At 39.0% G+C, this 144,179-nt stretch overlaps 2 protein-coding genes across 8 annotated transcripts; both read left to right on the plus strand.

Annotated features, from left to right (window-relative positions):
* Nucleotides 1-39,650: 39,650 nt before the first annotated feature.
* SPIN1 (spindlin 1) lies at nucleotides 39,651-102,746 on the plus strand. 7 transcript variants are annotated; one of them, XM_021530430.4, is made up of 6 exons: nucleotides 39,651-39,785; nucleotides 80,204-80,432; nucleotides 89,801-89,849; nucleotides 94,989-95,242; nucleotides 96,198-96,431; nucleotides 98,983-102,746. In XM_021530430.4, the coding sequence occupies exons 2-6, from the start codon at nucleotides 80,381-80,383 to the stop codon at nucleotides 99,180-99,182; spliced, it is 789 nt and encodes a 262-aa protein (XP_021386105.1). In that variant the 5' UTR covers nucleotides 39,651-39,785; nucleotides 80,204-80,380; the 3' UTR covers nucleotides 99,183-102,746. The 7 variants fall into 7 exon arrangements, with proteins under 7 accessions (XP_021386105.1, XP_021386104.1, XP_085423347.1 ...); XM_021530429.4 differs by lacking the exon at nucleotides 39,651-39,785 and adding an exon at nucleotides 39,872-40,017; XM_085567221.1 differs by lacking the exon at nucleotides 39,651-39,785 and adding an exon at nucleotides 40,212-40,244.
* Nucleotides 102,747-116,500: 13,754 nt separating this feature from the next.
* NXNL2 (nucleoredoxin like 2) lies at nucleotides 116,501-122,653 on the plus strand. Its single transcript, XM_021530441.4, has 2 exons — nucleotides 116,501-116,802; nucleotides 122,066-122,653. Exons 1-2 carry the CDS (start codon nucleotides 116,501-116,503, stop codon nucleotides 122,232-122,234), a joined length of 471 nt encoding a protein of 156 aa, XP_021386116.1. The 3' UTR covers nucleotides 122,235-122,653.
* The last annotated feature ends 21,526 nt before the right edge of the window (nucleotides 122,654-144,179 follow it).

Consider the following 144,179-nt stretch of genomic DNA (forward strand, 5'->3'; position numbering starts at 1 on the left):
CTGCAATGCAAAGATTTTGGAAAGGCTAAGGAAGTAATTATAGTCTCATATAGAAGGGTCCAGATATAAATTATGTTGCAATATTTTGATAACAGGTGAATAATTTCTGTTTCTTTTGTGGAGAAGAAGTGGTACCCTGTTTCAGGGCCTCTTCATTTTCCACATTCAGATTGGTAAGGACAGGCATTTCAACTCACTACTGTTTTAAATCTGGCCTTGAAAATAAATGGTGTGTGGTGTACCCCTATTAATTAAAAATATATTTTAGTAGACAGTTTCCAATGTTTGCAAAGGGGAAGTTATTTGTTACTCTATGCGTTTGTTACCTGACATGAAGGGGGAAGTCCTGTTTATGAATTAAACATTTTGATAGTTCTTTAAAGTTTTTTAATATGTGTATTTTATGCTAGTATTTATTTGCACACTAATAACATAGTATAATATAATATTTTATACTTAACCATGGTAGATACAAAAAAAAAAATAGAACAAAAATCTTCTGTGTTGGGCATAGTAGAGATTTAAACTACACCTAATAGTCTGAGGATCACAAGGACTTAAGGGGACTATATCTGTTTGTCCTCTTCTATGAAGTGCACAATTGCAACGTAACAGCTTGCCTTTGAGAATTAAAAGCTTGTTTCTGATACCCCCACCATCTGGTCAGTAAAAATAATGAGCAAAAACGGTAAACAGTATCCTTAAATAAGACAGGAAAAAATGCATACAAATTCTTAAAGTAAAAAGCATCATTTTCAAGGGAAATGTTCACAAAGTTCTTTGCACTTTGCAGTTTGTTGCAACCAGAAGGAAACTTTTCTCTAAGCCAGGGAAAAACTCCATTTCACTTTGTTGCAGAAAGAAGTTCCTGGTGTCCTGTACCCGATGTCAGTACAGGACAGCAAGGAGTTTCCTGGGCAATGATAGAACAAACTGGGAACAGGAAGATCAGATCTCCAAATGTGTCTTTTGCTGCTGGCTGGTTGCCTTTGGAATTCAGATTTTATCTGCTGTGTTCAACAATGCAGAAACAAAACACATCAGAGGAGAGGACTACAGTTCAAAGAAATCAAATAATAGATATTTAAATTAGGATTTTAAATGTTACCTTGCTACAGGAAAAGCAAATTACTTAGTTCCTTTTACAAAAAGGGTTATATCTTACTCTGAGATGGTAAAAAAAGTTCAAGTGTCTTGTCAGCAACTGATCACAAAACAGTAAAATGTTATCCTAACAGGACAGTAACTAAACAGCTATTTAAAGAAGTGCTTACCATTTGAAACAAATTGCTCTGTGAAACTGTATAAGTGCTGAGATAAATTTTTACAAATTGCTCTGTAAAAACAGTGTAAGTGGTGAGATAAGACTGTAGAAAACCTAATTACAGGGTTGTTTGTTTCCAACAAACATGGATTTTTAATAAAATATTGCTCTTTGTGTCCGTAAAAGTATATTTATTTTTGGACTGAGCAGGCCAGAATGCTGCCCTCCCAAGTATGAGTCAGACCACAGAAATTTCAAAAGTTATCATAGGTTCAAAGAGGAAGTTTCAGATGACTGTGATTTTCAGACACTTGTTTATGCTACAAATAAAGGTAATTTTAAAGCTGAACTACCCTTTGTAAGGTGATGTGTTTTTAATTACTGTTTCTTTGGACAAAGTATAATGGTAGATGAAAACTGGAGGCTAGCTGATGGGTAGGGCTCCTCTTAAATCTGGCCTGGTGACCACTAAGTTTTGCTTCAGGTCTGTACAGTCATATTGATCATTTCTTCTTCCTTGTTTTGTGGGTTTGGTCAGCCTGATGATTCAGAAATTGGCAAACACATGCCTGTGTTTCACCTTCTTTCTCACTGTTTTTTGTAAACTTTCTGCTTCCAGGGCAGCCATACAAGAGGATTTTAAGCATCTGACCACAGGTATGAAAAAGTGGGTTTTTATACCAGAAAAAATAACTAGGAATGGTGGGGGTGGGGGGGGGGGGGGGGGTGTGAGGTTTCGTATTTTGAATCTTGTAGCTAATTCTCAGCAGCATGTGAATTTGCAGTATGTCTCAATAGCATGACCTAACCTCAACTAACTACAATAAGGCACATACAACAGCATCCTTTTACTACAAATGTGTATTGCAATAGCTACTTTCATGGTCGTTCAAGCTTTAAAAACTATATTTGCAGCTACAAAATATTTTCTTCTTAGCAAATGCATGCATTCATAGCTAGGCTACTTTTGTCTTCTATAGAAAACTTGTATTTTTTGCCTAACCTGCAATGTACTTGGCTATGTATTAGGCATATTTTGCCTAATATGCTTCATCTGCAATGTATTTGGCTTCTTGTCATGCTGCAAGTGTTGTGGTTCCACTGGTGTTTGTGAAAACAACACAAAGGCTATGTGAGACAGTGTGATAGGCTGACCTTGACTGCCAGCCTTCCACTTGACTATTTCCCACTCCCCCTACTCAACAGGACAGATGAACAAACTACCAAGAAAAAGACCATGGGTTGACATAAGGACAGGGAGATCGGTCACCAATTACCAGCATGGCCGAAACTGAGTCAGCTTGCAGAAAATTAATTGAATGTATTGCCAATTGAGAGTAGAGTAACAAGAAATAAAAACAAGACTAAAACCACCTTTCTTCCACCTTCCTCTTCTTTGGGGGCTCATCTCCATTCCTTCATTCCTGGCTCCTCTACTCCTACACATGCACACGCACACAAAAGCCATGTAGAGAGTGACAGGGGCTGTGGTCTGCTCATTTCAATTTGTCTCTGCCACTTCTTTCTCATCATGCTCTTTTCTTGCCACAAGAAGAGGTTTCTTCCATGGAGTACAATACTTCACAAATTTCTACAAGGTGGGTCAAAGACTGGTGAAAATCTAGCAGTATTGCTTACAATAAAACATCATGCCCAGCCTATGGGGAGTGTTGGATAGAGGTGCTGATTGCTTCTGGGGGACAGTCTGGGCATAATTTTATTTTTCTTCAATTATTAAACCATTTTTATCTGAACTAATGATTCTCCCCTCCATGCCACAGAGAGTGGTGTAGGGGAGGGGGAAGCAAGGAAGAGCCTGCATAAGCTGCCAGCAAGGCCAGACCATGACAGGTACCCCCAAAGTAACTGCAGCATGAATATCTGCTCCAGCATGCTCTCAGTGAGCTGCAGGGGAAGAATCTGCACCACCACAGTCCTATGCTCTAGGTATCAGCAGAGTCTCACATTTTTCACAATCTACTCTCTCTGAGCTGCTGTATGTCATTTTTAACTCTATAAATAACTATGAACTCTATAATAAGCATGACATCACAGAGGTGCTAACTATCTGTGGGTCTGTTTAGGAGACAGCTGGTGCTTTCTCTGTCCAACACCTGGGCAGGTGCTGCTCTTTTCTCACAAAGACCACTCCTGAAGTCTCTCTGCTCCCAGCACCTTGCTACGAGAAACTAGTACAGATCAACTCTTCTGGCTTCAGCTACTGAACAGTCAGATGCCACCAAAGTTACTCCAGGAAAGTTCTTGAAGACTATCATAATAGCTAAGGATTTTAACTCCCTACATAAAAAGTAGTAGTGTGTTTCTTAATTTCTCTGGTAATAATGAGAATAATAACCTTTGCAATAGCAATCACCAGAGGGATATTCTCAATTTCTTAAGGCAAGAATAATTAAAAATCGATGTAACTGCATAGAAAGGGAGTTAATATGATATTTAAAATCAATGTCTTTTACCCAAATAGTTGTCTACAGACTACAGTCTAAATGATTGTACACAGCTATGTGATATTCCCCCAGCTTTAACTTTAATTTTTTTTTCTTTCTTCCACTATGGTGTATAGGAGATCAATAAATCAGGCCAGTTTTAGTCTTCATAACAAAACTATAATATACCAACACTGACTAAAAATACACTTTTCCAATGGCTAGCTTTTATTTGCTCTCCATCAATACCATTGCATTTTCAAAATTAGTTCTTAATAATCTTGTCTGAAATAAATTGTAAATTAAGAGTTGATGCCATGCTGATAGCACTGATGACTATAGTTGTCACTGTTTTAGTAATTAAGGTTCAGCTGCCGGGGCTTGAGAGCCCTTTGATAAAGAGTAAAGAAGCTGAAATCAAAAGAAAACAACATGCTTCATATTTTTTTCAACACCTTTGGCAGTGTTGTGTTCCTTGATCCCTCCAGCACAATAATAAAATGCTGAGGAGTATCATCTTCACCCAGGATTGTTTATTTGTGTCCTAGATTGCAAGATAATGTGTGTATTCTATTTGCTGTCTGTTAGAGGTATGGCAGTTATCTTCTGTTAATTGTGCAGTTTTCTTTATCTCTTCCACAAGCCAATTCTCCCTCTGGGGAGATATTTTCTGTTAATGGCCACTGAGTGTCACTGCATGACTGATAAAATTGAATCATCCCATTGTGGGAACTTCTGCCTAGAGGGAGGAGCCAAGCATTCCTACTTGGATATAATCTGAGATTTTGGGACACCAGGACAGCCTTTTTCCCACTGGATTCCCAGAGGAGTAGCTCTCTTTTCCACTGGACTCTAAGAGGAAAACCAGACCCATCTACACCACCACTGGACTTTCAGAGGAAGACTGCAAACTTTACAGGATCACTGCTCCAACAGAACCACGCCTGTTACTGCAGCAGGACTGCAGCCACCATTTCAATGGGACTGCTACCAACACCCTGACCAACAGGGTGTCAGGTCATATTCTGACTCTTTCAGTGGGTTTTTTGTTGATGTTTGTACTATTACATTTGTATGTTTAGTTTTCCTAGTAAAGACTGTTACTCCTATTCCCATATCTTTGCCTGTGAGCCTTTTAATTTCAAAATGATAATAATTCAGAGGGAGGGGGTTTACATTTTCATTTCAGGAAGGTTCCTGCCTTCCTTAGCAGACACCTGTCTTTTCAAACCCAAGACAATGAGATTTTGGGAGCTGGGTCTCACCAGGCAAGTTTCCTCTTTATTCTACAGAATTTTTCTTTTTTCCCTGTATTTGGTCTCCACTGTGCTTATCTCCTGGGTTTTCTACCTGAACTACTGCTCAGATGTATTCCTGTATCTTGGCTGTGCAACTCTATTGCAAATGTCTTTGTAGCTTAGTATTGTTTGTGCATTGATGCTTCATGGTTGGTACCAGTTATGTCATTAGCATTATTACAGTGCTAGCAAATGCTTACAGATTGCTATAATTTACCCTATTTTGATGTGCTTATACTAGGCTCAAGGTATGCAAATACTAATGACACTCTTTTTAGTGTAATTCTACCTTACAGGAAGCAACAGCCTTCTGCTTTTGCTAAAGCTTATTTCCTTTTAAAGATTTGGCTTTCTGGCACTCAAAAATCGCCAAAGGCAAAAGAGCAGTTCACTGATTTCCACGTGAATTTAACTCCCAAGGGTAATGAATCCTTGAACCTACAATTTACCAGAGAAATGCTGTCAGGCACTTGCACACTAGCTGTTAATTTGGGATCTTTAGTGTCAAGATGATCTGCATTGTTTTGCTGTGTTAAAGCCTAATACATTAAAATTCACATGTTCGGTGGGGTCGGCGGTCAGAGACAGGGACCACACACGCACACCAAAGCTCCATGGGGCAGACAGCCTGTCTTAGTGCTGAGAGCCTTCCTCAAAACTGCCTTCAGAACTGCTGGGCCTCGACAGCTCATTGGTCTGATCCTCACACAGCCCAGCTCCTGACCAGGGAGATGCCTGCAGCTCAGGATGGAACATGACAGGGGAAGGTCTCTGTCTATCAGTCCTGGGACTCCAATGCCACAAAATCCCTTGCTCATGCCTGAAGGCCATCCAAAGCTGTAGCATTCAATTTACTAGCTGTTGTTACCATGTTGTTATAGATACATATTATAACATAGATGCTTATTATAATATTGTTTTTTCACAAATATTAAAATGGATTCTATATATGTGGTGTTAAGTAACTTTGCTATAAAGATAGTTTTTATTTCTGTTGTTAACTAAAACTTGGAAATAGCTGATAAAGATATGTGTGTGTTAAAATGCCTGCTTGGTTGGGGTAATATCCAAGGAATATATGATGCGGACCCTGCTACTGATACGCCAACTCTCAGCATTCACCATCTGAAGACAGTATGGACCAAGGCCCAAAACTGGAGATGATGATAAGAATGGACTAAAACCACAGCCAAGGAATATGCATGCTCTAAAAAGGCAGACCCAAGGAGGAGCCATGCTGAACATTCTTGGAACATGTAAACTAGTTCAGGGAAAAGTTTTCTATGCATAATTGTTTATGAATATGCAACAGGCTGATGCAATTAAAAATGTTATATAAAGGGTGTTTCCAAAATAGCAGGTGTGCTCTTGGCTGAATGCCAAGAGGTACCTGGCCGTAAATCTTTGCTTTATTGTCTTTGTCTCCTATTGTCCTTTATTAAACTTTTAATTTTTACAGGAGAGTGAACCTTGTTTTTCACAATGTAGTGTAAATGAATATGAACAGCAAACCCAAGCAGTACAATACATGATAGTGTTTCTACCTACACTGCCTTCTCCATCAAGTCCTTTTCAGTTCCCTTAATTTTAAAATATTATCTGTATTCACCTGGGCTCCCACTATGCATGCTTATTTTAACAGCACCTTAACTGTTTGTGATTACCAGGACATTTAAACCCAAAATATTTTACTCAAAGCAGTTTCACACCATCTATCAGTTATGTGATATTCCTTCAGACCTCAGATTTCCTTTACATTTCCCTTATACTATTAGGATGTATAGGAGACCAACTAACTTCAGGATTTCCATCATTAGAATTGACCTGACTTCCAAACATGAAAGTATGTCTTATTTGTTTATCTATTTATTTGTATAATCAGTATCTTGTCTTGAAACTCAAAGTTCTTGACAACTCTTCATTGTACATTTAATAGTAGGCAAAGCATGTAGTTTTGAATGTCTATCAACTGCATATGACATGTGGCATTCTGCATTTTTTACTGAGACCAAAGAGTCTCTCCTACTAAAGCATTAAGCATTATCACAGAACCACAAAACACAGTGAGTTGGAAGGAACATGCGAGGGTCATCAAAAGCAACTCCTGGCCCTGCACAGGACAATCCCAAGAGTCACACTGTCACCAAAATAGCGAGAAAAACAGAAAGTCTCAAAAATCTTTTTGGTGTTAGAGAATTCAGGTATACTTTATTCTGGCCAGGATGTTATTCTGGCCAAAATGTGCCAGAGAATATATTTCATCCACATATGCCCAGTTGTGCAGAAAAATCATTGCATCACACAAGCTTTTTTAACCTGATTTTTCACATATTTATGCAGACAAAAAACAAATAAATTCTCATTCATTGTTACAAATTACACAATTATTAGTATTTGTTCTCTTATAATTTATTGATCCCTTCTGCTTCCATACTAATTTGGTCCTCATTCTTTGATTCTCTTATCAGTCTTTTCCCAGACCAGGTGACTTCTCCAGGGGGTAATGCTCCCCAATGTTCGCTTATCTCTTGTATATCTTCTGGCTACTCCCAATCTGTTGATTTTAAACTCCCCAGACCTTGCCCAGACTTGGTGAACAGAGTCTTTTGAAGAGAAACAATTCCTCTCCTCCCAGGCAAAGGTGAACAAACCCCTGACTAAAGTTACATAAAATTTTTTTTAAATTATGCCATTTCCAACAACACTGTGTGTCTGACAGCCTACTGCTCAAACTTAGCCAGGCTAAGTGCTGTGACCACTTCCCTGTGTAGGCCACTATGGTTGACATCTAACATCATAAACTTCAAGATAACTAGGCAAGTCCATAATACACCAGGTGAACAAATGGCTGACAGGACAGATTCATAGAGTACATGGGGTTACACCAGGCTGGTGCTCAATCACCAGTAGAATTCTACAAAGTTCAATATTAGGGTCAGTATTTTTCAGTGCTTTTAGAAGTAAATTTGGATGCAGAAGTGATATAAAATTTTGATAGGCAAACTGAATTTTATTTTTATATCTTTTATTTTAAAGAAAGCAAGCCCACAGCACTGGGTGGCCAGGGAGTCACCGCGCCACTAGTGGCACATGCCACTTTTTAAGTCTACCAAGCATTTTCCAGTGTGCTTGTGTTATCAGCAAGTATCAATAAACTGGGAATCAGCAATTTCATAGTCTTTCCAGGTTGTCATTGGTTTCCTGTCCTTCTTGTGGTCATCTGGAGGGAGGCCCTTCACCGGTGTCTGCTACATAATTTTAGTCTGGTACAAGTGCATCAAGCTTTTTATTATACATAAACATTTAGTTGCTTTGTTGCAATACCCCTTAGCTTTATCACAACTCCTCTATTTTATTCTAAGCATCATTCGTTTTGCTACCCCATCTCCTTACTATACTTCTTCTATTTTCTTGTTTGATACTTTATTTGGCTGTTTGGTCAGAAAGTTTCAAAAGTGTTCTTTGTTATCCCAGGGAACGTGTCCACTTTCCACATAGCAGATACAAGCATTTGCTGACTCCATTGCCAATTGACAAGAATCACAGAAACATTTTTCACAGAAGGCAAATGTCATATGCAACTCTGACAGTGATGCTAAAATAGGAGGAGCCATGGACTCTCTCCAGGGCAGAGAGGCTGTAATGAGAGATCTGGAGAGCTGGGCAATCACCAACCATTTGAAACTGAACAGGAGCTAGTGCCAGATTCTCCCCCTGGGGCAAGGTAATCCTGCTCATACATATAAATTATGGGATGGGATCCTGGAGGGCAGCCCTGCAGAAAGAGATGGGGGTGGGGGGAGTTGGGCTGATGGCAAATTGAATCTGAGTCAGCAGTGCCCTGGCAGCCAGGAGGGCCAGTGTGTCCTGGGGTGCATCAGGCACAGCATCACCAGCCGGACAAGGGAAGGGATTGTCCCACTCTGCTTTGCACTGGAGCAGCCTCACTGCCTGTGCTGGGGGCTGGTTTGGTTGCCACAACACGAGAAGGACATTAAGCTATTGAGGAATGCAGAGGAGAGTTACCAAGGTGGTGGGAGGTCTCAAAGGCAAGATTTACAAGGAGCAGCTGAGGCCATTTGGTTTAATTCACCTGGAGAACAGAAGGCTGAGGGGTGGTGTCATCACTGTCTACAGCTTCCTTGAGGTGGGCAGTGCAGGGGATGTGCTGATCCCCTCTCTGGTGAGCAGCAGTAGATCACAAGGAAATGGAACAAGGCCACATATATGTTCTAGTGTCGGGTAATCCTGCAGGGAGCAGCGAGTTGGACTTAATGAGCTTTATGGGTCCATTCTGTTGAAATTCTCTGTCATTCTAGGGTTCTAGAAGTACTCACATGTTGCTCAAATTTAAAACCTGAAAGACTAACACTTCTTTCTAAACTCAATGTCAGTATTTAAAAACAGGATGTGCCTCGACTCTAATTTAAGCCCCCTTAAATTTGGCCTCATGTATATGACTATTGTAATCAGCACTGTTTCAGAAAATACATCAGTCTGATAAATCACACCACCACAATTAAACTTTTTTTTAATATGTTTCTACCTACACACCAAGAGCTTCTTACAAAAAACCGAGAAAGCTGCTCTAGGTGGTAACAGCCACAAAAAAATGCAAGTGACAAATCTTCTGGACTGAGACGTAAGAATAGTTAGTATTAATTCTATCAAGTAATCTCCTGTTTCTCAGCCAAAGATCCATTGTTTCTCAAAGAAGAACTCCAATGCCAAGAAACAAGTTTGAACACAAATGAATAATTATAATTTCATAACATTCAAATACTATGCATCAACTCATTTCTCTTGTCAATTTTGTCCCCACATCAAGTCTGAAAGTCTGAAGGTTACAGCAAGAGCTGGTTGATTCCTTTTTTCAGAAGAATATTTCTCAAATAAATTAGGGTTTTTTTCATCTGAAATATTTTTTTTTCAAAAGGAAAAAAAGAGATCACCTTAGGTGATTTTTTAATGATTATCTATGGACACTACATTATCAATTACTCTGCATGTTTTTTTTTACAAGCCCATCCATCTATCCTGTTATTCCAAACAAATTTTGGACCTGCTGGTTTATTCAAATTGAATTACTATTTAAAATCTAAAAACTAATTTTCAAAAGGTTTTGTGAAAGCAATGATTGAAATCAGCAGAAGCAGCAGAAAAAATTCATTACTAGTGAAAAGCTGGTTCATTGAGATTCTTTTTCTTTATCATGGATAAGAAAAAGAATCTCAATCACCCAGCTTTCCTTCTACTATGACAATGAGAAAAACTTGAGTCAGAGCTCCTGATTAGCTGCGTTGCAAACACATCCATTCATCAGATGCAATTCTTCTAAGCAGTGAAAAAAAGTGCTCCTTTTTTTGTTTTGTGGTTTGTTTTGTGGGTTTTTAAAAATTTATTTTAAACTGCTTTTCATTTTTGGAAGAAAAAAAGTTAAAACTTTCCCCTTTTTAAAAAAGTAAAGAAAAAAAAACATTGAAGCATAGGATGTAAAACACAATGGGGTTTGTTTCTAATTTTTTAAAATAAGTATTTTTGAAGTAGGTAGATTTTTTTCGTACTTTCAGAATTGTACTTGGAAATCTTATTTCTGTATTTCTTATGAATACAGAGACATATAATGAACTTATAATTCTGCCAGTTAACAAGAGGCCTTAACACAGTCAACATAAAGACTAATTTAGTTCTCACGGGATTAATTAAGCTGATTTGAAGGAACAGAAAATTTTGTTTTGTTTAACTTAGATTGCTAAAATGATGCTAATAATTTAAATGAGGATTCTCCTCATTATTCAATTAGTTTATTTTCTCATGAAAGAAAAAAAAAATACAGAAGATGGAAAAATGAAGTTCAGAACTACAGCATATTTGCCAAATAATGAAGAATTTGTAGTAAAATTCTCAATATATATTATATATATAATATATATAAATAATATATATAAATAATAATATATATATTGAGTTTGTATATATGTATTATATATATATAAACTCAATATATATAAATTCAGTTAAGTACTATCAGTTATGTGTCATTAAGTTATGCAGTAATTTTGTTTCTGTCACATCACTCCATTCCTTCTGGTTCAGAAGCCTACTGATTTACTCAGTTTTGTTTGCTTGGGCCAAACATTTTGCTTAAAATAGAAGCACAAAGAGAAAGCAAAAAAATGGAGAACAAAAGCAAAGTACAGCATGGAAGAGGGAGAGACAGAGCAAAGTTTTATAGAGGTGAGACCACAAGTCTCACATTTGGATGAAGTACCTGTTCCCTAGAAGGAACCTATCACTTTGGCTGTTAAGTCAGCCAAATAAACTCCACCAATCTTTTGCCCCTAACATTTATAGAATCCTTCAATATACACCTTTGGCTACAAACATTGCTTGAAACATCAACACTTTTGATAACTCCAAAATGGTGAAAATTTCACAAAGCACAATTCTAGGAAGCTATTTGTAAGAGATTATTTACTGTTAGAGTAATCCTTCTGCCTGTGTCTAGTCAAATAGGCTCAACTGATGATCCTCCAAGCCATGCCACTGCTCCTCCTTGTGCCACTCTGCTTTCTTAAATGCTGCTCCTTACCTTAACCTGCCTTTTGTACTTTGGCTGGTCAGACTTCTGTGGACTGCTTAGACCCACAAACTACTCACACAGAATATCAAGATGTGAGGGGGAAAAAAAATAAATAAAAGGGGGTGGGAAGGGGAAGTTTCTGGGGATATAGGAAGTTGATTTATTTATTTTAAAATCTGATCAGAAAGATTGCAAAGAAAAACATCCTCCAGATAATATCTACACTTTACATTTGTGTAAAGTTATGGTTTAAGTTGAACATACAAGAGGTCTCAAACAAAGTCTCCCATCCAAAAAACCCAAATCTGTTTCAGAGCTAGAACTGTATAGACAGCAAGCTTTGAAATGAATCACATCCCATGTGTTGTCTCTCAAAACTTCAAGGTAAATGTTTACTTATCCTAAACATTTAGGCATGTGTCAGTTTCCAAATTCTGCACCTAGGAATTGCAATATATTTAGAGAAACTTCTGATAAAGATAGTTACTACAGGTTTGCCCTTACTTTAGAGTCCCAGACAGATGACAATGATGGGATTGATAAATCTCCCATTGGCTATGATGGTACAGGACTTGGTACTAGCTGAAAATGTTAGATTGGTTTAATTTTGTGAATGTAAGTGTGAAATTTTGTCATGTATAATTTTGAAATTCTTTTTAATCCTTGAACTGTATGACAAACACCTTTAATACTCATATATTACTTATGTATCAGTAGTTGTCAGCTGTACTTAGCTCTTTTTACTTCTGTTCACACTGATCCTTACAGGCATATTTCATCCATTAATTAGAAGATAAAGTGAAGGAATGTATGTGCCTTTGCACAGGAGATACACTGCTATCACTTTTCAGGTAACAGTCATGATCTCCCTTTGTTTCACAAATGGAAAAGCAGGAGAACCTTCCCTGGATTGAAGTGTGACTAATCAGGAAAGAATTGCCAGGAATTAAGCAGGATTATGTTGGCCTGTCATCTCTCCCCATCCCCCAGCAGAAAATCATGAAACAAAACACCCTCTCCAGAAATCTTTAACTTTCCTTTTCTCATATTAAAATAAAAATCCTCTAGATCCTACTTGATCACTCTTTCTCAAGAGATGTCATTTTCGGACAGGGAGTTAGTACAAAGTGGAGCTATGTAGTTTGAAAACTCCACACTGTTATTTTTGGGTTCATGGTAGTGTTAGGTGTGTTTTGGATAATTCGTGCTTATAAAAAGAAATATATATAAAATAGGTATATATATAAAATATGTATACGTTGGCAAGAAATATTCTTATAATGTTTTAAGTATGCAAGACAGAGCCGGGGATGTCAAAACTACCTAAGAGGGAGGAGGACCTCATTTGCAAACGAATTAACATAGCTGGGCAGGAGATGGGTCATTCCCCAAGGTAATCTAGGAACTCCCAGGTGATGAATACTCGATAAATATCTAAGATTGAGATAGCTGTAGCCATCAGAAAGATACACCTCAATGCAAAGTTCCAGTAACTCAATCATGGATGTACATTGCTCTGGACACCAGAAACTCCATGAATATGTGGGATTCTGAAAGGAAGAAAAGCTTGATCCCTGAAAACTCTGCCTCAGGCAGAACAGACTGTATAAGAACCCCCGGGACAGGGCAATCTGTGTGAAACATAGGAGACCCGATGCTGTAGCAGTTGGACCTGTGTCTCACCCAGCGCCGATCCCGGGCTCGGCACTGTCCCTTTGATTGTGGCTGTCCTAGACCGAATCTTGATCACCAAATAAAAATTTATTTTTATTAATTATTCATTCGGCTGGATCATTTTTACCTATAAGAGTAGTAACTTCACTGGAATCTTGTTTCCATCAAAAGCCCAGCTTTCCAGAATATGATTAAAATTTTCTGTTTAGAGCCAAAATTTCTGTATTTTCTCTAATTTAAATGCATTTGCTCTGGAAGCATTTTCAAACTAGAGTGGCCAGTGTCTTGTCCACGAAAACCTCTTCCTTGGGTCACACTGACAGAAAGCAATCTCAGCTGTGGTCAAGATGCAAGGCTCAGTATGGCCCATGAATCAACCAACCTCAAAATAAACCAACCAAACAAAGAAACACTGGGGGGTACAGGAATGATGCAGTATCTTTGGAATCTCAGCTTCCCTGATGGTCTACACTTGGTTTACAGTTCTCTTTCTGAGGCTCACCAATCTGTGCCAGAGAGGCAGAGTGCACACAAACAGGATCCAGCTCCTTGACTTCCATGTTTTTAGCAAACATTTTTCTGCAGACTTCTCTATGGCTGTGTTTTCTTTCCCCGGTTTTTTCTGGGGAGCTTTTTTTGGGTTTTGTTTGTTTGTTTTGGTTTTGGTTTTGGTTTTGTTTTGGTTTTATGCACCAAAGAGCAGCAGTACACTCATTTAAAAGATCACAATTAATTAATCAGCAATTAGGCTGATTAATTGAATAACGCAAGACACAGGCTTCACATAGTGAGTCTTGCATCTAATAGTGAAATGAGCTATTATGTCTTCAGATGTGCTGTCTCATATTTGTTCCCATGTTTAATTATATGTCTCATTAAAAGGCTCCTACACGGAGTTTCCTGTACCATCTGACATCCACTGTATCTCATTACACCTTCACCTCTATGACAAAAGAGGCACAGCTGCAGGTATGAGAGTCAGTAGCATCCCTATGAATTCACACTCTTCTTCCTTTCAGATATTTCCTTTGTTCATAGGACTGCAGCATCCCTGCAAAGGCATTTGTTGCTGAATGTTTCTTCCATGGTCTTGCAAAAGTGATGCTCTATTTCCTTGTATTTGCATTACTCATTTCGAAGAGTCATTAAATTTGCACACTAAAGACATGTAGGACGTGGAGAAATAACTGTTGTGTGGAAGTAATTTTGCCTCTGTCTAATGAGTGCACTTTTCCATTAGATATGCTTCTCAAGTCTGTTGGGTGCCTGTTGCCATTATATCCACTTGTAGCTTTACCTTTCAAGATTGCATTATTTCCTACTGTTGCTATAATGAGACACAGCCTTACTGCCTCTATGTGGAAAGAGGCTCTTTCACAGAGGTGTGTTAATGGCTAACACTACATGCTCTCTTTGCCTTGCAGTATTCTTCTCTAAATGTTTCTGTATCCAGCAACTCAGAACAGCAAGTTATTAGAACAACTTTGCCTGTGCCTCTCAGTTCTATCCTGCTTTTCTCCAGCACTCTATTCCAGCACTTGAGCTTTATCAATGTGATAATCTCATTACTCACAAAAATCATGTACTTTTTGGATAGTGCAAAGTAGTCTCTGGGTTACTTTCCAAACACTGCTGTTCCTAAACTTGTAAAAGTCACAGATACTTTATAAATTAATGAGAAAAATATATAAATTTGAAATTAAAAATTAATACATGTTATAAATGAATGTTCTGATTTAACCATTAAAGAAATATATTAAATTATCAAAGTATATATTTGGGAAAAAAAAAGCCACAAGCTATTCGACTCTGAGCCAGGCAATCAGTGTCAGGGAGACTTAGGACTTGGCCTCTATCGCACCAAAGTCCCCATGGGTCTCCAAGGGTCAGTTCTAAGGGGTCCATTTTTATACAGTCTCTCAGGCTTTGGAAGGGGGCCGTCTTTAGCATATTATCGTCTTTTTCCTCCGGAACAGGATAAGCTTCTGATGATGCCTATCAGAATGCCTCCTGCTGGGATCTAGTCAGATGAGAGAAATCCCTTGGAATATACATTTCTGGAGACAGTGGCTTCTTGGTGTTTGAATTTTTATCACTTAGTCTGTTGCTGCTGCTGATGCCTATCAAAAATGCCTTCAGCTGGGTTCTTGTCAGACGAAAAATCCTTTGGAATATACATCTCTGGCAACAGTGTCTTCCTGGTATTTTGAATTTCTATCACTTAGCTTGCTTGTTGCCTGACACTGGTTTTAGTACACAAAATGATGTGGTTTTTAACTTCATTTAACATGAATTATTTTATAACATATACTACATATTACAATACATCTATGTATTTATTCAAGACACTAATAAACTTTCTGAGTTAGGGATCAGGCTTGTTTAATATGTAATATTAAACATAATATGTTTAATATGTTTAATATGTTTCCCATGTAACTAAAGCATGGAACATGTGAAATAATTTTTCAGCTAACAGACTACTTCTACTAAGGCCTTCTTATAAACATAACCAGAATACAAAAGAAATATTTGAACAGACTTCTTCTGAGTTTAGACACTTCCTTACACGCTGATGACTTATTACCTATATTTAATGTAATGTAATGATTTCTGGAACATGATAACTTTTTAAAAAAATACTTATTCATTTTATATGAGATCATCAACATGCTGTGTCTACATGCTCCACTTGGAAAACTCAAGGCTTCCTTTTTTTTCTTTCCCAAGTATTTTTTCCTCAAGTATTCTTGTTTGTTCGTTTGTTTTGTTGTTGTTTTGTTTCCAGTTGTGCTGGTACTCAAGGGAATAAAGATCTAGTCTAAGAATGAAGAATCATTAATCCTGATGGTACTCTCATGGAAGAAGTGTGCTGGTTGTCCTTCAGCTAGGAGAATTGGTTTAACAGCAAAAGATCACACAGGAACCAAGTTACCAGGCAAGCAGTGATGTGGATCAAGTCACCCCAGGCACACAACTCAGTGTTGGCTAGAGATGCCAAATAAAATGAGGGTAGTCTGCTGATCCCAGGTGTCTTTACACAGCATATTCAGGAAGGAGCATGAGTCAGAGCAGGGGACTGTTCACTTTACTGTGTGTCTCACCAGTAATCTATGTTTGACTTGTAAGTAAAATGCAATCACCATTGTAAAGCTTTGGAAAGCCTACTTCAGTGATGGGAACTATGTCTGTGCCATGATCTTGGAAAGAAAAGAGTGGAAATCATACTTAAATTGGTAGAATACTAAGCTGCCATCCATTACTAATCCAGCACCTGAAATGATTTCTAGGTCCAAACAAAGGCAAGGTGTGATATGAGAATGGTGTCTAACTCTGCCAAGGGGAAAGCACACTCTCATGCTTTTCCCTTGGCATGAGATTCTAACAAGGAGAAAGCAATTAAGTCACTTGCAACAACACATTCTCATTCTAGTGTTTCTACTTGGAGACCACCAAGGCACCACCATACTGCACAGGAAGTGGCTAAACTGGAGCTGGCACCTCTTTCCTCTTTACGGGACTCTCATATGGATACCATAGTTCCCATCTCTTTAGTCTCCTGTCCTGACAAGGTGGTGGATGGGGTCTCTTTTTCTTCATAATACTTCCTAGCCCATTAGAAACTTTTGAGATTGAAGTTGTTCCAGGAAGCTAAATTATTTTCTTTCTCTTTGCCAAAGATGAAACATTTTTAAGGATCACAGAATCATCATGAATACAAATAAATCACTCTCTCTCTGAAGTCTTTATGTTGAAGGGTAACAGCATACTGTCAAAACAATAGCAGATTAAAAAAAATAAATTCTTGGAGAAGGAACAGTGTAGCTAGGAAGAATATCTGTGTGTTCTGCTCATGCTGAAATCATCCTGCAGCTTGTAAACTAGTAGCCATTTCTGAATCATGTACAGGAACTAAGGCACTCTATTCATATTGGAAAAATATCTTAAAATGGGCAGATGATTTATATAAATAATTTTCTAGGGCTTGATAGAAGCATACTGAAGCAAAAATATCCATCCACTTAGACAAAAATTACTCACTATGATATTCTATTCACATATACACAGGCATTCCTTACCAATGGCATTCTTGAATACAAAGGGTGATTATCAGAATTCCTGCTATATTTCCTTTCAATATTAATCCTTGTTCAATCTGCAGACTCTCATATCACACTTGAAGAAAACTGCTCCCACAGAAAGTGATCAACCCAAGTTTGGGTTTAGGTTTATTTTATACCTAAATACAGGTATAAAATAGGATAAAATGGACATCCTCATTAACATTTTTAAAATATGTTGATAGATAATAATAGTTGTCACTATATGTTAAATCCACAGCCAAGTGAATTTACATGTGATCTGACTATGTGTATGAGTTCCCTTTCCCTTCTTTCTTTGTATTTAATATTATTTTTCTTTCTTTCTTTTCTGTCATAGAATTTTAGTGAAATTTTCAACTTATTAAAATTTTTGGCAAAATTCCCAAGTCTGATATGAAGCCAGAATTTTACTCAGTAAATCTGGTTGACTAAATTCTTAATTTTAATAGTATTACACTGTATCTCTTTTTCTGTCTTGTTTTCATGCTATAGACTGTTGTGGAAGATTGTGTTTGAATTAGCTAGTATGCAGCTGTGAATACCTTCTTATAGAAAAGAAATCTGAGTATTATTTTGCCAAGTTTAAAATAGAAGACAAGAGCTGCAGTTGTCCTTTGTGCTCCTCTGATTGATATTCAAAAGCATCTGAAACCTCTTCTGATTTCTCACAACAATGTGAAATGTGTATCTATTTCAGCTTATTTCATTGAAAACGTCCTCAGCAACTTCCAACTAAATCCTGAGCTTACTTTCATTTATAAGAATGCTTCTTCTTGTTAGGTCTTTTCAATTTCTCCACAATCCCTAGACATGCTTTGATCACTTTGGAGTTAGAGACAAGGTACGGTCAAACCCTTCTCACATAACAGAATGGGCAAGGCTGTAACTAAAGAGCAGTCATCACAAAAGCATTGATAGAATTATTCTGCTCAAAGGCATGTATATACCATGTAAGAGGCAGAACAGTAGTAGGACCTGTGAAAAAAAGAGGGATATTTTAAAGTTCTAAGCATTCTTAAAAGAGAAAGATGCAATTGGATCAGAGAGCAGGTAATTCAGATCAGCATATACATATATGAATCTGAGTCTCCTCATGTCTCTGTGGATTTCCAGATGTAATGACTATAGGCTAAGAATAGCATCTGAATGCAGGACTGATAGTTTGATCCTTTGCTATATTTTCACAACAAATCTGGCTTCAAGTGGTAAATGTTGCTTCTCTTCCAATTTATATCTGAAGTTGTACATTGGGGTTGCTTTATTCTGTTTTCTGGTGTTTGTTTGAAAACAAGGATTTCATTTCTATATTAGGCCCTTCTTTTTTTTAAACAGCTACTTATCTTTTCAGCATAGGTGTATATATGCAGATATATAGATAGATAACTATAAAAATATATAATTTTTTTTTTCCCCCTGGGATTTAGGACAACTATTGTATCCATTCCTAATAAGCGCAGCTATTTCAGTTATGTAAAATAAAACTTGCTGGGAAAACTTCACCATGAAGTTCATCAATACTTTTGCTGTCAAGCACAATACCTGTAGATATTTTTGAATGAATCATTGTGAATGCAGTCATAGAGTTAGACAAACAAAACCCACCCTGAAAATTTCAGTGACAGGGAAGCTCACAAAAGTTCTCTTCAGTGAATAACAGTGGAAATCTGCTTGAAAACCAGCTAAAGTGGAGACCAGCCTGATCTCCCTGCAGCTTTCATGCCCTTTCAGAATAGTCTAAAATACACTGCAGTAACACTTTGTTAGCAGTTTAAATCACTTGCATCACTTTTCTGTTGTGTTACAACATTAAATTTTTCTCTATTTTTCCAAGCACTTTTCACTGAACTGTAGAGAATTTGTCTGGGAAAAAACATTATGCTGTACTTAGCTTGTTCTTGACAGACACATTTTTCTTTTGTAACCTTCTTCAGTGCTTATGTGATTCCACCACCTTCTTAATCTAGTTATTTCTGTGCTCACCTACATCCAAGTTTTTAATACTCCCCAAATAATCCTCATCTGCTTCAATCTAAATAATTTACATCTTGATTTCTCACTTGTTTTTTCCACAGTGGCACTTGGCCATTTTGGCCCTGTGTGAAACCATTTAAGAAGGAATTTACATTCTTATATCTACTTAAGAATTAAGATACAAATGTGATCATCACCCTATGCTGCACTTAGCTATGCTTGTAGCTTTTGCTAGATTTTGTACTTGGTTTCTCAAGTAGTGGAAATGGTATAAAGCAAAACTTTGCTTACAACATGTTAGACTCTGACAGGAAAAGCAGAAGACTGTGCAATATGAATGGCTGAATTTTGCAAGTTAATCTTCAGACATAGGTAACAATTTTCATGGAAAGGTGAATACATTAATAATAATCAAGGAGAGGAGGTCTGCCATAACAGTGGAGAAAAAAATGATAAGTTTTAGCCCTGACTAACAGAATATTACATTCACGGAATCAGTTAGGATTTCATGGACATCTTATTGTCTGACACTAGAAATTACATAATTTGTTTATCATTTTTTCTGTGAGTCCTTTCAATAAATTCAAATTTTACTGCAAAGTTAATTTCTCAATATTGATGCCTGAGTAACTTGCTAATGTAAACATATCCTGAACAGAATAAAATCACATGGCAAGTAGCCTAATTATTGAGAAAAATTGTCCCTTCAGCTGGAAAAATCTCAACTGGTAAAGTTGAGATTTCTATGTTGTCTGTACTTCTCAAGGTATATACTATACATATACTATATATTCTATACTTCTGAACTTATTTGATAAAGTTGGGCTTTTCATCTTACTTTCAATGTCACACATTTCTTAGTAACCCCAAAAAAAAGATGTCAAACTTTGCACATCTGTAAACAGTATTTATGCACTATTCAAAACACATAATTTCTCAAATACACTACACAAATTTATATACACTGAATAAAAATACATATTTCAAATCAAACTTGGTCTATGTAGACACTTAAAATATAGTACAGAAGAGAAAGGAAGAGTATGTATGTAACTTGGTCTATGTAGACACTTAAAATATAGTACAGAAGAGAAAGGAAGAGTATGTATGTACAATGTTCAGAACAGCCCTTATAGTGCTAAGCTTTGCATTTGTGATTAGAAGAGTACTGAAAACACACCAGTCTTTGGTCTACTGTTGAGCAGTGCTTGAACAGCATCAAGGTCATCTCTCCAACAGCCTTCAGCTACTACCAAAGGAGAGTAGGCTGCTTCTGGGCACGAATTTCAAGTGACAACAGTCTCCAACAGTTGAAAGAGATACTCTGAATGGTGTGAAACTCTACTCAAGGACAAAACTGTAAAAAAGGCGAAGCAGGAGGTGTTATGGTTCTGGCTTTCAAAGCTACCCTATAGTTGAGGCCTAGCTTCCAAGACAATGGACACACATCTGCCTGACAATGGGAAGTAGTGATTAATTCCTCTTTTTTGCTTTGTTTCCATGTGCAACTTTTTATTTTCTGGTTGAACAGCCTTTATCTCAGACAATGAACTTTTCCATCTTATTTCCTCCTGCTGTCTTGTTGAGGAGGAGTGAGAGAGCAGCAGAGAGGGCCTCTGGCAGTCATACAAGACAAAGTACAAGGTATTACCATTAGATCCCATTTATCCTTTTTCTGCAGTACTTGGAAAAGATATTGTATTTTGTAACTCTTAACACTAATGTTGTACAGAAAAAAAATGTACCATGATGAATACAGCACAGTGCCATTGGGATAAAGGAGTAAGAGATTTGATGCTTTGCTTATCACATCACCTGAACTGGTATTTATTTTCTGGGTCATTAAAGTAATTACACACTAGAACCAGTCCTGACAGGTTTCAATGTCGGATGGTGGTAATTCAATGTAATTAAATATATTTGCAAGTTTTTGAATAATTCACTTTCAGAACTAGTAAATTTGAAAAAAAGTATAAACATGAGTCTTGCAGTAAATTAAAATCCTACTATCTTGATAGATTTCTGGTGTGGTTAAAAAATCTGTTCCCAGGCGTGGTAAATAGTCAGAATTGTACAATGTTGCTTTAAGACAGGTGAAGAATTGATAAGGCTCCTTGAGGAAAACATGGGCTGGGCCATTTGCTTCTCTTGGATCTGGCTCAAGCAAGGCTTAACAACAGAATTATGTCTGGAGTAGAGACTCCCACCCCATGTTATTTCAGGGAGGGATAGAAAAAACACTGCTGTACCATCCAATTGCCACACTGCCTTCACCAGGAAAAAAAAGCCTTGGTTGATTATGGAGTTAAGGATGAGCACAAAGACAGTCTGAAAAGGGTCAGGGACCCTTTTCTGCAATCTCAGTATGTGAAGGAGGACCAAAGTGTTTATTCTACCTCTTCTGTCCTTAGGGATGCAAGTTAAGAACATGTGTTGTGCAATGCATGCGCATCAAAGCCATCAAGCCCCACCCCAACACCTGATTGTTCCATCCCCTAGACAGAGGCCAAAATTTATAATATAAATGGTGGTCTTCAGGGCAGAAAAGGGTGGACTGGCAAAAACACTTGTGGAGGGGGAAAAAACCTCTGGAGAACGAAAACATTGCTGGAGGGGAAAAATATCTCTATCTGCTCAGGATTGACTGAGAGACAGGGTCTCTCCTATTTCTCATCTCCTCAAGGGATGGCTTTAGGTGCGGTTTATGCCTCCAACTGCATTGTAGTACACCAAGAATATTAATTTTTCATATTAATTTTCACAATAATCAGGTTTTTTTAAGCAACAAAAAAGCATGTTCAGGGTTGCCAGTTCTTTATTATTTATTATAAATTATATTTATATAAAAATTATAAATATAATTTATATTATAATTTTTGTCCCCTGTCTAGGGGATGGAACAATATGTGAAAAATGCCAACCACTTGTTTTAAAATTTTTAAAGTTTAACAGTAATAAAATAGTTATAAAATAGTAATAAAATTAGAGCAATAAGAAGTTGGACAATCAGAGTTAGGACAATAAAGGACCATAAAAAGTAAAGAATTAGGATGTCCGGATGCTCTTGGGCACTAAGCCACAAAAGCACACCTTGCTAACAAAGGATTAACCCTTAAAAGCAATAGCCTGTTGCATACTCATATATTTCATATGATTCAAAAATTCCTTTCAAACAAAGGATTTCTTCTGCTTAGTTTCAACTCCCCTCCTCATCTTGTAAATCAATCATGTTGGTACCTCGAAGTCTGGGTCTTCCCGATAAGGAGGCAATAATTCTCTTGGGATCTTAGTGTCTTGTTGCTGTTATCTCTATGCGAAGAATCTCTTGGCTATCCTAGCCATTCCTTGAGCTAATTTCAAAAGGTATCTTACATCACATAGTTTCTATTTTAATATTATGCTATAGCCTAAAAACTATATTTACCACAAAACTTAAAAGAGATACAGCATAACTTTCCAACATAACACATATAGTATTCATTTTAATATTTGCAAAAAGCCAAACATATAATATGCATCTATAATATATATATGTATATATATACACCACTATTAGAATATCTCTCACAAAACTTTCTGATGTGACACATATGACCACTCTGTGTTTTTAGTGCATTTATCATTGGGAATCCTGAATGTGTTCTGTTGCTTCAAAAAAAACTCATCATTGTGAATCTGGATTGTGAACATTGCTTTTTGAGTGCAACCAGACCTATAATGCTGGACCGGTGAACTGCACCTATGCTTCAATTCTTCATTTGAAATCGACCAGACTTACGGTGCTAAATTGGTTATAATCATGCCACACCCAGGCCCTCTGATCTCTGAAGGCCAGCTGGAAACTCAAGGAGTCTCATTTTCTGCTGAATTCCCATACTCTTTTTGTGAGACCAGTTAATCTGGCGTGTAGGGACTTAATTTTTGAAATATGTGTATGTTGACCTAAGTATAATTACAAAATTGTAATAGTATTTAGATTAGATTAGAACATGCTGGATTGATGTGCTAGGTAAATTAAATATTGAAGTAAATAAATATTTTAAAATTATGTACTTTTCCCCTATAGTATGTTTTTCCAAGTGCAACAGTTGAAACAAACATCAAAATCAGGTATTTTTGCATTGAGAAATATGTAATTCCTTAGAATCTTGTCTGAAGCAACTATATTTTAGATATACTTCTTGATCTTATTATGTATGACATTGAAAACCACTAGTGACCACAGTATGACTGTCCATTATTTCCAAAATAGATATAATTGCACCTAAGTGGAGATTATTATGTCTTGGAGCAAATATTTGCAAATTGTGCAAATCAATCTTCACAATTAGGCTAAATGTTTAAGAGCTAATTAAAAATTCTTTACAGATAAACAAGGCTAATCCAATCCAAGAAAAACATGTCTCATTTTTCACCATCTTGGTTCATCTCTTAGGCTTTTTACCCTGAGTGCTATCATAATTAGGTCAAGTTATTTACATGGGTTTTTTTGCAGCACTATATGCTGTTACAAATATTTGCTCTGGGATACAAGTATTTTTTTTCTGTCCTTTAAATTCCGCATACTGTAATAAAAGACGCATTGGTAACTGCATACTTATTCAAAATATTGACCAAAAATATATTATTTCCTTCTTCTCTTCATGCGATTTTGGAGTTAAATGAACCAGATACACAGCTGCTGTCAGAAGGAGCAGTCCAACCATTTATTTTTCTTCTTATCTCCTCCTCACCCTTCCCAGTAGGATGATCTAAATAAAAAATTGTATATTTTGTAGAGATATGTTTTGAGGGAAAATGCAGCTCCCACTCAGCATACAACTCCACTGTCACTGGATCCAACACAGTCTAATAAGGAGGTGTGCACAACAAAAGAGTGAAAAAAAGCAGGACCAGTTGGCAACAGCACTGCTTCAGCTTAATTTGAACCAGTCCTAAAGCATCTCCTGAGAATGAAAGATGAGAATAGGATATTTCCCTCTCATTTTTTAAATTTTCTTTCAAGCTCAGATTAACTTTTGACTGCCTAGTAGAGTGACAGCCTGTACCTTTGTCAGATTTATTGAGTTTACCGATAGTCTGTGGACATTGAGTGTAGAAGTTGTGCAATTTCACTGGTCATAAACTTGTTGTTGTGCAAGCACTTTTCAGGCCTTTAGGCCCTTCCTGAGAAAATAGAGTATGAGTTGAATCCAAACACCTCTCCAGCCCTTCTCAATGCATATTTACTGAATAATTTACTGAAACTGTAACTGTCCTTTATCATGTTATCATCAAGCAACTGCTGAATACAAAAATGGAATCAAGTAGTAGTATTGAGACCTTGTTTTGCAAATAAATGAAACTTAGATTTCTCCATATTATTGATAGGCTGTTCCTTACTTGAGTCTTGATGATCAATTCAAGAAATTATCTCTCTATAATTCATTAACACTGCAAGACTCTACAGTTATCTCTACAGTTATTTTACTTTTAAAAAAAAGTCACAAAAATTAACTGTGAACTGACATAATTGTTTCTTATTAACATAATTATAAGAGTAGTTCTCTATTCTAGGGGTAGGAAGATTACTTTCCTGCAACATATGAATTTGTTGGCCACATTACTCAGCTTGTAGATGGAAAATTATAAATTATTAAGAGACGCATTGATATAAAACTTGCATTAGTTTCAAAAGGGCGTAGAGGTTTAGTATGTCAGCCACGGAAATAGTACATGTTCTTACTACTGGGGTGAAAATCCAATACACCTGGCCAGCCACCTGGATCAATTTGATCTGGGAAACAATGAGATGATAGGGATGTGTTTGCAGTGAGTACTCTTACACAAGACAAATAATGATGCTGTCTCATGCCAACACCTACTTTAAAAAAAAATCTTGCAAGATGAAGCTTTGATCTGCTGCTAATGGAAGGGATTGGATACTACTGTTAACTCATAAAGTATCCTATTTACTACACAGTATAGATTACAAACAATATGTAAATGAAGGTAGGTTTAGGAGACAGATGTGTATTTAAAGATTTTGTTCTTAAAGCTGCTACAAAAGATATGATCTGTCATCTATAATTTAGAATCATAGACTCATTTAGCTCAGAAAACATCTTTAAGATCATTGAGTCCAACCATCAATGTGACATGAAGAAATCCACTACAAAATCACGTCCTTAACCACCACATCTACATCTTTTAAATACCTCCACAGATAGTGACTCAACCATTTTCCTGTTCAGCCTGTCCAGTGCTTGATAGATCTTTCAATGAAGACATTTTTCCTAATATCCAATCTAAATATCCCCTGGCACAACCTGAGGTCATTTCCTCCTGTTTAGTTAGTTCTTATGTGGCAGAAGAGACCAATGCGCATTTAATTACAACCTCCTTTCAGAGGGCAGAAAGATCACCCTTGAATCTCCTTTCCTGCAGCATAACCACCCCCAGCTCCCTCAGCTGCCCTCTGAGGACTTGTGCTCAAGATCTTTCACCAGGTCCATTACCCTTCTTTGGACACACTTCAGCACCTCAGTGTTTTTTCCTGGATTGAGTGGCCCAGAACTGAACACAAGATCTAAGGTGTGGCCTCACCAGTGCCAAGATCAGGGGGACAATCACTGTCCTGGTCCTGCTGGCCACAGGCCAGGATGCCATCAGCCTTCCTGGCCACCTGGGCACAGCTGGCTCCTGTTCAGCCACTGTCGACCAGCACCCCCAGGTCTTTTTCCACTGAGCTGTTTCCAGCCACTCTGACCCAGCCAGCAGCACTGCCTGGGGCTGCTGTGAACCAAGGGCAGGACCCATCACTCCACCTCACTGAACCTCTCCTGCTACAACTGTAATTTCTAGAATGCATAAACTACCTACTAAGTCACCTCAGCATATTACACAGGTATTAGTATATTAGTTATGTACATGTAAAGTACATAGCTATGATACAAATATTATATACTAATGAATGTATCAGTTCATGCTAGATAATATATCTATTTCCAATATGCCAAGAAGTTCAGCAAAGCTTTATATTGTATAGCCATAGTTTGTCTTTTATAGGCTAACTGGAAGTAAGAGGGCCAGAAGACATTAAGAGAGTATCTGAGATAATAAGCTAAGGTCTTCTGAAAGGAGTCAGAAGACAGATAAAAGAAAAAAAAAAAAAAAAAGCTTACCTCACACACTCACACAGATTATTAATTCACTATTAATAATGTCCACATACATATTAAAGGTTAGGTACTTGTATGTAAAAAATATGCAGATAAAAGGTATTGGGATGATATTTCTCTGTCACTAAACTCTATTCTTCAGAGGTATTCATCTGCAAGTGGCCCAAGTTTTCTCTACAATTTATTATTGTAATTTAAGTATACGCAGTGAAAGTACCTCCCCAATTGGCTGACTCACTGTTACAGAATCATAGAATAATTCAGACTGGAAAAGATTCCAGGGTAAATTCTCAACCTTAACAGTACCATTTTCAGTATTGAATTTACATATTTATTTCAAACTGTATGCAGTAAAGGACTGTCTATTGCTGTTATATGTGACTTTCATATGTTTTCTTGGCTGTTAATGAATTTTTATTTACCTACTGTTCCTCAAAAGTCCCAGAAAAAAATATTTCTGGTCAAATCTTGTTTATGTAAAGTAGCTTTCTTAAACTGCTATAGGTCTCATCATATGTCCAAGAATCAGTAAGAAGTTGCTAAAATTTATTTTAAGTTAGTTTAAGATATTATAAAGAAAGAAACATTAATTTTAAATTTTATTTCTGATGCGCAAACATATGATACTCATAATGCGACTCTAACTGGGAAATGAACATTCAACATATTTCATAGACTCTCACCTTTAGATTAATGGCAGTGAACCCATCTTTGATCATCAGATAATACAAATTTGAATTGGATAGAGACAAAATTTTTGATTTTTTTTTTTACCTGAAATTACTTTAAGAATTATTTAAACCACCATTATCCATGCTTTCTTAAAACAAACCTTAAATTAATATTTGCCAAATAACTTCAGCTTTTTACACTATGGACAAATCCACCTATTGCAAGTCACAATGTATTTCCTTTTTATTTTCCTAAGAGTAATCTCGTGAAAGCAGGAAAAGAAAACAACACACAAATAAACAAAGCTCCACTAGCACCCCCACACCACCAACCTGTAAATTTAATCAAAAATTATGCTCTCTAGAGAGTGCATCCATTCACAAATCATCTGACCCACTTGGTTAAAGAAGAGTCAAAGGAAAATTATTTTTGCCTCAGATTTTCAAAATGGGCTGCTTCAGCACTACAGAAGTGCTGAAAAAAAATTAAACCTTAAAAAAAAATTTAAACCTTTCTGCATTGATGGCAACAGGTACATAATGGAAGTCTGAAACTATTCAGGCCTGCATGAGAATTGACTTTGAGCATTTACTAAAACCTGTTTATCACAGGATTATGATTCTTTTGAAGTCAAGGATTTGAGGAAAATATAATTCCTTACATTCTGTAAGTGTTAATAACAGGTTCTGGATTAAATTCACAAATAATTACAAACTCTAATTTAGATATTGTGTCTTCAACAAGCTTTCAGGAACTTCAAATTATATGCTAACAGTAACAAAGTAATTACTCAACATATGTAAATTAACTGCATTAGCACTGTACCTTTAAAAATGTCTATATCATTAACTGCATTAGTTCTTCATTTCCTCTGCATCTCATGCTCCTTGATCAGATGAGGTGAACCCAAGCCCTGGATTTCATGCAGCTCAGAGTAGAAGGATGAAACTGGTTCCCACATGTATAATTAAAGAGTTGGTACAGAAGGGAAGACATCTTTTCTCTTCAACTAATGTGGTTGCCTATAGTTTAATGTCTCCTCCTGCTTGCGCTGAGATTCTGCTGTTGTGAACTCTTTCCTAGAAAGATGCAGAAGAAAGGAACAGCTGTCTACAGAGCAAAAGTTACATCTTATTTGAATTTATGGGAGCTTAATGATCTGAAATATTTCCAAACAATATTTGTTTTCCTATCTTTTTACACATTTTTTAAAATATTAGTACTGTTTTGACTTTATTAGAAAATTGTAGGGTGACACTTTCCTGATATTTCTTATTTATAGAAAAATAATGTTTCTGTGTTGAGCATTTATATGAGCAGTTTTCAGAAGCTGTTTAAGAAAGCTCAGAATTGCCTCCACAGAGAAGGATGCTCAGCCCTGGAGCAGAATGGAGACGTTAAATAACTAGAATTTTCTTAACATGATCATGGAGAAATTATTAACATGTTCATAGAGAAAATGACATGGGAGGGGACCTCTGAAATACTCAAAGAAGAGTTAACTTCAGCCTTAGACAGAGCTGCTCAGGGATTCGTCAAGTTTTGAAAATCTCTGAAGATGGAAATTCCAGTTTCTGGGCAGCTCATTCCAGGGTCTGATCCCTTTACCAGAAACAAGCTGTTGTTTATAATGAGTTAGAATTTTCACTGCTGTAATTTATGTCTCTTGTCCTTTCAATGTGTACCTCTGAGAAGTGGTACTCAGAACACTTCTGAGAACACTGAGAAGTGTTTGAGTGATTAAAACAACAACATACCAAATCACCTTGAAGAAAGTGCTTACAAGCACAAGTTTAGATATCATATAATTTAAAAAAAGCACATACATATGGCAAAAAAAAGACTCCACTTGTGAAAGAAAACAATAGGTTCCCAGTAAATTATGTTGAATTTGCCTCACCTACAAAAAATGACTCTTCAGTATTCAATTGTTCCTGTTTTTTGCCAGTTACTCTTTAAGCTCTTTTTAGTAACTGCAAGGGGAACAGAAAATTTATATTCTTTGCATTGTCTGTGTTGTCTGTCAGTGAACACGGAGACAGAGGTAGCAATTGCTTCAGCCCCACTACTGACCCATGTAGCTGCAATCTAAATCCCCAGCTGGCATCCCCACCTCCCAAATAGGATGCATGTCGATGCTGCTATTGGACAGCCCGTATTAGTTGTTTCTCTGATTCAGAAGTTGTCTACACAAGTAACAAGGATTTATTTTCTCCCTAAGTGAACAAAAATCGTGTCTTTGGATTCTCTGGAACCACGGATAAACAAGCTTCAAGGATCACCTTCCTCAATCCTGCTGCAGTACATAAAAATCATGTCTTAAACCCCAAAATATTCTAATACTATTCTGTTGCAAAGATTGATGATTTCTGCAAGCAGTTAAGACTTCTTTGAATTATAAGCTTTTTTTGGGAGTTAACTCTGAACATCTCCTAACAGCACTCCTGCTGTTATAAATTACTTTTCTTTCTTAATGAAAGCAAATCCATTCCAGATCAAAACCAGGAAAACTTTACCTTAATATTTTTTTAACAATTTTCTTTCTGCGGTATCTTTGATAGTAAGCTGGCTAGCTTATTTCAGATCTTTCAGATCCTTTTGATTCATTAACACCTCAAGCCAGAACAGTTTGAAGCAACTTTCTTGTATTTTTCAATATTAATTTAATTTCCATGGCATTTGATTGTATGATTTCATATTGTATAATTTTTTATCACTGTGAATGAGAGCTAAAGCAGAACTTAAAAAAAAAAAAAGTAGTGAAAATCTAACTCTGATTAGACAGGAATATGTTTTCCACAATGAAATATTTGAATGACAATCCTTTATGTTTGTTTAAAACATGATGGTTAGTTTGTAACCATCTTATTACAGATTCTGCAGGGTGTATAAAATAGTAGAAAGAGTAAACTAATCAACTCTGATATCAGATCACAAATTCATATGTTGGATCTGAAACAAAAATGGAAAAAACACCCCGTGAACATGTACATGAAAAAAAAAAAAAAAACAAACCAAAAGAAGAAACTGTTCTGCAATTATAATGATCAGTAAATACTATCATTGGAGATTTTGGTGATCATTAACTATCTGCTTCCTGAAATTAACCTAGATGTCAAGTTTTGATAGTTTCCTTTTGAGTTAAGAGGGAAGGAAAATATTTAAAATTAAGGTGCTGAGAATCCCCATAAGTTAATGAGCTCCCTTAAATCCTCACAAGATTTACAAAGCGATCTTTATTCTCCATATTAACTGTGTGCTAGAAATATATGTAGTCTGACTGCTACTCATTGACTCCAGAAAATGGAAGAGTGCTCAGGTTGACTACTTCAATAATATTGTTAAATATAAACAGTTTGGAAGCACTCCAATAATATTATTAAATATAAACAGAATGGAAACAATTATTTTTAGATGTAGACTACAGAATTTCAAAAGAAGCACAGGAAAGCCTTAAGAATCTTTATCTAGGTAATTGTGCCCATAAGAATGTTCATTCACAGTACCATTAACAGGTGTTTATATACAAATTTCTTTTACTGCATCTACTTAAAATTAAGAACTTTTGAGCAGTCAATCAAAAATAGCGCATATCATGTAAAAAACATTTACACTAAATTTATCTGAATTGTAAACATCAACATAAAAAACTAGAGAAAAAATAATGCTCTGCACCAAGAGTCCAGCAAACAATAGCAAGTGATAGAGGAAAGTAAGCGCTAGCAGGGAGTATTTGAAGTGAAATTTTAATTACATACATAGAGAAAAACATATTAGGAACAATTTATTCACTGAAAGGGTTGTCAGGCTCTGTAACAGGTTGCTCAGAGAAATGATAGAGTCATTATCACTAGATGTTTTTAGAAAATATGTAGGTGTGACACAGAGAGACACAGTTAATGGTGGACTTGGCTGTGCTAGGCTAGTGGATAGACTTGATCTTAAAGGTCTCTTCCAACCTAAATAATTCTGACACTATGCCAAAATCCAATATTTTTACTAAATCCAGTTAGGAACTTTTAGTTCTCTTGTATAAATGTTTGCTCCCAAGTGTGGTTTGGAAGGTTTTTTTTTAATCTCCCCAGAAGAAAAATATTAAGGCACAAATGACAGCTACTTTGTGAAAATACTACTACTACTAAATGGATGTTTCCATCCTTTATCAGTTGGTTCAGTGCTGAAAAGCAGTGTTTGTTCAGCGCAACAGCACATTGTTTCCATGAAGACACATGATGGATGCAATGGAGTGGATCACATCCTGCTAAATTGATATAGAGAGTTATTATATTTTTGTATTTCTGTGCTGGGAGGTACCTATTGAAATAGCTGTGAAGCTCTGCAGGTATGTCTTCTATCCATTGTTCTGGTGTGATTTGGTTCCATTTGCTGGTTTAGGTTGTTGCAGAGTGTAAGTGCACCTAGTAGTCCACAGGTTGCAATTTCTTTTCATGTTCATCATCCTACTCAAAGCTTACTGGGTAAGTATCACTGTAAAAACAGACTAATTTGTATCCCTAGACCATCATAGCTGAGACCACTAAAATGTTCATCCTACCAAGTTTTGGTATGGTATGGAAGACTCCATCTTCGGTGTCAATACAGAACAGAGTAAAGCCTTCTTTCCTTTTTATACAACCCATGCATATTAGCAAATCTGAACTGGAAGTGACATGGCTGTAATTAAAGCAAAAAAAAAAAATAAAGTAATGAAGATAGTACACATAAAGAGTGAATGAATAAATGAAAATAATACATTACAAGTTATGTAAATATTAAGAAAAATTGAAACAGAATTGAAACAAATTGAAGCAAACATTGAAACATAATAGAAAATACCTTTTAAGTCCTAATTAGTCCAACACTACTGACGAGAAAATCACACAAGATTATCTACATCAGATTTTCTATTACATAGAAATACATTTGCCATTTTTAAAAATATATCAGCATTTCATAATTTTTCATCTCCTTTCAGTACTAAATCTTTGAAAGACCAGTCTTCCTATCTTCCTTGAAAGCTATTAACACGTTGAGGTGACATGCCTTTTTCCCAATATTTGTCACAGTAGTTTTCTTTCTTTTTCTTCTTGCTGTGCACTTTTTTAATATTATTGGTTAGTTCTCCTGGAAAGCTTTAAAGAACATTACACAAAGACCATATGTATCTCAAGTGCTTGTGTACCTCCTTTAAAATAAAAATTATCAGAATGGAAATGATTGTCATATATTTGCAAAATAAGTTGTTCATCAAACCCCATATAACGGAAATTATTAAGAAAAAGTGTATTTTGGATTAAGTATCTTCCTTTTCTATCACAGAGATTCATTTCTCCTACCTATATGGAAATTAGAGGAAAAAATGCTACACTTTGTCCTGCAAAAAGCTCACAACTACTTATTTTGGATATATGTGTGTGAAAGTGAGGGGGGAAGATACAAGAGTGGGAGGAGAAGGGTTTAAATTTCTACAATAGTAGTATAATCCATTTGGCATTCTCTCTTGCTGTGACCAAAGTAAGTCTGTGAAGCAGAGTCTCATCTTACGTGACAGAAATATTTATCTGTTTTAAAAGAATGTCGGGTTAATATCTGTGATTCTTTTCTCCAAGCACATTTATGAGACTCTTTCTTCTTCAATAGTTAATCATTCCTTGACACTTAGTAATAGATCATTCACTTATAACAGGGATGTAACTACACCACTAAGAATGAAGGCGATTACTAATACTAAGAAAAATGTAATCATTAATTGAGACTGAGCTATAAGAAAAATAATTAATTTAGCTACAAAAGCTTCCCTACCAAACCTCTAAAATTTCACTTAAGTTTTTGGATTTTGTTTCAAACTGAAGTTCTAATTTAGTTTATTTTGAGCATTTATAGTTTTTTACTTTTTATATATTTCAATTCTTAGCAGACTCATTGTTAGCCAATCCTAGAAATTAAACACATTGCTCAGAAATCCTCTCTCTGTTAGCACATGATGGACATCTCTGATAGATCCTGAACTTCAGTTCTGTTGTTGGAGAATCTCTTAAGGCTCAGCTTTATTCACCATGTTCTGATGCACACATAGCTTAATCTAAAAAAAAAAGACAAGTTGTAATATAAATCACCAATATTTGAACATTCTTGTTGTTTTACTTAAATTATTAGAAGACAGGTACTTGGTTCCTGTAGACGTCATAATACACAAATGTTGAAACAATGTCATTCAGTAAACAAACTAGGAGGCCTCTGTTTCCTTTAATTTTAAATAACTTCTGTATCAGCTTTATAACAACTAGTTTGGAACAGACAAATTTACCAGAGAATCAATTAAAGCTTCCCTTTAATACCACACTTAAGTCCTCTTAGTCCCTTAAGGAAAATTAAAACAATGGGCTGACTGATCCCAGTATTTAAGGATGTGGATTGAGAATCAGGCTCAGAGGCAAAATGGCATTTGCCCTTCAAATTCACAACAAGCAACTTGGATTCCAAGAGTTATTGATTCTACCATCAAGTCAATAATCAATTTGTTTCAGGACTTAAGGCTGATCCTTCCTAGGCTAGGAGGATGTTGGAAAAGAAAATGTTTCTGGAACTGGAGGAAACCTGGTTCCTACCCAGAGCATCACAACAGCATTCAAAGCTTTTGAGAGATTTCAGCCATTCTGTTCCCAGAGAAACTAGGCAGCATTTAGAGCATTAAAAATTCTAAGAAGTTTCTGTACAACACTTTGTAAAAAGCCAGGACACTTTTTGAGTTCACAATGTGATGGTGTCCAATTGAACTCTTCAAGTACCTCTTAAGGTACTCCTAAGGAAGCCAGATGAAGAGTGTTTTATGGGTCTTCAGGAATTAAAAAGTTTCTTTGGTTTATGTTGTAACAAAAAAAAGTCACATTATGTCATGTTATACTCATCATGCTCTGGTTGAAGGCTCTCTAGCCTAATGGAACCAAAAAGTTAGGAGCACAAACAGTTCACCAAGGCCATCAGGACTGCATAAAGAACTTGCAACCTATGCTTTTTTTAGCAGGGAATTTTGAGATGTTGCTCCACCCTATTTTTTGTTTCCCTGGTTCACAGATGACAAGGAGACAATTTTAAAGGAATACTTCTGAAGGAACTACTATAGTTGAAGAAATAGTGCTGAGGGTCTTCCATAAGGAAGACTATTTTGTACAAAATATAGTATCTGGGATTGCTTTTGTCAGCATCTGAGGCCCTGTATTGGTCACACTTTGCCTGGCCTAATTAGTTGTCAGGTAGCTGCACAAATTTGGGCTTCTCTGTACAGACATGACCTCCAACATTTCCTCAGAAAGTTTGAATGGACAGAGAGGTCCAAGCTTGTGCCAAGGAATCCACAGATTCACAGCCTGGTTGAAGCAGAGGTCAGATCCAGAGCTGCAAGGGTTACACAGTTCAATTTGCCCTGCCCTGCCTACCTTCAGGCAGAAGCTCTTAGCAATTCAGAAGGAAGAACAAATGGCCTTGATGGGCAGTCAAGTTTCAAGAGCTGCTCAATCAAGTAATCTCCTGTGCCTCAGGGATCATCACACCTCAGATCCCGAAGCAAGAAATGGGTTGATAGCACTGAGGATCCTTTTCTATGAGGGTTTGCCAAGGTAATGGCTCTCCCATTGTTCCCAGGAGAAGAAAGCAACTAGGACCTTGACACAGCTCAGGATTAATAGCAGTTACAGTTTAGTTTTCCTTTTAAATTGCTCCTCCCCACTCCAATAGCATAACAAAACCACAATGTCAGGAGTGTGTCCAGGACTGAATTTAGCTCTTGCTCCTGGCACTTTGTTGATTTCACATGTGATCTGATTACTTCAGGAAAAAGACCCCACTGGATTCAAACACTATTTCATTCAAAAGGCGGCTTAAATCCCATTTATGTTCTGTGGCCCATAAATTGAGGAGCAAGTCCTGTGGTACAGTGTGAAGGCTTCTGGGTGGGCATGGTAACTGGAGTTATTGGCAATGCACATTTTGGTCTGGCTTCCTGGGTACAGAAACATCTGAACTGATGAAGTGTAGGAAGTCCTAAATTGGCTCTTATACATTGTGGTCTGAATGGAAGCTTCAGTCCAAGTTTAACAGAGAGACCTTCCTATTGTGACAGAGGGTTCAGAAAAGACCCCCTTGCTTTCTGAGCTCTTTCTCAGAGAGAAGTCTAGGTGCGGCTGGAACCAATTCTAGTCACAGACTTAATCAATGATTATGTCTAAAGGACTTCATTGGTGTTATTGAACCTTTATATGACTTTGTCCTGCAAGATTGAGGATGGCAAACCAAATGCATCTATATGAAGAAAGTAAATCAGCTATTTCAATTGAAGATAGTGATTAGACTAAAAGATTTCAGTCAGAACTGCAACTACTAGCAGAGTGGACTACTTGTTAAATCAATAATTTTGAAGCTAGCTTAATAATTATTAAATGAGACTGATGCTACTTATCCAAACCAATGGCCATGGGCAAAGTAACCCTGCGGCGAATGAGCATTAAAGGGAGGAATCTCCAAATGGACTCCTAGAAGGAGTGTGTTGCAAGTCCCTCCTGGAAGAAGAGGGACTGGGCTTTTACAGTATAAAGTCGTTGACTGCAAAATACGTTTCTAGGCCAGCTATGTCAACTCAGCACCTTTAAATCTATTACAGTATAATCACTTGCTGGTTTCTTTATCAGGATCTTTGTCTGCAGCCTCCTCAGTAATACCAGTTGTTGTCAGAACACTGTTTTTCACATTCTCAGAATGTTTGCTTCAGGCTGGCTTCAGTATTCTTCAAAACAAAAGCAGCATGAACCCCTTCTCTATCACTGATAACTTTTACAAACAGTAAAGTTTGAGCTGTTTATCCCCACTTAGGCAGAGCATCCTGGTACAGTCAATGACAGCTCAAAAGAACAAATACATCCTAGTACCATTAAATCCTTTCAGAAAAATAGCACCACAGCCACTACTGAAGCTGTTACTATTCTTGTGTTATTAACTAGCTAGGATACTAACTAGCTGTTAATATTGTTCCGTGATGGAGTACATCCCACACCATATATTCAGATCTAAGTATTCATGCATGATTTGATGGGTGGACTGTTCAGCAGATGAGGAACTGGTGGGATGCTTGCATCCACAGAATAGTGTTCAGCAGCTCAGTATCCAGATGGAGGTTGGTGACAAGTGGTGTCCCTCAAGGATCTGTAGGCAGAGAAGTACTGCTTAATGTCTTCATCAATGTCACAGACAGTGAGAACAAGTGCACCCTCAGCATACCTGCAGGCAACACCAAGCTGAGCAGTGCAACTGACACAACTGTTATAGGAAATAAATGATAAAGCCGAATTAATAATCAAAAAATAGATTTTTATTTTGTGACCGAGATTCGGTCCCCGATAGCCACGGTCAAAGGGACAGCATTGAGCCTAGGATCAGCACTGGGTGAGCTCTGATCCAAACTCTACAGCTTCATACAGCTTCACTTCCCCTCTGTTCACAACTGTTGTCTCTGTCCAGTTAGTTTTATACAGTTTTTTTCGCCTGGGGCAGAGTTGCTCCTATTCTTTTCATTGCTTCATATATTCATGTGGTCTCCTTTTCTGTATGCTGGGCTGGACAAAGCTGTTTCTGGGAAGCAATGAATGCTGATCTAGGGGAACCTGGTATTGGAATGCACACCCCAACTCTGACTATGCTTGGGCGTCTCCTGGATTGTCCTGGGAAAGGGCCCATCTCTGCATGGAGCCATGTTTTTCCGTTTGTAAATTAGGTCTTTCTCTCTGCTGCCATCTGTGGTTTCTCAGTCTTTCACCAGCTGTGGCTTGTGGTTTTAAAACTTTAAGAATTTTTTGTACAAGCACAATTTATTTCATGCATATTTTATATAAGCACAATTATTCCAGAACATATATTACACAATTAAGGAATAAGATACTTAAGGACCTGGACAAGCTCAACAAGTGGGCTCATGTGAATCTCATGAGGTTTAACAAGACCAGGTGCTGCAGCTGGGTCAGGGAAACTTGCAGTATCAATCCAGGCTGGGGGATGAACAGATAAAGAGCAGCCCTGCGGAGAAGGACTTGGGGGTGCTGCGGGTGAGAGGCTGGACATGACCCAGCCATGGGCACCCCCAGCCCAGAAAGCCACACGTGTCCTGGGCTGCATCCAAAGCAGGGTGGGCAGCAGGGGAGGGAGGGGATTCTGCCCCTCTGCTCTGCTCTGCTGAGAGCCCACCTGGAAGCACCACTGCTATGAAGGAAGGCTGAAAGATTTGGGATTGCTCAACCTGAGGAAGAGAAGGCACTTAGGGAGGCCCTACAGTGGCCTTTCAGTAGTCAAGCAAAGGTTGTAAGAAAAACAGGGACAGACCTTTCAGCAATAGCTGTAACAGCTGAACAAGGGGCAATGATTATATATTAAGTGAGTGGGGATTTAGAGATAGTAGGAAGCAATTTTTTACAATGAGGGTGGTGAAACACTGGCACAGGTTGCCCAGAGAGTTGATAGATTCCCAATCAGTGAAAAGACTCAAGGTCAGACTGGAAGGCTCTGAGCAACCTGAGTAGAAGCAACCTCTAGTTGAAGATGTCCCTGCTTATTGCAGGGGCATTGGACTACATGAATTTTGAAGGTCCCTTCCTAGCCACGTGATTCTATGACTCTATTTCTATTTTAATTTCAGGAAAATTTAACCAATGATTGCTTATGTCAACGATATGCAAAGCTAGCTATGGATTTTACAATCCTACTCAGATGGTACAGCATTATTAACTTGTACCCTCATCTTTACCAGTCTTTGTCCCCTACTTCATTGTTTCTCACTCTCTTTCTCAGAAATTTCTTCCTTTAAATTGCAAATGAATAATGTTTCAGAACCTCAGGACTCTTTTATCATAGGAATTACTGGGAACACAGTTCCTTTGATGAAATTAAGAGATGTGAAAACAACAAAGGAGAAACTAATGATTCTTCTCCTGTTCCGCCAATAAGAGTTTTAAGCAGTTATGTATGTCTGTACTTTCACATACCCATATTTTATTTTCTATCACAAGCATGGAATTCATGAATGATGTGATCTGCAAGCATGACTTAGGAACCTGGATACTACCCTGCGCATTTGCTGCTGTTGAACTAAGAAATCCCAAATGTCCGTTCTTTAACCAAATCTTCCCTTCTCCAAACTGACTTAATTTCTTGCCAAGCCTTGCTTCAGAAAAAGGTACCGGTCTGATGATTTGTTACAGCAGATCAGCTATCCACCTGCCTTCATTATTAGACAACTTTGTCAGAGGGTAACAATCTTACTGATGTCAGCATTTTGCTGTCAGCATGACAGTGTGAATGGATATTAGAGGTCTGTCCTTTAATGATTTACCAAAGTGACAAATTAGGATTTGATGACACTGTACAATATTTTCATCAGTACATTTCCATATGATTTTACTATTTTCCCCCTCTAATTATTGCCTTAGACAGTTTCATCTGAAAATTTTTGGTATGGCTCACCAAATTTCTTCCTTGTGTTCCACTCCACCTAGATCACGCATGCTTCCTGAATTAGAAAATAGTCCCCATTAGGACCAAGAAACATACTACTTTTCTGCTAGGTGTCCTGGTATCTAATGTTAACAGTTGAAAAGATGACACTTAACTGCAGTCTGTCAATTGGTGAACAACTCTTGATTACTTGCAGGTTTTGCATTACTGCTCCCTCCAGTACTGCCTCTCTGTCTGCCAGGGGCATGCAGGACAGCCCTTCCAGAGGGGGTAAGAATTTGTAATTACTGCTTTTGTTCAGCATGGATTTTTGAAGGCTTCCCTATCTTTTTTCATGCCATTATTGCATAGATAAAGATGTTTTCAGGGAAACGTTTAGGTTTTGAGTATTTCTCCCAGTAATGTTGCCTCTCTTGAAATGAGAAGCAAATTTCATACAAAATGCAGTTGTTTACTTGTATTATTTATAAATACTCAGCCTTCTGGCTGCTGCACTACACTCTTGACCTTCTCCAACACCAAACCCGACAGAATTCAAGAAGCGTTTGGACAACGCTCTTAGGCAGACTGCGTGACTCCGTGCGGGGCTGAGAGCGGGACTTGCGGGCCACCACACAGGACATGCAGGGCTGGCTCGGTGACCCGCTGCGCACACCCGGCTCGGTGCCCCGCTGCGCACACCCGGCTCGGTGCCCCGCTGCGCACACCCGGCTCGGTGACCGCTGCGCACACCCGGCCGGTGCCCCGCTGCGCACACCCGGCTCGCTGCCCCGCTGCGCACACCCGGCCGGTGCCCCGCTGCGCACAGCCGGCTCGGTGACCGCTGCGCACACCCGGCCGGTGCCCCGCTGCGCACACCCGGCTCGGTGACCGCTGCGCACACCCGGCGGAGGGCAGGCGGCGGCCGGGGCAGTCCCGCCGCGCCGCCCCTGCTCCCGCCGCGCCCCTCAGGCCGCGCTGCCGCCCACGGCCGGGCGGGCGGGGCGGCCCCGCGCCCGCCGCAGCGGGGCGGCGCAGTGCGCCTGCGCGCCGGCAGGGGGGGCCGGCGCGGGGAGGCGGAGGGCGGGCCCCGGCCCTGTGTTTTGAACGGCGCGATGCGGGCGGCTCACTATTTGGCAGGAAGGTGAGGAGGCCTCTATCCTGGCGGCGGAGCTGGCGTAGGGAGAGGGGGATCCAAATGTGGCAGAGGCGAGTTGGAGGCAGCGGCGGCGGAGGGGGACAAGCGAGACGAGGGGAGCGGCCGTGCCCGCCGCCGCTGCTGCCGCCGCCGCCGCCGCCGCAGAGAAGCTGAGCGGCCCGGCTGGGAGGGGCTGAGCGGCAGCCCTGGCACCCCCGGGCGCCCGCCCCGCCGGCAGGTGAGCGACCGGGGCGAGGGAGGGGACGGGGGGAGCGCAGCCCGTCGCGCCGCCCTTGGCCTGGCCCGGCCCAGTACCGGGCAGAGCCGGAGGGAGTCGCTGTGCGGGGACCGGCGCTCCCAGGCCGGCCGCGCCTCGCCTCCCTCGGGCCTCTCATCGTGGATCCCCCGCCCTCCCCGCCCGGAAGCCGCGGGCGGCATCGGGGCCGCGGAGGCTCCGGTCTGGAGGTGTCGTCTCTGTTCTCCCTTTCCCCGCAAGCTCCCTGGCTGCTTGGCAACCCTCCCCCCCGCCCTTCCGGGCTCCGGGGCTCTGCCGCCCTCCCCCGGCACGGCCCCGCGCCGCATCCACCGCCCGCAGGGGAGCGGTGCCCTCCCCCTCTCCCCGTTGCGGAGCTATTGTGTGCGGGCTGGGGCCCGCTGAGGGGCTGCTGGCGGAGAAGCGTTTCCCGGGGGAGGTGGAGGCGGGAAGGCGGACGAGGGGGGCGTGAGGGCGGCGGGGGAGCCGGGGCCGCGGGAGGCAGCGCCGGCGCGGTGTGTGCGCGCCCCGCTCGCTCTGCGCTGCCGCGATCCTTTGTCTGCCGCGCCGCTTTCCCCTCCTCCCTCGCTCCTTTCCTCCCTCCTCCCTTCCTTCCCTGCCTGCTCCTCTCTCTCCCGGGCTCCCAGCGCTGCTGCAGCTGCAGGTTTGTAAATACTGGACCAACACACACGCACACACACAACATGGCTGACGCTCGCCCTGCTCCTCCACCAGGGTCTCCGCCTTCTCCCTCAGCCTCTGCTGCTTAGCCGCTCCTCCGTGTAGGCTTTTGTTTCTTCCCCCCTCCCCCTACATCGCCCATCCAAAAAAAAAAGGCCAAAAAAAAAAAACCAAAAAAAAAAATCCCCCCAAAAAACACGAGAGGAGAAACAATTCACCCTCCTTATTTGCGAGCATGGCGGGATTTCAAGGGTAAGGATCCTCGCTTTGGACGCTTTCTCCTGTCGTTTTGCTGTTTACAAGAAAATACAACCTAAAATCGGAGGTGATTTGGGAACCTGGCAAGGCCTGGGGCGAGGGAGGAAGGGAGGGAAGGAGGGGGGGAACTGGGTGAGCCCCGCTGAGAGAGGCTTGATTGGAATGTGCGTATCTTTTTCTGGTGTGGGGTGGGGGGCGGCTGATGCACCAAAGTGCTGGCAGAGATAAGAATGCTGTGTTACACTTGGCAGAATGAACTAGGGCCTTTTCTTTCGTTTCAGGACAATTCGGTATAAGCGGTCAGCTCTGGACAATCACATTAAAAAGATCTGAACTAGTTACGTCAGAATAGGCATTGTGTAGGTAAAACCCGTAAAATAGGCGGTTTGGCTTTTTTGCATTTCCTGTATCTCCTTGTTAGTGTCTTAAAAGCTTGCAAAACATGGAATACAAAACCGGAATTTACACTTGTCAGGTCTTCGTCTTGATAGCTTTCTGTCACAAATTAATTTGCCCTTGTGATGACAATAGTACAAACTGAAGCATTTCCTTTCTCCTAAAAGGGGTGCTTTCAGATTTTATTTATTTTGGGGTTTTTTTGTTGTTGTTATTGCTTATTTGTTTGGTTTTTTGTATAAAAGGCATGGTAATGTGAAGTTAAGTGAGCTCCCAAATGAAAACATGACAGCATGCTTTTGACCTCTTTACTAGTGCAAGGCAAATGCTCTTAGTTCAGTACCCTCCACCTCAGTTTTTCAGAGCACCCCCTTCTGGCTTTGATAAATATGTCTTATTTTTTTGCTGCTTGTGACGTAAAACCAAAACTCTTGAAGGTAGTTCAAGCATATCTAAAGTGATCTGCCATGAAACGGTTTTATTTCTAGCTTGTAAATTAAGGGTGAATCATGAAGGTGTGAAGACATGATGCTTTATATTTGCTTTCTAGACATGCTGCTGTAATTCTAAGTGTTTAATTTTTCAAGGATCATACTTAAAGATATGATCTTTACTTATACACATGGATAGCCATAATTTCTGAGCGCTGCTCTTAAGTAACAAATGGCCTAGCTATGTTGTCTTTTGTCTGCTTTGCTGTAGAAGCTTCTAGTGGAGAAGCGTTGGAATGACACAGTTTTGCAGCTTCTACCGAGATAGAAATATGCGAATTAAATACTGTATATATTAAATACTGTATATGAATACTTCTGTCTGATGGTTTTTCCATCCCCCGTTAATAAGCACTGATTAGCAGACATTTATTATGGAGAAAATAATATATAGAAAGAGTTTACAACAATATAAAACTTAAAAGAAGTCATCCAAATTACAGCATCATTTTGGAATGTGTATCTACGTCATGGCTTCTGGGGCAACTGTTTTAATTCTAGATGGAAAAGTCAGATCAAAAGTCTATAGCCTGGTACATCAGTAAATTCCTGCAGCAGGCAACTGGGTTGTTTTGTTTTTTGGTTTTTTTTTTTTTTTCAGTCTGAAAGCAATATTACCTAAACTAGAATAGCTTATCTGTTGTAGTTGTCGTTTATTGTGGTAACTACTGCATTTTGAAGTTATGCTCACATACTAACAATGTGAAATGCATTGAAGTATTTAGCTCCTCCCTCAGAATAGGCCTTCAGATACTTAAACCAATTCTTGGGCTGAAGAACAAAATAGAATAAAAATAAGCCATCCACAACACAGTTTAACTCTGTTGCATTGCAGTTTTGTTGCTAGAGCGAGATTTTATTCTGTGAAATTTGTGTCTATTTCATCATCTTCGTGAAGTTTCTTGTCTGTAGCATCTTTACCTTGCATTGTATTTTTTTTTGTGACACTCAGAAGGTTTTTCTTTCTGTCTTGGTTGTGTTGATTTAATTAAAAGTCAATATTGTGGGCCTGGAAATCCCAAAAGGAGCAGATGTAGTTGAAGAACTTGCCAAATCTCTACATCTTCACTTAGTGAAGACCCTCCAGTGTTTTTGCCATTGTGAGTTATGCTAGGCTGTATTCCATTGAATTAAAAACCTGAGACTAGTAAAACCTTCTTTTCAAGAACTGTTTGGCAAATGAAACTGAGGAAAAGGAAGACTGCAATAAATGCAGTCTCAGTGATCAGCTTGCTGGAAAAAGTTAGAAATTAACTATTTTTTTTAAAGTGGCCATGCTTTTCAGTAGATCTTTAATCAAGTAAATAATGACTTGCTATAGTTCTAAATATTTATGAAATTACCGAGTAACATACAGTCCTAAAGATAATAACCATTTAGTACGTTCTTATTCAGTACTTTGTATTTTCTCAGTTCAAGTATTCTTTCATCCTCTTCTTACCCAGTATCTTTTCTTGCTATCTGTTGCAAGACTGCACTTTTTGACATGTTCAGATCTGTAAACCAATAGCTGATGCAAGAGCTGCATGTTAATGTTTGACAAATCAAATATTTTTACAAGGGTTCTATTTACTGAAGCAAAACACCTTATTTTTTTCTTGCCTCCTTTCTTCTTTTTTTTGGTCCAGTATTAGAAAGATCAAACTTTGATTTTTTGATGGTGTGCCATGGTAATATGTTTTCATAGGTGACTAATACCAATTCAACAACCTGGTTTAGGAAACCATCTTCGAAAGCTGTTCATTGAAGCTGAACCGAAAGAGAATGCTCTTACAGAAAGTTGCTTCCTGTTGTGTGGTTAGATAGCTTGTTTCTCATGACAGGTGTGAGAGAATTTTTTTGGTTTGTTGTTTTTCTTGTGTTCCTTCTCTTACTGCTCTTCAGAGGTTGGTGATTTTATGATGGAAGGCTGAATGCTGATCTTTCTTGACATGGGTTGTCATTATGAGTATCTCCTGTACATCAAGATGTGTCCCACTTGCTGTTCAGATGCTATCTACATGTTCCACCTGCCTTAAAAGAATGGGGAGTCTGACTTTCCTTTATGAATGCATAGACTTGCTTACATCTGACACGAATATATATTGAGATCTTTAAAACAGTGCAGTTAAGTGGTTTATATTTAGCTATGAACAGTTGATTCTAGAGACAAAAGGGCCTTGTCAGTGATCCATTTCAAACAACGGTGAAATAATTTAATTTGAGCTAACTGCTTTCACTGTCTAGTGGCTGAAGTTAACTTTCAGTTATGTACTACATAACTTAGTAGTAAAAAATCACATTTTTGCTACATAACTTTATGTTATGTAGTAAAAATGTGAATTTGCTGAAGATACACAGAATTCAGGAGGTGAATGGATTTGGCATTCAGTTTGTGGAAGATGGTTCCACAAATCCAGGTTATTTTTTTTTTTTTTTTTTTCTGTAATGTATGTTGTGAAACTGCTGTAAAGCTATGTTAAATGAGGCCTTGAATGACTGACTTGGAAGCCTCACTATTGTAATGGTTCCACAAATTAAATTTATAGAAACAGTAATGATTACCTGTTACGTCTACTAGCTGTAACTGTTGTCTAATCATATTTTAATTTTTGCAGCTATTGCACCTTAGTTGAGATGTTATTAAAATATTTTGATTAATTATACTCTTTTTGATAAGACTTAAAAATCTCTAAAACTTGATTAGCTCTTTGATTGGGTTAGGTTTGGGGGGTTTTTTGGTTGGTTGGTGGTGTGATTTTTAATGTTACTGTTAATATTCCAATACAGTATTCAAGTTCTGCACCTACAGATACTGGTGAGAGTAGGTGTTTATTTCAAAAGCAATTCTGTGGATTTCAGTGATTTAGTAAATACTTGACTTTCACAGATGGGGTGCTGAACTTAAGACCGTCTGTTCCATACGGTATTTTGAACAAAATGGAGCTGTATCAATTAGTTACTACTTTGTAGTATAGTAAGCTGCTATGGTCTATAAAGTGTCACCAACACAGACTTAAAAAAAAAACAAAAACCAAAACAACAAAACATGAACAACAACAGAACAAGCAAAACCCAACTGCCCGACTTCTTTTCCCATGAACATCTTTTAATCCAATTTGCATGTAAAAGAGAACTTTGCTGGATTATGACTTCTTATCCTAGATGGATAGGACAGAAAGAGTCCTTAGATGTGAGACTTTTGGTCTGTTTGATTTAAAATCAAGTAATTACGTGTTTCAGAATAGTTTCAGTTTTTCCTAAGTTAGTGTGTATGTTTCCTACAATGGAAATTGTGCTAGTTATGTGGGACCACAGCAGCTCAAGTCCAGTATGTTATCTTGTAATTTTAGTTGAAATTTTTGAATAGGGAAATTTTCACCCTTTTAGATTTAATGTTTTGTGAGCTGAGTAGGTAGCACAATAAAAAACGTTCTAGATTAATTCTCCAGTGAAAATTCCATGAAGTTTTGTTGATAAACTTTTCTATATACCATTCTTTTCTATATACAGTGTTTACTGAAGTTTAGAGCTGTGCTTCAGGTTCTTTTAGTAACCAAAGATTAGGTACCTGCCATGCACTGAGAAGAATTGTGTGCTGTATATCTGTAACTTATTTCTGGTTTTCATTGTGCACTTGAAAGTGTCTGCGGATTAGACTGTCTTTCTCCAGTTTCCTGGGAGTGATAAAAATCAGTAAAAACTAATGCTTTAAATATGGAGTTTGTTTAACTCATAAAATTATACTTGGAAAAGAGTTGACTGGTTCTGGACAATTGCTTGCCTATCATGTTTAATAACCATGCATGTTCTAGACAAGGAGCTAAACATCACTAGAGCTAGAATGGGGGCAAACAATGTAGAGATCAATTTACTCCTTCTTTCTCAAAGTATTCCAGTTGCAGAGAGAGTTGTTGAATGGATGTAATTAGGTTTTTCTTTAGAAATCCCCTTCAGAGGTTGTCTTGTTGGTGAAAGATGGCCTACAAACCTATTTATTGGTTGTTTAGGTGTCAGTGGAGCTTCAAATGAAATATTGTGGTGCTGAGATTTTGTGAGACATGATAGGCCAAAATCTGTACTCTGACAAGTATGCCCTCAAAAGCAGCTTAACAGTAGATTCTGACTTTCATGTGGCTTCACAGAAATCTGTTATTGAGTGCTTCTAGGGTTAAGGGATGTGCAGGTGTTCAATATACTTGGAAACCACACACTGTTGCATATTCTTACTGTTCTTTGTTGATAGGCAGAGCAGCTCGCCTCTTGGTCATCTCTCCCTTCTGCTGAAGGGAGGAGTGAATAAGCACAGAAATCTTCATGCCTGGATTACAGAAGTACGTCTCAGGTGAATTACAGCTCTGTCTTCGGCACTTCCATTTTATCAGTAAAGCATAGGTGCCAGACAGAGGACAAGAGGGCAAGCAGACTTTCCTATCTGTTCAAGTTGGGGAGTTTCACTCCTGCCTTTGGTTATCTGTGTCTTGGTGTCTGCTAAGGAAGGCAGGAGCATCCCTTGGAATGCAAAATATAATGACCTTCCTTCTGAATTGTTATAATTTTGATATTAAGGGGCTTTCAGGCAAAGATATGAGAAGTGGAATAACAGTTCTTTACTAGTGTGTGTAGCAAGGCAAACAAATGACAGTGGCAGCGATAGCAAACGAGCAGAAATCCCATGGAAGTCTCTTCCCGTCTTTGAGCACTCTCCCTATTGCTGCAGTTCCGGGCTGAGTGGAAGATGAGATGTATCAGAAACTTTGTAGCAGCTGTGTTATAAATAAAAATTGGGCCAGCTAAATTAAAAATTAAAAAAATAAAAATTTTATTTTATATCGAATTCTCTCTGAGCAAGCCACAAGGAAAAGGACAGTGCTGAGCCCGGGATCAGTGCTGGGTGCTTCACAGAAGGGATGTCTCTAAACAGAGGTTCCTCCTATGCACCCGCTATGCACACACCCCACCCTCTTGGAACAAGCAGTCCTTATAGGAAATTTTCCCCCTGAGGCTGGGATTGCGAGGCCGGGATTTCAGCAGTCTGCCTTTTCTTCCCATCCAAAGTCCCACATATTCATAAAGTTTGTGGTTGAACAATCCGGGTCCAGGTGTGGAGGATTTTCCTTGATGGAGTTACGGAGCCTTGGCTTTCAGATGTATCAGCCTGGAGGATTCCGGGGATCCCAATCTAGGGTCGTTGCCGGGATGATCAACGCCTGGGCCTTCAATTCTGGTATCACCTCGAGGAACGACCCATCCCTGGGCAACGACCCATCTCCGGGCGGATGGGGTGGCGAGCTACATGTATTAGAATGCAAATGACCTTTTGTCAGAAACCGGTTTTGGATGTGTGGGGGCAGCTCTCAGTGCTGGCATGTGTGCTTGCAACAATATAAAATATTTCACATATCGTACCATACTTTCCTTAATCAAATATAACAATATTATATTGGCGCGAATTACAATCATCATATCTAGCAGCTGGGACCACAGGGCGTTCCAGACTGTGTGGAGGGGGTGCAGAACTACAATGTAGCTAAAACTTGGAGCAGTGGCAGAAAAAAACCAAAATGGCAGGGGTGGGGAGGTGACAGCCCATCTCGGAGCAGGGCAGGGAAAAGGCTCCAGGGGAGGGGAAAGCGCTTGGGATCCCGGGGTTTTCTCCTGAGGCACCCCAGCAGATGGTGAAAAGTCCCTTTTTTAAGTGAGGTTGGCTGTTAATAAGGTCCCAGTTCAGTGGCTGCTCTCAGGAGCAGAGGCTCACCCCATGGCAGAAGAAGCAGGACTGGGCTGGGCTCCAGCAGCTGCAGTGAATTCCCTCCTCCAAGCAGCAGTCTTGACCATCCTCCTCCAAAGCCAAATTCAAGGGAGCTAGGAGCTGCCCCAGCCCCTTCTTTTTGCGGCACAATTCTCGTGGCATCTCTGCCCTTCCCAGAGAGAGTAGCCAGCTGGACCCCTCCCCTGAGCTGTGGCCACTTCTCTTGTCTGTCATAAGTACCCAGTCGTTACTGTCTCCTAGCAACACGTATGGGAGAGAATTCCCTGAGAGAAAGAAACATAAGGAAGAATCTTAAACCCCAGCACTGTGTTTACAGTGTTCATACCTGTGGCTTGTATGGAAAGAGGTCCGACAGGTTAATGTTACTTCATGCAATAGGGATATGTGGCTGTATTAATAGTGGATGAAAACTACATTTTCAAATGCTGTAACCTTGGTGGCTAACCAGAAGTGTAACAGATTTTGCATTACAGATAGTTTTAGGCTAGAGGCTTGAAGAACTGAATTTACATGGATTTGTTTGAGACAGGCTTATTCTTTTGCTCTTAGGTATAATTAATTGAAGAAGGAAGAGTGATGGTGTGGATAAGCATCCCAGGTTTTGGTTGTACTTAAGCCTCTAATCACATTTCTAGGAGTTTGTGTTTGGGTGAGGGTGGCACAATATGGCATGGCATGAGCAAAAAGGGCAGAGGTGTGGTTGTTGTAGTGTGTGCTTTGATTATCTCCAGCACAGACTCCTAGAAAGCCTCACCTGATTTTATGGGGAAGGATATCCCACTTCCTGAGATCCTCACTTTTTCCTTTCTTCAGCTTCTGTATTTCCCATTCTCTGCTGCCCAGTTGAGTAGACTCAACTTTGTTTCAAGGACACAGGACAATTTAGTCCTCCCTACAAATTGGCATGTGCATTTTCGAAAGGGAAGAGGGATGTGTGTTTTTGAGGAGGACTGTTGTTATTACCAATGCCTAGGTTGATGCAGAATCTCAGCAAGTACATTTAAGTGTTTATTGGTGAATCTAGTTGAGATCAAATATAAAACTTTACAAAGAGAAAATGAGATTATAAAGCAAAAAAGTGACTTCATTTGCCTGTTGCTGTTGCTAGAAGTTCTACCTCCAAGTTGTATCATAATTAATTAACTTTTGCATTTAATTTCTATTTGTGGTACACAGTGAAGTAGTGTTATAAATTAAAATTTGTCCAGCCAAATTAATATGAAAAAAAAATATTTATTTGCAATCAAATTCTATCTAGCTAGCCACAAGGAAAGAACAGAGCTGAGCCTGGGGTCAGCCCTGGGTGTGCAACAAGGAGTCAGCCTCAGCAGAGGTTTTCCCCTATGCCCACACACCTCCATCCTGGCACAAGCGGTTTTTATAGGGAAAATTCAGCCTGAGGCAAAGATTTCAGCAATCAGTCTTTTCTTCTATTCAGAGTCCATAGGTTAATAAGATTTTCTTTTTGGTGATGAAGAACAATTCAGTGTCAGGAGTTGGTGAATCTCTTGATGAAATTTACAGGAACACTGCATTCACGTGTATCTGCCCGAGGATTTTTAGGATATCCATCTCGGGCCCTTCACAGGATGATCAGCACCTGGGGCCTCCAGACATGGCCCATCTCCTGGCTGATCCATATCCTTTTACTTGTAAATCAGGTTTCAACATACACCAGGTTTCACGTGCTGAGGGTGGGGAGAGTCCTAATACAAATGTGTACACTCCAACAAATATTCAATATGACATATCATATTAGAAATGACGTGAATTATATCTACTCCACATAACAGTAGTTTCAGAGCAGCAGTCCTTTTGAATACAACTTAAACACTGAAGTTGAAGTAAGTTTATTGTGGGTCAGACACAGTACAGTAAATAAAAAGTAATTCCAAGATGATTATCATTCTGGAAGCCTTGACATCCTCCTTGCCATTATTTTGTTAACCTTTCTACAACTAGAAAATGAGGACAGCATAGTGTTTTAAGTCAGCTATACTCAAACACATGCAGAGATGTTGTCTTAAAGTTCATTTTTTCAGTCCAGTAGATAACTTCCTGGAGCAGCTTGAAATAGTTTGTCATCTGCTTAAATACTTCACATCTACAAATTAGTTTCATGACTATGTAGATATCATCATCAGAAGTAATATTTTGCGCATTTTTCTTCTGTGCTTTTTAAGAAATACTAGTGCTATGAGGATTGGTATGTTCCGATGTCTGTGCAGCTTTTAGGGAGTCAGTGGTTTCACAGTTTAATTTATTTCTGTTGTCTTGCTCCTTACCAACACTCGCACTCTTGCACATGCACATATACACACATATGCAGGATGTGTTGTGTTTTTTCACCAAAAATGTGAAAGATGAAAAGAAGATACCATGGTACATCACAATGCTGATGGTTCTCATCTTAGAGAAGAATGTATGATTGGTGGTTGAATAAGATACCATTGTCTCTGATGATGAATTCAGTTCTGACTGAAATATTTAAATTAATATTGCAAATATTTGATACAAATTTTCTACAGCTAATTTATCTTCTTCTAAAGTAAGTTTTTGTTCTTTCACTGACTCTCCAGATTTACAGAAACCAGTGTAGTTAGTTGTAATTGGAGCTCATAAAATAGAATGCTGTATTTTGTTTTCAGTGACTTGCTGTGGTGCAGATTGCAACTTTGACATCTATGGCAGCTATTCACCATTTAAATGTGATAATCTCTTTAGGCCAAGATTTTTAGACGGTGAGTGAATGTTCTGCAGTTGATCTGGAAAAATTAACATCTCATTTTTCATTAGTAGCCGTGGCAAGAGACTGCCATACTTAAGAGCAAGTGTTTTCACTTAAGTGGTTTATGATTCCACTGTAGACTGTTACATGGATGCATTTGAGAAGTGATTTAATATAAGCTAAAATGGCTCAATGTGAAGAAAATAGGTAAGACAAATTCAGTTTAAAACAGACTGCGCAGCTTTTTCAAACTGTAGATTAAAGCCAAGAGATTGTTTTCTCTGAATCCTTTTAAAAGTTTTGGGGTTTTTTTTTGTTTGGTTGGTTTTTTTCCTGGTCATTGCAAAAATAGGATGAAAACTGCTATTGATATGAATTGTCAAACTGTGTAAGTTTTTTTTAAAACTAGGTGTATAATGAGAAATTTTCCTATGCTTGGGTTGTGCATTTGGTACCTATCACTGTGATCATGCTTCAGTTTGCAAAAATGTTATAGTTTGTTTCTTCATCATAGTAATTAGTAATAGAATGTGTCCATTTTTTTTCTGAGTAGAGGAGGCTGGAGTTTATCAATACTTTCATTCTAATTCCTCTTCTGGCTGTTAGCTGATTAAAGAAACTGAGCAACATTTTTATTAAAATAGGGGCGATCAGTGTTTATGTCTAGTGGAAATCCAAGTTAATATCTGATTTATTAAAAACAGTCTGTTATGGTTGTAGCTACTGTGATGTTGGTTATGGGAGAAGTTTGGATACATGTGTCTCAAATTTTTGAATAAATGATCTTGTGGCAAATCTTGTCATAGTTTTGGGTGTATAGAAAGCTATTGTAGGTATCTATTTTCTAACCTTATCCCTTTTCAGTACTTTGTCATCCTGCTTTTTTTTTTTCTTTTTAAGTGCTGAGTTACCACTTACATGTCAATATCTTCACTGGTTACTTAGGTTGGGGTTCATAACAATTAAATTTAGACATTCTAGTCAATGCTGTGAATAATAGCTTGTCCTTATAAGAATGCTTATGCGCTTTGTTTGCATTAAAAGTTGGTAGGTGGTTGTGTTATGCAAGTGGTTTTTTCTTACAAGTATTTTTCATAGAATACTTTTCTTACGAGTATTTGTGTCACAAATTCTTATATTTTGTTTAGGATTTTTGTTTTTATTATGCCTAGGTTTAATGTAGTTTTGCAGAGGCATCTTCAGGATACTAAAACACGTAAAAGAATAGTTTGGTACTTATGATGTGCAGACTAAAGAGCTTGCAAGTGATCCATCTAATGGAGATCATCCCCCTGCCCTGAAGACTATTCTGCTTGTATTCCCTCCATGTTTGAAGGTGTGTAGCATCACTGCTAGCCTGGATTGTGGAGAGGTGGTTGATGTACTTAAAATGACATTTAGAAAGATCAGCCAGCCTTCTCAGGAGTTGCAAATGTAGGAGTTTGATTTGCCATGATTACTGAACCTAACAGTCTTGTAAGGGCAGTAACTTAACCACTCTGTTACTTTCTAAAAGAAGGGTAGGTATGTTTGCCCTAGGCTTGCTCTTCCAGAATGTTGGAGTGATCCTTTTGCCTTTGGAACAATCCTCTGACCAGCAGAGGTCAGAGACTAGAAATTAAATCTAGTCTTCTGACAAAAGCCGACTTGAGGAGACACAAGCAGAGAACAGTGAAGTGCCTTACTTTTTTAAATAGACATTTTTCCCCCATTGTTTCCAGAGACCTGTTGTAAATGTTTCCAAAACAAATTGAGTAAACTTGCTTAGAGTTGTAATAAATCATTTGGGTCACTTCTGTCTGTAAGAGCATGACTAAGAATGAAACAATTGCATTGTAAAACTTACAGTTCACTTGCATTAACCATGGAGTTGCAGCAAGCACAGTGATTGTGCAGTGCTTCTGGGCAGCTGTTATTTTTGTACATGTGTTTTTGTTTTTGTTTTTGTTTTTTTTCTTTTAATTCAAGGGAGGGGGGAGGATAGTTACCTGCCAGGAAAGAAGGTTCTAGAAGTACAGAGTGGTTTGGTTTGGAATGGATCTTAAAGATCACCTAGTTCTAACTCCTCTGCCATGAACAGATACACCTTTCACTAGACAAGGATGCTTAAGGGCTTATTCAGGTAGTCTTTATGCTTCCAGAGAAGAGGCATCCATAGCTTCTCTGAGCAGCCTGTTCCAGTTTCTCACCATCTGCACAGTGAAAATTTTCTTCCTGATACCTGATCTGAACCTGTTCTCTCTTACTTTGAAGCCACTTCCTCATGTCCTGTTGTTACTTGCATTGATATACAGTCTCTTGTCTTTCTCCAGCCTCTTGTAGGTCCTCTTCAGGCACTGAAAGGCTGCTATAAACTTACTCCAAAGCCTTCTCTTTCCAGGCGGAGCAACCCCAGCTCTCAACCTGATGTTGTAGAGATGTGTTCCAGCCCTGTCTTCACCAGCCCTGAGAAGCTAGCCCAGTTTGTATTTGCCATGATGCAAAAGTGTGCTGCTTTGGGTGGTTACACAAGCCTTTGACAGCTTCTTGTGCTGTTGATTCATGTTCTTGCCATGTGGTTAAATGTAAAGTTATTTGTAGTAGACTGAACAATTAGGAATGGGTTAAAATTTACCTTTGGATAAAGTGATGTAAGGGAGGTTATCATGACTTTGAATAAGTACTAGATAGATCTCTTCTTCATATTTTCTAAAAAAGCCTTACATTGTAAGACTACTTTAAGCATGGAGGATCATGTAAGTATCAAATGATCAGTCTATAGGTTAGAACATACACAAGGTTGAATCAGCAAGTATTTTTCCATTGCTTGTAAGAGAATGCATTAAAAAGAAGTCATTGTACTTCAGAGTCTTGGTATATTATGCAAAGTCATAGGAATAATTGTAGCAATATAGTGAAAAGAAATAATATCTTTGGGTTACTACGTATATTTTAGACACTGTCACTATTTGTTGTTCGGCTAAACTTTGATAGTTGATAATGATTCCATAGCTGTGCTTGTCCAAGCCGCTTGAAAGAGGGGTAGACAAGAGATATAAGAAAAGTCTTTTAAAATGCGCTCTGTGTGTCTTCATTGTTCTTATAATAAAGTGTGCATAGTGTTGCAGTAGTGGGATTTTTTTTTTTTTTCAAAATCAGTTTTATTCAGCCATCTGTGTGTATAGGCAAACAGATATATTTGTTCTTAGCCATTAGAAAGAAAATGGACTAGAAATGTCTTTATTTAAAAACTACTGCATGATTTAGTGTACAACTTGAAAGTTTGTGTTGACAAGTATATTTCATTTGTTGGTTTTTTGTTTTTTTTTAAGGAAACTCTTGTAAGCTGATTTGGTATGAATCAGTTCTCTTCATTAGCTTCATTCCTAGTCAGTAGAACTGCCAAAATCTGTGAGTTTTAATACCAGATTTATGAAATTAATTTTTTTTCGCGTTTTTATGTTCAATTTTTGGAATTTATTTCTTAAACCAAGAGAGAGAAGCAAGGAATTCTTCAAAGGGCAAACTTATGTCAAAATGTCAGTGAGTCCTTAGCCAAATATTTAATCTGGCTATAGTATTGCCTATGTGGGAAGCAGATCAAATAAGAAACTTACATTTTAATCAGTTTAATTTTAGTAAAATGCTCTACTTTTGCACAGCTTCATTGTAAAAAACCAGACTAAGCCTACAAGGTTTTCTGAAATTAATTTCTGCAGAACTTCCATTGTTTTCTGGATTATTTATTTAGGAATGCTTAAAGTGGCTGTTCTGCTGTTTGCCTTTACCCTGTGTCCTGGTTTTACGACAAATTTGGGAGAAAACCTCCAGAAGGGGCCTCCCCAGAAAGCAAACCCACACAGCCCCTCTACCACAACCTGTTTGGGAAAAATTTCCTCGGACAGAAGTGGAAAAAAACCTGTTTATTTAAACAGGCAAAGCACTCACCCAGCACACAAAAATGAGCAATACCAGGTGACAAAACTCATTTGTCACTCTGAAGAGCTGACAGATTCAGAAAGTCTCTGCAGTGCGTGGTCACCCTGTTATCAGTCCCGCCAGCCCTGGGGAAGGCTGCTGCCCACGGAAGGCCCTGGTGGGCCACAGAGTGCGAGCTCTCGGTGTTTCCCCGGGCACAGTCCAATGGAGCAGGGTCCAATGGATCCAAGAAAAGGGAAAGAAAACCAGTCCAGGGAAACTTGGGCTGCCTCAGCTCGCTGAACGAGCTAAACAGCAAAGGAGTGCGGTGTTCTGCCCTGTCCGTGCCCAGAGAGCACAGTGGAGTTCTGTGTCCAGCAGAGTGTGGAGAAGTGAGTGCAGGCTGGAAACAAACTCTGTGCTTCTTCTCCCCGCCTTTGCTCTCAGAGCCAGTCTTGAAGGCACAGGATAGAATATCCAGCATAAACAGATCACACACCTGGGGATATGAGCATCATAATGTCAGCCTAGGACATCCCACCCCTTATCCCCATATCATCAACTTACTACCAAACATAATGCATTTTATTCACGTAAAAACTTTCATATGTTCCACCCAAAATTTGCAAGCAATACCCACCATGCCCTTGTTGCGTCCCCACACCAAACCACTGAATCCAGGCCCCTGAACATAGAGCTGCACTTTCGTTTTACTCACTCAAAACTCCATCTTTCACTTGCTCAGACCTTTGACACTTAAATATTTCCTTCTGTTTTATGTCTGTGTGGTTTAATGTACAGACAATGGCAGTAACATCTAGCAGTGACATGAGTCTCACCCCACAATCAGATCTCCCTGAGGTACACATCATGTTGTTCCACCTCTCTGCATGATCCATCGTGTGCACCATGATCCCTGAGCAAAGACAATCCCATGAATGGGTTTGTCTGTACTTGGGGCAGAATTGATCCACACTGCCTTCCCTAACAAACCTCTGACATACCACTGCAACTTTATCTCCATCTGCTATAGACTGGGCAGGACCTGCTCAGTTGGTGGAACCTCAGGTGTTAACTAACCAGGTGGCTTTTGCTAAATGCTGTTCCCAGTTTTTGCAAGATCCCCCACCCAGTGCTTTCAGCTAGGTTTTTAACAGTCCATTGTACCTCTCCACTTTATCTGCAGCTGGTGCATGGTAGGGGATATGGTACACCCACTCAATGCCATGTGCCCTGGCCCAGGTGTTGATAAAGCTGTTCTTGAAATGCGTCCCATTGTCTGCCTCAATCCTCTCAGGGGTACCATGCCTCCAAAGGACTTGCTTTTCAAGGCCCAGGATGGTATTACGGGCTGTAGCATGAGACACAGGGTAGTTTCCAACCATCCAGTGGTGGCTTCTACCATGGTAAGCACGTAGTGCTTGCCTTGGCATGTCTGGGGCAGTGTGATGTAGTCAATCTGACAGGCCTCCCCATACTTGTACTTGGACCACCACCCACCATACCAGAGGGGCTTCACCCATTTGGCCTGTTCAATGGCAGCACACATCTCACAGTCATGGATCACCTGAGAAACACTGTCCATGATTAGATCCACCCCTTAGTCCCATGTCCACTTTTAGGTGGCATCTCTACCCTGATGGCCTGAGGCATCATGGGCCCAATAACTTTCCCTATTGTTCCCAGTCTAGGTCTGTCTTTGACACCCCTGTCTTTGCAGCCTGGTCTACCTGCTTATTGTTTTGGTGCTCTTCATTAGCTCTACTCTTGGGGACATGGGCATCTACATGGCAAACTTTTACAAGTAGCCTCCCTACGCTGGTAGCAATGTCTTTCCACTCTTCAGCAGCCCAAATTTGTTTTCCTCTATGCTGTCAATTAGCCTCTTTCTTCCTCTCCAGCCTTCCCCACAGAGCATTGGCTACCATCCATGAATCAGTGTAGAGGTAGAGCTTTGGCCACTTCTCCCTTTCTGCAATGTCTAGGTCCAGTTGAACAGCTTTGAATTCAGCAAGTTGGCTTTATCCACCTTCTTCAGTGGCCTCTGCAACCCATCATGTGGGGCTCCATACAGCTGCTTTCCACTTCAGATTCATCCCTGTGATGTGACAGGAGCCATCAGTGAAAAGAACGTAGATTGTTTCCTCTGCTGGCAGTTGGTTGTATGCTGGAGCTTCTTCAGCATGTATCACTTTTCTTCTTCTTCATCCATGAGACCAAAATTTTCACCTTCAGGCCAATTTGTAATTACTTCGTAAATCCCAGGGGGATTCAGTTTACCAGTACAGGTGTGCTGTGTCATAAGAGCTGTAATGCTCCATAAGCATCTGTAACTGAAGACAAAAGTTAGAAAGTTTTTTTCTTAAATACAGTGAAGTATTGTGAGAGTGCTGTGTCAGAAAAGATACTGTTTTCATATGTCAGCTAAACTTCTTCAGATGTAAACATGTCTTAGTTTAACCTATACTTACAGGAGCTGTAAATATATGAAATAAATTATAGGTCTGTGCTCAGAGGTAGTTTTTGTTAGGAAGATGAGTTTCTTGAGCTGGAGAAGGTGCTCGTAGGTGATAACTTGTTGCATGATCTCCTAAGTCCTGATAAACCATGCATAGTATGTACTTGGGTTATTTTTCTTTAAAGTTCCATTAATAATTTGAAAGATAAAATGAAAACATGCTTACAGAGAATAATTTTAGGCAGTGTATTTTAAAAATAAATATAGAAAGTCCAGCCAAATGGTAAATAAAAAATACAAGACTTAGAAAATTTGCTTTAGCTATATTAAATTTAATCTACCATCAAGCAAACAACAGGAGAGATGATAATTTTGAGGGCTTTTAAGGCCTAGTTCTCTAAGGTTGTATTTTATTATGCATTTTACAGGCAGAAGGAAAAGCCCTTACTATTTGTCTTTGAAGCTTTCACTGTACAGAGTAATACAAGAATAGTTGGAAAAGCTATAGATGAATAAGGTAGACGTAATTTAAGAAAACCGTTGTTTTGGTTTTATTTAAGCTGGTTATTTGATTTTTAAAAGCTACTAAAAGAAATTGCTGATAAAACTAAATCACAGAATTCTAGAATATGCTGAGGTGGAAGGGATCCATCAGGATAACCATGTCCAACTTCTGGCCTCCACAGGACCATCTGCAAGAATCACACCATGTGCTTGCCTGAGAGAGTTGTCCAAATGCTTCTTGAACTAGACAAACTTGGTGTTGTGACACCTTTCCTGGGAAGCCTGTTCCAGTGCCCAGTCACCTTCTGGGTGAAAAACCTTTTCCTGATACCCATCCTAAGCCTCCCCTGACTGAGCTTCATGCCATTTACTCCCACTGGTCATGAGAGGAAAGAGGCTGGTACCTTCCCCTCCACTTCCCCTCATGCTGAAGTTGTAGACCGCAATGAAGTCTCTCTCCCCTCAGTCTCCTCCAGGCTGAACAGATGAAGTGACATCAGCTACTCATCATAAGGCTTCCCTTTCAGACCCTTCACCATCCTTGTGGCTCTCTTCTGGATTCTCTCTAATAGCTTAATGTCTTTTTCTAATATTGTGGCACCCAAAACTAAACACAGCACTCAAGGTGAGGCTGAACCAGTGCAGTGCAGAGCAGAGTGGGGCAATCCCATTCCTCTGTTGGCAATGCTGGGCCTGATACACCCCAGGTTGGGCCCTCCCGGCTGCTAGGGCACTGCTGACTTACATTCAACTTCCTTTTGACCAGTGCCTCCAGGTCCCTTTCCACACTTGCTGCTCTACAGCCTCTTGTTCCTCAGTCTTGTCACATCCATGGTTGTCCCAAGTGTAGGAGTCAGCACTTGCCTTTGTTAAACTTAATGGGATTGGTGATCACCTACCTCTCTAATTGTCAAGATATCTCTCTGTCCTTGAGGGAATCAGCATCTCCTAATTTAGTGTCCTTGTCAAACTTATTTAGTATCCATTTGACTAATGCATTCAAGTCTTTAATGAAGATGTTGAAGAGAACTGGGCTGAGAATTGAGTTTCATTAGTTTAGAGGGGTTTGATTAGGGTTTTTTGGCATAGCAGGTTTTTTATGGTATAAGGCTGTATGGATCTTAAAAATCACAGAATTTGAAGGGATCCTAAAGATCATCTTGTTCCACACCCCCTGCTTTGGGCAGAGACACCTTCCACTAGACAAGGATGCTCAAAGCATCATGTAGCCTGGCCTTGAACACTTTCAAAGATAGAGCATCTGCAACTTTTGTGAGTAGCCTGTTCCAGTGCCTCATCACCTGTGCAGTAAACAATTTCTTCCTGATGCCTACCTAATCTAAACCTATTCTCTCTTACTTTGAAGCCACCCCCTCTTGTCCTGTTGCTGCTTGCCTTGATAAAAAGTCTTCAGCCTATTTGTTGGACTTCTTCAGGTACTGAAAGACTGCTATAAAGTTACCCCAAAGCCTTCTCTTTCCAGGCAGGACAACCCCAACTCTCTCAGTCTGATCTTGCAGCTTAGTGGCCCTCCTTGGGACTTCTTCCAACAGGTCATGTCTGTCTTTTTGTCTCTGCTGGGAGGCAGAGATCTGGTTGCAGTATTCCAGGTGTGGTCTCGTGAGAGTGGGCTAGAGCGGTAATACCACCTTCCCAGACTTGCTGGTCATGCTACTTTTGATGCAGCCCAGGATATGATTTGTTTTTTTGACTTCAGACACACGTTACTGAGTCATGTTGATGTGACTAACACCCCCAAGTCTTTGTGGCTTATCCACCAACACCCCCAAATCTTTCTGTGGCTGCTCTTCAACCGATTGTCTGCCCAATGTCCATATTCGCGCTTGGGACTACCTCAACCCAAGTGCAGCACCTTGCACTTGGCCCTCTTGAGCTTCATGAGGTTCCCACAGACACAGCCTGTCCAGGTCCCTCTGGATGGCAGCACTTCAGCATGTGGTCTGCCACACACAGCTTGGTGTCTTCAGCAAATTTGATGAGGGTTCATTTCATCTCACTGCCTGTGTTGATGACAAAGATGACAAACAGTTCAGATCCCGGTACTGACCCCTAAGGACACCACTTGTCACTGCTCTCCTCTTGGATATTGAACTATTTACCACAACATTTTTGAGTGCAGCCCTTCAGTCAATTTCTTACTCATTAAGCTGTCTAATCTGTCAAATCATGTCTCTTGAGTTTAGAGACAAGGATGTTGTGCAGGACAGTATCTAATACTTTGCAGAAGTCCACATAGATGACGTTAGTCCCTCTTCCTTCATCCACCAGTGCTATAGAAGGCCACTAGATTTGTCAGTCATAATTTTGCCCTTGGTTATAGTCCATTGTTGAAGTGAAGATGATCCTCTACTGTTACCCAGAAAAGCCAGTATAATGTTTTTCTTCAGCCATCAATGAAGATGTTGAATAAAACTGGACATTATGAAGTGATAAATTCATTACAGTGTGATAAATTCATCTTGCTTTCAGGGCCAGGATTATTTTCCAGTATTGGGTCACTGGACTACCTGCACATTAGTAGAACTAAGTGTTAAGGCTTGTGTTATGGTTAAATCTAGCTGGCAACCAAGCCCCATGCAGCCATTTCCTCACTCTCACACCAGCAGGGTCAGGGAGAGAATTGGAAGGGTAAAAGACAGAAAACTTACGGGTTGAGACGCAGTTTTATAGGGAAAGCAAAAGCCGTGCAAACAAGCAAAGCAAAACAAAACAAGAATTAATTACTGTTTCCGATGGGGAGGTTGGTGTTCAGCCTTCCTCAGGAGAGCAGCGTCACATGACACATAATGGTTACTTGGGAAGACAAATTGCATCACTCCAATATCCCCCAACCCTTCTTTCTTCCCTCCACCTTTACATCCTGAGCATGATGTCACAGAGTACGGAACATCTTTTTGGTCAGTTGGGGTCACCTGTCCTGGCTGTGTCCCAGCCCAGTTTCCTCAGCAACATGGCTGTACCAAAAGCGTAGAAGGTGCTGGCCCTGTGTAAGTCTGCTCAAAAATAACAGAACCATTGTTGTGTTATCAACCTTGTGTTCAGCAGAAATCCAAAACACAGCCCCATACCAGCCAGAAAATTAACTCTGCCCCAGCCAAACCTAGCACAGAATGTAATAGAGGAAATAAAATTCACCAGTTTGACAGGGAAGTTGTAATTTAACAAGCCAGTGTCCTGGGAAATTAGAGGAAGAGAAGTCAGGTTTCTTTTCAACCACGTCTTTCTGTTAGAGCAGGGACATTTGCTAAATCTTCAGAGCTTAACAATACAGAAGAATGGCAGGAAGATTCCGAGTTGCTGGAAAACTGTGCTGAATGTGCAGTGCATTATTCAGAACTGGAATATTTGCCTCTCAAATTATATTGAAAATGCCTAAAGCATTTCTAATATCAGTAGATTTTATTGTCACAGATTACATGCTCCACAGAGTAGAAAAAGTCTTGATTTAACTGTGATAAAATACGCTGTTTCTGCTCTGAAAACTTCTGCTGCAAAAAAGCAGCAAAGAAACTCCTGTGTAGTTAGTAGTGTAGTATAGATATGTGATATATTTCAGTAAAGCAATGAGTAGTAAGCAATGCAGAAAGAAGAATTTTATATGATTGCTTCCTGTAAAAGGGAAGCTATTCTCTGTGTACATAGGAAAGGAATGGATCTCCTGTAGATCTAAAGCTCATAATCCTCTGTAATTATTCTGCTGGCAAAATAACGTCATGCTCTGTCTAGAAATATTTGTTATTTTACTAATTCTGTGTAGCTTCAGACTGTCTCTTGCTTAATGTATGCAAAGTGTATAATTTTTGACATGTGATAATTGCATGTTGGGGTCAACTATAGTAGATAAGTTTCTCTGGGCTTAGAGTTGTTCTGCCTTTGAAAGCATCAAATTAAGAGATCACTTGAATTAATCAGTGTGCATTTTTTTCCCTTGCTGTACACTGCATAGATGCATGTGTTTGCATTACATTCTGACCAGTATTAGTTTTAATTAGCTGTATTCCTGGTAGATGATAACTGCAAGGAAATCTGAAAAATGCTTCTAAGTCCTACTGCCTCTTGTTCTAAAAATTGCAAGTAGTAATATAAGATCAATTGTGTAATCAATTTAGTTTTATGTACAGTAATGTAAAATACTCTTCTCATATGAAGTACAAAAGCAATAAAACAGTTTAGGTAATACTTCAAATAATATTTTAAAAACATTTTCTCTTTTGGATTTCAAGAAATTGCAGTGTGCAGGCCTGTGTGTGCTCTGCATGTTGCTGTTGACTGGCTAAAACTTCTGAATACATAAGTGAAAATGATGTATGACATGACTTGTCAGATACTAATTTTCTGACAAAGATATTTGATTCAGTACTTCACTATGATGTGTGTTTGTGAACTAAGTTACAAATATTTTTGGAAGTATAGTCACAGGTTGCCCAAGGAATTATGAAGGAAATGACTGGATGTAGCACTTAGTGCTGAGGTCTAGTTGACAAACAAGATGGTCCTTAACAAAGGACTGTTAATTTTGGAGGTCTTTTCTGACCTTAATGATTCTGTGGGGTTTTGTCATTATTAGCTGATTAACTGAATGTTTGCTATAGTTCTTTTATTAATTTGGATGGCCCAATTAATTATAAATCTGACATCCTTGGGTGAAAGGCAGAAAGGGATCTATGACTGCATAGTGAAACGAGCACATTAACAAAATGGTGAAAAGTGCAGAGTTCTTCAAAATGGTGAAAAAGTATGTAGCTGGTCAGAATATGGTGTAAATTGAGGGATTAAAATGGCTTCCTTTTATTGCATTTTAACTAGTAAGATGAGTGTATTTGGGGAGTGCTTCTAAGCAGACATTTAAGAATTTTGTGGTACTGCTTATTTGCAGTTCCTCCTGACTGCTTGTGGTTGTCATTTGTACTTCTTAGTCTGGATGTATGCTTCAAAATCTTTAAAGAAAATTTATAATGATACTTCAGTCAAAATTTCTGAAGTGTCTTTGTGATGATATAGTTAGGAAAAACTTTTTTTTTCTTCCGAAATAAACTGTTGTCCTTGATTATGTATGTCAAACTTTGTATCAAAGATGTGAAATTGATGAGTATAGAGACTAAATCTTTGTTAAGGGCATAGGTTTTTTATAAGTGGAAAAAAAATAGTGAACTGCTAATGGATCACTTCAACTCAAAGAAATAAGCACTGAACAATTCTTGTTTATGCATACTTAACCAAAGACCCACTGCAACTGAGCTTGGTAAATCCCCATGTTTTGTATGCAGCATTGTGTGGGCTGGATAGGATTGCAACAGTTAATTTGTAGTGTTACTTCTTGCACTGTTGAAGACAACCACTGAGACTGTTTTGGTTTGTGTTCTGTGATCTGCTTTATGCTTTTTTAATGGTTCTAATGTTGACTGAAATACAGTTTTTCAGAGGTGATGGCTATGAGTTTTATTTGTGACAAGTAGCCCTCCGTGAGAAACCAGAAACCACAGAGAAGTGTGTACTGTGTTAGCCTAGGATAGAAAATAATACCACAAGAATCCCAAGATTATTGGTATGAGGAACTATGTAAAAAAAGTTGAGCGACTGATTAAATTGGTCATGGTCAAATGTCTGAAGGGCTTTTTCTATGTAGCGATGGTAGAATGATTTAAATGCAAGAATGACCAAAGGCTGAAGTCAGGGAGAGGGATAAAGAAAGAGTGTAAGGCAGTGGTTGAGGAGTAAGGTGTTTTAAAATAATGAGAGAATTCTTTGTTTATTTTAGTTCAATATTTCATAGTGGCAGATAGCTTTAGAAACTGTAGAGTGACAAGTGGTTTTGAGAGGTAGAGACCCTGCCTGTCTGGAAGGGTAACCAATGGATGGTAAATGTGGGCAGCCAGACAAGCCTACCTGCTGCAAAGTCCTGCAAAGACTTGTTAACTTGATACACTCGGTAGAAGCATTTGAATGTGCATATCTGGTATCACTAGCAACTGCTGGTGTGTGCTTATTAAGGCTTACCTCATCTCTTAAATGGTTGATATGCATGTACTTAAAATTTTATGAATGTGAGAGGAGCAGAACTTAAATGAACATGGAAATAATGAACTGTGCTTTTATAAAGAAAGCTATGGAATTAGAATGAAGCAAGTGTAAGAGTTGTTTAACTTTGCCTTTAATAGTTGTTGAACTCTTATTAAATGGCAATGCATCACAGCAAGTTTGAAAAAAAAAGTTTACTAGGAAAGTACTAATACTGACTTACGTGATTTGGAGAAACAGAAAAATTTCCTTGAGTTCTATAGAAAAAGTCTTTAAAAATGTAAAAGTAATTTAGAAGCCTTCTTTAACTTATTAATCAGGGGTCTGTAGGCAAAAGCTTGAGTTTTACTGTTTTATAGGGATTTCATCTCTGAATTTTATTTTTCTCAAATGTAATCTTTAGATCAGGTTCGGGTATTTTAGATTGTTTTTAGAATGCACCATATTGTACACTGCTGCTTTGTTTTGTATTTAGTTTTTTGTATTCTTTGAGCAATTTTATTTATTGCTCTGAATTAAGAAATCTAAAATCAAAACATTGCTATCTTGGAGTTTCAACAGCTTGGGCAGCAGCCGTTCCTCTTTCAGATCTGTTGTTTGATTGTGGGCTGTGTTTTATTTACAGTGTTCTTAGCACAGAGTGAGATGAAATAAGATCGGGGAAAACTGTTTCATAGTTTTAACATACATGTTGTGAAATGAGATTTTTATGTGTTACCTGATGAAAAACATGCTATTGGGTTTCTACTTCCATTTAACAGCCCTTATTTTCTTAAGAAAATATGAAGCCATGGCTTTAGATAATTTTTTGTGTAAAAAGTGATTCTGATATAACCCAGAGGTTAGGAGTTAAAGAGCACAGTTGCCTGTCCAGGCCTCAGAAAGAACTTGCTGTAAGATAAGCGTGCACAGCAGCAAATTTAGATAGCAGGAAATGGAGGAAGTTGCAACAGGAAGATGCTAAATCTAGGCCTGTAGAAGGGAAAACTTTGTTAGTGCATCCTGGTTCATACATTCTTAGATTCCTACTGTAGCAAAGTGTGTGAAAGGAGGCCACTGCTCATACAGTTATCATTGGTGAAACACAGATCTCAAGGGGGTATACTGCCACGCTCAGAGAGCTCCTTGGGAAGTAGCCCTTAAAAACAAAGGAGTCCAGGAAAGGTGGGCGTGCTTCAAAACAGGGATCTTGAGGGCACAGGAACAGACTGTCCCTGTGTGCCCTGAGTCAATGAGGTAAATGTCCAGCTTGGATGGGCAACGATGTTTTGAAGGAACTCTGGAATAAAAAGAGGAAGTATCATCTTTGGAGGGAGGGTCAGGAAGTATTTAAGGGGCTTGCTAGGGCATGTAGGAAAAAAAATTAGGGAGGCCAAAGCTGAGTGTGAACTTAATTAAGCAATTTTTGTAGAAGATAATAAAAAATGTTTTTACAAATATATTAATGGCAAAAGGAAGGGTAAGACCAACCTCTGTTCTCTATTGGATGCAGGACGGACCTTAATAACTTCAAATGAGGAGAAGGCAGAGGTACTTAATGCCTTCTTTGCCTCTTGTCTTTTAGTGGGAAGACAGCTTGCCCTCAGGACAACTGTCCTCCTGGGTTGGTTGGTGGTGTTAGAATGGTCACCCTGTTATCCAAGAGGAGCCAGTCAGAGAACTGCTGAGCTGCTTGGATGTTCATAAATCCATGGACCAGATAGGATCAATCCCAGAGTAAAGAGGGAGCTGGTAGATGAGTTTGCAAAGCCTCTCTCCATAATTTACTAGCTGCCCTGGCTCATTGGGGAGGTTCCAGATGGCTGGAAGCTGGCCAGTGTGACACCCATTCACAAAAAGGGTAGGAAGGAGGATCCTGGTAATTTTAATACAGTTAGCCTGACCTCAGTACCTGGCAAGGTAATGGAGCAGTTTATATTGGGTGTCATGACGCAGCCCTTATAGGATGGCCAGGGAATCAGACCCAGCCAGCAGGGGTTTAGGAGGGGTAGGTCATGTTTGACCAACCTGGTCTCCTTTTATGACCAGGTGACCGGCCTGGTGGGTGCAGGAAGGGCTGTGGATGTTGTGTACCTGGACTCCAGCAAGGCCTTTGGCACTGTCTCCCACAGCACACTGCTGGAAAAGCTGCAGCCCACGGCTGGGACAGGAGCACTCAGTGCTGGGTTCAGAACTGGCTGCATGGCCGGGCCGGAGAGTGCTGGTGAGCAGTGCTGCATCCAGCTGGGGCCAGGCACCAGTGGTGTCCCTCAGGGCTCTGTGCTGGGCCAGCTCTGTTCAGTATTTTTACTGACAACATGGATAAGGGTGTTGAGTATTTCATTGTAAATTTGCAGATGACACTAAGCTGTGTCGATCTGTTGTGGAGGGTAGGAGGGCTCTGCAGAGACACCTGGAACAGTTGGATGGATGGGCAGAGTCTAACAAGATGAAGTTTAACAAGTCCAAGTGCCAAGTCCTGCATTTTGGCCACAATAACCCTGCACTGCTGTAGGCTGGGTACCTGTGGCTGGACAGTGCCCAGGCAGAAAGGGACCTGGGGCAGTGGCTGCCAGCTGGCTGAGCATGAGCCAGCAGTGTGCCCTGGGGGCCAAGAAGGCCAATGGCTCCTGGCCTGGATCAGGAATGGTGTGGCCAGCAGGAGGTCATTCTCCGCCTGTACTCGGCACTGGTGAGGGCACACCTCCAGTGCTGTGTCCAGTTCTGGGGCCTCAGTTTGGGAAGGACATTGAGATGCTTGAGCACGTCCAGAGGAGTCAACGAGGCTGGAGAGGGGCTGGGAACACAAACCCTGTGAGGAACGGCTGAGGGAGCTGGGGGTGTTTAGCCTGGAGGAAAGGAGACTCAGGGGTGACCTTATCACTCTCTACAACTCCCTGAAAGGTGGCTGTGCTCAGGTGGGGTTGGTCTGTTTCTCCAGGCAGCACTGACAGAACGAGAGGTTGCAGTCTGAAGCTGGGCCAAGGGAAATATAGGTTGGATATTAGGAAAAAGTTTACAGAAAAGCTGATAAAGTACTGGAATCATCTGGCTAGGGAGATGATGAAGTCACCATCCCTGGATGTGTTAAAAAAAAGAATGAATATGGCACTCAGTGCCCTGGTCTAATTGAGGTGTTAGGGCATGGGTTGGACTCGGTGATCTTAAAGATCTGTTTCGACCTAGTGATTCTGCCTGATTCTCTGTGGGAACTTGGACTGTATAGGTGGTACTCCTGGAAGAAGGACTTGGGGATGCCCACCATTAAGAAGCCCAGAGTAAGGAAGTACCCATGGGACACCAATGAATCGCTCCCCCTGTCGTCCTCCCCCCTTCTCTAGAGTTTAGTCTGTCCCCTGGAGAAATAGAACATGGGCCCAATGGACTGATATGTTTGCATGAGAACCTTTTATATCTGGTTCCTACTTTGCATGAGAACCTTTTATGTTGAAGATACATACTCTCAGTGACTGGATCAAGTATGAGTTCAGAGACCTTAACTTGCAAGTCAAAAAAAGTGTCAAAAAGGGCTTTAGATATGTTATTATTAAGGGAGCAAGAGGTATGTGGAATGTTAAATCTTAATAAAACTGAATGTTTTATCAGTGTTCACAATGCAGTGGCATTGACCTAAGAAGCCCAAGACGGAATTGAAGAAATTGCTACCAATCACTCCAAGCCCAAGACAGTGTTCTAGGACTTAACCCCAGTTCCCAATTGTCAGTACTTTGATCCTTGGGACTCAGAGGGTAGGGGAAATGTTTAATGAGACTTGGGTTGATGATTGCAATTGTATTTGCATTTTTAATTATTGGGATAGCTATTGTACATTGTATGATTGCTCATGTTATTATTTCTGTCTTTTCTCCTTCTATTGCTTCATATACATCACCCCTGTGGCCAACCCCATGAGCTGAAGAACAAGTCCCTGAAGGGCAGTATTTGAGCCATGGGTGGTGTAAGGACTTAAAAGAGCACAGTTTGCTGTCTCAGACTGTCAAGGCCACAGAAGGTACTTGCCTGTAAGATAAGGCATCACAGTGGAAACTTGAGGTCAGGGACAGAAGGGAAGAATTTGCAACAGGAAAGTGCTAATTCTATGCCCGTCAGAGGCAAAATCTGGTTAGCACATCCTGGTTGATGCATCAGGATGAAAATTCCCACTGTAGTAAAGTGTATGGGAAGCAACTGCTCATATACATATCATTAGTAAAAGAAAGAGCACGCAGTACAGAATTCTCTGTATTCTCTCTCACTCCCTCCCTCATTAACAGTTAAGGTACATTTAACCTTCTGACCTGTAATTCTTCATCCTTATTCTATGATTTTAATTTCACACTTGTCCTAATTTTGGCTAGGACAGAGTTAATTTCATCACAGTTGCCAGGAGGAAGATGGAGCCTATAGCTGTGTGGGCAGAACCAGATTACTTTATAGCCACATCATTATTAGAGGGTGTGGCTTGAAATTGGAGAAAAAGGGAACATGATGGAGAACGGCCGTTACTTGTTCTGTTTTTCCAGGAGAGCAAAGCAGCCAATAGAGTAGTGTGCACAGTGTAGCTGGAGGATTTGTACATTGTGGTTTTTGTCTCAGACCTTGGAAAGGAGCATGGGTGGAGAGAGAATCACAGAATGAACTGGGCTAGAAAAGACCTTTTGAGATCATCAAGTCCAACCTATGACCTAACACCTCCTCATCAACTAAACCATGGCACAGAGTGCCACATCCAGTCTTTTTTAAAATATGTCCAGGGATGATGACTCCACCACTTCCCTGAGCAGGTGATTCCAGTGCCAAATCACTCTTACAAGGAAGATTTTTTTCTCTAATGTCTAACCTAAACTTCCCCTGGTACAGTTTAAGACTGTGTCCTCATGCTCTTGTGGGAGAAGAGACTGAACCCCAGCTAGCTCCAACCACCTTTTAGGAAATTGTAGGGAGTGATAAGGTCACCCCTGAGCCTCCTTTTGTCCAGGCCAAATACTCCCAGCTCCCTCAGCTGTTCTTCATACGGCTTGTGTTCCAAGCTCTTCACCAGTTGCTCTCCTCTGGATGCGTTCAAGTGTCTCAGTGTCCTTCCTGACCTTCCCAAGATGATTTGTCTGCCGTTGTTTTTCATTGTCTTGGGCTCAGGGAAGAAGATGGTGTCTGTGGTAATGTCTGCAATATTCTCCTTTGTCTCAGGAGTGTGTCACTGGACACAGTAATACTGAGTCACTTAGACTTCTATAAGCATTTTTTACATGTGATCATCCTCTTTTATTCACTGTTGTTATTGGTATTGTTGTTACTACTGTTTGTGCTCCTTAGCTCATTGCTGTTTTTTTAGTGAATTGTCTCAATCCATAATCTCTGCCTTTTTGTCCCTTTCTCAGTGGAGCAGTTGGAAGAAATGAAGTGGCAGTTTGGAGCTTGATTTCCATCTGGGTTTGAACTACAAGAGCCCTCCAAAAGGAATCTTTTTATGAGAAGAATTTCTGTGGATGGAGCTCACGGTTCTGTGAACCTGTAGAATAGAGTTTCCTTACAATAACTGCATATTAAAGTTTCCTATGTAGTGATTTCTTCAAGTACATGGACAGATAATGGCAAATTAATAATGGAGTTTTTCAGAGGTTATGTTGAGATTCTTACCTGTCATGGTTTGACACTGGCACAATGCCAGTGCCCCCATGAAAATGTGATCCCTCCCTTGAATGCTGTGAAGTGGAATCGAGAACAGAGCAAATCAGGCCCAAGCTTAATAACAGGGAAAAGAAAAATTTATTAAGCTACTACTACAAAAGAAAAAAAAGAAAGAAAAAAAACCACACAAAGATCAAATGAAAACCTTGCAAAGCACTCCTCCCCCCACCACGCAACTCCAACAAACCACAGTGAGACACAATCTGGACCCCAGTCAGGTTTCCACCCTCCAGACAATCAATACTCAGCCCCTTTGAGGGAGGCAGGAGTCTCTCCTGTGCCACAGACCCCCCAAGAAACACAGCTCCACATCCTGTGTTTCCATGTCACACATGGCACCGCCCGGAGAAAAGTTTGCCATGGTGACCCTCTCCTTTCCATGCACAGTGCTCTCACCACCAATGCATGGATGGACAGACTGCTTTTAGGATTTTTCCTTTCAAGGATGTCCTGCCAAGAGGGGAGAAAACAACAGTTCAGTTTTTCATTTTTTGGGACCACAGTCTCCCCCATTTTCCCATTTCCCCTGGGGCCGAGGGTCCAAGAACAGAGATCTTCTTCTCTTCTCTTTCCTTTGAGGACAGGGGGTGCCACCACAAACTCCCTAACTTTTTTCTCTGTTCACTCCACTTCTGTCTCTTCCCAGCTGAAGCAGGTCTCTTGACTCACTGGCATCCTCCCAAAACACAGTCTCTCTTGGAGGAGAAGATTGGTTCACGTTGTGGCTAACACGGAAAAGTCCAGCCAAAAGCCACTCCTTTTCCCCTTCCCATCTAGAATTCCTTCTTCTAACATCCCAGGGTCCAAGGTGTCCCTCTTCCTCTCTTTCAAACCGAGGAGGGGAAGGAAAAATTCACAAAGCTTTCATTTCTCAAGGAAGGGTTAAAAGTCCGAACTCCCCAGGGATGGCTCGATGCCCGGACATCCAGCAACTCCCACACAACTGGGCACCTTGCAGCTCCCCCCGCTCCTCCTTCCTCGCGGTGGAATGGCTGACAGAACTGCCGCTGTCTCTTTCTCTCTCTCGGGAGAGAAACTCTTGGGGGAGGGAATGGAGACATCCCAGATTTCTCCACCCTTCCATCTGCAGGGTGCCAGCCTGGTTCCAGTCCCTCCACCCTTGGGCCCACCTCAGTAAGGCTATGGGCCTTCCCCTCCCCACCCAGCCACGGCCGGGCAGGGGAGGCTGCACTGCAGCTGACCGGAACCAAAGAGAGTGAGTTCTCCTGGGAATTCTGCTTTTAACCCCTCTGTGCTCTCAGAGGCGTGTCCACTTTCAGTTGGTCAATATCCAAATTGACCTATTCCTTCAGGAAAAAATTCTCTTTCCATGTCAAACCACGACATTACCCATGTGCAAGGAACTGATAATTCCAGATCTCTAATGGATCAGGCTTCAACCCCTGGTTTTGTTTGCTGGTGTTCTTCAGGCGATTTGTAGTAAGTTTTTTTTTTTCCTTCCCCATTATAGAAAAACAAAAAACAAAAGAAAAAAACCCAAAACCCTAGGCTGGTACAGCCTGGGCCTTTGTAACCCTGAAGCTAAAAGGTAGCTCTTTCGTGGTCATACATACTCATTATTTTGGTTTGTGTTCAAGTATGTTGAAAATGTTACCTTCCACACAAAAGGGACTCACAAAGGAAGCAAGCCTTATGACCTTTCTAGGGACTACCCAAATGGCCGGTGAAAACTGTAGCACTCTTGAGGCCAGAATTCCAGATTCATGTTCTGCTATATCCTGAGGGGTGGCATAAAATATCAAGCCAGCCAGAGGAGAAAAAAGATGACATTATATTAATTTGTAGTTGCCCAGAAAGTCTGAAATAATTCTTTGTATGCAGTAGGATTTATACACTCTTTAGAGTGACCCCTTGGTATATTTCAGAAGAGTAGGCATTGGATTCTAGATACCTAAACTTTCAGGGAAGTACTTCTTGCTGTCTGGATGACCTTGACTCCTAGAGCTGAACTTCAATAATCAATTTCAGTGATGTGGCGCTAATTAGGTCTATTGACTCTTACCTTGGGCTGGAAAACATTTGGGAAGTTTCACATTTCACAGATAGTTTTTCACCTATGGATTTTACTAATTTTAAACTACAAAATATATTTATATGTGAATATTTTAAGGCAAACACCCTATCCTTTGCATAGTGCTTAGAATTCTGAAATTTATTTTTCTCCCAGGAATCCAGGGCTTTTCAAGGAACATCCACTCCTGCCATCAAATGTCATACAATGTGTTCTTACTGTAATTTTAAGCAGTTCTCCTGCATGGTAGAGTCTAACATGATTGTTCTGTGTTTTGGATGTTTGTTTGGTATTTCTCAGTAGACAGTGAAAGGTCCTATTTCCTTGAGGTTTTTGGTTTTTCATGCTATTGATGGATAGGTGCTGTAATGCTGTTTTTCGTGTCTTGAATTTCCGACAGTGATGAGGGATATTACAAATACATGTGCATACAAATATATATAAACTTAAGGGTATGTAGATATTAAAAATTACTTACATGCTTGGAGAAAACAACATCTTTTTATCATTCAGACAATAACACTTTTTTCTTAAATCAGAACTAGATGCAATCTAACATGGGGACTGAGAATCCTGTGCCCTCTTGACCTCTTCACTCGTGTTTTTCTTGCAATTTAGAAGTGTAGTGAGGGTGTTCTGAAAATTAGTCTTGCAAGGTAATACTCTGATCCTGTCAAGATGTTAAGTCTCTGAAATTAAAAAAGATAAGTAAGTTTGTTTAAAATATTGTTTTATAGTATCAGCTCTGATGAAGTTTTTACTGCTGCCTTTACAAATTAACCAAATATACACTGTCAGAGTTTATTTCAAGTTACATCCATTGTAATGCTGAATTGGATTGAGACAGGCTGTTTTAATGATATAATATGAAGGAAGTGTAATAGAACGAAAGCACCAACTATACTGGGTTCTTTAACAGCTACATTTTGCTAATTCAGAAAGTAAAAAACAAGCCTGGATAGAAGACAATGGAAATTGCAATTTTAGGTTTTCTCTCTGGCTTTTCTTTTCATTAATATTTATTTTTCATATGTGTAAGAACTTTTGAATGCAGTATTCACTGGTTACTATCTACATGAGATCTTGTAAGACTATGCTAATGTTTTAAGCTAGTGAACTAAAATAAAATAAATCCACCTTTCACCTTGGTCATTGTTCCTAACTTTAAGAGAGCTATGGTAAGAATATACATTAAAAGATAATAGGTTTAATGAAATTTGTTCAAACCATTGCCTGAGATAGCAGCCTTCTGAAAGAATAGTATCTTTTTTAAAGCTACCCATCTATTTCTAAACCTTTGGAATAATGATTATTCTTACGATCAAACAGTAATTATATTTAATTACTAAACAATCATCACATCTAGCAATTATATCATTTATCATATACTAGCTACACAGGTGCAGTTCTAGCAAGTACAAGGCCTATGCTTTCCCAGGGTATTCTCCCAGGGCCTACTAAGCTTAATTTTCCTTCTAACTCCCCAAATCCCCATGATTTTAAAACCAGTTTACTATCACACTCCATACCATGTGGTTTTCCTGGACAAAGACAAGATTGCAGGTACTTTTCACAGCCAGCTCTCCCTGTCCCCAAGCCCAAGACAACAGCAAACAGTGGCAGACAAACCCCCAAAAGCAAGACCATCCATCACACTGTGCCACTGTATCATTCCTGGTGGCTTCTTGAACCAGTGACACTACTTTTGATGTCTCCACTCAACTCCTCTGGACTCTGCTGTGCTTGGCACCCAGAGCCACAGTTTCCTGAGGGAATGTTCTTGTCATTTGTTTCCAATCATGCTTACTTCAGCTTTCAGTAGAGTCTGCTGTTGTGATCCCCCTGTCAGCCCATAAATAGAGATGGATTCTGCTCCTACGTACCTTGATGGCAGGGGACATGGTGTGTTGGTGCCAGGTAAAGCCTTCTTACGGGTCTAATGTGCCAGGGTATCAGATCTACATTCCAGTAGACCTGATTATTCCTTTCCCTCTTATGTTTTAGAGGCAGGGCATCTCTTGTTCTGGTCATGGTACTTGTTACTTCTTGTAAATATGATCTTCAAGAGGATCAGAAATAACATCAGCATTTTTAATCTCTCTAAGGTCTTGCCCAAGGAAAACTGAAGCTTCATTTATTAGCAGAGTTTAATGTGTTGTTAATCCTTTTTGTTGTTTATCCTAATTGCTTTCTTTCATTGCCATCTGGTGTTGCACTATTTACCATGATATACCAAAATCAAGCAGCCAGGTCAGTAGGGCTCACCAGGCTGGTGGCTTTTACCTTTTTGTGCATTTCAGAGCTCACCCATGGATACTGATCAGGTGATTATGTCCAGCCCTGTCTCTCCCTCTGGTTTTGAGGGTCCTCGTCCCTCACCATGTGAATTGATTAGTTGTTGAATTTTTTTATCTGAACAGGGGCAGCTGCAACTGACATGGGTTGTTCTCTGATTCAGCTGCAGTTTGAGTCATCTTGCTACCTGTTGTTCTGCTTTCTTTTCCTTCCCCTGAGAGTGCTGTCAGACATGCATCAGCAAGATGCATAGCTTTGCACCCCTCTGGAGCTGTCACAGCATTTTTCTTTCAAATATTTTGCCACTTCATCAAGGTCCTGTATTTTTCAGGGGTGAACTTCCAAACCACTGGAGCAGCATACTCCTTTAAAAGCTGGCTTATTTTCTCTGCCATCTCATGCTATTCATTGTCTGTCTCAGATTCAGTCAAAGAGAGAAACTGAAAGTTTTTAATAGGGCAGAAGCCTGGGAATCTCTTGGGAAAGATTTTTTATCTCTCTTGGTGTTCACATTGTTTATAGTTAAGATCTACCACTGTGTGTCATGCACTCTGCACCAATGGTGTGCGTAGTTTTCACTTCAGGACCAATGGAATTGGTCTGCACAAAGCTCTGTATAAAGAGTGATGCATTTTGAAATAAATCTGAGTTTTACTCTCGCTTTCTGAGTGGAGTCATCTCATTCCTGTCCTGCCTCAACAGCGTCAACTCATGACTGTTCAGCTCCAGGGCAGTTTACTGAACAACTTCCTAGATGTGTCTAAGCTTACTCAAAACATTGTGTAGACTTAACTTATTCTAAATTTCACTTATTCTAAACTGCACTGAAGAAACTTGGCAGACATTGCAATTAGAATATGCTTTCTTTAACATACAAATGAAATTTAAGATTCTCAAAAACTGTTGTAGCAGGTCCAAAGGAGGAAAAAGAGGTAAAAGACTGAGAAAAATCATTGTCCTCTGACCCCTCTACAGGCTGGGTACTATCATTAATGACTTCTCAGAGGTAGCAGCCAAGGCCAGGGCAGGTGAACAGCACTGACCACCCATCCCAGATGGCCTTTATTGCCATTGATGTTATCATGTCATAAACTCATACCACACAGTACAGCAACAAGGCAATCCTGATCCTTCTCCCTACTCTGAAAAAATAGCATCATGGGGAGCATGTATAGGAATATATGCAGGGTTGAATATCACACTTCCATGAACAAATCGAACAGCTATAACTAGGGAGTTCTGTACCTAATACACAGATTCTTAGATCAAAGTTATCCCTACCCTTTTGTGGCTCACAGTGGGCACCAGTGAATATAGTGATTTAAGCCCATCCACAAATTAAACTCCAAATAAGCCTCTCCCCTTCTTCCTGACAAAGGCAGAGATTATGGGTTGAGATCACAATTTAGTGAAAGCAAGCATCAGTGGAATAAGAAATGCACAGTAATAGCAGCAATGTTAATAACAGATATATACAAGATAAGAAGGTGTGTTATAGACAAAAACAAGTATTCACCACCTCCATGTAGTTCTCTGTGGCAGATGGGACAAAGACAAGATAGCAGGCACTCCCCACAGTTGGCTCTCCCTGTCCTGCAGGCCTGAGACAGTGGAAAACAGTGACAGACCCCTAAAAGCAAGATTGCTCACATTGTGTTATGCCACTGCTTTGTTCCCCATGGCTGATTCCCACTCCAGCACCTCTGCTTGTGCTTTTTCACTCTGCTAGGGCTCGGTTCCCAGCAGCACCAGGGTTTTTAACTGCTCCGCAGAGCTCAGCTGTGTTCGCCACCCAGAGCAGCACATTCCTTGGTCAGGAATGGATGAGGAGTTGTGGGAGAGGGCAGGGTCCACTCAGCTGATTCCAGCAACCTCTCTGAGGAAGAGGTAAACGAAGTTGTGTTATTTCTGCAGGGTACTCATTTTTTCTTTCCCCCATGGCTGTGTCCTGTAGTTGTCATGTAGATGCTATAGAATAGCAATATAAGCCATGCCTGTGCAGTTCTGAGCTCCACCCGCTCCCTACAACCACAGTAATTTATTAGCATGCCTTTTTATATTGATTTTCATTATGGTAAATAACTTGCCCATTTGTTAGTACTAATTTTTTTTTGTAAATAATTAGGAATTGCAGTGTGCTGTCTCTCGAATTTTATAGACACCTTGTTAACAAAAGAGTTTGCATGAACTTCAGATTCTTCTAGTCTTCTGCTAAGTAATCTGCAGTTTCATCACTATGGCATTGCAATGTGGAGTTAACTTTGAATTCTGAATCATGAGAGTAGTTTGTGTTGGAAGGGGCATTTAAGGAACATCTAGTCTAACTGCCCTGTCATTGGCAGGAATTTCTTTCCCTAAACCAGATCAAAGCCCCATACAGCCAGTCCCAGTGCAGTAGTATGGGTGTGTTTGTGTATATGCACACAGTTGCACACCAGTGCTGCTTCTTTCTTGTACAGTTGTAGACAGCACCTTTCTGGGTAGAGGTCAAACTGCAGAGGCCATGATAGTGAAGAGGTAGTTGTACTTGATTTGACTTGATTTTTCGTTCAGTTTGTACACATGTTCCTGAAAGGTAGTTGTCAGCTCCAAATCACTTTTATCCTCAGACTTAATGTATTGTAGCAATACTTTCTTCTCAGACATCAGATCTTACTACCTACACAAATTACTAGTTTAGAATAAAAGAAGTTCCTAATAACTAATATACTGATTTATCTGGTAGGATATTTCAAAAAATTGTCATTTCAGTTGCTGAATTCTTGTACCACAGGAAAGTGCTTGGGATTTTTTTATTAGATAATGAAAAAAGAGGCCCAACTGTAACAAACTAAAACCAGCATATTTTTATTGCAACCATTATTCAGACGATATCTTAACAGTAAGATTGCCTTTTGGAAGGCAGGTGTAGAAGACTTGCATAGAATGATCCTTTCTGCTCATATAATAAGGATTAGGGAGTCTGAATAACAGACTAACATGCTGAATAACATGCTTTATCCAGATTGTTAGTGCTGGAATAAACTATACTATTCCTTCATCTGAAACGTGTAGCAGTAGCTCTGAGCTAATTTATGGAAGTCACAATTGCTAACCAAGGAATTTAGTTGATGCATTTCAGTTTAGAATGACTCCTTCCCCAGAACATTTTTGTGAAGTGCTGGTCCTCCCCTATGCAGCTAGCAGTGAAAGTTCTCAGCGAGTTGTACACAGAAGTGTTTTAGATAGCGAAGTAAAAATATTGAAGCCCACCAGGTGGTGCCAGAAGGCCTGATCACTGTGGGTCTGACAGCAGGAACAGACCTGAGAAGGTGCAAACCTGCCATTTTTGGCTGAAATTGTATCCTCTAAATACAAGCAACGTGTGCTATTACCCTTCCCCTCCTTCCAAACGTCTCTATACCTAAAGCATTTCCTCAGCAGATACTTCCTTATGTGTTCATGATGGTAAAATTTAAATACGCTGTTTAGGAGTGAGGCTCTTAAAATTGTGAGCTTGGTGTCAGCATTAATTATCGCTGGTTTTGTGCTAACATCTCTCTTCACTGCATAGCAGAGCCATGAAGCTTTCACAAAAATGCTGTAAACAGCTTTGTGCCATGTGTTGCAGTGAAATGGATGCAATTTCATGGAAATACATACATGAATGTTAAGTGAAATTTAAGCTACAGAATTATTTTAGGTGGTTACACTTACTTTCATGGAGTTAAAAACTCATATAAACATTTTAATGTTTGTAAACAATTAAGTTTATAGAAAGGGGATAAGATACTTCACAGTAAGAACTGAAGTCTGTGCATATTGTTTTTTCCATAATTTCTGTTTATACTACAAAAATTTTTTTTTTCATGAGTTTTATTTTTTCTGTTTTTATGTTGTATCTTTCTGCCTATATTGGTAGTATGATTCCACTGTTCTCAAATAGAACTGGTATGATTGACAATCTTTAGTGCTAGTGTTTTTAATCTAACACTTAAAAGCCTCTGAAACACTGCACTAATTAGTCTACTGTCAAATTAAATAGTTATCTAATTTTCACACTTTTTCCTAAAGTATGCCTTTGTGTAGAAAGGCTTGTAAAAACAGATGAACAACACACCTAGGCTGGTGAGAAGCTCACAAGTCAAAACAATGTTTGTATTTTAAGTGAAACCTGCAGCCGCACTGATCGTGACCTGTGCTGTTGGGTGCTGGGGAAATGGGTGTCTGACAAGGAGGCAGTGGCACTTCTTTTCCCAAAGTTACTGGCAGTCTGTAAAGTTGCTTTGGATGTGTCACTTTGTATCCAAAAAATCCCTACTTACGTTGGATTTGCTTTAGTGTGTTTGCCGCTATCAACAGAATGACTTTAAAAAGTTTATTGTTTCATAGGTCATCTTACATATTGCCAAACAAGGAATATCTGCTCTTTCTACACAGAGCAGATTATTGCGACTGGGTGCATCAGAAGTGTGTTTTGGTTTTATGTTTCCTACCTTTATGTGAAGCAGGACATTTCTTGAGACTTGCAGTAAATGATTTTTCATTTTTATGAGTTAATGATCTTCTCTTTTTAATTTTCCTTTTTGATTTTACTTATTAGGAGATCACGATACTTTCATGTTGGCATTAAATCTGATATTTTGTCATTTTTCACTTTTAAGAACCTTAAGTTGTACAGGGTTTTGTGTATTTGTAATTATATAAGTAAGACTTAATTTATATATTCTTAAGATTCAGAGTGTTCTTAAATTGCATCAGTTTGTTTTCAGAAAATGAGGTTTTATGCCTTCTTGTTAGTTACTTCAGAACTGTCATTATGCAACTGAAATGTAAATTGAATTTGGAACACTAATGTTAGGATAACATGAGTTTCATCTTCAGTAGGGCTTTGAACTGGTAACAGTTACTGGCTTAGTTTCTAGAAAACAGTTTTACAGCTGGATCTGGTTTTAACTTCAGTACCCTTGTGTCCATTCATTGGTTCAGAGAGCATGGTGAAGCACTTAATATTAAGTGCTAGTAAATGAACTGTGTCTTTAAAAGGATTATGAATAAATTTTCTGTCTATGAAGCATGGTAATGATTTGGGATATTCTATTAAAAAACTTAACTAGTAGAAAACTGTATCTTTCGTCTATTACTTTCGTCTAGTACTTTTTATTTTTACTATGAATTGGAAATATTGTGAAGGAGAAGTGTATATTACAGGTGTTACAAAATGCCTCCCTTGAATAACAGTTCAGCTTACTGTAAAAGGTTGTATTATTATAATTTTTATATATAATATAAATTTATAAATTATAATTAATTTGTGGAGATGGTTATGGTGATTTGGTTTATGTTTTGGAGGGATTGTTCTTTTAGTTTTGTGGGGATTCTTAAATCAGAAGATACAATACAAGATTACCATTACTTCTCAACTAATAGCTTTGCTGGAGAACAGTTGATCTCTTGTATTTTTATGCCATACCTGTGAGACTGAGTATGGTAGTATATCACAGCAGTGCTATAAATTTAGAGTTGTTTTTTCATAATCTGTGATGCTTCTATGTTAATGTGTTTTGATCCATAGGAGAATACATCTGAGTTCAGTAGAAAAAAATCATCTTTATGCTGTATTTCTAGTAAAATAGTTAAGCAAACTAATTGCTTCCTATTGGAATATTGTTGAATATTGTTGCCATGGTATCACTTAGCATTGTTGGGTATACACTGGTAGATTTCAGGATGAAATGAAATGTGGGAAACTAGTACATTTCTGTAAATATTTTTTTAATTTCACAAGTTCTGTGAATTCCTGACTGTAAATTGCTTTAGTTCCTTCTAAAAAGAAAGATTACTGCAGATTACTCCCTACCGATATTTCCTAGGTGTATTGTTCTTTGTTGCTGTATTGTTTGAAGAAGTTAATGCATAAAATTCATTAAAGAATTGCCAAGTGTTAGATGTAAATGCATTTTTCTGTGTAATAATTTTACCATACCTCAAGGTATGTCACCTTTATGTTCTCTTATTCAGTAAGGCACTAGCTTATGCTATGTTTTTTTCCCAGTCTGGATCACTGGTTAGAGGCATTCTTCTTGTTTACCCCTGTATGAAAATTGACAACAGTTTCCAAAACTGAAGTAAGAGAGGGAAGACAGTGCTGACTCACAGATTAGAACAGGTCCTGTCTGTCACAGATTAGCAGTGACATTTCTTAAGGAAGTGATCTGATCTCACTTGCCTGTTTTGTGAGCAACACTGAAGTAGTGAATTCTTATACATCAGTGTTTCTGGCCCAGAAATAAATTAACCTGTAATGCTTTGATTTTTTTTCACATGGTCAAAATTTTCTGTTATTAAATGCTGAAAAGGATATTAAAAAGTTGTCCTCGGTTACCTCCCTTATCTAGGGGAATGTGATGACTAAATGCTTTAGGAATTTGATGAACTTAGGTAGAAGGAATTGCCAGAAACTTAAAGAGATCTATGAATCATGAGATCTATGAACTGGTGACCTACTCAACAAATTGCTGGTATGAGCAGTCATTGCAGTGAAATCAATGTTTTTAAAAGCTTTTTTTTCAACAGTCTTATTTTAACTTCTGTGAAGCAAAGTTATTCTACTATGTAAGAGCATGATATTTCTAACCAAATAGATGGACTAGATTGTTCGATTGATGCTTTAACCCAGTAAAGGTAGTACAGTTTCTCTTAAGTTAGTAGTCATACTTCCCTGTGTTAATCTCAATGGTTTTTAAGAAGCTTTCCTTTCTCTTTGAAGCTGACATAGTGACCTGGAAATTTACTGTGATTAGGAGATAAAAGTAGCAGCCCTTGTATTTGGCTGTATATGTCCTGTGTTGTTAAATGTTTTCAGAATAAGATAATGTGAAGGAATATCCTATTGAATATGAAAACAAACCTTAAAATGAGAGTCTTGGTTAAGAAAGAATATTTTTATTTCAAAATCAAGCCACTTACAAACTTCACCTGTTTTGTTTTTCAGAGTACTGTAATTGAAAGATCATCTTCTACATTTAAAAAGGACAAGTTGTTGATTTAATGGTGGATTAATAAGTAGTTGTCTCATCCTAAGACTAAAGAAGAAGATATCCTGGAAGTTGAAAAGAACTGGATTTTCACCCTAGTCAAGCAGCTTTGCTGCTCACTTAAACACAGATGAATGAAGACCCCATTTGGAAAATCACCAGGTCAGCGGTCCAGAGCTGATGCAGGTGAGGTGTTCGTTTTTGGATGGTTTTCTTTGCTTTTAATGGATGAAAAGCATTCTTACTTTACTGACTTTTTAAATATATGAATGATTTTCTGCAGATGTTAATAATTTTAGATGTCATAATACCTGTTTTAAAAGAAATTTTGCTTTTATTGTGGAAGATCGTGGCTTGAAAAGACAAACTAAAAAATGAAGTAGTAAATTTAAATGTAAATGTAGCAGTACAGATCTGACCTTTCTATTTTGTGTCAAAAGTTATTAATCAGTGACCTGTGTGGGGAAAGCAACATGGTTTTTATCACCAATCATTGTGAATTGTAGTTTTTATGAAACTCTCAAGAGCCAACTGGCAAGTGTAATTGGGAAAGCTGAGTTAACTTTTAAAGTACCTAAGCAATAAACCATTTGTGTGCTTCCAAATACATGTTTGATTCATTGAATACTGGAACTGGTACTGGAGGATTTCCCAGTAACCCTTTGGAGACTTTCGAACTCGTATTTTACCTGAGACTGTGTTAAAATTTGCTGTCACTTATTTGAAACATGTACTGATTCCAAAAGTAATACAGGTAATTACCTTTCAAGTGGGAGCTACAAGTTTCAAAGGAGAGATCCAGTGAAGTCTTTAACACTTGGTTCAGTGATCAAATGGAGACAGTGATGAGTGAAGCTCCTCAGGTGTCAGTATTGTAGGCAGCATTGTTTAACATCTTACTCAGTGGCAGGGATGGTGGAGCTGGGTGCACTCTTAGCAGGTTTGCTGATGGCACCAAGCTGTGTGTTACAGTCAGCATACTGGAGGGAAGGAATGCTATCTGGAAGAACCTGGACAGGATCGAGAGGTGGGCCCTGCATGCCTTGTGACATTTAGCAAAGCCAAGTGCCAGGTGCTGCATCTGCGTTGGGGCAATTCCCAAGCACAAATACATTGTGGACAGAGAATGGACTGAGGGCAACCTTGACAAGAAGGACTTGGGGGTGTTGGCAAATATGAAGCTCAACGTGACCCATCAGGGTATACTCTCAGCCCCAGTGGCCTCTCACCTCCTGGGCTGCATCAAAAGCAGCATGACCAGCAGGTCGAGGGAGGTGTTACTGCCTCTCTAGTCCACTCCAGTGAGACTCGGCCTGGAGTACTGCATCCAGCTCTGGGGCCCCTAATGTAAGGATTATGTGGATCAGTTGGAGTGACTACAGAGGAGTGCCATGAAAATAATCTGAGGCCTGGAACACCTCTCCCAAAAGGACAGATTTCAGGAGCTATAGTTGTTCAGCCTGGAGAGAAAAGGCTCCAAGGTGACCTAATTATGGTCCGCAGGTACCTGCAGGAACTTAAAAGAAAGCTGAAGAGGAGATATTTACAACCTTTTGTAATAATAGGAAAAGAGATAATGGCTTCAAACTGAAAGAGAGTAGGTCCAGAGGATGGCCATGAGTGACTAAAGGGCTGGAGCTCCTCTCATGAGAAAAGGCTAAGAGTTGGGGTTGTTCAGCCAGGAGAAGAGGAGGCTCCAGGGAGTGCAGCCTTTTTGTTTTAAAGTGAGACTTATGAAGAAGACAGAGAAAGGCTATTTGCCAGAGTCTTCAGTGACAGTGCATGGGGTAATTGTTTTAAACATAGAGTATAGTTAGGTTTGAATATACAGAAGAATTTTTTTACAATGAGTATGTATGGTAAAACACAGGATCAGGTTACCCAAATGTTTAACCTTGGGTTAACATTTTTATCCTTGGGTTAAACATTAGAAATGTTTAAGGTTATGTTCAAAGAGATATTAGGCAACTTGATCTAGTAAAAAGTGCCTTCCCCCATTATAGAGCTAAACTAGGTAACTTTAAGAGAATCTGTGAGAATACCTGGAACAGCTGTAGAAAAAGAAAAAAGGTGTACTTAAAGAAGTAACTTTTAGATCGGATTTGTTGAACTTTACAGCATTGTGGATACAGATATCTTACTTACTGCCTTCCATTTTTAATGGTGGTTGCCACTTGCCAAGGAAGTTTACAAACAGCATGTAGGGTTCCAGGATAGCTACATTTTAAGTAGAAATTAGGATTTTAAGTCATGTCTGTAAAATTGCTGTCATCTGGGGTTGAATAATAAAGCAGTAATATGATCTTTATTAGGAGGAAAAATTAATAAAAGATACAGTGAAATAGTGGAAATAGTCTACGTATTTTATATTTGATGTGTTAATAATGTAAAATAATAAAATGGTTGGATTCTAGGAAACTTCTGGATTATGTATGGGTAGCAAAAAACAGTCTGGAGGTCCAGTGGTTGCGTCAGGTATTCATATAGGGCAAAATTTGATGCATTAACAAAACATTTTTCAACTGACTTGATTTCATTCTGTTGTAGAAATACTGATCAGTGGCACTACAGGTTGGTAGCGTCTTTGACAAAGGCAATTTTCAGCTGTCCTATCTGTCTGATTAGGAAGGAAATGCTTTTATATGTTGTAAAGTAGGTGCTTAGGAAGGAAATGTTTTTATTTATGTTGTAAAGTAGGTATAAAGGAAGAGGTATATGTGATTTATACTGTCTAGACTTTTAAAATCTCTCTCTGGGAAACATTTGTACGTAGATCCTTTTTGAGAAGCAAAGGGTGGGATTGAAGGTGGACAAAAGAAGACAAGGTAGACATTTAATTTTTACACAACAGTAGAATACATGGCTACAGACTCTATGAGTTTGTCAAAGGACAGAGTTTCTTTCCATTATATAGTTTCCATGAATCAGACAGGTGCTTTTGGCAGCGTGCCTGCGTGTCTCTCTAATTAGTGTATTGCTGTCCCAAATATAGGAGAAATACAGCCTTTTAAAAAAAGTTAATTTGCAGTATATTTGCTTGTAAAGTAAGCTGTGATTACCCTGCGTTAACACACTTGACCCTTCTAAATCTAATGATCTCTTGTATAATGCTGTATAACTGAAAGGCATGGTCCTCTGGAGTCTTTCTTAGCAGGGTTCTCCCAGAGATACAGAATCCTACCAAACTGTATGATGGTCAAGAACAATTGTAAAGACTTTACTGGATGGTTTGAAAACATAAAAATACCGTCTTAGTAAAAAAAACTTTTAACACATATATAAGCATATAACAATTGAGTCATATATTTTCTCTCGTAAAAGCAAGTGTAAATTGTTTTCATTTTGTCTTTATTAACTAAGAAAAGAGATCATGGATGTGAATTGCTTAGAATCTTTCTTGCAGAGTTAGATTTTGGTTTATGTCTGTACTTCTGACCTACTTCAATTAAAAGACCTCCTTCCTTCAAACTCTTTTAAGTTGAGGTCAAGAAATACTTAGAGGTGTGAATCAGCACACCTAAGTGTTTCTTAGGTCCCTAAAAGTAATTCTGAAATAGTCTCCAGATACAGACTGGAATTACTGCTGTTCACACAGATAATTCTGGAATACAACTTTAAAGCATCTAGATTTTGCTGCCTGTTGTAAACATAGGAGATATTTAGAGAAATAAAATATGGTTGCTGTTTTCTGAAGAGCCTGTCTGATTTTCATGGATTGTGTGAAATTACCAGCTCATGTCACAATAGCAGAACATTGCCAGTAGCTTTCTCCCATGCTTCTTCCTATTCCTCTATAGCCCCAGCTGAAATAACACATGTATTTCTCTTGAAGCCAAAATCCTGAACAATTTTTTTTTGTCTTGTCATACCCTATTTCTTTATCTTCATCTGGAGTAAAGTTCAGAAACATAATTTCTAGTTTTCCTGTTGAATTTTAAGGGTTTAATGTAAGGGATAGAATTAATGAGCCTCAGAAAAGACAAGTATGACAAAACACCATATGGCAGTTGAATTCTTAATTCTGTTGCTCTTGTCTGGAAGGTGGTGGTTGTGGTCACTTTCTATTACAAAAAATATGTTTCTGTGCCCTTAGTCATAAAAAAATAAAATAGTTTGATATGAAAGGGATCTTTTAAAGGTCATCTTGTCCAACTCCTGCAATCAGCAGGGACATCTTCAACTAGATCAATTTTTTTTTAAATAGAATATCCCAAATCATTACTATGCCCCAAATTTGAAATCATGCTTCAGAGACAGAAAATTTATTCATAATCCTTTTAAAGTCACAATTTATTTGCTAGTACTTAATAAAGTGCTTCACTGTGCTCTCTGAATAAATGGATGGACAAGGGTACTGAAGTTGTACTGAAGACTTAGATATTTTCAGGGATGAGGCGACCACCACTTTTCTGCAACCTGTGCTAGCATTTCACCACCCTCAATGTAAAAAAAAACTTCTTATAGCTAATCTCCATTTTAAAATCACAACCCTGTGTCCTGTTGCAACAGGTCCTGTTAAAAAGTCTGTCCTTGTATTTCTTATAGGTCCCCTTCACGTACTGGAAGGCTGCAATAAAGTCTCTTCAGAGCCTTCTCTTCTCCAGGCCAAACAATCCCAACTCTCACCTTTCTTCATACAGGAGGTGCTCCAGCCCTGCAGTCATCTTCGTGGCCTTTCTATGACCTCATTCTAGCAGGTCTCTTCAGTGCTAGGACCCCTGGATGTAGGGTTGGTTCCAGGTGGAAACCCTCTGCTCTCAGCAGAGCAGAGCAGAGGGGCAGAATCCCCTCCCTCCCCTGCTGCCCACGCTGCTCTGGATGCAGCCCAGGACATGTTTGGCTTTCTGGGCTGGGAGTGCCCATGGCTGGGTCATTTCATCCAGCTATGGCATTCTTGTGGACCAAGAAAATTCAGGCAGCAGATAGTTCTGATTTTGACCTTCTTACTAGAATATGTTAAATATAAGGATTCTATAGAGGACAGAGAAACTCTTGTTGCAGTTTCTACAATTGTGTAGCTGTCATAGTTTAACATAGCTTAGTTTTTAGTTAAGAAAAAAAATCTCTGAGCTACGGAAGTGATTCCCTGTAAGGACCATGGCAGCTTCCTTTGGACCTGACAAAACCAATCAGTTGGCTAATTTGAATATTGACAACCTGTTAAACCTATTGAAGGAGCCGAACATGCCTCTGTGGAAAATACATTTCAAACCGAACAACTCCTGGGTAAAGCTCTCTTGCTTCTAACCTTTCATCAGGTAACTGATGCTGGCCGGGCAAGGCGCCGCTCCACTGTGCAGCCCCTGTGGCCTGGCAGGGCCAGGCCAGGCCCTGTTCTCCTGCAGTGCTGGCCAGGCTGGGCCCCACTCTGCCACACGGCCCAGCCAGCCCAGCCCACAGTGTGGCTTGGCTGAGATTCTGCCACCGGCTTCCAAACACAGCTGGTGGGCCAGGGAGAGCTGCGCCAGGCTCCGTGCCAGCTGTGAAGCCACTGAGCCATTCTGCTGGTGCCGCAGAAAAATTGTGTGGTTAAGGACAGAGATGGGTCTGCAGCCTCGTGCAGAAAGCAGTCCATGTGACTGGAATTAAATGTAGCAGGGGTCAGAAAACAGCCATGTAGCCATGCCCAGCAAAGATCATATAGCTATCCACAACCTGGGCAAGATATTAACATTTTTAGTATACAGATGAAACTTGCAGACATCAATCCTCTTGAGTGAGAGAAAAGAGTGAAGACACATAGAGAAAACAACATAGAGACACCAGGGTCAGTAAAGGAGTCAAATCCCAGATGGGAGGAGATGCTTTAGTTTGGGCTGAAATTCTCTTTTAAGCCTATGCTGAAAATATAATTGATACATCAGACTTTTATTTTTTCCCTGTAATTCACTGAATGCACTGGGGGGATGTAGCATTCTAGCCACAGTGAGCAGAGGCACCAGCGTTGAAGCAAGCAGATGTTTAAATAGCTTGAACAGAGAGAGATGAGAAACATTGTCCTAGAGATGGAAGAAGAGAACTTCTGTTTCTATACTAGAACAACTCATCCTTAAAATTATACCCCAATAATCTGAAATTACTCAGCCATGGTGATAGTTATGGAAAAAACTACCAAAATGTGGAGGGACTTAATGATTACAGATTTCCAGGCAGGTGCTATTTGTGCAAATTAAAGCCATGAGGGAACTGCTCCTTGTGGAGAAGTCTCCATGGCATAGCAAGAGAGACTCTGCTCCCTAAGAGAACTGAAGACTATTTTAGACGTGGTAAACTGACTGAAGGTCCCAGGCTTTGTCTCTTATGTTGTTAGTAGAAAAGAAAAGAGGGTGTGGTGGGAGGAGAAGTGTTCTCAAGGTTTTTTCTGATTTCTTATTTTTCTTTTAATTCTATTAATAAAGTTTTCTTTATACCCTTTAAAAGTTAGAGCCTTTTTTGCTCTCCTCTTAATCCTTATCTCACAGCAGAAAATGAATAAGTAATTCTAGTGAGTGCACTGGCATTTGGCCAGTATTAGAGGCACTACAGTAGCCAAGCAATTCAACAGTAACCTGATAACAGCCTTAAAAGGAGTTTACATCTCTATGAGGGCAAATTGTGGCAAATTGGCATCTGGTTGGTACAAGAGTGTGTTTAACTGAGGATCTTCAAATACTTGTTATTGATATATGTATTAAACATCCAGATGCCATTACCTGATGTATTAAACTGTGAGCTCTCTTAAGAGACTGACTTAAGATGATGAGTAGTACTTAGTTGTCTCTGTTGTCTTTGGTATAGAGCTCATTACATCAGTGAACAAGTTGCATCATACAAAAATTTTGAAGATCCCAAGGTGAGAACTTAGCAAACAGCAAAATCCCATTCCCAGAGGTCAGGTTAACTTCTCTACTTATTGAAAATGTTGTAGTAAATCTTTCTTCTGTGTCAATTTAGTATTTCTGTTCTTGACTTTGAAAGATAAATCCTTCATACCTCCCTTCTTATGGGTTACAGAATCTTTGAGAGGAGGTGGACAGAAAGCAAATTCTTGTGATACACTATTCTGTTGTTTTGCTGTGTTTTTACTTGAGCTACTTTAGCCAAAATCTTACTTTTTTTCTGGTTAGCTGGAAATCTAAAATGTTAAGTGCATATATTCATCTTCTGGTGATGAAGTTTCTCTATTTTGTAAAAACAGTTACTGGATTTTAAGAAATTACTTTTTAAAAAATAAAACATCACCATATTTTTAATAAAATGTGTTTTATTATGTTATATATTAGTAGAATACAGCCTCATATACAGAGAGATAACTGAAATTATGCTTAGAAAGTTTTTTTTACAGGCTGTAATAAAGTCCTAAAGTCTTACAGGTTTCTAATCAAACTTTTTGTGATAACTGTTTTTGTTTTTCCAGCTAAGTTCTTAAAAATACTCAATTTATTTGGTTTTGTAACAGTCAAAAATTGCAAGTAGGACCTTTACTGCAGTAATTGACAGACAAGGCTTAATTTATAAAAATTAGGCACATTTCAGATATCATTACTGTTGGAAATGCAGATTCCTGAAGATCTGATGCAAGCTTGACTATAATAAACATAAGATTATTTTAATTACTAATGAATTATATTAATTCTGCCATTTCTGTTACTTTGTGTATGCCCTTTTAGAGTTTGCATACAAAAAAAATAAGATACTTGTGAAGACTTTAAAGATCATTGGTACTGTCAGTGCTTGACTCCTGTGTGATTCTCTTCAATATGTATATAATTCTAGATATGCTTGGAACATGCATATAGTGTAAATTTAAAATAATTTGTTTGTTTAGGGCTATACAGAAATTAAAGCACTTCTCTGCAAGTGTTAATTCAAGCATTCCTAATTAAAATTGTAGGCATGTTTGTACATAAACACAAGGTGTTAGAGTTATACATGGTTCAGTCCAGTACTTTGACCAAGTTGTTTTAGATATGGCAACCAAGAAGCAAAAAATCCAAAACAAGGTACTGTGAAGAAATTTTTACTCCGTACTATTAAAAAGTAGTATAGTGAGGAGAATCAGGATCAAGCCAGGTACCTTCTGGCCATGTAGTCACCTTCAGCCATCACTTTAATAGGGGCTATTTCAGTCAACTCCAGTAAATGGTCTGTATGCAGCTGGCCTTTGACTGTGATCGGGGGCTGCAGTTTTTATTCTAATAACTAATTTTGATTTTTCTACCTGTGCACATTACCTTTCATGTACAGTGTTCTTTTGAAAGTGTTTCTCTGTCATTTTGTTCATGCATATTTTCACTATTGTCACTGATTGACCATTGCATCTACTGTCTTTGTTTTGTTCAACTTCCATTTTAATAGTTGCTGTCACTCATTATGTTCATCACTGAGCTTCTGTGTTGGGTTTGCATGGCAAGGTACCAGGAGCATGCAAGGGTGACTTCTGTAAGAAGCAGCTAGAAGCTTCTCTTGTGTCCAAGAGAGCCAGTGCCAGCTGGCTCCAAGATGGACCTGTCACTGGCCAAAGCTGAGCGTGTCAGTGATGGTGGTAGTGCCACTGGGATATTGTATTTAAGAACAGGGGAAAGATCCTGCCCTACACCAGGTGAAGGAGAGGAGAAGAACTGTGTGAGCATAGCAGCCCTGCAGACACCAGGGTCACTGGCAGAAGGAGATGGAGGAGGTGCTTCAGGCACTGGAGCAGAGGGTCCAGTGCAGACTGTGGTGAAGATTATGGTGAAGGAGCTGTGCCCCTGCAGGGCTTGGAGGACCCTACTGGGGCAGGTGGATGCGACTGAGGGAGTCTGTGAGGCTGGAGGAAATATGCACTGGAGCAGGTTTCCTGGCAGGTCTGTGTGGCTCCATGAGAGAAGAGGCCACTCTGGAGCAGGTCTGCTGGCAGGACATGTGAGCCTGTGTGGGGCTCACTGCAGAGCAGCCTGTAGCTCCCGTGAGAGGGTCCCCATGCTGCAGTTGCGAAAAAGTAAGATGAGTCCTTCCCCTGAGGAGGGAGAATTAACCCTAACCTTGAGGAGAAAGAAAGAAGCAACAGGGACAAAAAGTGATTAACTGAATGCACCTTTATTTCTTGTCCACTTGTGCTACCTGGAAGTGAAGAGGTAGAAAAAAATTGGGAGTGAAGTTAGGCCCAGGAAGAAGGGAGAGCTGCAAGGAAGGTATTTTTAAGATTTGGCTTTATTTCTCATTATCTGACTTGCTTGGTAATAAATTAATATTCCCCAAGTAAAGCCTGGTTTGCCTGTGATGGTAATTGGTGAATTATGCGTCTCTGTCCCTGTCTTGACCCAGGAATGTTTGGTTGTATTTTCTCTCCCTTGTCCAGCTGAGAGAAGAGGTAGAGCAGCTTTGGTGGTTACCAGGCATCCAGCCAAGGTCAGCCAGCACACCACAGCTTCATGTGCAGATAGCCAATGTGTACCTCTCTAGAGCCTTTTCTGGTTTTAGCAGGTCCCTGATCAGTCATAACATGAAATGTTTGGATTTGATATTAAATATGATGGCTTTTATGTAAGTTCTTAACTTGGTTTTCAGTAATTCCAACATCTTTTATATTGTAGGTCATGCAGGAGTGTCTGCCAGCATGATGAAGAAAAGAACATCCCACAAGTAAGTTGTTAATATATTTACTAAAGAATAGCTCTCAGTAACTGGAAGTACTGTTCAAGAAATATATCTGTATTGTTCCACTCTATTTGTGAAAATTGTGGAATAATATTCAGTCTGTATATGTGTGTAGAGTCAGACTTCTAATCCTTCCAGGAGAGTAGTAGGAAAGAAAGCCCCACAGATACAGATAAAGCTTTAAACATTGTTTTGACTGTTAACATTATATTTTTTTAAATATAATTTTGAAATTCTTTCTGGAATCTGTAGAGAAGGATTTTCAAGACTAAGCTTAGCCACATCTATTGTAGGACGTCTGTTCTCTGGCACAGAGTTCATGCAGTCACCATGAAAAAAAACCAAAAACTGCAAATCATTCTTACAAAGAACCCAGTTGGAAAGGAATCTCAGATATATGTAATCATGTATGCACTATAACTGTAGTGTTGGAAAATATTTTTTATTTTTTAAAAGTAAAGAATGCACTGAAATACTTCTTTAAGGAAGCTGCTATTAGTATGTGAAGGAAGGATACCTGCTTTGCTACACTTTCATGGCATGTATTTTTCCATCTTCAACATTTTAAATAGTGGCAGCTGAACACTGGTGAGTAGCTGTGTGAAAATAGAGTTAACCTTCTGGGTATAATTGGTCTTAGTTCATGCAGCAAGATACCGTATCTGGTGAGAGAAATCTAAGCTGGGTAAGTGGGAAATTTTAAATGTTACTAGCTGTTTGCAATTGTAAAGTCATATAGTGTGTATCAATCACAAGCAATTTGTTTGGCAGGTGTATTTTCCACAGTTAATCTAGTTAATCACTATTAACAGTGTTAACTGTTTCCCAGAGACAACACCTGGTGTTAAACTACTCTGATGCCTTCCACCAGCTCATCATTATCCATTCTTGTCTATCTTCATAGAAGGCAAAGAGAAACTTTTTTTTGTCTAGGGGCAGGTAGAGTTGGTTAAACTTTAATTTCTCTTGTTCTCTTTCAACCGCTCAGAGAAAGGAGTGTATGATGGGAAGACTATCAGAGGTGGGTTGCCTTTTGTACTTGAGGGTGGCTAGATTTGTCTTTATTGTTGTGTTAATATACACTTATTTAAATAACTAAATAGGTTGTAAATTTTTTAGCATAAAAGCTTTTGTGGGACATAAGAAGTTTTGATCCTAAGTGACATAATTTTGAGGTATTTAACTTAAGCATCCAGCTTAATTTTATGTTAATTTAGCCTAGTTCGATTTTTATTATTTAGTTTAGGGTTTTTTGTACCAATCCAAGGTGACTTCTTGTTTGCTGCTTACTGACTTGTCTGAGAATAAGGTAGAGTAGTAAAACATTGTTTATAGTTTACCATAAATTAGTAGGATATGAATATGCTGTAATACTATATGCTGATACTACTCTGAGGCAACATGATAGACTGTGAGTTAGTAATGTATACTTTGTCACTGATTTAGCTATTTATTTAGTTACATCCTCATTTAAGGAAAAAGAAGAAAAAGTCTACTGGTACTCAAATGCCATTGAGATTTTAAAGGTTTGTTTCAGAAGGTTATGGCAGAGAAAGGAGCAAAGCATGACTCAGTAAGTGAGATTGTGATAGAATGAGCAGTGTGGATGAGCCTTCTGAGCTCTTTAAATGGTAGTTAACTGTTGAGCCTTTTGGAGACAGTTCCAGTGCTGATAGGACAGTTCTTCCAAGTGCTCTGTCAGTGGGTAGTGGTGATCTCTGCCAATATGAAGCTGGCCTCACTGGCATCAGATCAATCAATAATCACAGATGTCATTCTTTCCACCCTTAGTGTATAGGGATAATGCAAGATATATCACAGGTATGAAGCAATTCTTTCTTCAGAGGCTCCCCAGATTTCTTGTAGTCAGCAATTTAGAGACTTAGAGGTGTAGGTTATAATTTCAATTTAACTACAAGTGAACTTGAACATTTTGAAATTTTGATACGACTTTAAGGTAAGATGCTCTTGGCTTCTGCGGCATCTAGAGCTGAAATTCACAACTGAATTTTTTTTTTTTTAACTTTTGAGGGAGTACAGAATGTACTTTAAAACATCTGTCTTAATTAATGTGCCTCATAGTCTGAATATTGTGAGAAGTAGTTAATAACAATTCTGAGATCACCATTATGTTATTAGTCGTAGACATTAATAAGATCACGGTTGTATTAAGTTTTATATCCTGTTTTCAATAACTTTTCTGTTTTGTACCATGCGAGATTTGAAAGCATAATGACTAGTGCTACTGTACTGCTTCTATAATGTTTTCTCATTTTCATTCGAGTTTTTCACAGTTTTCCATGTTTTGCATATCTAAGAGATGTGGTTTTCTTTCATCCTTCTGAGTTTTTTTTCCCTTGTGTTTTTATAAAATGACATGATCAGGGTAAAAAACAATCAACAACCAAACCTAAATGGGTAACTTTGTAGGTTACTGGGCATTGTCATTCCTGTTTTTATAAATGCTAGTTTGTGTTTTAAGCACAACTCGTGGTAACGGCTGATTTTTCTGCTACCAGTCCTCTGCAGTTCTGAAATATGTTGGTTTCCCAGGTAGCAGTAGCCAAATTAAAGTTTGTGCAAGCACCTTATGAGCACAGCTTTAGCCTCTGGGCAGATTTCCTTCTGCCTGTGTAGTCTTTAGAATGTTTCCGAAGTATCTAGTTCTGATAATGAAACTTTTTCACATTAGGTTTTACTTAACAGCTTACAGCCTGCAAGATAAAGAAGAGGATCAGAAACTTTTGGCAATCGAAGGGCCGTTTACAATGAGGATTTGTCTGATGTGTCAAGAACTACTTCCAGGACTTGCTATTTTCTGTTTATCCTGGCTTCATTTCTTACATGTCTAGTTGTTTTCAAATATTGAAGAGCAAATTCTGGAAATTTTAAAGACTGTTTTAATGAAAGAGATGGAAAAAATTTGTTGGACCTTCTGGATAGGACATCATAGGAGGTTATCTGTAGAACTTGATTTATTACAAGAATGTCACGCTGTTGAGTTTGGTTATTTAGTTGTCTTACATAGAAATAAATTCGTAACTTATTAATAGTTAGAAACTTGCTTGTTTTCTTACCATGTTCAAATGCAGGAAGTGGATTTTCCTTGGTAATACATTAGTTTGAATATCTAATTTCTTATACTTGAAATGAGAAGTGAGCAGCTGTTCAGTAATGCAAAATTCAAACAAAAATTTGCACCGCAGGTACATCTACTGGGTACTTGATTTGTAATTAAATTCCTAATGTTCTTTGCTCTTTATACCTATTTGAACTCAGTTTTGTTGTCTTTTTCCATCTTTTTTTTAGAATTAGTGTAAAGATTTTTACTTTATTGTTCCAAATTAAATATTAAAATGGATTATGCTTTGTAGGCAGAACATAAAGTTGACTGAGGTTGCATATCCAATAGCATTATATTTTTCAAAGATTAAAAGATGAGCAATATAAACTGCTTAAACTAGACAAAACAATGTCAGTTTAAGCTTCTTTTATTTCTAGTAGTTTTTATTCCCTTCTGAATGAAGCAGTGCTCCATTAGCACTAATTAAATGAATTGTATACAAAACAAACTCAATTTTCTGCTGAGAACCAGATCTGTGAATTTACTTTGTAATAGTAAGCTATTACTGACACTTATTACAATTAGAAACACATATATATACTTCAGCAGAGCTAGAATTTGAAAATAAATTCTAATTTTTGCATAAAGTTAGAACCAGCTTTGTGGGAGAGTTTCTTTTTACAGGAACTCCAACCTGTTGCAGTTATCTGTGCTATCAAGGTTAGGAATGCAAAACTGCATTCTGATCTTTGAAAACCTCAAATGATAACAAAAGTGAAATGTGAAAATACCCGTGCTAAGATTTTCATAGTGAAATAAAGTCTGGAGGTGGGACAAGTACTGAAGTTAATTGTGTATCTTGTTTTTAATAGTTATGATTACAGTTATGATACAGCGTTAAAGATTCCAATATCATATTGTGAGTGTATTATTATGAAATACTGCTTCCAGGTTTTCAGTGATATGGTTGTTATCTGTATTTTTTGGATCATATAGGGACTTCTGTGAGAGTACTAATCATATCTGGAGACCTTTTTCTTTGATCACTGTCTCTACTCTAAGGAAAAATACTGCCTTTTGCAACTGATCATCTTTTTGATGTTACTTTTAAGCTAGTTGTGTGCATATATTACTGTGCCATTGAAATAATGTGTGCTACAAGTAGTAGCCCAAAAATTTTTTTTCCAACTAGTTGATATCCAGGAAAATTTTATATATTACTCTTTAGTTTCTTCCATTTGTGTTCAAAACTGTGATTTTAATAGCTGGATAAAACAAAACTTGTGTAACACTTTCAGTGATTTGGAACTGTCAAATAGCTTACATTACAGGTCGTCAGAATAGTAACTGATAGTAACAGTAGCAGAGGGAATTTTCTTGCAAATTCCTTGAAAATATCAGAAGGACAAAAAAGTTACTTGATTGTTTTTCACATTAAGGAGTATCCCATCTATGGCTAATTACATTACGTGCAGTTTTTCATTTTCCATACTAAATACAGAAGTGTTGTTACAGTCATGTGTCTTTAGAACTACTTGGAGTCAAAATCACCTGTAAATGAAGGAGCCAACATTTTCTTTAGGTGAAAATAGATCTGTTTTAGGGAAAACAAACATTTTGAATGAATTTCAGTCAGCCACATAATGCTTGCACTGACTTCTTCCTTCTGGGAAGGAGCTGTTTACTGTTCTGCAGAGAGTAACAAGGTAGTAAAGTTGTAATACTTCCATCTAGCCTTATGCCTTGAGATCTGTTGAGGTGAGTTTCACCTTTGACATTCAGTGTAGCGAGGGATAGAATAGTTATTTTGGCTTAAGCAAACTACATTTATAATTTACTGCTAGGAAACTGACCTTATACAGCATGTCAAAAATGTGTCACTACTTTTGTTTTTCTTTTTTCCCATAAAGCATGATAAGCTTTATGACCTAATTTGAATAAGGTGTGCTAAGCTATAAAATATTTTTTATATTTATATTTTTATGTAAAAGCATACAACTATTTTCTTAAGTAGAATATGTATGTACTTGTTTAATATTAATGTTTGTATCTGTGTACAGAAAACATAGAAACAATGTGGGACCAAGCAAACCTATTTCTCAGCCACGAAGAAATATTGTAGGCTGCAGGATACAGCACGGATGGAAAGAAGGAAGTGGGCCTGTAACACAATGGAAGGGCACAGTTCTTGATCAAGTTCCTGTAAATCCCTCGCTCTATCTCATAAAGTACGATGGATTTGATTGTGTGTACGGACTAGAACTTCACAAAGATGAAAGAGTTTCAGCACTTGAAGTTCTTCCAGACAGAGTTGGTGAGTGTTTAGGGTTTTTCTCCTAAACAAATATATATATTGGCTGGTATTTATCACTGAATGTTTTCCACTAATCCCTCCAGACTTCCCCCAAGGTAACCCATGACCACTTAAATGTTACTGGTCAATTTCATTTTTGTCTCATGGCAGGTAATCTAAAATCTTGGAGTTTTTTTCTATTCCACAAAACTTTGATGATGCTAGTGAGTTCAGTTGCTGTCTTCTGTCATTAAGTAGTATATAGTACATTCTGTAGTTTTCAGATTAACACTGATATTTCTGTTAAAATTTCAACTCTGAGCCATCTAGACTATGTTGTCTATTTTGTGTGTCTAACAGTAATAAGGTTACATTTTTTCTTGTACTACCACCGTGTACTTAAAATAATGGCTGGAAGACATTTTCTAAATGAATTAACCTGATTAGTAATAATGCTTTTTGTTTTTCAGAATTAGCACTTGGATTGTTAAACTGCAGGTTTTTCAATCCACCAGGTGTGATACCTACTCAAGTAAACACTAGTTTGTAAATAGAAAAAGCTGTTGTTCCTTTTAACTGCAAAGGAATTGGTTACAGTCCGTAGGGTTGAGTTATGAGGAACCAAACCCCAAAGCTGAATTAATAACATCATAGAACTGCCGTGAGACCGGCCTTTTGTTTCTACCTCTCCCCGTCCAGTGTCTAAAGTTCAGAGTCTTTCTTGCTCGATTGATCTCTTACTAGCTTGCATTGTGATTGTTTAATCACAGGGAGTACAATAATGCATTGTTGTTTTAACAACATTCTGAACTTCTTAGTTCCACAGCACTAAACTCTCTGGAATGGACACTATTTGTTTTGTATATGAACTTACTAACTGCCAATCAGATTGTAAAAATAATCTTTATGGTGATTAATACACAAAGATACATATATATGATTTTGAATAAATTTCTGAAATGCTGTTTCATTTCAGCTTCGTCTCGAATTAGTGATGCCCACCTGGCAGACACAATGATTGGTAAAGCTGTGGAACATATGTTTGAGACAGAGGATGGCTCAAAAGATGAATGGAGGGGGATGGTCTTGGCTCGAGCTCCTATTATGAACACATGGTTTTATATTACGTATGAGAAGGATCCCGTCTTGTACATGTACCAGCTCTTAGATGATTATAAAGAAGGTGACCTTCGCATTATGCCTGATTCAAGTAAGTAGGCCAGTTACTGTTTTATTCTGACAGATTTTCATATTAAACATTTAGCTGTGATTTATTTATGGTCGAGATAGCTGGCAAACAAACATCATGTTTGATATTACATTTAATTTTTTTTTACACAGCTAACAAATGTGGTAATACAACAAAGAATATCTATGTTAACTGCTGAAATATTTAACTTTTCTTAGCAGTGATGTATACAGGGTGATACTTTTCATAATTAATCTTAATTCTGCTGAAAATATGGGTGTACTACCAGGAAAGACTTCACGTTTTGGTTTTTTAGTGGGAATTGACAAGCAGAAAGTTTTCCACTGCTGTTTTCTTACAAAAGTATCATGTTGTGTGGAGTTGGCTCTTGATTTGTATCTCTGAACAGTTCTTGTGGGAATGAATATTTTGGGTCAAACTGATACAGTAAGAACAATTTCACTGAGCTATGTGTCTTCAGTGTGAAAAGCTTCTTGAGTAGTTGCCTGTGGGAAAGAAGTACTGTTTTTTTGGAAATCGATTTTCTCTCACATTTTCTAACACTAGTTATATATAAATTTTTTTCTCTTGGTATTTCTCCTCATTTTGGATGAAGTAGTCTTCTTCAGGACTTCTATTAATCCTAAAGACTAGTATTAATTTATAGAAAATTAATTGTAACTAATACATATGCAAAGAGCTATGTAGTCAGCCACTACAGTTCTCCAATTAGTAACTTGTTGAGTTTGAGATCATCTTGTTTCAGATACACCACTGGTAATGATCTGGCAGAATAAAAAAGTGGCACTTACTTGCAGTATCTCTGTGCTAACTATCTGTGTTCAAATTGCCCTCTCCTCTGGCCCAAGCAAAAAGCAACATCTCTGATGCTTTTAAAGAAAGAACTACAGATGTTAATGGAAAAAAGTGACCTTCCTCTTCTTGAAGAAATAAAGCAAGCTCTTTCAGACTTAAATATTAAAATAACTTGTTCTTTGTATTGACCATCAAAATGGATTAGGAATGTATTTTAAGTCTGCTTTGCTTTCTTCCACCTTGAGAGTAAGGAAAATTTATATGCTTCCTTTCCATTTAAATCTTAATTGCTTTTAGTGCACTTTACACTCTGTGCTCACCAAACAGTTATTGCTTACTGATTTTCTAAACACTTCTAAGTATTTGTTTCCTTTCCTGAACATGAATGCTTTCCAGATATTTTGAATCATGTCTTTGAGTCAACAGCTGGATGGTAGTATTTTGGAATAGTATTGTTCAAAATCAGATTTTAGAATATCTGCAGATAGTTCTGTAAATGTGGTGGAACCTGCCATAATATTATAAATAAAATTTCTAGGGTACTGACCCTTATCAAGTGTTGGTTCTGCACATATGAAGAGATCAAATAATAGATAATTTGTTTTAACCTTTTTTCTTTTCGTAAAGGGAAAATATACTGTTGGATCTGATACTAAAACATGGCCTACACTTCTAAGTGAAAATATAGGCACTGAACTTGAATCTTTGCCAAGAAAGAATCTTCCTATAAAGCTCATACTAAGAGGATAATAACTATGTGTGACAGTGCATTTATAGAGGAGCTGAAACACAAAAAGAGAAACTTCTATTTGCCTGAGTTTCTAAGTGCAAACGCAAGCCAGTCTATTCATTCCCTGTTTTTTTTTTTCCTCCTTTGAGAGTTCTTTCATAGTTCTCAAAACTCAAAATAAAATGGGTAGAATCTGTAAGGGATTCTTAATATAGACTTGTAACTAAGTTATTAATTTAAAAGCATATGATTTCCAGAATAAAAGCCACATCAGATATTACAATTGCTTTAGAAAGTTTTCCAGTACAATACAAAGAAATTTATCTGAACTAGGCATCAAAGAAGAGGAGCTGAGAAAGAATATGTGGTTAGCTTCCAGTTCTCCATATAGTACTTCTTACCCTTTATCATGTTCTGTGATTGGCTACAAGCCAATCACTATGCATGTTACAAAACACACCTTTCATAATCCAGATTTAACGTAGGGATTGTCTGGTTAGGTTTTGCCAGAGAGGAAAATAATACAGTCAGACTTCACCAAAATTACTCAAATATGGCGTCAAAAGTCCCTTTTAATAAGGAGTTGACACCTGCTACCATTTCAGAAGAGATGCTTCTGTTGTAGTCAAATCCACACATTGAACCTTTGAATAACATGTGTGGGAAGAGGGAAGTTAGAGTACCTTTCTGCTAAGTAGGTCCAATGCCTTTTTCTGCTCATGGCTTAAATTCAGCTGTCTACAGCCATTTTCTACAACTTGTGTATACACCTTCCTGTCAAAGATTTACTTCTCTTACCAAAGTGCTGGTTTTGTCTTAATAAAACTGAAGACAGTATTGCTAGAAAAATTTTTCTGCAACTACTTTCCACAAGCATGGCAATTGTTAGGTTGTCTGAATTAAATTAATTAAGCTGTTTACAACTTTTAATTGTTTTGTATGATTTTTAAAGACAACTGTGTAGTTGTATTCCAATAGTGCAAAATTTTGTTAATGTCTACTAAAGCATACTGGTTTATGTTACAGATGATTCACCTCCTGCAGAACGGGAACCAGGTGAAGTTGTGGACAGCCTGGTAGGCAAACAAGTGGAATATGCCAAAGAAGATGGCTCGAAAAGGACTGGCATGGTCATTCATCAAGTTGAAGCCAAACCATCTGTCTATTTCATCAAGTTTGATGATGATTTCCATATTTATGTCTACGATTTGGTGAAGACATCCTAGACGTCATCATGAACTTTTGCCAAATTTGTGGAACTATTAAATGTAAAATTTGTAGACACAAAGACTTGACTGCTTTCCAGTTTAACGAAAGCTTAAATGTCCCTGCGAACCCACAATCTCTGCCAGCAAAACTGTTTTGTTCTGAGTAATACAAACATGACACATTTTGTGTAAGAGAACTCCTTTTCGTGAAGGAAGTCAGTATGTTTGGGCAGGAGGGAGTTAAAAGCAAAGAACAGCTGCAAATTCAAGCTGTGTAAAGTTGATCTAGTATTGTAATCATTAATCTAAATTTTTTCATAGATTTTGATTTTTTTCTTCAATCTTGCACTCACTTGTTCAACTGCCACATGCAAGTGTAGTTTGATATTTTGATATGCCTTCTTTTGTAACATTAAATTTAATTTCTTGGATACTGGCAGTCCTTGTTTTCAGGGTTGGGACAGAGGTGACTTTTCTGAAAGGTTTAAACAGTTTGTGCAGTATCAAGGAGTGCCTAACCCAAGTAACATCAATCTGCTGTGTTTCTACACTTTATTTCAAATTCAGCTTTTTAAGAACTTGCAGTGCGTGGAAATGCTTGTGCATTTTTTACTAGTCACAGGTCAGTAGGATATCAAGTGTTTGGATTACGCACCTTTCATTGAAAAGGCTTTACACTATAAAATTACATTTAATCTGTATAACCACTTAATTAGAATATGCCAGTTAATGGCCCATATTTACAAGTCATAGGAACCAGTAAAATACATGCAACAAGGCTGCCTTCAATCCTAAATGTTGTACTTCTTTCTTTGTTTGTTATACACACTTATTAGCAAAACCCAAGTGCTTGGTGCCACAACTCTTAACAGTATATATGCTACTTCAGAAGAATTTAGACTACGCATTGGCATCAGTAGTCTCTCATTTAAAATCAAAACTTAGCAACCTGAATGTTTGTGTTTGGACTTAGAAGTCTAACAGTAATTAATATTTTACATGGTAAATACAGTCTCACACCAGGGGAGTGGGAGGGGGTTTCCTTTTACAGTGAAGATGTAACTTTAGAGAAGGAGAAGCATTTGTTGCCTTCTGCTCAGTCTGTTGCATTCCTCTGTTTTGGTTTGCTTTTAATAATTTTGGTTCAAGAAGGCATCTTCCCAGTTTATTCTTTTCCTGGCTTTTCCACTTAAGGAGTGTCTGGATAAATCTACAGTTTAAACCTGTTGTTGCCTTTTGTGGTGTACATTGTACTTGCTTTGAGGTATGCTGTTAACATTAATTTCATTCTATGAACACTAGAGTTCTGCATGCTAGTGGTGTACTATCTAATGGAAGCTATAAGGCAGTCTCAGTGGTTCAGTCATCTGCATTAGCTTGTGGATGTAAATAGCAGCCCACAACTGCAAAATCTTTTCATGGTTATAATCTCGCAAGATAGTTGTAAATGAAAATTAGGGTTTCCTTAAGTGTGGCAGCTTTTAAAATATGGAATTGAAACAACAATGCAGCACAGCAACAAGGTTGTCATGTTACAGTAAGGCAGAGCTCTGCAAGTTTCAAAGAACTGCTTCACAGAAGTACAGAATGTGAAGACAGTTAACACTTTTGATGGAAGGAACAAATACCCTGATATCCAACTGTGTGCCATTAGTGGAAGAATGCAGGAGCTGTTAATCAGAGGACAGAGGTGCAGACTACCTCTGTTGTGGGTATTCTTGGTATTGAAGACTCAGTGGTTTAAGCCCCTTTCTGTCCATTTTTTTGCCTGATTTCATAATTTAGCCTTAAGGCTTGTGCCTCATTATGCTGTTGAATGGTAATAAATACTCTCCATATAAATATGATACCTTAATTCTTTGTCCATTGCTACTATATTGCATTATGTCCAGTATTTCATCATGGGCAACCAAAGGCAGGCTATTGTCTTTCAGTGAATAGCTTCTCAATGCAGTCCTTATGCAGTAAGTACCTGAGTCGTAAATGTTTCTTGTGTTTGAACAAAGTGAGCAGATTTGCAACACAGTGTTTTCATCCTGCAGATCTGTTGTGTTTTCTATTGACTCTTAAGAGTCCTGCATGTAAATCTCAAAGCTGAGCCTGGCTCCATGAGCCCAAGTCAATATTTGTGGCACAGGAATGAGTGAGTGTATTAATTACACACAAGATACATGGATTACCTAGTACACTGATCTTGGGGCTACATATCTGAGGAATAAGAGGTTTGTTTTGAAATATCTGAGGTTTAGGTCTACTGGAACACTTTTAGCATTAGGCTTGCATTTGTGGGTTTTCTGCAAGCCTATTGAATACACTATGTATTCTGACAATTAGAGAATAATCTACAAACTGTAAATTTCACTGTTGTTTTTGGATGTCCCCATTCGTCCGTTGTGTGGATATTTTCAATTGGGGATTTTTTGGGGATTTTTTGTTTTGGTTTGGTTTGGTTTGGTTTTTTGGGTTTTATTTTTTTTGATAGCTTAAACCACAGTTTTGAGGCTTGAGACTAATTCCACTCCCTGCCCATCTGCTTTGGGCTTTGTTTTAGGCTCATGTTTCAGATCTGCATGCAGTGCTTGCGTTACCCTGGTAACTAAATGTTGGTTCCTTGTTATAGGGGTTCAACATTACTTTCCAAAATCACATAGGGCTTGTGATGGCACAAGCCATGGATCTTTGTATAAAAGTTACTCACCTTTCACATTTACCTGCTGTAGTATTGTTGTATATTGTGTGTGTGCGTGTGTGTGATGTCAGGCTGCCATGTAAAACTTAAAAGGGAAAAAAAAAAAACAAACTTAAATGCAGACCATCCTTTTTTGCATGCTTAGAGAGTTAGAACATTCAATGTAACAAACTAAAGTTGCATGTTAAAATGTTTAGGTTTTTGTTTTGTTCTGTTTTTATTTTGTGTTCAGTTTTTTGTGAATTTGCTTATTGTGCTGTTTTAATGGTTGTTAGTAGGATTAAATGCACCGGTGAGACGAGCATAGTGCCAACGGAAGGTAATTTTCCAGTTGTATGTGTCATACAGCATTTGAAGGGACCATGTATTCTGTTAAAGAAAAAATAAAATTTCAGTTGAATAGCAGAACACTACATTCTTCTTCTTTCTTTTTGAGTGCCAAACCCTAAACTATGTTGGAGTAGAGATGGGGAAAACCCTTTTAGTTGGAATAGGTAGAAGCATTCTTTAAATGAATTGTTTAAACATAGGGGCTTTGTCTTCAGAGAGAATTGTCAAGTTGCATCAGGAAAAAGAATTACGGTAAAAACAGTTTCTGGTTCCTTGAAAATGCTGTTCTTTTTGTATTTTACATCATTAGTGCAATTTGGATGGTTCTTGGTATGCGTATAGTTCAGAGGTCTTCGTGTTCGCATTTTTAAATTAGGTATTAAATTCATCTTTAGAGCTTGATTTCTTTATTTTTATTTTATTTTGAACAATGTAGACAGTTCCCTGTTCTCTGCATTTAGAAGTATAAACACTTTAAATTGTTACTTAATTCTGTAAGTAATTTTTATAATTATGATGTAACTCTATCCTTAAAACATTTAAAATAAACCCTTTATGTGCAACTTATGCCTGTAAACTTTGTTCTCATGAGCAAAACACAGAGATGTGATTTCAGATTATGAAGAAGCAGTTTCTTCATTTTTCTAATTTAAAGGATTTATTATTTTAATATTGAGCCACGTATGCTGGTATAATAATTGCTCTATGAAATATGTTTGCTTGCAGAGCCAAATCTTTATTCTTTTTTCCAAGTAAGTATGAGTGTTAGTAAGATGGAACTTGTCTAAGGAAAAGCATACTGCTAAATTTAACTAAACACAGAAAACTTCTCCCCCTCTCCCCAGGCGGCTCTGCCGGTCTGTGAAGCAGTCTCTATTTCCAGAGCACACAGAATATTTTGGCAGTGGGGAGCTGCAGAAGTATTTGGCAGTGTTTTGGTGATACATTAATTTGCTTTGAATTAAAAAAATTTAATGAAGTGTATTTTACTGGTGATAAAAAATGAAGTTGATGCAAATTGGATGTGATGAGGAAAGAAGATAACATCACCATGTTGTGAATTTTCTAAAGTCTTCTAAGTTGTTTTGAAGACTTTATGTGGTTAAATTACTATGGCAGGCTTTCCATGTTGAACAGATTTTCTTTATTACTACCTATTTTCTGATAATAAAGAGTGCATGGCACTTAAAAGGATGTGGTATAGTGGTGAATTTGTAGTGTTAGGTTAACAGTTGGACTCAATAATCTGAAGGACCTCTTCCAACCTAAGTGATTCTGTGATTGTAAAATACGTTTTTGGCACCAGGCTTATTTTGTCATATACTGAAGAATATGGAGTCTGCCAGCATGCATACCCAAGCCTTTTCCCTTAGTGCATCATCCGGTTTATTGTATCCTGTTGCTCCTGACACTGATCCTAGTGGAGATTTATATTGTGTACAACTGTGATTAAGGAGAGTCTAAGCCTTTGCTGTAGCAGAGTACCACCTCCAAAGAGCAGGTGTTTATCTCTGTGACCAGTCTGTTAAATTGTAGTTAAAAATAGATACAGTAATATATTGTGACTTATGCCTGAATCTGTTCTGTATTACCGCTAATAAACCCCCCTCAGTTTGGTGGCATCTTGCTCTGTATAGAGACAAAGAGAAGGCTTATAAAAGCAAAGATATTTTTGTTGTCTATCACTGCAGTAATAAACTTGCTCCTGAGAGGTGGTTACTTACAAGTTCTCTTACAAGCATCTTAAATGTCAGTGCTACGTAGACAATAATGTCCCTCAGATTTAAGAGGGTCATAGGGGTCCTCAAAGCTATTGTTTTAATGCTACTATACTGTATTTTCACATCTGTCAGCTTCCTCCGTGTCAATATGAACAGGTTATATTTTCAGGGAAAGAAAACAAAGCTGCTCTTCGCTCAGTGAATCACTTATTTTGACATACTTTTTTTATATTCATGCTGTAAGCAGTGGAACCGTTGATGACTTCAGGGGACTACTGCTTTCTGGAAAGGATATAGTTCAGTAAGGATATTTTGGTGGAGGTTGGGCTGCTGCAATTTAAGATCATGAGGGTGCAAAAGGAGAAGTAAAAATAGGTCAAGGAAATTAGAGGTATGTTCTTTTATCCTCAAGCACTATATAATAAAAGATTTTTACTGTTTTACAAACTTTAAAGCTTTTATTTTCAATCTGACTTTTTTTCTTTCAATAAGTTCCTGCCTTACCATGTTACTTACATTACTTAACCTCTTTGCCAGTATCAGTATCTTACGATTTTAATTAATTTCAGATTTACAACCTGGGGAAGTTACCAAGCTACTCAGCATTTTTCTTAGGCTCTGCTCTTCCCACTGCTTTGTGAGTTTCCTGATTTCCAAACAGGGTGCAGAACTGCATATGCACGATGTATATATAACAGGAGGCACTGAAGTCTCAGCAGTGTGAAGTGGTGTCCAGACTTCCCTATTGTACATAGATATTCATTACAGATCTCTGTTCATTACAGATCTCTTCTGAAATCAGTTATGATTTGCTTAATTTCATTTATATGCAACTTGTGTAAATGGTTTTGCAGCCTCACAGTTTAAATACCTTTATGTTTTGACACTGGTTCCACCCACCCTCAAGCAGTTAATTCTTAAATTTGTTTATATACATTGGAAATTGAATATCATTCGATATTGTTTATATTCAATGGATATTTAATATAAACAGGTCCATTTTTAGTATTTTTACAGGCTCTTTTTTAGTATTTTGATGCCATTGTTTCTCAGGTCTGTGGACTGATCTGTTCAAAGCTAACTTTAGTAATGAATATGGACATCTTCACATTTACTATGATTTGCATAATCCTATTATTTCCTAAGGATGTTCCACCCAGATCCAGCAGATGAGAGGCAATGTTTTTTTTTTAATTAAAAAAACCCATAACTTTATACTAATTTAAACACACATTCTTGTTGATCAAAGTGAATCCTTGTCAACAGCCACTAAGGAGAGATTGGTCTTATTTTTTCTCTTTTATGGAAGATTGCTCAGTGTCAGGGCATCAGCATCTGAGTTTTGGGCTGATTCATTTTAGTGCTGTGGCACTAACTAGCTGTACATTATATATTCAGCTTTGGGGAATATATAATGGAAATGGACTGAGGGATGACTGATTATATCCACAAAGGCCTTTACCACTGGATAGAAGCAGTCACTAATTTATTTGCTTTTACAACACTGTTCACTAACTCCTCACTATTTTTAGCTTACAGAGGCAGATGTCTAACTTAGACTTCCATTAATTTAATTAATTACAAAACCTTAACCTTTTAAGCTGTAGGAACAAAATAAATCGGCACTAACAGTAGAAGCACTAGGGAAGATAAAGTGATTAAAAGGTTGTGCTTAAAGTGTTGCAAGAATGGCAACAGCAATTTTTACAAATAACTTTGATAGGATGCCACTCATTTCATTATGGAAATTTGGAACTCTGTCTTGCTGGGAATATTTAATATTCTCCATTTTTCATTTAATTCAGGTTATGCCTTAAAAGGATGTAATTCTGCCTGACACAAAATCCTCTTCTATTATTACTGGTGCAGCTCAGTGTATTGTCTACTCAGTAGCTCATAGACAAAAAAATTAAAAAGTGAGTTACAGTGCAGTTTTCTGAAAAAGCAAGGCAGAAGAGCTAACTACTCTGAATCAGAACTTCTGATGGTGGGGGGAAAAATCAGTATAAATCCATTATCTACTGACTGGGAACAGAATAAGATTTCATTCTTAGAAAACTGGCAGTAAGATTTAACAGGAGAATGCTCATATGAGAAATGCAATGTGTTAAATTTTACTGAGAAGAAAAGAAAATTAACTACAATACGTGGTGCTTTCTAATGTTTTAAATCCAAACATTACCCTAGCCTTTAACAAGACTAGCAGTGTATACAGGGGAAGATTCTTAGCATTTTGGTTTCCACAGATTTGGTTTAACACATGAAAATTGTCATATTTAAAATATAATCAAATTATGCAGGTAAATGGCCCAAATGAACACTATATGTTCTCCAAATTCTGAATTTTTTGTTCAACAAATACCACTCTAGCAGATGACGAAACTACAACTACCTAAAATTACTACTAATTGATACTATCTAATCATACTCCTCCAGATAATACAAAAGCATGAAATAGAGATCTGAATTGCTTCAAATTTTCCACTTGAAGAGTGCTAAAATCCTTACTGTAGCAAACCTGTGATGCATTTCATGCTTTGTTTTAAGATGCTCCTCTGTGGAGTATAAACATTTTTTTATACTCAATACGGGTTCAGGATTGTAAAGATAATAGTTGCTGATGCCTGTATCCATTTGAGTAAATAAATTTTAAAAAATGAAGTATACACTGTGCTGCCAGAGGTGGAAATTTGAATTCTTCAGATATCTGCTTTTATGTAAACTACCTGATTATATCACTAAAACCATTTTGGAAATGACAAATGCAGTTTCAAAGTTTTTTTTTGTTTTTTTTTTTTTTTTACTGGGATTAGTCAATAGTCTTGGGCAGCAAATGTGCAGAGTAAGCACCAGAGGAAACTGTGCTACGGAGTGAAAAATGACCTGTCCAACTGACAGAAATCCTGAACTGCCTTTGGGATGGCACTGGGGTAGGAGGCTGCTGCAAGCTATGGCAGCAGATGAACCTGCTTTTTACTGGCATTTGGAGTAGAGCTGTAATACTTAGTTCTGAAGCAGTAATCCTTTCTTGACTGGACCACCTGCCCCATGCTCTAGTGCTCTCTTTGCAGTGGGATTAACAACATAAGAAAGGCTCTGTCTTGATGCTCTGGTACTGGGGAAGTCCTGTCTGACTCTGTTACTTCTATTCAAGATCCAGGGCTGTCTCAGGAAGAATTTCTGTCAGAACCACTTGGAAATGCAGCATTAAATGTGGTTTTACTGTGAACATGGAAGACTTCTGCTTTGAGCCTTTAATAGTGGCAGATAAACAGCATTGAGGTCCTTGCAACCTGGACCCAACTTTCTGCATCTTCACCATGTCCTGTTTGCAGTGATCTGTTCCTGTGGCTTAGCCCCAGAACTTTTCAGAGTTAGCAGCCTTAACAATTTCTTGAATATGAAGATTATTGTGTTCAAGTAATTCCTCTTCTGAATTTGTAGAAGTTTTGAGGTGAAGTTACTGGGATGCAAGAGTTTAAAATAGGAGTATTGGGTGTACATGTCAAGTGTTGGCAGTAGAGAACTTGTAGGGTGGCCTTTGTAAGAAAACAGCTGGTGCTGCCCTTGTATAGGACAGCCAGCCTGAACAGTCCCACTACAGGACACTGCTGATCACATTAGCTGAGCTATTAGTGCTGCCTCTGGAAATCAATTAGAGAAAGCGTACAAAATGCTGCAAGAGAGCTGCGAGAGAAAAGTGAGATTATGTGAGAGCAATAGCCTTGCTGGCAAAAGAAGAGTCATTGGAGCAGAAGTTCTCCTGAAGCCTTGTTGCAATCCGGTTTAAATCCAGAAGAGCAAAGAAAATTAAGTCTCTGTGTATAAAATGGAAAGAACTTTTAAAACTGGAAATACACCTAAAAACATGATTAAAACCAAATGAGGTTAGATATTGGTGTTGAATAAATTTATTTAATAGGGAAGGGAAGGGAAGGGAAGGGAAGGGAAGGGAAGGGAAGGGAAGGGAAGGGAAGGGAAGGGAAGGGAAGGGAAGGGAAGGGAAGGGAAGGGAAGGGAAGGGAAGGGGTATACATGGGGCAGCAGGGAGAGAGTGACAGGGGTTAGGTGGATGCGTATCACCCTTGTAGACAAGAGACATCTCATTGCTCCCCTCATCTGGACTTCTTGGTGGTGAGGTCCCCTGCAGCTGCCGTGCCAGCGTGCCACACCAAAACGTGTGGAATCCTGTGGATTGAGATTCCTTTGGGCAGGTGGGAGCCAGGTGCCTCCCTTGCAGGGACCCAGTTTGACACTGTCCCTTGCAGCACCAGGCCTGCTGCGCTGTGCTGCCGTGCCCTGTCCAGGGTCGGGGTCCCTCGGGGTCCCTCAGATGCCATGGCCGTGGCTGCCCCGTGTCTTTGGTGTGGCTGAGGCTGCTCGGGGTGAAGGGGCCACTCCACGAGCCCCGTGCCCAGCGTGGCATGGCCTCACTGCTCTCACAGGGCCATTAGTTTATTTATCTTCATCAGTGAGCAGTGCAGGGTCTCAGCCAGGGCCCCACTCAGGTGTGGGTGGTCTTCTCTGCAGCTTTTGTAATACAGTTATGCTATAACAGGCAAAAGTCCTTCATGAAGATGTTTAAGTCATAAACTAATATTCCAGTTTCTGACAAGCCTGTGGTCCCATACATGGTGAGGAAGCTGTGTCCCCACAGCCTGTGGAGTACCTCTGAAGAGCTGATATCCACACTGTAGTCACTGGAGACCTGGTGCTGCAGCAGATGGAGATGCTTTAGAGAAAGCTGCAGTCTGTGGAAAGTCCATCCTGAAGCTGTCTCCAGGTAGTATGCATGTGAAAAGGAGCTCACACTGGGGCAGTTTTCTGGAACTGCAGCCCAATAAGGACCCAATAAATGGTGAAATCTGTTCCTGAAGGACTGTAGGCCATGGAATGGACCTACACTGGAGCAGGGGGAAAAGTGAAAAAGTGTGAGGAGCAATGAGGAGCAATGGCCATCAACTAAAACTCGAGAAGCTCCACTTCAACAAGAGGATTAACTTTATGTTGAGGATGGCAGAGCATTGGCACAGGCTGCCCAGGACCGTCATGGAGTCTCCCTCTTTGGAGACATTCTGAACCCACATGGATGCATTCCTGCCTCACCTGCTCTAGCGACTGGCCTTGGCAGGGGCCTTGGACTGGATGACCTCCAGAGGTCTCTTCCAACTCTAACAGTTTTGTGATTACATGGAGGAGCAGCAAAGATGGAGTATAATGAACAGGTCATTTCCTTGCACCAGCTGGGCAGGAGAAGGAGGCAGAAAATTCAGGAGCAAAACTGAGCTTGGGAAAAAGAGGAAGGAGTAAGATTTTTTTGGTTTGGTCTTTCTTTGTTACTATCCTACTCCTATTTTTAATTTGCAAAAAATATTTTTCCCTTGGTTAAGCCTGTCCTACCTTCATGGTACTTAGTAAACAACATTTGTGTCTTCATCTCGACTGATGAACTTTCTCAACATTTTTCTCCCCCAGTTCTGTTGAGGAGGGGGACTGAGAGACAAAGTGAGTGGGCTTCTGACAGTCATGCAAGGTTAACTCACCACAATAGCATAAGAATTTATTCTACTCAGCAAGGTTCCGTATGATTTCTCTTTTCCTTGCCCAAGATGATTTTCTATGTAAATGAAAATGATAGAATCATAAAATGTCTTGGATTGGAAGAGACTGTAAATTTGCCTAGTTACAAACCCCCCACCTTGGGCAGGGATGCCCATGAAAATTACATGAAAGTCAATGTTCACGAGGCACTGAAGCTAGCATGGGAAACCTGAGTCTTTGACATCTGTCATTCTCTGAAGCTAATTGTCATTCAGAGCTCTAAAGTACCATCACAGTTTTCTTAACTCATGGTCAACAAAAGAAATAGGTCTTACCTTAGGCTGCTTTTTGGGGGATTTTGTAGTGGAGTCTTCAGCCTATTTAGTGACATTGCTTTCTCAATTATTTCTGTGTTTCTTATGATTTTAAAATCAGAGTACATGATACTACAGGCTACAGAATGTTATATATTCTATGTATGTCTGTGCAAGGGGAAGGTCTTTGGGATTTTACAGTGGCTAGTTAAAACTGTACAATATAAATGACAGTGAATCCCAGACTTAAAATAATATTCCCTTAATTCAAACAGCGAAAACAGAGATTTCTTATGAAAAGGAACATGCTAGACAGAAAACTCTTAAGAAGCTATCTGCAAACCTGTGAGACAAGTGACTGCAGCGAGGTCCATGTGCTCTACCAAAACTCTTATTAGCCATTTTACTCCTGCTATCAGCTGCAGCATAAATGCATTGGCAGCTTTCTTATTGGCAGAAATATTCTAGCTTCAGCACTGTAAAACTTGCACAGGCTTCTCTAGGACCCAGTCCTTTTGCTAAGAAATGATCACCTGAAATACATGGTTTAATGAAATCATTCAGTCAATCTAGCTAGAAGAAAGGCTGCTAACAAGATAGTAGATGCAGGAGTAGATGCAGGCTGTCCCTTCCACAACTGAAGACTATTCAAGTTTTGCCAGAAGAGGCTGTGCAGATGCCAATTTCTTTTGTGTGCAGCTATGAAACTACTCAAAGCAACTGAAACTACTATTAAAATTATGGGGTCCCTCCTTGTAGCAAAGTGCTTGTGACAATCTGACCTTTTTCTTCAATCAAAAACTGTAACAAAAAAGTAGAATTAGGTGGTAGTTGCTGGCAGCTGTAGAGGACTGAACTAGATTCTGCAGGAAGACTCAAAAGCAGCTTTACACTTCTCATTAGGCACATAAATGCAGGATCTAGTGTTGAATGACTCTGACCCTGAAAGGAATGTAGTCAGAAGTCTCTTCAGGCAAAAAAACCCAACCCAAACCTCTAAATATCTGCTTTACTACATTAAACTGCCAAAAGGCTAGAGTGAAGTGAAAAGTGTGTCTGAACTCAAATTAACTAGAGCAGAATTTTACCACAGTATTTTTCCATTTCTGCAGGTGAAAATGTTGTTCCTTTTTGCCATGCAGCTGCTACTATATTAGATGACACCTTTTTTTTTCTCTGGCATACCTGTTTAGAAGTCAGAAAAGTTACAGCACTGGTGTTTAGGCTATCTAGAACTTGGTAATTTGAGGTACACTACTCAGGATAAAGTTAGATGCAAGGGATCATTGAATCAGGCTTTTTGTGCTGCAAGGAGAATTCATACACCTTTGTTAAATTCAAAATCTGTAAAATGGAAAGAATGTACCCATAATTGCTGCACTTCCCATAACAGATTTTTTGCATGGTAGGAATCTGTTAATAGGCTGCAGTATTTCCTGATTAAAAGAAAAAATATCCCTTGCGAACTCTCAAAACCAGCTAATTTTTAAATATTTGTAAGAGTGTTCCTTTACCCTTTCCATATGTGCTATTTATTTACACCAATTATGCTCATTAAACTGGGACCCAGACTTACTGTTGCAAATTTTTACTTAAAAAATAGTTATTGTAGAACAACAGAACATCCTGATTTGGAAGGGACCCACAAAGACCATTGAGTCTATCTTCTGGCCCTGCACAGGACACCCTGAGGGCATTATCCAAATGCTTCGTGAGCTCTTTAAGACTAGTGCTGTGATCACTTCCCTGTGAAGCCCGTTCCAGTGCCCAGACACCCTCTGAGATAAGAACCTTTTCTTAATATCCAACCTAAACCTTCCCTGACACAGTTTCAGGCCATTCCTGCAATGAGGTCTCCCCTCAGTCTCCTCCAGGCTGAGCAGTGACCTCAGCCACTCATCCTACAGCTTCACCATCCTTGTAACCCTCCTTTGGATGCTAATACCTTATTGTCTTATTTATATTGTGGCATCCAAAACTGCACACAGGGCCCAAAGTGAGGCCTCACCAGGACAGTGCTCTCTCATAATTATTGTCTCTTGTTGCTAACAATCTGTTGCTTCAAAAAAGGAAAACAAAAGAAAAGGAAATATACCTTACAGTGTCTTCTCTACATAATGTTTTGGTTACTTGGTAGCTGCTACAGCTCTCATTCATTCTTGATGATGTTAGATGTCTTTGTGGTAAGAATGCTAAGCTACATCCCAGTATCTCTTAGGAAGGACAAGTAAGATTCCCTAACAGGTAACCCTTGATATCTGCTGCAATCGGCACCAAAGAGTTGAAATAAAATTAATAAAATAGTAATTTAAAAATAAAAAAGTGTGATACTTATTCGATTAATTTTCCTACTTGAGAAAATATAGTATTGTTTTTTTTGTGTTTGGAGGTTATGTAGGGGGAGCAGCTCCAAGAACAGTCACGAAGGAGCATTCACTACATATCTGTATCCCTGCTGACTGTGTCACAAGACCCTGAACCCAGCTGAGGAAAAGGTGTTCCAAATGTGTCAGCTCTAAGGAATGCTATGAATATGCAATAACTACTTTAGTTGGCAGGTTCTGTATAGTAAAATTTAATTTTTTTGGCTGAGTAATTCTTTTTGGACTGCCTTCTTTCCCCAGCTCAGTGGTTAATGTGTTGTGTTGAGATCAGGAAACTTGCTATTCCTTTTTTTTTTTACTGTTTACATTGTGGTGAGTAACTTTGCCTGCTTTCTCACCAATAACTCAGATTTATAACTCTCTCTTGCAAAGCAGATTTTTAGGTATTGTGAAAATGAATTTTAAAAAACCGGGTATTTTGCAAAATTCTATCAGTTTTATAAAATTTTTGAATTTTATAAATTTAACTCTTCAATCCACTGATGTGTTTCCTTTATTCTGTGTGCTCTGGTCTCCTTTTCTGTCTTGCTAGTATTGACACATAATGGGATTCACCAATGCCAGTTGCTAATATGACTTCTTCAAGGATTGCACTATATACAGTACTGACCAACCAGAGTTTATTAGTTCTGTCACATGTTTTCATCAGGGTATAATTAAGTAGATGGTGCACTAATGATTAATTGAACACAGAGCCAACAAGCCCTCATGCAGGTCACACTCTCCTGTGAGTGAATTATTCAGCTTTTGCCTTATGGCTTTTCACTGGATGGATATACAGCCTGCCAACATCAATTGTGTTATGATGGTGTGCATTTCCTACAGAATGCTTAAGAATTATAAGCAGATTGAAGCTTGGTGTTGTATACATTTTCACTTAAAAATCCAGCATCATGCATATAACACAACTTTTAAGAGACTATTGCAAATGTTTATTGGACCAAATTATTTACTACTCAGACCCGTGCCAACTATGAAGAAGGTACATGAAGGGAGAGCAATGGGTATGTTCCTTGAAGACCTAGACAGGCTTTCAGAACCTTCTCACACTTTATCTTGTATATAGCTTATAGAGACATTAATTCTGCCACCATAGGTGTATGGAATTACTTTGCTTCGAGCACATATTGTAGTTTCTTGTATTATTTAAGAGTCATCAAGTCTGAACATTTTTTACTTTCAGTTCATTTCTTCTACAGCTCTTTCTCAGCATGCTGCCCTAGATAATTAAAAGCAAGAGTTTATGATTCAGGCTCTTCTTGTTTTCTTTTTTGAATTCTCAGTTGTGTGTCAAAATCTGGATATGTAATTAACTTCAGTGTTAACTGAAGCAAAATTCACAAGGAAAGTAGGATAATCTTTGCAATGTGAGCACAAATAAATGAAAAGTCTTGGGCTTAGATTAAAGACAGGACTAAATATTGTTACCTTGAAATAGTAAAGTAAATTCAATAATAATAAGATCTTTTCTAGCAAAATCATAAATGCAATTTTTTGTGGTAGGGCGTTTTCATTTAATTTAATTTCATTTAATTTAATTTCATTTAATTTAAATTCCCCAGAGTATTCCACTGGATGAGTATTGTGTGCAGATTTGCTGATAGTGTCACATCAGAGCTAACACACTACTCTGAGACTGGACCACAGCTTCTGTGTAAAGAAGCTCCATTATTTTCAGTCCAGACGGAGATTAGGGGATGGAATAAATCGCCATAGTGTTAACACCTCTGACAAGAACAGTCCTAGAAGACATTTCTAGCTGAAACAGGTCTTAGTCCCTTTGTTATGAATCATAAAGTGAGGCATTTCTTATTGGTCCATGTTAAAGTAATGGAGAAATGTCTCTGTAGTCAAATCAAAGGCAGGTGCAAGACGAGGTTTTCTGTGTTGTATTTTCAGTGAATCTCTGATATGTTTACAGAGTTGATCACCTTAAGCTTCCTGAGGGAAACTATCTGGTTCCTCATGCCTAGTAGCTGTTCCTCAAAGAGCTTCAAGAAGTTTAATATCACTGTCATATACATCCAGCTCTTCCCCCCAGATGTATGTAGTTATCAGCTTTTTTCTCCATGCCTAGAGGTCTCAAAGACAATCTCAGTATGTTCTTTCCTCACAGCACAGCCCTATTTCTGGCTAACCAGCTTTCTTATCTGTACAGATGGAACAGCTGGGAGTTCCTTGGGTCATTGCTTCTACTCACAATACCTGAGAAAACACACTTTCACCAACAATGGAAGGAGAAAGTGGTAGGAATATCAAGAATGTACCCATGGTAACCTGAACTTGTATGGAAATTTTTTCCATTTTTTGGTGATTCTACAGGCTTTCTTCTATTCTTTGATTCCACCCAGTTTCACAGTGGTCTCACAAAGGCAGACTGTACAGCAAATCAAAAACTCAGGTGAGCCTAATTTCTTACCTGTGCTATTTTAAGAATAGACAACCTTCATAGCTCCTTTTGTCTTCTACTTTTGACATCCGGAGGAATTCTGAAGTGGGAAACTGCACGAAACAACATCAAAGTGCAGAAAGGACTGAGGAGATGTGAGAGATGGGAGAACTGTGTTGTTTTAAATGGCACTTCTGTATTGGAAGCAGATGAGTATCTGGGTTTGAAAACAGTGTTGTTTAACTCTCCATGAAAAATGGAGAAATACAGTATTTGAATAAAAGCTATTTTTTAAGCACCTAAGCATTCTTTTTTGTTTTCCAGTAGAATATCAGAATTGAAGTAACATATTAGTCCAGATATACTTGGAAATTAATAAAAGGGCCTGCTTTGTAAAGATTAATGCAAAAGAATCTCTTAGAAAATGATGAAATAACTATTTTCTTTTAAATGTGTGAACTTCTGCACAAGAAACTGTCTTTTATTTAGCCTATATTTTCATAATAAAAGGCAAAAGGGGTAAGATAAATGGCAGGAATGCAGCTCCCAATTCAAACTGACCCTACAACCAGTTTTGATGAGCCTATTAAAGAAAACCAAAGACTGCTGTGTTACTTCTGAGGTTCATCTTTGCACTTTCTCTCACATGTTCAACTATTTTAAATTATACCATGTTCTTTTTCACTAGGGACAGAACACAGACAAAGAAAATTTTTTGGCAAGTCAGTGGAAGAAAAGCACATTTTAAAAATACCTCAAAAGGAAATGTATGTGGGGTAGAATACTTGGGCTCAGTTTATTCCAATACAAATTTAAACTGGAATTCTGACTTGAAGTATTGCTGTACTCACTGTTCATACTATATGGTCAGAAGATGATCAGATGTAGAAATTGGACTTTAATTTTGCTATAAACTTGGTTGTGATTTACCCAACCAAACATTCATCATTATTAGCATCCATTCCATTCTAGTGTTCAGTATTTGAATCATAATATATACTTGTCACAATTTTATCTTTTCTGTTAGTAAAATTGACATATTTTTGAGAGGCTGAAGATAAAAACGAGGAATACTGAAGAGCAAATCCTAGAATGCACTTGTACACACAGTTTTAATGTGAAATATTTTTAAGGCAGCATCAATAAATACTTGATGTATGCATTATAAACACTAGAGTTTATTTTGGGGAATACTGATTTTTCTTTAAGATAAATTCTCTTTAATTGGGGTTTGCACAGTTCGTGGAAAGGAGGAAAATGTACGAAGTTTGATTATCGCCTTATTGCGATCCTTTAATTAAACAATTATTTAATAGCCTTAACACCAAATCGTCTTTCATTTATGTTTTTGCAGGTTGCTTTAGGCACAAAAAAAGAAAAAAAAAGAAAAAAAACGCACAAAAAAACCCCCAAAAAACCAAAAAAATACAAAAAAAAAAAAAAGAAAAAAACGGAGGAGCGGCGGAAGGGGCCGCGTTCCCTTGGCTGGGCGGGCCGGGCGGTGGCGGGCGCTATAAAGCGGCGGTGGCGGTGCCGGGGGAGGGCGGCGGTGTCGGTGTCGCGGCGGTGTCCGTGCCACGAGGGGTGTCGGTGCCGGTGCCACGAGGGGTGTTGGTGTCGGTGCCGCGGCGGTGTCGGTGCCACGAGGGGTGTCGGTGCCACGGGGGGTGTCGGTGTCGGTGCCACGGGGGGTGTTGGTGTCGGTGTCGCGGCGGTGTCGGTGTCGGTGTCGCGGCGGGTGTCGGTGCCACGAGGGGTGTTGGTGTCGGTGTCGCGGCGGTGTCGGTGCCACGAGGGGTGTCGGTGCCGGTGCCACGGGGGGTGTCGGTGGCGGTGTCGCGGCGGGTGCCGGTGCCACGGGGGGTGTTGGTGTCGGTGTCGCGGCGGTGCCGGTGCCACGGGGGGTGTCGGTGTCGCGGCGGTAAGGACGGGATCCCGCCGGTCCCGCTCGGTGCCGGCGGCGGCGGCATGGTGGATGTGTTCAGCGGGCGGCTCCTGGTCAGCAAGGACGGGCGCAGCGTGGACCCCGAGGCGGCCCTGCAGAACAAAGTCGTGGGCTTGTACTTCTCCGCCGGATGGTGCTCGCCGTGCCGCGACTTCACCCCCGTCCTCTGTGATTTCTACACGGAGCTGCTGGAGGAGACCGAGCCCCCCGCCCCCTTCGAGGTCGTCTTCATCTCCTCCGACCACAGCGCCGAGGAGATGGTGGGCTACATGCGCGCCATGCACGGAGACTGGCTGGCCCTGCCCTTCCACGACCCCTACAAGCAGTGAGTACCACTGCCACCCCCGCCCGAGGGCTGGGAGCGGGCAGGCGGGGCACTTGAGCAGCAGCAATGCAGCAGCTCCCGGAACATCCTCCTCTGCCCCCTTAGCCCGTCCCTGCCTCCCGCTGAAGCCCCTGGAGCCCGGCTTGCAGCATCTCCCGGCCCGAGCCGCGGCTGCCCTGGCTGCTGCTGCTCGCTTGGCTTTAGCCCGTCCCATACGTTAAGAACGCGGCTTGGTGCACCTCGTTTGGAAACTAAAAGTTCTTTGTACAAGAGTTGGTAAAGACCCCGTGTGTTGATTAGATGAGTGAGGTGAAAACAAACAATTTGAGGATCAAGTAATTTCTTTTCAGCACGGCAGTAATTGTTACTAAGGCTGGTCTGCATTGTCTAAGTTAGTGCTCTGGGAAAAGGCAAAAGACGCAGCAAAACTTGTAACTGAACTACTTGAAGTAGAGCAAACTGTGAAGAATTTCAGACAGATACAGTATCACTGGAGTTTAGCGGAGTTGGAGTTTAGCGGTGGCATACTGCACCCGGTAACTGGGGTGTAAAATTCCTGCGCTGTTCAGTTTCCCAAATGACATTCCTGTAGGCAGCTTGCTCACGAAAACAGCAAAAGGAAAGGGCACGACTGTGTGCGAGTAATGGGGTGAAGGATGATACCAATAAATGCTTTGATGACCTAGGAGACATTTGGATTACTTTCAGAAATCTGATTTAGCTCCTACGAGTAGAGACTAGGATTACAGGAGGACAAGTAAGATGTTCAGGGTTACTGAAATGCTGTAACTGGAGACTTGAGATACATGTAAATATTGATAAAGGGACTTTTTCCCCTACTCTTTAAATGAGTCAGCTGTGGAAATTTTTTTCCAGATTGTACCAAAGTCAAGAAGCAATATGACTTTTAAATGTAGATTGGGTAATAAAACTTGCAGACAAATTAATTCTTCTAAGAGAGAACTCTTTTCTAGTGCTTCTAGTAACTTCTTTCCTTTTAATTCTAGATCCATCCCACTGTGCTACCTGGCTCATTTCTGGATGCCCACTGCCAGTTTATGTTAGATCTTTTTCCCACTGGCTTAAATACTGTTTTCCATAGCTCTCTACAGTCTTCCCAGGCAGTAATTGTATTTGATATCTACTAATCATAATAGAATGCAGGCAAATTTCCTGATGGAAACGTAGCACTTGAAGTCTCTGCACCCAGCAAGCTCTTCAGCATGGGAATATGCTTACAGCTTCATCCTCTGTGGATTAGAGGTCTATTTCTGACTGCTCTTGCTCAAGTCTTGCGGAGTGGAGGCAAAGAGATAGTTTAATTGGCTTTTCTGTGGCATCCTGCAATGTCCTTCACAGTTCTGTAGAGGAGCTTGGCTTCTCCTGCCAGATGACTGAGATCACAGTGTCTTTCTGAAGAACAGAGTGGAGAGGGATATGCACAAGCAATGTTTTTGAAGTTGTATTTCTTGTGTGTAACAGTAAAGGACTCTGTGGAGCTGCTCCAGGGGCTTAGGTTGGATTAACTGATAGTTTGGTGTCAGGGGTACTGGTGAATCATTGTAGACTTAGAGGAGATGTGTAGTCACTAATCCAAACTATAATTCTGGCTAGATACTAAGTCTAATTAAGAATATAAATTTTTATAAATGGGTAAGAGAATTGTATTATTATTTTAAAATTTATTAATATTTTTAGAGTTCCATAGCAATTAATTGAATTGGCTATTGGTTTTTTTTTTGACTGTGTAAAGAAGGCATTTAATATCTTCAGTGAGGTTAAAATATCCTAGTTTATTGCTTCAGTGTTTAAGGTACACAATTGCAGTATAGACTGATGTCTCTTCTAGACAAAACAGAGCCAAAATTAAGTATTACCATCCAAAATACTTTTCAACAACAGAAGCATTGATGATGAATTTTGTCTTAAGAAATAGCCAGCATTCATATTTGTAGTGTGTAGAGCTTAACACTGCAGTGTCAAGCCTATCTTCAGAGAAGCAAAATATTGAATTCAAAGCAGGATATCCAGACTCTCCCATGATATCAGTCATGACTGTTTTCCAGAGGTGTGACAGCACCTTACTACTTCCTGAAGTCTGTGGCATGAATAGGAAATACTGCTCCTGATCCTTTTACTGTCTGCAGGTTAATGTAATTTTTGTTTTGTTGCCTGAGGCACAGTAGTAGAGCGTGAGGACAGTCTGGTAGGACTTGGAAGAGAAAGAGGGTAGTAGAGAGGAAAAGCAGGTGTTGGACATTTCATGTCAACAACAAAGACTGTTAGAAAGGATTGATGTTTTGATAATGGCACACAAAGACATACTGCTGTGTTTGTACTGAACCCTGTGGTGAAAGGCATCAGTTTTTGTGAAGGTGCCTGGTGTTTACAGTAGTTCTTGTAGGCTTCCAGGTTGGCAGGTATTTACTGAGTTGGCCTGTACAGCTCAGTAAAAATTAGAATTATAGAAAATGCCCATAAAAGGAAAATAAAAAGGTTGTACATTTTATGTTAGGAAGCTTTATGTATGAGGGTGGATTGGCACCTCCAGAAATACTGGGGAGGATGGGGGATTAAAAAGCAAAGAAAGAATAATGTTAAGTATCTGAACAGTTAAGAGCAATTGCTTAGTTCTTAAACTTTTTAGATTGCTATTGCAAAATCTCAGCAGACACTTTAAAACTGAATCCCAAGCATGTGACGTGCATGCTTATGACTAAGATTTAACAATGCAGGAATTTCACAGCTAAAAGAAAATACTTACAGCTGTGTATTGCAGGGCATACTGCTAGAAGCAGATGAGAAAGGTGCCCATCACTTTCACATGACAGCACTTCCAAGTGAAAGCTGTTATAATTATTATAAAGGTGTTATAATTAAGCTGTTATATGTGTTGTCAGATATCACATTACACATGTTTATAAAATTTATCCTTTATGTTCCCAAGATTATATTGTATCTGCCCCGTGCAGTCTTCATGTCAAGAACACTCTTGCACATAGATCTTATATTGAGATACCTGCGTTGTATCTCAGCCTGGGTAGGCAGTCAGACCCCAGACAGCTGCTGGGTCACTCTGCCCCCATGGGATGGGGGAGAGAATGTGGAGGGTGAAAGTGAGAACACCTAGCAGCCGAAATCAAGACAGTTTAATAGATAAAGCAAAAGTAAAGATACACAGGCAAAGCAAGATATGAAATTCATTCACTAATTGCCATTCACTGACAGATATTTAACAGTTTCCAGCACAGGGGAGCTTCATCCTGCAATGATTGCATGGGAAGATAAATCTCCTGGCTCTGAATGTTGGTCCCTTCTCCCTTCTTTCTTCAGCTTTTACAGCTAATCATTCTTAGGGCATTTGAGATCAGCTGTCCCACTGGTGCCTCCTCACAGGTTCTTGTGCACCACCAGCCTACTCACAGGCATGGTAGCAGGAGAAACAGAAAAGTCCCTCATGCTGCACAAGCACTGTTCAGCAATAGCTAAAACACTGGTGTGGTATCAGTGCTGTTTTGGTATGGAGCTGCTGTGAAGAAAATTAGCTCTCAGCCAATGTCAGTATTGTCTGAAATAATTTATCAGGAATACAAAATCTGTGCTCTCAGAAACTTTCATCCAGCCTTCTCATAAAAATAAAAAGATCTAATGGCTATGACTTCCAGTTTGCCTCAGTCTCAATGTCACGTGTTTTTATTTCTACTTATGGTTTAATGATACCATGAGTTGCCATTGGAGTTAGTCCCATGGCACATATGTGATTTGTGCAGGCGAGTCATGGGATTTTAGGTCCTTTTGGAGAGAATGATCTTAATAAGTTTTGAGAAGCCATTTTTGTAAGCACATGTACACAATGATTAAGAAGAATTTTCTGCAGAACTCTTTCTGAGCCTTCTTCAGGTCCATCGATCTTGAAAACTGCACACAAATGTAATCATAACCTGTGCATGCTTCAGTCTGGTTTGATGCAAGCAACCTTCTGCCCTAAGGCTGTGTGAACAAGGTGCCATGCTGAGCTGGATATATGCATTCCCTTAGGAAAGTGAAGTGTAAGATTCCAGTCTCCATACCAAATTACCTTCAGTCTCCACGAGAGTAGTTTTACATGGCTTCTATGCATACTTCCTTGGGAATATGGGGTTTTTTTTTCAACTGTTTTAGTAGGTTTTGGAAAGGTCTATGGGGGTTGTTGGTTTATTGCTTGTATGTCACAATTCACTGAGAAAGCAAACCTGGCCCATACCCGTTACTGCTGCTTCTGTAGTATTTCCTGCATTATTGCTCATCCAACATAATGGCAGAGCAGTGTCTTTTACCTTGTTTTTCTTCTCTTAAAGAAAAATACAGAAGGGGAGGCACATTTCAGGAATGTTTTATCTGGGTTAGTATTTCACTTTCTTTTTTTTTAGTATTTTTTTTCCTCCCAGGAAATCATTCAGAATGCCTATGTATTAGTGTCAAGCATTTTTTAACAATGTCTATTTTTTTTCTACTCAAATTTCTTTGTCTTTTGAACCTCATGCAGCCAAATGTTCTTGCTTGTGGTGATGGTGCTCAGGCAGCATACTTCCATTTAGTATTTAAAGTATGTTTTGCGAGAGATGTTAGTGTTTTGGAATTTGCCTATTCTGTTATTGCCTGGTTGGTGTTTATCCTCTGGTTCTCCTAAAGGTGCAGAGGAGGAGTTGAAATTTTTTTCTTTGGCAACACAGATGGGTGGCTCTTATTCCAAAAACTGTTCCATTTACACAAAAAGATTATTCATCATGCTTTCTTTAATGGTGATTTCAGGAAGTAGCACTATGGATCACTCAAGTGTATTTGTAGGGGAATGAATATCAAATGCTAATCTAAGTGAGATCCTTCTCCTGTCCTGTAAAAAGGGCCCAGAATGACATCAGTTTTGGGCTAGTAAAAAAAAAGGTGGAAGAGTATATCAGACTTTGCTTCTTTGGACAACTTTTACATCTCCAAGAGCCTGTGCTCCTGTGGAAACTGCAGGCAGCAGTGATGAGCATTTACAGGAAGGATGCTGCAGCTCTCTGAACTCTCAGAGCTACATTTCACTGTGTAGGCTTCCAGCTACAGCCTTGATCATCTCCTTACACTACCCAGTGCTCTGCCTCAAACTCTGAGGAAGCCCAGGCACTTACCACTTCTGCTCTCCCATGTGTCCTGGACAGAGTGGCATTTGTGTAAAGACACTAGGAGTTTTCTTAAAATGCTCCTAATGACGTGTTTCATTTTTAATTTTTTTCCACAGTGATCTGAAGAAGAAATACAACATCACAGCCATTCCTAAACTGGTGATTGTGAAACAAACTGGAGAAGTCATTACTGACAAGGGAAGAAAACAGATCAGAGACAAAGGGCTATCCTGTTTCCGGAACTGGCTTGAGGGTGCAGATATCTTTCAGAATTTTTCTAGCTAAGAGGTTGACAAATAAAAGCAAGAAAAGGCATTGTGGAAAAGTTGGTAGAGTTCTGAAAAGACTCTTGCTTTTATTGTATGAGAAGGGTAAGATTTATTTATTTATCTTTGCTTGAAAACAAATTTTGGGTTTGACTTGAAGACCAGTTATTCTAGTATCATAAACTGCAATTATTGTTGTATTGTTATATCTGTGGTATTTAATATGAACCACAGTGTTCCAGACAAGAAGAACTTCAGAAGAATAGGCTGTTTAGACAGCAATAATAGAAATCTGAAATCTATGCAAACATTTTGCAAAGTCAAGACAATAAAAATAAATGCAAAAAACCTATTTATTGATGAGGGTTTTTTCAGGCAATTAGCACAGTTTATTAAGAAAATGAAACTATTTGCTTTAATAAATTACTGTTTATGAAATATGTCTCATGTATTTCCTTACCTATCTCAACAAGAATAATCAGAAAATGTCATGACTTTAAAATAGAACATATTTGTCAGTACTGAAGAAATATTCTTCTACTTCATTGTACTTTTATGGGATTTATTTATATTTATTTATAGTTCTGCTCAGTTTTCCTTACCCCTAGATTTTAAAATGTTGCCCTATAAGCTAACTAAAGGATTCAAATTAGATGATATTTGTGGTCCTTTCCAACACAAGCCATTCTATGGTTATGTGATGTTAGCTCCCAAGTTAACATCAGCTCAGGTTAAGAAGAAATTATTTTCCATCTTTTCTTTTGCCAAAATATGTAGAAGAAAACATCAAAAATTATACCAGGTCTCTCTGATGAATGCTCCTGTTGTATCTAAAACACAGCTTGATTTGCTGTCTCTTCATGGTTGGGGTCCCAGCCCAGACATTCATGCCATTAATGAGCCAAAAAATCCCACTTCCCCATGCAAGCCAAGTGTTTGTTGATTAGAATTTAAAGACTTTAACAGAGTTATTATTGTTTCCATTACAAGCACTTATGTTAGTAACACCTGAAGTCTGGCTGACTCAATTTGGAGCAGATGGGGGTCCTGGTCCCCTGACTGCCCTCGGAATTCTGACTCCCTGTCCATCCCTGGGCTGTGTGCGTTCTGTAGAGACATTTCAGTGAGTCACCCCAGAGTGCTGATCCCTCAGGGCGTGGTTGTTCTGCTGACAGCTCTTTGCGTGCCTGTGCTTGAAGGGTTTCCACAGCTTTGTTCTGTTGGTTGGGATGTCCCATCTGCAGTTATTGGTCACTGACCCCATCCACGAATGTCTCTATCGTTTGCTGAGGTACCTTTGCCTTACCATGACAAAGCAAAGAGGGTCTTTAATTTAATATGAGTGAGTAGGTAAGAAGCAAGTACACCAGAGAAACTGATTTTTAAATGAAAAACAATAACTCTAAAAAGTGTCCAGCAGAGCTGTGAGTTCTGAGCACCTTTAAGCTGTTTTTAAAATTACGCCTGGCTACACCACAGGCAATTTCTGTTTTTTGCCATCTCACCGTACAAGTATTATTCATGGTCTTTCCTAATGAATGCTAAACTCCTTAATAAATTTTTTGGGCAAGTGAGATGTGAGCTCTGCCTACTGGTCTGCAACAACCTAATAGATATATTTCAAATATAAGATGAGAAAAAAAATTAATTGAAGTTTTTCCAAAATTTTTAAGATAGGTTCCCTGAATATGGAATAATTTATATAGCAAAGGTATCCACTGCACCTTATTATCAAGTGCCAGGCATTACTTCAGCCAAGATATCTTGATTCATTGTTTGTCTATATACACATATATGAAAGAACTCAGTATTTTACACAGAGATGGACTTAGGCTCTTTGGATAATTGATACAAATTAAGTAACACAAGTTACAAATAAAATTCAGCTTAGAATTCATAATGATGAAACAAAGATATAAACTATAAAAAGCTTGATGTGATTCAATAAAGGACTGTTGGTTTTGCACATCAGTGTTTGGAATATCAGAAAATTGTTTCCCTTTTCAGTGGAAATAATCCATGTTTGACCTAGATGAAGTACAGATAAGTGGAAAATATTTTCTTATTAGCAATAACTTGTGAAATTAGAGAAGCAAATACTAGTGGGTCATCTGTAAGGGTTATTATTACTTGGAATGTGTGTTCTTTACAGTGTACTTATCACAGAATGTACAGAATTGCCCCTTTAATGTTCTTAATTTTTTTTTTTTAGTTCACTGATTACTTTCTACTCTCTAGTTACAGTCACCTTGAATATTAGTGAATTTTAAGTGGAATGGGGGAAAAAACCTCATTTTTAAAATACAACAATAGACAGTAGCATAGTGATTATGGTTGCTGCTGCACCTTTTTAAAGGTGTCAACTAAAAAAATAATATTAAGAGGAGGCTCCTAATTCCACTGGACAAGACATTGTCCATTATTAGTAAATAATTTATGGATCAATATATGCTAAGATTGCATAAGATCCAGTGATGTTAAATTTGTTGTAGACTTTATGGACAATTAATTACTTTACTATGAAAAATGGCAAGGACTGTAAGTTGCTACTTTGTGAATTTACAAATAGTCTGAATCTTGTAGAGCCTTGCTGGAGGTGAGTGCTGCAGGCTGTCCTGTGACTCTTTTTTTAGAAAGAGGTAAAGCAGACTGGTGGCAGATTCAGACATGAAATAAACATCAAAAAGGCAATGAACATCTCTCTCTTTGTTAATCTTTTATTCCTTTTATTCCTTAACCGTGCTCTTGAATAAATATTTCTTCTTCCTCCTCCAGAGCTGCACTTGTCAAACTTTAATACCATTATGATATATTTAAATATATATATCTACTCATAGAAAGGGGAGGTGGGGTGGGTGGGGTGTTTAATCTCTGCTATTTCACCTAAACTCCTCAGTTATGATATTTTGGGCTGAAGAAAAAAGTAGATGCTTGAAAAGTCCTTGAAATTATGTCATGATATCTTGATATGCATTTTTAATACTAACTTAATATTTCACTTTTCTTCTCAGCTGAGAGTACCTACAAAATATGAATAGCTCTTCCTGCAATATGAGGTAAATCTAGACTGCAAACAGATGTTCTGCAGAACACAAGTAGTTGGTACATATATGACAGGGTTTTTTTGCTTTCCATTTCCTTTCCACCCTGTGCACAGCCTGGTTTTGCCTTTTCTGCAGCTGAGGTTTTTTTAAAACCAGACACTGATAAAAGTTTAAAAGTTACGTGTTCTCTCTCTGCAGGCAATATTCATAAAAGGGCAACCCTGAATTTTTTTCTGTCAGTTTCTGTGAAGATGGACATATAAATGACCAACACCAAATAGAAACACTTTTAAGCCTTTTACCTCCTAAATGGCATTTAATTTCTCTAGTAGATGAGGTTCAATGATCAATCTCATGACTCTCTGATATTAATTAATGCTGTTGGTGTCAGGTGAAGAAGTTGCTATGGAAGGTGTTATTTCTATCCAAAAAACCTGCATTTAAGCACAGTGGTACAGTCCCAAAGAAATACTTCAAAGTGAAGTTGAAGAAACTTGGCACAGGAGTGTTCTTATGTAGATTTCTGTTTGGGCAGGAATTAAAATGGGAGCCCTAACAATTCAAACAGATAAACAAAAGTTGTAAGCAGGTTGTAAATAGACAAAAGCGCTGTCCTAGAAGTGTTTGTACTGGCTGTTCCAGTAACTCTGCCTACTTGGACTTGTAGGACATTGACAAATCAATAGATTCTTAGAAAAATAAACAACCGTTTTGCATAGGCAGTAGCCAAACCTCCCCAGTCCTTCTTGTACAAATAATCTGAAGTGCATGCACAGGACATCAAAGGACATATTTTTCAGAGATTACTGTTTTCCCAAGTATAACATGAGGGCACATTTCCCATGCAAACATAAAATTTACTAATACTGTTATGCTTGGATCAAAAGTTATTTGATTTGAATTAGTGGGGCTTTGTCCCAGAACAAGGCCATTTACTGAGATTCTCTTCTTTGGCAGTTGCTTCATTTTGGCTTTGAAAGGCATTCAAGTTTCTAGCAGGACTGTAAAAATCTTAAATTCTCTTGAACAAATAGCTAGCCTGTTTAAGCATAGAAGAGGATGTTTTTAATAATGTTTCATTAATGCAGCCATCTACTGATTATTCTTATTTCTTACTTGGAAATTAATAGCAATATCGTCAGACTCAAATGGTTCATTGAAGCTTATAATCATTGTGCAAGTGACTCTGCCTCTCTGCCCTGGCTTCTCCCAGTATAATAAATACATCTCTGCAGACTGAGCTGTTTGAAGGGTGCTCTGGAGCTCCAGGCATGCTGATGCAATGCCAATGCATACACAATTGTGACCCAGTGCAGTCTACGTAAGCTGGAACGCAGCTGTATCTTGGCATCACCAAAGCAAAATTCCATGATCTACATCTAGATACCTCCTCTCTACAACTTTATAAAGCTGCTATCACATATAGTCCTGTCTGGTGAAGACAGCAGAGAATGAAGGACAGGAAAGGGGGATGAGTTAAGATCTTGGCTGAATCCTGGGGTCCCAGTCCTGGTTTTGCTTATCAACAGCGAAGAGCACATACTCTGTTCCCTGGATCCATACTACATGCTGCAGCTAGTTGTGTTTATGAAGAGTGCTGCTTTTAGTGATACCTTAGTTAACACCTATCATTAGAAGAGTATTCACATTAACATCTATCTCCATTTATATTTGAAGTTGACACATTATTGCCTCCTCCAAGAGAAATTTAAACAATCCCACATTTAAGGCCACAAAAGAATTTGAGTGTATGGAGGATTTTACTGTGTGTGTTGCAGAGGGAGAGATCAGCTGCAGAGACCCAGGCAGAAGTGTCCCATATGTGAAAAGAAGAAAGAACTAATTGCTTCAGGCTGAAGTAGTTCTAACACCATGAAAGAAGTTTGAAGTTGGTGAGACTTGGCTGGAACAAGCGTGGGGCTGTGATGGTAAAATTCTATTGTATTTGTTTCAGTCATCCTGCATTCAAGATGGCCTGAATTTCTTTAAAAATGAACAATATTGACCAAAACAAACCCCCTTCCAAACCCTGCAATTAGATGGTAATAAATTTCAAAGCTCAAACCTTTGACTTTCAAACGGAGAGACAAATTGCCAACTTTGTCTGAGTCTTCTAGCAATGTCCAAAATTAAACTACTTTCTGGCTGGTATGTGGAAGCAGCCCTTTGGTGTGGTCAAAATTGGATCCAGGACACAGCAACATCACAAATGAGAAATGGAGTAGCTGAACAGAGGGCTGAGTTCATATGGATGCAGTTTCTGGGTTATCAGGAAGAAATGGGTACATCTGCTGAAACACTGTTCCCTTCTATAGGGATGCTGCTGCTTTGACGTATCAATCCCCTTCCCAGAGCAGTTTGTATCTGCTGTAAATGTTTGTAAACTCTAGTAGAGTTGTGGTATGTCATGGTTTGTACTGATAGAGACCTGAACCTTTCTCCTTTCTGTCCTACAGCTGTTGAAATAATGTCCTGCCTGACCAGAACCTGAAGCAGACAGTGTTTGCAGTATGACAGGTATTTTGTGTAAGACTGCACAAAAGTGCAGTAGCTCCTTGGGCTCTAACAGGCCTCTAGTAGCCTCTAATAGGCCACCCCTTAGTGATTTATGTTCTGTTGTACTTTAAGCTTGGAAATTTCTGACCACATGAGCTCAACTCTGTGAGTCCATGCAGAATGTTTCTTGCTCACAAACCGAGCTGTGGTTTGTAATCTGCTTACCAGATGTGTTTTTAAAAGTCATGATGCACTTGACCTTTGAAGAAAGACATTAGTTTGAGGTATTTCTTTTCAATCTCAACCTAGAACATTCTTGTCTAGTGGTCCTATGCCAAAACACAATATGCAGTATAAGAGAGAGGGCTCTTGAATCTCTGTTAGAAAGTATTTGTTTCATCTGCAAGAACTTAAAGAGAGAACTTGATGAGACCTTCAAGTGCAGTCTGGTTATGCTGCAGTTTATTTTCATCTGTATTTGATGATAAACTGTATTTATTGACAAATAATTTTTTGCTACAGTCCAGCTGCATTTCATTAAGGTAATCCAATATTGCTGGGCTTCCAGAAGCATTCTTCTGTCTTTCAGGAGGGTGGTGTAATTATCATGCTGGGTAGTGCTCAGGTGATTATTGAAGTGGAACATGGGTGGGTCTTTTCTACTTAAAATAGTAAGGGAGTGGGTGTTTGTGAGTTATGCAAGCTAGTAAGAGGCACAGCCATGTGCAGCTGCTCCTGACTAGGAGGGAGGGAGGAGATGGAGTTGCTGTAACCTGCGCTTCAGGCTGCTATCTGTTGCTCTCAACCAAGGACCGAGAGTAGCTCAAACTACAAGCAGGGGATGGGAGGGAATGGAGGGACCAGATGTACCCCTCTGTTTTGGCTGTGCTTTCTGTGTGGAACAGAGAAGTTAAATCCAGCAACACAATCCAAACTTGGGTCCTGATCAAATAGCAACAAAGAGACAGGCTTAGTCCCTTTCTAGGGAAGTCTAAGAGGCAAAAAGATTGTAAACTGTGTTTGTTGCATCCTCCCTCTCCTTACTCTGTGCTAAGGCCCTCTTAGGAAATCCTACCTGTTCAGCTGCTCTAAGATGCTCAGATTCCTCACTGAACACCTAAATGCTTTATCTAGAGAAGAGATTGTCGGTTCCTGAGGACTCAGAGAAAGGCTTTTTTAATCTCACCAGTTTGCTAAACACAGGGTCAGTTAATGCAGAATTATCCTTGGCCTAGTAGCTTTATGCTGAAACCTGCCAGTTTTCAGCATAAAATATTTATTTTTCCACTTGTTTCTCCAGTTTTTGTCATCCATATTTATCACTCTTCTATTTACCCTTTTAAACTGAAGTACACTATCTCCTAAAGCTTCATGCATAGTAAGATAAAATCTAGCAGACTTTTATTTGTATTCACAAAGTTACAATGCATGTTAAAAAAAAAAAATTGACTCCCTTTTAAAAACTGAATGTATAAAATTAGACCAGTGAGTTACAATCAGGAAATTAGGATGGAAAATTAAGTTAAAAATTCAGTCAAATAGGCAGAACTGTGTGATTTATATCACTCAATACCAAGCTATCTCCCCAGAAGGAGATCATCTTAAGGCAAATGATAACTAAGCTATTCAACAGTACATTACTTTCAGACTTAAATTGCTGTTTTATGGCCTCAAAAATAAACAGGAAAAAATTGATGATTAACCATAAATAACTGAGAACTAAGAAAGCAAAGAGGCATGTTGACCAGACAGGTAAGCATTTCTAGTTCATATCAGTTACTAAGGATGGAATAGAAGCTAACAAATACAAGACTTAAAAAAAAATTTAAAAAGTTAAAAATTGGTCATCTTTCTGTCATGCTGATTTCATGACTCATTTGTGACCAGGTTTATCAGGTTTGATTTTTAGCAAAGTTCCACTCTTACTAGTTTTATTCCTGACACACACCACACTAAGAATCCCTCTATCTTTGAGCTTGTCTTGAAAAATGAAACTCTTACTTAATAACCTATTTTATTGAAAAGATAATACGGACTCACATATCTTGCACATTATTATGGCTTTCTGAAATTTGAAAAAGGCACAAAAACAGTGTTGCTAGGTTTTTCATAGCCTTGAAACACAAAGAGTTTTTTCCGTAAAAGTGATCACCCATGATAAAATACCATTTCTTTAAAGAAATATTGTACTACTACCATGAGGTTGCATGGAGCTCCAAATTTCTTTGACTTGCCTAAAACTGCTAATAAACTTGAGAATTGCTTGTCAGTCTTTAATTTATGTCTCTGGATGAAAAATATTAAAGCAATATGTTACTGACATGATGCCCTACAAGGTAACTGTCTGATCCCAGTGTGAATACTTAAGGTTTCTCATCCTTCTAGTTTATCATATTTAGCAGGAAATATGTTTCTGTGTGTAAAACCAAGACAATGGTAAAACAGTGCTTCTATTTATAATTAATTTAACATTTGATATTTTTTATTCACTTCCCTCTTTTCTTTCTATTTCAGAGAATGAGATAACACATTATTAGTTACAGGCATATCTGAGAGTATTCTAAAGGCTGCTTCATCACCACTGTCACAGGCAGGTGATTGTCTCCAGAGGAAGACTAAATCACATTCATACACATCTCTGCAATGCACAAATGTCCAAATGAGATCAGACAGATTCTTGAAGAGAAATTCTCCCTTATGCTTGAACAAGGTCTATTGTCCCATTTAAATAAAATTTAGTTCTAAAAATAGGATTTGAGGGACATTTAAATAATTGAAGAAAGATTTTCACCACAGCACAGAAATTTATATTTCTCCCTGGCACTGATCTCACCACAATCATTACATTGATCTCCAGGGATACAATTTTGTCAGCTTATACCCTGTTTCTCTTTGAGAACATTTCTAAAATTTACATAAACATTAACCATAATTTTAGAAGAACATACATTTTAAAATAGGTCCTATAGTGTAGCAAAGAAACTATTATTTCCCATGTAAAATGTACTAGTATCAGCATTTTGATCCACATGCTCAGAAGTTATGATTTTTTTAACTGGATATTGCAAATGTGGAACAGCAATATTCTTGCATTATTTTGCACCAAATGGAAATTTTGAGCTGTGTTGCTATATATAAAAATAACAGAAAAGGCAAATTGATGGAAGTAGCATGATAAGAAGCAGAATCCTTTTTCTCTTAGGACTCATAACTTCAAAAATAAATGGAAGGGAATTGGTTGCAGTACGAAACCAGGAAATAGATTCACAAATAGAAACTAGTAAGAACAAGAAAAATAGCAGAATACAGGTAGATTTTTAAGGTTCACTTTGTAAATAAACAATAGGATTTGCTCACTAGGAAAAATTATCTGTTATGAGAAACAATGAAGCAATTGATATTTTAATTTAGTCTTAATAAAACAAGCCTTTCCTTCCAAATATTAGAGTCTCAAAAGCTGTAAACTAGGCAGGGAGATGCTTAAAATTTCACAAGAAAAAGTGGTCAAAGCATTATATTTTTTAAAACATTTTGACAGAGTATGTCATTAACCAGCTTCATGGAAGGCAAGGCAGCAGCTAGAGGCAGAATTATTTTCTTCTGCATAACTGCTTTGACTTTCTTCTTGTGCAGGTAAATCTGCTGGTTTTCACTGTCTGTTAGGTAATTTTTTTAAAACTCTGGAAGGGTTTATTTAATGGCAAAAATCTAATATTGGCAATCTGTGCCTCTCTGGTCACATCCACCCAGATTTCACCATTATCAAAACACCAGTCATCCCAACAGTCCTGGGAAGCAGCTGATATGATCTACATTAATTTTACTGAGAGAGAAAACAAGACATAATGAAAGTGTCTGGAAAAGTTTCCTGTGAATTTTGTAGCAATGCCAGGACCTGAACACAAATTGTGGCGTGATTTGATTCCTAAGCCAGTTGTTACAAAACTACAGCTACGAACTCATTGCAAAATTGTGGTAAAGAGTTGACAGATAATTCACAAAATCATATTGCCTTTTCAGTTAGAGAATTTGAGTGTAAGAGACTGTGAGAAGTTATGCTCTCTTGGTCTGAAATATTTGGAAATAATCACATTTTCCTGTGACTGTGAAAAAATATAGCCAAAAGGCCTGAAGCATTAATTGCTAAATAATCTTGAGCCTTTATACACCCGTATTTTTCTCTTCAGAGAAGTATGAATGAAAAATGGCATTATAACAAGTTGTGTTACATACTTACACCAACAAATGTATGTATATCCTAAAAAAGAAAAAGTAGATAAAATACTTATTCCAAGAATAGTTATGTACTTGCAGTAAAGGAAAAGAACATTTACTCCAAGAAATATGGTGAAGTAGCTTAGCAGACATGATGCCAGACATAATGTAGGACCCAGGAAGGATTAATTGTCACTGCAGTTAACTTCTAACCCCATTTAAAGACACAGGAACACTGGCTGGTTTTCTTAAAGACATACGTAAATCTTCTTGTTCTGTGGCTAGTGCATCCATTTTTCCAGGACATGTTCTCCTCTCCTGCTCTCAGTGTCTTGCCCAGGCAGATTTCTGGTAAAAGCAGTTCATGCCTGTGGTTTTTAAGCTCCCTGAAAGAAGGAGTCAGACTAGTTGTGTGGGAGCAGTACCTGTGCCAGCAGAGCAGGCACCAACTGGCTTCTGGACAGAGACCTTAGGCTGGGCTGAGAAGACAAGGGAAGATGACCAGCTTAGGATGAGGACTTTAGGGAGGCATGTGAAAGGAATGGGATCACCCAGAGCAGGAGGAATAGAATTTTTTTTCTTGCAGCCATATAATTCTGAGTTTGGATACACTGGGAGTCTAAGGATAAGCCGAGACTGGAGGTGAAGGGGCTGGGGGCTGTATGTTACCAGGAGGGATGGGGCTACACTGGAACAGCTGCTCCACTCCATTGACTCAGATAACTCAGCATTCTAAGGTTTGTGGGCTAGAGACTTGACAAAACACCCATTAAAGCTAGGAGGCAATGTACTGCCTTCATTTTTCTTTGAACCTTGTTCTGTCACCAGCAGATATACCAGAAGGAGCCACGAGGTAATTGCTGCACCAGGTAACAGCCACTGAGCACACAGAGGGTATTTTCCTGGCTGTTTGCCTTGTTGTGAATGGACCCTGAGGAACCAGAATAGACTGTGGGAGCCACCAGAGACCTTTCGGGCAGTTCTATTTCAGCAGCTGGAGCCAATCTGCTCTGGCCTTTGGGCTGGGGTTAGCACCACAGCAAACCTAGGCACTGCTCTGCACACTGCAGCACCACCTCTTTCCTCTAGCTAAGCTCTGGCAATTGAATAGAAATGAACCTGAAACACTTTCTCTTCCTCCTAACTTTAACCCAGCTGGCTTTATCTAGAGATATATTATTGCTAACATTTTTCTCTCTTTAAACACTTTATTGGTGAGACACCGCAAAGTTAGGGTTTTTTTTTTAAAAAGTGCTTGCCTTCTTCTCTACTGTGCTATCCTGAAAGACAAAACCTGTCTGAATAATTTCTTTCTGTGTGCAGGGGTGAGTTAGAGTCTTTTTATTGCCCATCTCACCTTTACAACCAGCCAGTTCAATCTTCAGAGCACTACCTGGTGTATGAACAAGGTATGGCTTGTTCTCTCATCATGTGTCCTCCATCCCAAATAACTTGAAATTGAGACAGTTTAAACAAAGACTTTGAGAGAGTAAGATTTTACTTAGTCACTGCAGTTCCTACCCACATTTGTGCATAAATGCATACATACATGTACGCATATACCTATATATATATGTATATGGAGAATAGAAGAAAAACAAGTCATTCTAAACTCAGACCATATCTAGTTCAATTTATTCCTCTGTAGTTTTGCCATAGTTCTTAATAGCTGCTCCCTACAGTGGATGACAAGTGCTGGGAATATTTTTCTTGTGTTAAGAATAGAATGTTTATTAATGGCTAATATTCTGACAGGCATGCTTACTACAACAATTCTGTATATGTTGTTAACAGTGACCCACCTGTAGGCCTGTGTGCCTCCTTCATAAAGATATCCTGAGACTGTCCTGCATTTTTGTCATTGCAACCATGTGGACATCGGAAACATACCTGGGCACCAGTAATATGCTGTTTTTCTTAAGGCAAAACCAAGATAGGTTGTTCTCAGCCTTCCTGTTCTCAACCTGTCTCCTCTTTCTTGCTTTTGCTCATTCTTCTTCATCCTGAGTTTACCAGTTGAACAGTTAATCTTTTACAATACTCTCTGAAGAGATCTGAACAAAAAATCAAAATCAACTTTCTTTATAGAATGTAACTCCTCAGGACAGCCTATTTTAAATGTCCACAACTATCATGGCTGGACAGTAACCTACTCTATAGCATGTTTTTCAGTCTATAATAATTTATAAATCCTCTGAAATGAACCCTAAATCACCTCCATCCCACTACTCTGTACAGTATGAATTATACTTTTAGGAGATATGAACTGAACTGCTTGTTGACAGAACAGAGGGGATATATTTAAAGTAAAGCAGTCTTAGCAGGATTTGACTTGAAACGTAAATTTTAAGGAATTTAGAGATTTTAGAGGAGCTAAGATTTTAGTTAGAAATAAGCCTTACTAGAGTTAATTAAAATAATAATAATAAATGAGTAGGCCTAGATGAAGTAAGGAGTTAGTAGTTAATTAATAATTGATTGCTTGTCAGCACAATGTTTAGTTACATGGGTTTATAATGAAGAATATAGAAACTGACAAATAGCTTTTAGGAACATAAGACAATTGTGGGCCTCCTCTGTTCTGAAACCAATTGAAGACAAGGAATGGGAGTTCTACCAAGAGTTCTTTTGTCATATTTGCATTGAAAGGGTAGAAAGGTCAGAATGAGGAAGACTTCATTTACTTCCTCATTTTGGGATCCCTCCCCATGAAAGGGACCACCGACCCATTTCAAGGGACAATCTACACATGCTTAATAGCTTTTGGAGTGATTAGCAAATGAAGTGGGGAATGGGATGTACCAAAATTATGAATATTTTTTTATATTTTGTGTATTCAATATTTGTATGGATAAAAAGACTCTGTAATCACCTGGAAGGAGCGGTGTGTATTTGGGAGCTATCCCAAACACTGCCTGGCATCTAATAAACATACACTTTTTTACTTTAAACTGTTAGAGAGGTTTTGTCCGTCACAGTTGGATATCAGTACTAGATCAATATCCATATTTTTTCAATAAATCAGACTCTCAGTGGCACAGCTCTGTGTCACGCCTCTTAGACTAAAACACTTTTTTCTTTCCTTTTTTTTTTTTAGTTTTTCACTCTGTTCTCTCTGAAAATAAAATCCTGCCCTCAAATACCTGGCTTTCAAGGGGATGCTTCTGAGCCATACAGTTATATCCCTAGCCAACACTCTGCATCCTGTCGCATGCCGCACATTCTCAGCTCTGAATGACCTGAGCACATGGAACGAAAACGCCAGGAGTTTTAAGCTCCTGCTGTAACGAGACCGGGAGGATTAATAAACCTCGCCGGCTGCAGCTTTGCTGCTTTCCACTTCGTCGCTTTCCCAGGAGAGGGCAATGTCATCCCGAATTTCACCTTCCTCAGCCGAGCGCGCAGGGCTCTGCCAGCCCGCTCAGGGCCCCCTCTCCCTTTGCTGCCTGCTCTCACAGAAATGCATCTATTTAGCTTTGCAGTTATTAATCCTCCATAACTCCTCTACCATTTGCTGGCAAAGGAAATAATAGAAACTCGGAGACTGTTTGCTGGAGAAGTCACTGTTAGCTCCAAAATGATCTGTCATTATGTGAGCCCTGAACTTGCATGCTCCTTTGAAATATTGTAATGTACTTTATTCTTATAAATTTATACGAGGAAAGCAGCTTCAGGCATTAGTGCTGGCTGGCTATCCTTGAACAATACAATTAGCAAGCAGATGAACAGGAGTTGTGTTTTTGTGCAATTGTTACAAATGAGGGGAAAGTTCTGAGGAAGAATAGGGTAATTACTGTTCAGTGATTTGGCAAATCATCAGTGCCAAAGTTGCCCTGTAAGTCAACCTCAAGTGTCAATAATCTGCAATAAGAGCTCTTCATATATATCAGGAGCAAGCTAAGTGTTTGCTGTTTCAAACCCAAGGTGAGTCAGTCATACCCTACCCCTTCCCCCTGCACCCGCCTGTTTAAAAAGCATAGTTTTTATAGCTGTTTTTTGTTCTTTTTACCTTTACAGGCAGGCAGGACAAGCTAGCAGCTCCGTCCATCCCAGTGATATCAGTTGTTTTGCCATCTGGCCTGTCAGCAGTGCAAGCACAATATTGCAACACCCAACTCCTCCCCATCATTCTCTCCTCACCACAGCAGCAGGAAAGATAAAAGGTATTCCAGAAGAAACATCTCAGCAGAAATCCATGCCAGTACTACATCTCTGCATCTCTCAGGAAGCCTTTAATATCTTTCTGGATTGAGTCTACGTGAATTACCCAAGTGAGTGTGTGTCATGTCCAGGGCTAGGTATCAGAGCTTCCTGGCTCCAGCCCTTCTGTTTTGACACAGCTCTTTCAAAAGGTAACTGTAGGAACTGGTAAATTTTCAGAATTGCAACTTATGTAGCTTACACAAATACTTTACTCAAAACGTGCATGCTGCAAGTTTTAAGCCCCTAATATCAAGGGGGAAAAAACCATTCCAGTTTGAGTTGCAGCAGTCTCATTATTTTAATTGAATAATGGCCTTTTTTTAATAGTCAAAACCACCTGTCCAAAGCAAAGAAAATAATTAAATTGGACTATTTTATTTTTCTCTGAGATACATTTTAAATTTGGTATTTCAGGGATGAGAAAATTCAAATTGTTGATGTTTTGAAAATGTTCCCACATATGCCTTCTATGCATTTCTTCCACCACTGTAGATCATGCTCATTCAGAGCAATCTTAGCTGCTGTGATTATTCATGTGCTGCAGTGGTGACGCTCTCTGGAGCATTCACTTGCTGATGGAGATGTGTGATGGAAAAGGAGCATTGCTGCCTACTATGAGCAATAAGTACACCATGGATTTGGCAGCTTTGTAGTTTCCATTGTCTGAACATCCTTCTAGACTCATCCAGAGTCTCTTCTGCTATGTGAATGGTGTAAAAGGATTAGAAGAGAGTCATGAACATCCACATGTTCATGTTACATTTGCCATTCATCTCCTCTCTTGCTTTATCTAGAAATTATTTGTTAGTTTAATTCTCCAGTATGGTAAGAGACTGAACACATTTACAGAACCAATTTTTTCTGCTTTTCTCCCCTTTGTTTAGTGCATTTTTGTTGTTGTTGTTGTTTTGTTTTGTTTTGCTTTGTTTTGTATTTTTTGGTTGGTTGAGGTTTTTACTGTGGTGTTTTTTTCTTTGTTGGGGTTTTGGTTTTTTGGCCTTTTTTTGGTGTTACATGTATTTAAAAAATTGCAAAGCTTATTTTTTGCTACTTAAGTGCAGCTCCTCAGTTTGTTAGTTTCATGTTTTGTCTAGGTGCTTAAAAAGGAGCAGTTAAACGCAATTCTAACTGAACAAGCTGAACAGTCTCTCAGCAGCTACACCTATGGAATTCTGCCAAATTGAGGCAGGCAGTGCCCTGGCAGCTGGGCTGAGCTTTTCTGTACTGCATGGCACACAGCTGTGCAGCAGCAGGGCACCTTTGGCACAAATACTTGTGTTCACATGTGCTCACTGACCCCCACAGCTTGCATTTGGGATAAGATTGATGGGAAGGAATAAGAGGTACATTTAAAAGCTTTCTCTGTCCACATGAAATAAACCATGTCTCTAACACAACTTAACTAACTTACAGTCTCGAAGATTTAAAGTGTGTGTTTGGGGATTAAAGCATGTGGTTTCCACAGAGCATGTATTCTAGTTTTTGGGACCCTGGTTCAGAGATTTGGGATGTATGATATATTTGGAATAGATTTTGTTTTACACATGGGGGATTCTGTTTTAATAGATCTAGATTACATTGCTTGTGTCATAAAAATATAGACCATGACATACATGATTATGAGAGCCTTTCAGCTAGATTTGGCAAGTCATACTACTGTAAAAATATTTAAACAAGGCAACTGCACAGTGCAAATAGTGATACTGTGGTTTGTTTGAATGATTTTTAAACCACTGTCATTCTTCTAGACTACATGGGTATGCTTTGAAACAGAACCTTTTGAAATGAACCCTAAATGCACTTTGGCCGTTGGAATCAAGTGATTTTTTTTTTAAATTGGATCCTGTGATTATTAACCTCTTGGTTGCTGGGAAAGAAATCCAGATAAAGTGTCAGTCACTCTTATTTGCATTTTACTGATAGAAACTGACATGTTTTAATTTTATCTTTCACAGATTTCAGCAGAAGAACTCAAATGTGCACTTTGTTCTTTTCTTTAAGCAGAGAGCTTGGGAAATAGCTTGAAAATTATGATTTTAAAAGAGGTATATATACCAAAAAGACAAATGCATTTGATAGGTCTGCAAATGATGTACATTGTTATACTTGTATATTTCTAAAGTCTCTGAATTTTATTTTTGTTCATATTAATTACATCAGTATTTCCCTAAGGGTTTAAAAGAGAAAACCCATGCACAGAATGAGAGAACATGATAAAAGTTTTGTTTCTTCAGCACATTTGCAGTAAAATACCCCAAAAGATCTGTACGACAGATATTCAGCCTGCAATGATTAGCTGTTGATTGTTACTTGTGCAATGATCCCTACAAATTGTGCCATTATCCTTCAAAAGCAACATATCAAAAAATGACAGCATTATGATAAATGACATAACTCACTGTTACCCTATGAGAAAATTGGGTGACAAGGGGACAAGTCTATTTCTCACCAATCCCCAGTCCTGCCTGTCTTATGATTATTATGTGCACTCCTAAAGCATCACTGATGGTTCCTTCCCATTTTTTTACCCACTACCCACTTCCTCTCCTTACAGCTGGTGTGTTTGGCTGTGCTGCAGGATAGATTTGTGATGCTCTTTGCCATTCATAACTGGTAAGTGGTTACCTCTGGAGTGATGCAGAAGACATGTCAGTGTCTGGGAGCTGGAATTGTGTGAGTTAGCATATTCCCTTTCTACTGGGTTCCAGATGAAGAAGGTGGCAGCTGTAATCCTCAAGATGGTAAGCCACAGCACACCACTGGGCAAAAGTGGGCAGAGCACAGCAGACAGTGCCTATTAGTTCAAATTAGAAAGCAATTTTCAATTACTTGTTGTATTGACAGTAAAAAAGGAGATGCTTGGTCATCAGAGGAATAGTTTTCAGTCACGTGCTGCCAGATGTTTAATTTCAGTGGCCTCACCCCTGTAAGTTTCTACTATTTGCTGGAGCATTACTTGAACAATGAGAATAGGCTGCTTCTGTTCTCTACTTGGGGAATATTTCTTCTGGTGAAGCGTAACTGCAATTCCCCTACAGAGAAATCAGAGCTTGAGGGATGAAGAGTGGGAGCAGGCATCAGGTTCCTGGGGAAAAGAAAGCCCAGCAACATTAATCATGCTAAAGGAGCTCTGGGCTTTAGGGCTTTTTTGATGAGGACATCCATGCAGTAGGGTTAGCATCCAGGAGTGCACTCAAGAACCCTTCATCATGCAAGGTGTAGGAGAACTCTTTTTAAAAAAAATCAAAGTTTGGGAGAGGACAATTTGTTATGTTTTGTGCCCCAAGGATCACTTCTCTGGTTAGAGCTTGCAGCAGCAAATGCAATACAATGAGCCATCCAAATTTCATTGCTAGCCTGTGGAATATGGATCAGATGGATTACACTTAAGGGTTAAAATCAACAGTTGATTGTGATTAGTGCAACTAATTAGAGTACCTTAACAAGATAAATGGCCTGCAAGATGAAGCCTTCACATTCTTATGGAGATGTTATTTTTGTGATCTGTGCTGTGCAAGTACTTTAAAAATACAGTGTGAATATAAGAAAGCTGTGTCATGACCCTTACTTATAGCAATAATGTGTTGTTTTTCTTTCTTCAGGAGTTTTTACAGAAAGCAGTGAGGTCATCCTCCTGTATGTTCTGCAGTGTGTGTGACATTCTCAGGTTTAAAAGCTGTTCCTGAAGTGGGATGAAAACAGAAAACTATTTCCATTATGTATTTTATACATCTCTCTCTCTCTCTCTATCTATCTATCTATCTATCTATCTATCTATCTATCTATCTATCTACATGCACATGGATAGATATAGATCGTAGATAGATAGATACACGTAATAAATATATTAAAAATTCCTTTTTATGTAGAGTCTGTCCTATGACTGAAGAGACAATGAGAGTCATTGTCTCCTAAGGAAAATCTGCATGAACTAGTGAGGAGGGAAAGATATTCACAGTCATACTAGTTTTATTTTCTTTCCAGTTTCCAAAGTTCATTTGCCCTGTGACCTTGAACAAATATTACAGCTGCTTTTTTTTAACAAGCTTACAGATGTTTACCAGATACAATGTTTTTTTTTAATTGAAAAATGTTTTGAAATGAGAGGATACCAAAATCCATAGAAATCATCTTAGAAAGGTGATCTGTTGTGGTCAGATGGAGTTCTGTAGATCTAGGCCTTATCATTCCCCATAATTTAACATGACTAAGACTGCAATAGTGCTGTGAGGAGTATGCTTCTTTTTATTTCTCAGATTGTAACCCCTTTTATTCTTTTGACCCCTTTTTATTCTCACTCCCCCAGACCTATTTTGAAGCCTCTGGCACAGATGTGGCATAGTACAGCTTAAAAAAATCACCCCAGTTTCAAAATGCGTGCAATAATATCTGGATCCCTTTGCCTTCTCTCTAACTGGAAACTAATGGGGATGAGCCTGGACAGTTAACATTTTTTTAGAGATGGATTCTCTTGTCAGCCATAGCCAGGCTGTGTGATGCCAACCCTTATAAATATGATTTTCTTGCAGCAAAGTTGTTCCTTGGTTCCTGTGGAAGTTATTTTCTGTAGCACGGAGATGGTTCTGATCAGTGCTTATGGCAGGAGAGACATGGGCATCACCCCTCCCCTTCTGCTTTCACTGATTTACATAGTTAGGTGCTGGTGGAATCCCCCTGGACTGCCAGCCACAGCAAGAACAGACTTGTCCAGTCAATGATTTATCTGCTCCATGAAGAGGTGACAAGGGATCATTGGGCCCTCTCCTGCAGCTGATTTGAACTTTGACAGCTGCCAGTAAATGTCTGTGTTGTGTCTCATGTTAAAAGCTCACAGAAGATCTCATGATGCCTTAGGGTCTCACAGATCTTACATATGCAGAATGAATAGAGATTAACTCCCCCCATGCTGTGCAAGCAGCTTTAAGTAGCCTCTGAGCATCTGTAAAGAAGCTTGCACCATGCTCATGGGACCAGCCTTTTCATTCCTACTTACCTGGCTTCCAAGCCGCTTCATTTTGTTCTTTTCTGAATTCCAGCAAAGTGAATATGCTCTAAAAGAGAATCTGTGGCTCAATAAAGGACAGAGTCTGAAGTAACGCACTCTTGTTTTTTCTTTCTATCTGACCAGAGGTCGCAGGGCTTTCTTCCTTTGTTGGGAAGTCTCTTGGGAGCAGCTATTTTGCTTCACAGTGATCTTCCCCCTTCCCTTATCCAGGCTACAATTTTCTACAGCCAGTCTCTCCCTGGTAAGGGCAATCTGGTCTGTATCGTGGGAGATAGTGTGGAGCTGCACATACAGACAATCTTCCCCTAGAAACCCCCAGAGAACTGAAAAGCCTGCATCCTTAATGGGAGGTATGATTTCAGACCATCTCCGTATCTCCACAGCTGCCCAACTGCTACTAACATGAAAAAAGCAAAGGAATTTTTCTTTCTTGCTCCTTGCTAGGCACCATATGGCATTGTTCTAGGAGAAAAATTGGGTAAAACATTATTTCTTGCTGGTTTTTTTTAAGGGAGAATGAAAGAATTATTTCAATTGTGATGCTTGATATTGCAACAATTCTTTTCTTGTAAGTGCTTTATCATCATATATTGATAATATCCATGGTGTGTTTTCCAACCCAGCGGCAAAATGTGGAGCACACTTTTGAGGAATGTAATCTGACTAAAAGAAATGTGGCATATATATAGAACAACTGCCAAAGGGAATGCTCAAAGCTTGTGGCACAATCAGGACCAAGAGATTAGGTGGCAGTCCTTTCATTTGCAATGTGTTTTACCTCAATATCAATTCAAGGATACAAATGAGCAATTGCAAAGAACACTAGAGTAGTAATTTTTCCCCTTATGTTCTGGGTGTGAAACAGCACAAATAATGGCAGCTGCTGTTTGAAAGAGTTTGAAGAACTTAAAAATCATTTATCTCTCCACCAACACTACCTCTACCATACTGAGTATGATTCAATCATTTTCTTCAAATGTGATTCTTGAGACAGACAAGTATCAGAAAGGAAGTGGTACTGGACTGGACATACCTGTGTTGAATGGCCAGGTGATGGTGCTCTCAAAGTGTCCCAGGTTTCTAAACATTTATAGTTCAGCTTTTAGGAAGAGATATTAAATTGAAATTAACTGGCTGAAAATCCTTGAAAATTCAAGTAATTCTGAGAAAAATAAGTCATGATTAAACCCATGCAAGCTGTAGTGACTTTCAAGAATTGTTGGCAGCTCTAAATGTAAAGTTTGTGAACTAAGAGCCCACTTTATGTTTTGCAAGGCTCACAGGTGGCAAGTATCTTGTGTCTAGTATTTCTGTGTTGTTTTTAGCATTGTATTAAATGTTCCATGCTTAGACAATTTTTCCAAAAGCAGACATAAATTTAACAAAAAAAATCACATCTCAAGTGGTATATTTGGGTTCCAGAGAACTCTTGTTTAAAAAAATCTGTAAGGCAATAGAGACCCAGGGCTTTGCATAGGTTGCACTGTGAATCAGTGATTCAGCTGAGATAAGATGATTAACTCCCCTTTCCCTTTTTTTACCCCCATTTATGAGATCCCCTTGCCAGTATAAACAGTCTGCATAACTTGGTAAGGAGGTTAAAATGTCAGGTCGAGTTCATTTTAAATTGCTTGAGCCACTTGTGGAATGTAAACTCTATGATCAAGTTTGTATTTAACCATGAATCTTCAAACAGTTCAGTACTGAGACAAAAACTGATTGCACAGCAAGCTTTGGCTGCCTGATAGATACAGGCCAGCAGTGTAGGTGGGTCTTATCTTCTACTGGAACTTCTAAAGTGATTTTCTATCTCCATATAACAGATGTCTTTCATTCTCATTAAAAAATTTAAACCCAAGTAGCTACGTCAGGATTAGCTAACACTCAGCCCTGCTAAACTGGACTTGCCAGAGCAAGTTAAAATAAAAGTACTTAATCAGCTATTAAGAATGATGAAGAAAGAGTCATGAAGTTTCTGCAATTTAGCATAATAATGAAGCAATATTCTATAATAAGATAAAGGGACACAGGGCATGCCCTGCTCTGAGTGGAAGGAATAACTGCACCATGTGCAAGCATTACAAACCAATGCAGCTTGACTTCAGAGCAGCGAAGGCAGGGTGGCATTGACTTCAGTGCACATTACTCCACCAGGCATAATCTATCTCCAGGTAAGTTTGTTGCAAAAGTAAGAACTGAATGCCTTAATTTCTGCCCCTATGATTTGCACTGTACTTTATTTCAGCCAGAAAACATGGAAATCTATATTAAGAACTAGTCTCTGGCACCAAGACCCAATCTGACAGGCAAGAGAAACCAGCTGGAAAAGGAAGTCTACTGGATTCTGTATTACTTCTGAGAACTGCTATCTTGTCAGTTAAGGATCAATCCTGCACTGATGCCCCAAGCCCCTTCTATCCTCACTAACTTCCCCACTATGAAGCCCAAGGCAGGAGAACCACATTAAAAGACAAATCTGGCTTAAAGCAGGGTCTCTGCTCTACGAGCTGTGTGGATGCAGCAAACTCAGGCTCTTTGATCACAGTCCCAGAAAGCTGCTGAGCCAGTCAAAGGCTGTTAAAAAAGCAAAGGCACCCAGGGTTTCTTGGCCAAATGCAGCACCTGGAGCAGGGTTGCTGCTGTTTGGTACCTGCTCACTCCTAGAGGTGCCTGCAGTCTTATGGCAGCCACATACCAGAAAAAGACATCCTGCAGACACTTGTGCATCTCTGCAGGCACGTCTGGACCTTCCCACTCCTTCAGGGAGCTGAGCAGGTGGGCAGCCATCTCCTCCTGCAGACCTGCCTGGGGACCCTGCTGTACTCCTCTGCAAGGACCACACTGGGTGATAGTCCCTGCTCCATTCACTGCGGAGAGGAGAGCCTGCCACAGGGGTTTTGTGTGGCCCCCCCATGTCCAGGGGGATACATGTAAAACACCCTGGGTGTCAACTGCTGCTAGGTGTAACATGTATGAGGCAATCCCTGGGTACCCTTTTAAT

This window comes from Lonchura striata, chromosome Z, assembly GCF_050655825.1.
Source record: "Lonchura striata isolate lonStrDom1 chromosome Z, ASM5065582v1, whole genome shotgun sequence".
Taxonomy (NCBI): domain Eukaryota; kingdom Metazoa; phylum Chordata; class Aves; order Passeriformes; family Estrildidae; genus Lonchura; species Lonchura striata.

Coding starts and splice junctions, on each gene's coding strand:
- NXNL2 (XM_021530441.4), top strand. CDS start 116,501: ATGGTGGATGTGTTCAGCGGGCGGCTCCTGGTCAGCAAGGACGGGCGC. Junction 116,803..122,065: donor TTCCACGACCCCTACAAGCA/GTGAGTACCACT, acceptor TTTTTTCCACAG/TGATCTGAAGAAGAAATACA.
- SPIN1 (XM_021530430.4), top strand. CDS start 80,381: ATGAAGACCCCATTTGGAAAATCACCAGGTCAGCGGTCCAGAGCTGAT. Junction 89,850..94,988: donor AAGAAAAGAACATCCCACAA/GTAAGTTGTTAA, acceptor ATCTGTGTACAG/AAAACATAGAAACAATGTGG. Junction 95,243..96,197: donor AGTTCTTCCAGACAGAGTTG/GTGAGTGTTTAG, acceptor GTTTCATTTCAG/CTTCGTCTCGAATTAGTGAT.